The 107,369-nt window shown below is 44.0% G+C and overlaps 8 protein-coding genes across 8 annotated transcripts; 4 read left to right on the forward strand and 4 right to left on the reverse strand.

The window, feature by feature from the left end:
• Positions 1-2,483: 2,483 nt before the first annotated feature.
• On the forward strand, positions 2,484-6,794 carry LOC139667287 (zinc finger protein Gfi-1-like). Its single transcript, XM_071546737.1, has 6 exons — positions 2,484-2,729; positions 4,502-4,808; positions 4,997-5,241; positions 5,441-5,566; positions 5,756-5,921; positions 6,616-6,794. Exons 2-6 carry the CDS (start codon positions 4,550-4,552, stop codon positions 6,792-6,794), a joined length of 975 nt encoding a protein of 324 aa, XP_071402838.1. The 5' UTR covers positions 2,484-2,729; positions 4,502-4,549.
• Positions 6,795-7,947: 1,153 nt separating this feature from the next.
• LOC139667288 (lysozyme g-like) lies at positions 7,948-10,146 on the reverse strand. Its single transcript, XM_071546738.1, has 6 exons — positions 9,970-10,146; positions 9,486-9,584; positions 8,908-8,985; positions 8,530-8,744; positions 8,235-8,385; positions 7,948-8,108 (listed from the first exon to the last, which is right to left on the reverse strand). The coding sequence occupies exons 1-6, from the start codon at positions 9,971-9,973 to the stop codon at positions 7,972-7,974; spliced, it is 684 nt and encodes a 227-aa protein (XP_071402839.1). The 5' UTR covers positions 9,974-10,146; the 3' UTR covers positions 7,948-7,971.
• A 2,573-nt stretch (positions 10,147-12,719) lies between these two features.
• LOC139667284 (lysozyme g-like) lies at positions 12,720-16,987 on the reverse strand. The gene is made up of 5 exons (XM_071546735.1): positions 16,884-16,987; positions 16,143-16,220; positions 15,539-15,753; positions 13,094-13,244; positions 12,720-12,960 (listed from the first exon to the last, which is right to left on the reverse strand). Exons 1-5 carry the CDS (start codon positions 16,885-16,887, stop codon positions 12,824-12,826), a joined length of 585 nt encoding a protein of 194 aa, XP_071402836.1. The 5' UTR covers positions 16,888-16,987; the 3' UTR covers positions 12,720-12,823.
• Positions 16,988-23,043: 6,056 nt separating this feature from the next.
• Positions 23,044-26,725, reverse strand: pglyrp2 (peptidoglycan recognition protein 2). Its single transcript, XM_071546739.1, has 5 exons — positions 26,653-26,725; positions 25,191-26,051; positions 24,676-24,886; positions 24,145-24,442; positions 23,044-23,073 (listed from the first exon to the last, which is right to left on the reverse strand). Exons 1-5 carry the CDS (start codon positions 26,723-26,725, stop codon positions 23,044-23,046), a joined length of 1,473 nt encoding a protein of 490 aa, XP_071402840.1.
• Positions 26,726-27,725: 1,000 nt separating this feature from the next.
• On the forward strand, positions 27,726-28,982 carry trappc5 (trafficking protein particle complex subunit 5). The gene is made up of 3 exons (XM_071546740.1): positions 27,726-27,745; positions 28,032-28,304; positions 28,660-28,982. Exons 2-3 carry the CDS (start codon positions 28,035-28,037, stop codon positions 28,954-28,956), a joined length of 567 nt encoding a protein of 188 aa, XP_071402841.1. The 5' UTR covers positions 27,726-27,745; positions 28,032-28,034; the 3' UTR covers positions 28,957-28,982.
• Positions 28,983-30,880: 1,898 nt separating this feature from the next.
• Positions 30,881-46,424, forward strand: mcoln1a (mucolipin TRP cation channel 1a). The gene is made up of 14 exons (XM_071546736.1): positions 30,881-31,032; positions 36,637-36,911; positions 37,727-37,894; positions 38,719-38,875; positions 39,968-40,049; positions 40,367-40,463; positions 41,669-41,768; positions 42,273-42,379; positions 42,731-42,880; positions 42,994-43,095; positions 43,244-43,366; positions 43,628-43,834; positions 43,976-44,106; positions 44,411-46,424. The coding sequence occupies exons 1-14, from the start codon at positions 31,002-31,004 to the stop codon at positions 44,445-44,447; spliced, it is 1,767 nt and encodes a 588-aa protein (XP_071402837.1). The 5' UTR covers positions 30,881-31,001; the 3' UTR covers positions 44,448-46,424.
• A 3,128-nt stretch (positions 46,425-49,552) lies between these two features.
• prr36a (proline rich 36a) lies at positions 49,553-75,213 on the forward strand. Its single transcript, XM_071546741.1, has 5 exons — positions 49,553-49,716; positions 63,287-64,004; positions 64,279-64,372; positions 71,408-71,610; positions 71,789-75,213. Exons 2-5 carry the CDS (start codon positions 63,389-63,391, stop codon positions 74,500-74,502), a joined length of 3,627 nt encoding a protein of 1,208 aa, XP_071402842.1. The 5' UTR covers positions 49,553-49,716; positions 63,287-63,388; the 3' UTR covers positions 74,503-75,213.
• Positions 75,214-81,538: 6,325 nt separating this feature from the next.
• On the reverse strand, positions 81,539-85,565 carry cunh19orf67 (chromosome unknown C19orf67 homolog). Its single transcript, XM_071546742.1, has 7 exons — positions 85,454-85,565; positions 84,953-85,151; positions 84,010-84,154; positions 83,542-83,642; positions 82,474-82,713; positions 81,839-81,973; positions 81,539-81,713 (listed from the first exon to the last, which is right to left on the reverse strand). The coding sequence occupies exons 1-7, from the start codon at positions 85,563-85,565 to the stop codon at positions 81,539-81,541; spliced, it is 1,107 nt and encodes a 368-aa protein (XP_071402843.1).
• Between the last annotated feature and the right edge of the window lie 21,804 nt (positions 85,566-107,369).

Here is a 107,369-nt window from a genome sequence, read left to right on the forward strand (position 1 = left end):
GCGACAGGGAATGAAGACGCGAGTATATAGAATATAGAGCTGCATCACTGTCGGTCGAGGCTTATTGATTTCACAGTGTGTATAGTTTATCAAACAGGGTGTCATATGTACAGAGCAGTTACCTCTGCTGTTTGCACTACAGGGAGCGACTCATCCCTCTGACTCATATCTGCTGTTGCCGTGAAGCGGGGAGGCAGAGGCCATTTTCCTGAGATTTATCCGCTCTGGTGAGAACTTCAGAAGGATTTGACAGTATAGAAATACTTTTCTCTAAGCTTATCCCACCGGACGTAGTATTGCGCTTCATTTTCCTACTTTTAGTTATGGATACTGATGCCTGGACGCTGCTTCGCAATGCCAACATCTAGCCGAATGTGGTTGCGCCATCCAAATGAAAGCATGGCAAGGGAGAGATTTATTGCCAACCGCCAAGAAATAAGGAAACTGGATTCTTCCTGTGAGGAGGATGTTGCTTTGCCCACCATAGTATTACAAATAACAACGCTTTAGTGGTCACCCACTTGTTTGGCGCAACAGCTGAACTCTACCTTGGAATCAGTGAGCGGTTCATGTCAGCTCAAACGAGCGCTGCGAGAAATTGCGTTGCTTCAGTGCTGAGTGGGTAGAGAATGTGAGTCAGATCGGCTTCCATTGACTCTATTGGCAGGCAATCTGGATTAGACTGTGAGATTTAGGCCCACACTTGACCAAACCTAATTAGACCTGATGACGGGAAAGGGTTTGAGTCAAAAAATATTGCTGGAAAATGGAAACATTTGGTTGTGCTATTATTGTCTATAATAGTGGGAGGCTTTCAGTCAGGTCAGCCTGGGTTTGAATTTCCATCCCCAAAACCAGCTCTCACTTGATCTGATCTAGATCAGTGCGATGCCACCCAACACACGACCCCACACAACTGTACACTGCTGTTCAGTGATGGTGCTCAGTACTAGCCACTGTCTAAATACAACTGCATCAACTGTGACGAAGCATTTTGATATGTTTGTAAATTACTTTTGACTACGGTACCAGTTCTCATCCTTTATTGTTATGTTTTTTATGATTTCCATCTAGTCTCCTCCTAGCAGATAGGATCCCACGGGATGATAACGCTAAATATCATGATGTGCCATAAAAAGTAGGTAGATTTACACACCGCGCGACACGAGTGTGTACGTTCAACGGGGGGGTTTTTCGTCGACGAGTCAGCCTTTTACACCCCTTCATTCACCAGTGGAGTAATTTTAAAGTGAACTTTGCCATCATTTGCTCCAGAGTTGTCATCTTGAAACTGGAACGCCCACCACCACGCCGCCTGTAGTCATTTCTCTGACTTAAAGTGGGAAATGAGACGATACAGTGCAGAAACAGCGAGCGCGCTCCCCTGCAGACAGTGCTCATCCCGGTTAGTCCGGCGTAGGATTTCTCCCGGTGTGCTGTGCTGTGCTGTACGTGACGGCCGTTCGGTATCCACGACATCATCGCTCCCCCCCCCCCCCCCCCCCCAGAACCTTGTCCACTCTCTCTTGCAATTCTACTGATGTTGTTGTCAAGTATATTAAATGACAGTAAAGATTATATAAATTACGATATGATGGAATTAAAAAATAAAATAAAATGAAAAATACATTTCAGTGTTCTGTATCCGATGAATGATACAAAATAAACTTTGACACTGCACCTTCGCAGAGGCCCGCTGGTCGTGTTGTTGTTTCTCACTGGGGTGACTGCAGAGTTTTACTTCCTTAAAAGCCGTTCAAGTATAATTTTAGAAGCACTTGATTGATTTTCCTACTATCAGAGGAAGACACGGGGGCCCGGGTCCATGTGGAGCAGGAGTCTGAATAACATGGTTCCCATAGGCCTCGAAAGTCTGTGGATTTGAGAAAACTAAAATGAGGTGTAACGGTTTTTGAAAATGAAAGGATGGCCTTGAAAGTGCTTGATTTTGTTATTAAAATGTCAATTTTTTTTAAATGTTGATTTTGTTATTAACATGTCTCCGCTCTCTGGTCCTCTCCTTCTATTTGAGTTGCTATAGCAACCGGTTTAACAAATGATTAAACAAATTATTTCACCAGGATTTAGTGACTTGACAAAATCACAAGTTAAAAAAAAAAAGAGGCCTCTATGATTTCTAATTTCTCTAGAACTTGTCCTTACTGACTTTTGTAACGCAACTGTGTCCACACAGTATGTCAACACTTTCTGAAGAATTTTCAGCAGCAATGAGCTGCCCTCTTCCTCTCCAGCCTTTGTTCAGTATATTAACCTGTTGCTGTGATTTTTAGTTGTTCTCAGCTACAGTAAATCCATATTTTGGATTAAAAGAGGGAGTCATAAAAAACTACAGCTGATAAAATGAAAACTATTGCTTTAAGTTGTGGATGTGTGTTTTTTGCACTGTGACTCTGTGGCCTGCTGCTCAGCAGAGTTGGGGTTTGTGAGGAAGCGGTGTGGTCGCAGTGACTGCTGAGAGGTGCCAGAGCTGAAACACTTCCTCGTCTTCCTTATACTCATCACTCCGAGCGACGCCGTGCATCAACGGCTCAAAAGCCACCTCAGACAAGTCCGAGCGGAGATGTGACCGATGTAGGAGCTCATCCGCTTTATCGCACACTGAACCTTCATTGTCTTTTTGGAGAGAGTTTGATAGAAAACCCTAAGTTACATTCTTAGTGTGAAGTTTGTGTGCGATGTTTGGATGTACTGGAGGAATGTGAAATCTGGTAAGTTTATGCATATTTATTGCTAGAAAATATTGTCTTCACATTACTGCATAACCATAAAGTTTGTTTTATTTTATGTGTTTTTGTTAATTATTGTTTTTATCCTTGTATGATAAAAATCACTTTTGGCCTGTTTTATTTTATTTATTTTTATTTAGCCTTTATTTTACCAGGAAGTCCCATTGAGATTCAAAATCTCTTTTCCAAGGGAGACCTGGCCAGGAAATAGCAACAGGGATTACATGATAAAACATACAAAACAGTGAAAAAAAAAAAAGAAAAATATTAAGATCAGAAACAGGAGCACACATCTTGATAAGACTGTGGAAAATTTGTTTGAACTGATTTAGGGGAATAAAACGGTCGAGCTGGAGCTTTGACTGGAGGTTGTTGCAGGACCAGGGGGCAAAAAAATCAAATGACTTTTCACCAACAACAGTTCTGATTGTGGGAACTTGAAGAAGAATGCAGGATTGTGATCTTAGACTGTAGGCATTACTGGCTAATTGGAGTGTGGTCATATAAGAAGCCATTATCAGTAAACTGCCCTTTTATTTGACCACACTCCAATTTGCCAGCAATGCCTACAGTCTAACATAGATTATGCCCCAAACTTTGAAAGAAATGTAGATAATATTAGATAGAGTGATATAGAGAGAGATAAGATAAAATATGCTGTTTTGAGTTATACTTTGCATTCAAGAAAATATGACTTCAAGAAAGTCATATTGAATTCCAATTACCTACTGAATGCAGTTATCTCCACTGTATGAATTGTTGTCATAAGGACATACATTATGTAATTATTCCAAAGCTGCAAAATCCAAATTGCAAAGTTGTGGCTAGCTTTGTGCTCTCCTATCTTTCTCTTCAATAGTTTATGTTATTTTAAACTAAAATGGGGGAAGCACAAAATATGCAAATGGCCTGTTAAATATCTCTATTAAATATAGGTCAGTCCAAGGGAAGCATTATGATCTCTTAAAGTGAATTGAACAGGAGAATTATGTATGAGCAATTACTAAAGTGATCTGAAATTGTATCACAGCTCCTTTGCTCTCCTCTAAATATCCTCCAATTAAACTATACTGTAATTATATATGGTGTATTTGACAGTGGGGGAAAAAATCACTGAGCTGGCATGTGATCATTACATTGTTATCAACACTTTATCAGCACACTAACATGTTTATTCTTACTGATGATTACATAGCTCTACGTGTTGCACTTGACTGACTTTGTAGAATAGATTTTTCGGCAACAGTAGCAGTGTCTATGATGTTACCCTAGGATTTGTGCAGTTTTAAGTACAAACCAATACTATTAAATGTATGGTTCTGCTGCCCTCTCTTGGGTAACACTTATAATTTGTGTGACCCCTTTGCTACAGCTCCCTTACAGTTTCAGTAATTACATGTAATTACACAGTATCACATAATAAAACACTGAGTAAAAAAAAAAACTACTAATACTGCAGACAGAAACTGAACACTTGTTTTCTCTCTGTTTGCAACATCCAACCATATACAATTATCTAACCACAGATCCAATCAGGAACAAGTGAATGATGGGTCTATTTGTAACGATACAAATTGTGCCAAGCTGTATCAAACTGTGATTTAATAACAGAAGAGGGACGTCTAGGTCTGCAGAAGTCTATAAATCCACTGATTATGTGTTAAATGACAGATTCCTACAGATGAACCAACGTAGCTGGACATTTGAACGGCATCACAAACACTGACAGTCGCTGAAATTATTTCATCCCGCAGATATCTTTGATTTACCTGAGTCCACCGGTGCTTCCTCCCTCCTGAATCATGCCTCGTTCGTTCCTGGTGAAGCGAGGAGGGCTGCACCACCTCCGGCCCACAGCGAGCAGCCCCTGCCCGAGAACTACCCTGGTGACCTTCAGCCAACTAGAAAAAAATAAGGGGTCCTGGGATACATCCTTGGTATACTCCTCAACAAAAACACAGGATAATAATCACACAGTGATCGATACATCGTCACAGCAGTATATTCCTGCTGCCTTCCACTCTGATGGTCACCTTCAGCCGTTCTGTCCCAGATCTTATGGTAAGGGTCCCAACTTTCTTGTCACTTGCCACTGTGAAACTATCAACTGAAAAGGCAGATGTACTATAAAAAATAATCTCAGCAAATACTAGATCATGTATAATAAAGTAAAATAAAGTATATCAGTCTAAGTTTGAGAAGAGCATGCATAAAAAACAGCCAGTCAACCTGTTTCTCTTTCTTTTTAGACTCTAGAGCTGCTGACCCCTGCAGCCCTACCAATTTAAATGCGTCCGGCCCTGTTGAGAAAGCCGGAACCCCCCCTCTCTCGCCAGTGGGATGGTCCAAGCCTGCTGTGAGCTCAGGATACGGAGAGGAACTCTCAGCGGGATTGGGAGAGTTGATTCAGCGCCCATGGGTCCTGAGGGAGGCCAAGAGCAGTGGCTGCTCTAAGATCAGTGCTCCTGGGGAAGAGTGTCCATTCTGCTGCAAAGTATGGCATCATTCTATGCAGATGACACGTGTCTTATAAATAAAGACAGACTGGCAAACAACTGGCACTGTATCACTCGTAAAGATAGTCTTCAGGATAGAGATGCAGTTGCACTTCATAAGTAATATTTGCCTCAAAGAAAAACACTTGAAAGGAAAGCTTGTAGCAGATACCAATGTGATTTCCCTCGTCTTTGCAGATGTTTTCATCTCTGTCCAGTCTCAAGTCTCACATCCGCAAGGTTCATGGAAGCAGAGAACCCATGCAAGCAGCACACACCAAGACCAGCAGGACGGACACTGAGCAGCCACCCTGCAGGGGCAAGGTCAGCATCACACCTCTTTTTATATGAAACCGCAATTGCGCACAATGTATTTTCCTATTTGGCTCAAGTGAATTTCACACAGCTCCGCACAAGCTACTGTAGAGCTTGCGGCACCGGTAGGTCGATGACAAAAGATCCAAACAGATATGAAATCCTCACAATGCCAAAACCACGGTGCCTGTGTTTCAGGAGAGGACGTTTGGCTGCAAGGTGTGCGGGAAAGCGTTCAAGCGCTCCTCCACCCTCTCCACTCATCTGCTCATACACTCGGACACCAGGCCTTACCCCTGCCAGTATTGTGGCAAGAGGTTCCACCAGAAGTCTGACATGAAGAAACACACCTTCATACACACCGGTGAGTCTCTGTATGCTGCTTGGTGGTTCTGGGACGTTAGAATGTGGTATTGAGCGTTTCGCAGGTGTCAGCTAATGACTAATTCAGCTCAACACCTGTGATGGAAGGGGCCAGCTTGACATCTGCTGGATGACAACCTTGCAACCCCAAAATGTCAACTTTTCAGGAACTAGGACAAACAGGCTTGTGTTGTGCTTGATCTCCATGCGTTTTTGAGTTTATCCAATGGGGTTTTGAAAGGGTTTCATAAGACTAAGGGTTATAGAATTGTCTCATCCCATAGAGGAGCATGTAGTCCTTCAAATGGAGTTAAAACATGAAACAAAAAATTGGAGTTGCAAGGTTTTCACATGACAACAGTATGATGTAACTCTTCATCCTAGATTGTGGCATATGAGATAATGTGTCCGATCCTTTGTATCGGTACAAAGATATTCATTGTTGGCCTTAGGAGTCTTTTTAAGACCTGAAAAGTTTGTGCTGTGTGACGAATCTGGTTGAGTATCACACTAATTCCAGGAGATCATGCTGTATGTATGTATACGTCTGTATCTGTAACTCTAGCTATATGCATTAAGACTACTGTACCTACTGAGTCTATCACTTGAAAAGCAAAGCCATGGTAAATCTATTGACTTTGACCGTCTTGAGTTTTCCAATGATTCCTCACACCCCTTCTGTGTTTCCGTGCCAGGTGAGAAGCCCCACGTGTGCCAGGTTTGCGGTAAGGCCTTCAGCCAGAGCTCCAACCTCATCACCCACAGCCGTAAGCACAGGGAGACCCGGCCCTACCGCTGCCCTCAATGCCTCTACGGCTTCCAGCGCAAAGTGGACCTGAGGCAGCACCAGGAGCACCACTGCACTTACCGCTGACGTTTACCACAGCCGAGTCAAGATGGGCCTTTTCCAATAACAGGATGATCAGGATACAAAACTGCTAGTTGCTTTTTACCAGGGAAATCAGCTGAAATAAACTCTCTTCAAAGGTGTTCAGGGTCATGAACAATCATCGCCAAAGCACCTAATCCCTGTATTGTATAAGCACAACTATCTTTTAGGACTTTGGAGGGCAGCCTTTACGAAATGGTAGAACCCTTGGACCAATTAACAGTGACTGAGCTGGCCAGGGAAAGGGGGGGGGATATATCTGTTAGATACAGAAAGCATTGTTTGGGACTGATTCATCAACTTTGCACCAAAAACTTGGCTCTCTTGGCTTGTCATAATGTTTACCACATCCACCAACAGATTTGGTTGTAAGCATTGCACAATGTCTGATAGGTACACAGCATTATGATCTCAGATTTTATGTTGCATGCTAAAAGTAGTGTTACTGTCTATGAGTAAAACACATTTCGAGCTAATCTCTAATTAAATTGAAAGCTTACTTGAAAAAGGCTAAAAAAACAACAACCATATAGTTCATACATTTTTTTTTAATTAATAGAAAAATAAACCTGGTCAGGAGCTGTGACAACTGACCAGTGACATGATGGAGTTCTTAAAATAATTAGTGGCAATGCTGAAGAGTATAGCCAATGTATCCAGTTTACAAGAAATGTACGAGTTTTCCAGGAATTGCTCTTATCTCACTCCCACATGACTTGTCCACATGTTCTGTAGAGCTGTGAGAAACTGAAGGTAGAATTCCACAGTTTAACTGCAGATGAACTTTCACTTTCCCTGCATAGTACACAGAGTAACTTAATCAAAGATTGTATAAATATAGCCTATAGCATGGTGTGGGACACTGCTATCACTATCAATTGATGTGTATCTGTTTCAGTTTGGAATTTACAATCCTGTACTCTTTGCTCTGCTACTCCATCTCAGTGCAGTTAATAGTGAAAATGATGCCTTTTTATCAATGCTCATCACTTATTTTTCAGCAAAGGAACAGAGTAACAGTCTGCACAGAGCCCAATAAATCAGGAAAGCCTGTGGTTTGCATTATGTTTATTCAGCTTAGGTTTTGAGATATTACAAGCATTAAACAACAATGTTTCCTTCATGATTTTTAGGAGATACAGAACTTGTTCAGCTTCAGATTTCAAAAACCACCTTTAGTTTTGTACCACTGAGCTCTGGCAACAACATCATTGGAATAGTCTCCACCTGTAGTGTTGGCGTCCACTTGATCATAGGAGTGGACATTCCCATCTCCCATGTTGTAGGCTGCTATCCCTCCTACAGAGACAAACACAAATCAGACACCATGTCACAACAGCGCAATTTAGCACTTAGAATTCCTTAGAATGCAAAAACAAAGTGTGAAGGGAGTCTGTAAAGTCTTAAAATCTCAGTAAAACAAACCTTTCAGCTGCTCATCCTTGTCCCAATCAGGAAATTTCCTCTGGATCCGTCTGATGAAATGAGTCAAGATGTCGGTGGCTTGGCTGAGGTGTTCCTCACTGTCCCATGAGCCCTCTGGAGTGTGTCCACCTCCGTTTGGATTCACATCAACCTATGGAAACATTATTTCATAGATATCAGATGAACATATATCTGCTAGGTGACTTTAACATCCGGTCAGAGACTACCAGTGTTGTATTGTAATGTGAGGCACTACTAAGAAGATGTGACCAAAACAAGAGAATATTGTTAAAACCTGCATCAGTCCAAAGCCATTATATGCTCGTCTCCACGGGTCCCAGTCCCCCCAGCCGTTCTGGAGTGTATTTCCAGCCCTGGATTCTCTGGAGATGATGGCTGCAATCAGAGCTGGATCAATTCCCTTATTTAGTCCCACGCTGCTGATCTTGGACCTATACCTGTTCATTCTTCCCAGATCAGTCTCTGCCATAGTATGTGATGCGCTCTCACCTTTAGAAAGTAATCGAAAAGAGAGAAGTAATGTGGCCCAAGTGCAACTAACATCAATTTGCAATTAAGTCGTTAGGAAAATGACGGTATAAATTAAGCTCCATGCAGGTCTGCTGGTCACATAATCTCCTGGTGTTCAGTGTTTCTCTACTGCAGCATTTACCTTCGTATCCCAGATTGTCCTGCTGAGCTGTTTGCCATGAGGCACCACTAGTTTCAACCGCCATGATGTCTCCATAACCTAGAAATGTTCAGTTTGTTGTTTGTTAAATTCCATCTTCATCTGCACATAAAAATGAACACAATGAGCCTCTATGAGGACTTGAAGGGGTTTTCCAAACAGTTATTAAATTACAAAGGTCACAGAACTCTAGTAATACTACAATACATTTTAGAAGGATACTACTGAAATATAACAGCAAAATTATAAACTATATATAATATCCTATAAGAATATTATGAGAATATGTTAGTGATACCCAGGGACAGACTGGGAATAAAAAAAATAGCCCCTGGACACCATCATTTCAGGCTGCCCAGAATCCAAAGTGGGCCTACGGGACAAATATACTTTAAACTGTAACAAAAATAAATAAATATTTGAAAGAGTTGACAGCTGATCATACAGTAGGTCAGGAGGTGAAAGGAGGGGCGGGGCCTGGTGGATCGGAGTCATACCAAAACAGTCAGGGCAGGGGAGAGGGAGGCTGGCAGATGTTAAGGATTTTTAGGTAGACATACGTTTGAAGGTTATAGATAGGCTATGTGGCATCCATATGTTCGGCCCAGGGAATATAGGAACCCCGGTGCTCCAGGTGGACAGTCCGCTGTTGGTGAGACCTTGGGATATATCATAAATCACGATAAGGTCGCGAGCAAACAACCACAAGCACACTAAAGGAATACAAAAAATAATGATTGTATACCACCATGTTCGATACGGTCATTACAAACACACTACCGAGTAGATAGACACACGTGGGCATAGGCTATCATAGTGATACCGCTGGAGATAAATACTAAAACCATACGATAAATAAACTCCATAAGGAATATTATAAACACACTAAAAAGTTCCTATAGGTTATTAGAGGCATATTGTAGTGATTTTACGTTAGGCTATAGTCTTAGTAGCGCCTGTGTATTTCCAGGAGTCTCTCCTGCAGATGAAAACCGTTTGCCCAGCACTATCCCACATTAGTATAAACAACAAGAGAGTCCTCACCCATGTTTCAGTCTTCTCTTCCCCTTGAAACCGGAAAAGTTAACACTGACAGACTAGCACAGACCAGCCGAGTGCCCGCTTTTTATTGCCCACTTGTGTATGTGCTATAGTTACTTTCTGTTTCATATCGACTACGGCGCGTCCAGCACTTCCAATCAGATGTCCTGTTTTGTCCCTGCAGAGTTGTTACAGCTGCCGGTGGTCGTGGAGGGTGGAGACAGTTATATAAACCAGCTGATTTACAAGAAGTAGCCACACTAACCGGTAGCCGAACGGCACTCTAACACTGAAGCAAAGCCATTCGTTTAGGTCTGCTCAGGACATATCAGACTGTAAAGCAGGCACAACTAAGTTACAATAACTGTAAGAAAATGAGACTTAAGTGTTGCATATATTTCAGTTAATTGAACTCAGATAAACTGTGGGAACTGGGAAGCTCCTCTCCTTGTGAGAAATGGTTTCAGGGGATTCTCACAACAGTGTGGAAAGCAGTCTATACAGATGTTCTGTCTGGGTTAGGGTTAAAAGGTTAAAAGGTCAGGGTCATAGTCTGTAGAGAGGCAGCAAATGGGAACGTGACACTTTGTTGAACATCTTCTTTGTCACCTGATAGTTGAGTAGCATTGGACTATCCAAACAAAATGTTACCTGTTTTTTTTCCATTTCACATTTCTCTACAATTCAAATTCCTTGTGGAAGTGTTTTGCTTGCTAGATGATTAATTTCAAGCTCCCTGGTTTCCAGATAAGAGAAGCTGTCATTTCCTAATTTTATAACATTAGATTGTTTGATTTAAGTTTGCATATTATTTGTTATAGGATTCTTCTCTCTTACAACTCTAGCTCTAAGAAGGTTTAAGGACCTTGTGAAAAACAAGCTTGTATTGCATCTGAGCACATCAGTGTGCAAGTGAGCACTTCTCCAAACTGAACAGATGTGTATTTTCACTTTTTAATGATTAGATTTTGGCAATGACCATTAACAGTAGAACTCTCCCTGCTAATCCTAATTTACTTTTTTTTTTTTTCTTTTTTTTTTTTTACTGATTTACTAACCTGATCAGCCCAGCATGAGGATGTTTCATACTGGTCCAGATGAACCAAAATGGAAGTGAGGATTTTGTTTTCCCCCCTCAGGTCAATATGCCACACACACTATACAGAGCTGCCAAAAGTAAATAGACATTCTTCATCGCTTGCTGTTAGAGAATTTCTGAACTTTGACAGCGTGCTTGCTGTGACTCACTTGAACCCAGACTCTGGTGCCCCCCTTCTATAGGAGCAACTGTGCCACTGAAATGGGTTCAACTGACAAACTTCCACATTGACTGGTGCAAGGTTGCTGTTTGAGAATTTCTTTGTATATTTTTGGCAGCCCTGTATATATGGCATCTTGCACAGGCTTATTCATCATAAATGCTATATTCATCAATATGTTCTGTGAGTATTCCAGGAATTGCTCCTATCTCATTCCCACATGACTTGTTCTGTAGAGCTGTGAGAAACTGAAGGTAGAATTCCACAGTTTAACTGCAGATGAACTTTCACTTTCCCTGCATAGTACACAGAGTAACTTAATCAAACATTGTATAAATATAGCCTATAGCAGTGGTTCCCAAACTTTTTAAAGTCTTGTACCCCCTCAAACATTCAACCTCCTGCTGTGTACCCCCTCTATCTCCACAGACGGCCAACTCTCATATGTTACATTTTGCCATGTTTGTAAGCCTGCTACAAAAAGGAAGTGCTGTAAAACTTCAATTAATAGCCCAGGCTTTTATTTGCTTCAAACACTGAACTCAACTGGCCTATATTTGGGACAGGCTCTATATGGGACAGGCCTTTAATTCCTTTCACACAAAACTCTTGCTCTGCAAAGATGGGAAATACTATCAAATTGTTTATTTAAACCACTATGAATATTACTTGTATAAATATTAGGCTATCGAATAACACATCAATTACGAATCATTCATTTGATCTCGCTCCGAGAGAGAGAGAGAGAGAGAGAAGCGGTGGTCGAGCGAGCTAGAAAGTGAATGAAGAGAGGGAGCGGTGGTAGCGAGTAAGGTGAATCAGAGAAATAAAACTTTATTTGCTGCTTGTTTCACAGCGGTTACGTTCTAAAGCACAGAGAGAGAGAGAGAGAGAGAGAGAGCGAGAGCCCGTATCAAAATACCGGTAGCCTACCATAGAAAGGATGAAACCCGAAAAAAGAAGATCAACGGAGAAATGTCTTGCTGCTGCTTCTCCTGAGTTTTGTTCAGCAAATTTGACAACTGACAGCTTGAATTTCAGATCGTAGCCTACTTTTTTCTCTGTGCCGCCATGGAGATCAGTAAATGTGACTGACGTTTGAGTGCAAGTAAAAAAAATAATAATAAGCTTCGCAGCTTCAGTGGCAACCGGCTTCTAATTGAGACCGGCCTTTATTTGTCAAAACCTCACCACACCACACCTGGCCAGTAAAAGGGACTCGGCGTTTAATTGGGGTCTTCGCAGAATGCGAAGACCCCAATGGGGTAAAAAAAACACTGCTTAAGATCATGCGACTGCCGACTGTTCATTACTGTGACTGAAGTGTTTTTTTTTAAGTGTGGATTTATTTTGGACACAGAGAGGGTACTACAGATTTTTTTTGGCGTACCCCCGATGTAACTGCGAGTAGCCTACCCCTGGGGCTACCGTACCCCACTTTGGGAATAGCTGGCCTATAGCATGGAGCCCAAGAAATCAGGAAAGCCTGTGGTTTGCATTATGTTTATTCAGCTGAAGTTTTGAGATATTACAAACATTAAACAACAATGTTTCCTTCATGAGATATGGGAGATACAGAACTTGTTCAGCTTCAGATTTCAAAAACCACCTTTAGTTTTGTACCACTGAGCTCTGGCAACAACATCATTGGAATAGTCTCCACCTGTAGTGTTGGCGTCCACTTGAGCATAGGAGTGGACATTCCCATCTCCCATGTTGTAGGCTGCTATCCCTCCTACAGAGACAAACACAAATCAGACACCATGTCACAACAGCATAATTTAGCACTTAGAATTCCTTAGAATGCAAAAACAAAGTGTGAAGGGAGTCTGAACTCATGCACGTCTTAAAGATTCAGTAAAACAAACCTTTCAGCTGCTTGTCCTTGTCCCACGCAGGAAATTTCCTCTGGATCCGTCCGATGAAATGAGTCAAGATGTCGGTGGCTTGGCTGAGGTGTTCCTCACTGTCCCATGAGCCCTCTGGAGTGTGTCCACCTCCGTTTGGATTCACATCAACCTATGGAAACAATATTTCATAGATATCAGATGAACATATATCTGCTAGGTGACTTTAACATCCGGTCAGAGAAATTGCAATCTCTGGCCTTCCTTAACTTTTTATTGTCTTTTGACCTTCTCAATCTCCTCCAATCTCCTCCAATTCACAAGGCAGGGAACCTGCTTGACCTTACCTTCACCAGATCCTCCAACCCTACCGTCACCCCTCTTCCAGTATCGGACCATCACTTTATATCCTTCTCCCTTCCCATCTCATCCTCCCCCTCGTACTCAGCGTCCGCTCGCCACCACCCGGCACAACCTAAAACCTCTCTCACCTACCTCGCTCTCTTCTGCTATTCTTTCCACGCTTCCCTCGGCTGAGCATTTCTCTCTCCTCTATTCTTCCCTCTCTCCTCCTCTCTAGACTCTCTCTGCCCACTCACCACTAGACCACCATGTAACAACGCATTATGTAATAACGCCACATTATGTAATAACTCGACAAAATGTAATACATTTTCACTTCATTATGTAATAACACCCGCATTTTGTAATAACCTGACGCATTTTGTAATACACAGCCTGAACGCAATATGTAATAAATTTCCCCGCATTTTGTAATAAATTATTACATATTGCGGTGGTTATTACAAAATGTGGGATTTGCACTATTTTATGATAAAAATGTAATAATCCAGTGCATTATGTAATAACCAAACAAAATGGATGTCTTCATCTGTACACATGTTATATTTTTAACAATTACGCTAAATTAAACTTCCCAAATATTAAATTAGACCGGCGTTATAGTTGACTCTGATCTTAGTCTAAATAGCCACATAAAAGCAGTAACAAGATCAGCTTTTATCATCTTACAAATACAGCCAAACTCAGGGACTTCATGTCAAAAGCTGACCTGGGACCGCAATATGTAATAATTTATTACAAAATGCAGGGAAATTTATTACATATTGCGTTCAAGCTGTGTATTACTAAATGCAGCAGATTATTACAAAATGCGGGTGTTATTACATAATGAAGTGAAAATGTATTACATTTTGTTGAGTTATTACATAATGCAGTGTTATTACATAATGCGTTGTTACACACCTCAATCCTCTCCACCAGCTCCTTGGCTATCTCTAACCTTTTGTTCCTGTTTAAAGACTGCCAGAGTCAAGCCTCTACTTAAGAAACCTTCCCTTGACCCTGCTGCTATCCAGAACTACAGACCTGTATCTCTTCTCTACATTCTATCCAAAACCCTTGAGCGAGCAGTTTCCAATCAACTCTCTATCTCTCTCAGAACGACCTCCTGGACCCTCTTCAATGCGGTTTCAAGGCTTCTCACTCTACCAAGACTGCACTCCTTGCTGTCACGGAGGCTCTCCACACTGCCAGGGCTTCATCCCTCTCCTCTGTCCTTGTCCTCCTTGACTTGTCTGCTGCTTTTGATACAGTTACAGTTGATACAGTGGCTCACACCAGGTCTCATGGAGAGGATCTCTGTCAAGACCATGCACTCTTAACACTAGTGTCCCTCAAGGCTCAGTCCTGGGGCCCCTGCTGTTCTTCCTGGACACTAAATGCCCCGGTCATGTGATCTCCTCTCATGACTTCTCCTATCACTGCTTTGCTGATGACACTCAACTCTATCTCTCTGCAGGCGCATCTTCGCATGTTTTAAAGACATTAATGCTTGGATGTCTGTGCACCACCGCAAGCTCAATGTTAACAAGACGGAGCTACTTTTTCTCCCTGGGAAAGATTGCCCTCACACAGACCTCTCCATTACCATTACCATTGTTGCCCTCTCTGACTGCCAAGAACCTCGGGGTGATCCTGGACAACCAGCTGTCCTGCTCTGCCTACATTGCAGCGACAACCCGCTCCTGTAGGTTTTCCCTCCACAACATCCTCAGAATACACCCGTTCCTTACAAGGGAAGCGAGGCAACTCCTGGTCTAGGCACTTGTCATCTCCCACCTAGACAACTGCAACGCTCCTCTGGCTGGGCTACCCACATCTGCCATCAGACCTCTACAGAGCATTCAGGACGCTGCAGCCCGTCTGGTGTTCAACCAACCAAAATTCACTCCCCTCTTCCGGTCACTTCACTGGCTTCTCAGCTCTGCTTGCATCAAATTTAAGACATTGGCACTCACCTAAAATGTACTTATTGTAAGTCGCTATGGACAAAAGTGTCTGCTAAATGACATAATGTAATGTAATGTAACATCACCAGTGTCGTATTGCAACATGAGGCACTACTAAGAAGATGTGAGCGAAACAAGAGAATATTGTTAAAACCTGCATCAGTCCAAAGCCATTATATGCTTTTCTCTGCGGGTCCCAGTCCCCCCAGCCGTTCTTGAGTGTATTTCCAGCCCTGGATTCTCTGGAGATGATGGCTGCAATCAGAGCTGGATCAATACCCTTCTTTCGTCCCACGTTGTTGATCTTGGACCTATACCTGTTCATTCTTCCCAGATCAGTCTCTGCCATAGTATGTGATGCGCTCACACCTTTAGAAAGTAATCGAAAAGAGAGAAGTAATATGTCCCAAGTGCAACTAACATCAATTTGCAATGAAGTTGTTAGGAAAATGATGGTATAAGTTAACTAGGGCTGCACTTAATGATTATTTTCATTATCGATTAATCTATCGATTCATTTTCTCGATTAATTGATTAATAAAAAAAAACAAAGCAAGCAAATCTTATCATTTGTTAAGCTGTAACCAGCAAATGTTTGGTATTTTTACTTGATAAATGACTAAAACGGTGAATTGATTATCAAAATAATAATCAATTGACTTTCTGTTGATTGACTATTTGATTAATCAACTAAGCAGGTCTGCTGGTCAGATAAACTCATCTCCTGGTGTTCAGTGTTTCTCTACTGCAGCATTTACCTTCGTATCCCAGTTTGTCCTGCTGAGCTGTTTGCCATGAGGCACCACTAGTTTCAACCGCCATGATGTCTCCATAACCTAGAAATGTTCAGTTTGTTGTTTGTTAAATTCATCTTCATCTGCACATAAAAATGAACACAATGAGCCTCTATGAGGACTTGGTTTTCCAAACAATTACAACATGAAATTCCAAAGCTCACAGTACTATAGTAATCCTATAATACATTTTAGAAGGATACTATTCTAATACAAGAGCAAAATTATATAATATCCTACTTATAATAATGTTATTATGAGAATGTTTTAATGATACCTTGGGAGATACCGTTAAACATGATAAGGTCACTATAAACTCACTACTGGCACCCACAGGCGTACTGTAAGTCCATAGAAATTATCATAGGAATCTCACAGTGACACCATAGGAGCTAAAAAAATAAATAAAAAAAATACCATAATGTAGATACAGTCATGACAAACACACTACTGAGCGCTATAGACACACTCCCTATCGGGATATCATAGTGATACCATAAGAGATACAAATACCAAAACCATACGATAAAGAAACTCAATACTGAGTATTCTACAGTACCCTATAGGAATATTACAGGAATATTATAGTTATTTTTCGTTAGGCTATAGTCTTGGTAGTGCCTGTGTTTTTCCAGGAGTCTTGCAGCGTGTTCACAGATGAAAAGCGTTTTCCTAGCGCTATCCAATATTAGTAAACATCCTCACCCATTGTTTTGTCTTCTCCTGTTATGGTCCCCTTGAAATCGGAAAACTTGGCACTGACAGACTAACAACGAACAGCCGTGTGCCCGCTTTTAATTGCAGACTTGTGTTCGTTTCAGTTTCATATTGACTTCCAATCAGATTTCTTCTTTTGTCCCGTTTTGTCCCTACAGAGGGCTTCCTTCCTCAGGCCTGTCGAGGAGGGTGGAAACACATAAACCAGCTGATTTACAAGAAATAGCCACACTGATTGTAATAGGTAACGGCACTCTTGCTGCTAGAAACAATGAAGCAAAGCCATTTATTTAGGTCTGCTCAGCACATAGCTACAAACCAGGTAAACCAAAACGACAACGATTGCACCTGCAAGAAAATGAGAGTGAAGTGTTGCATAATTATTATTCCACAACATTTCAGTAATTTGCTATATTTATCAGTGATGCTGTGAAAATGATATATTTTTTTATATATATATATATAAAAAAAAAAAAAAAAAACAGTTATTTTTTTATTGCTTTATTTTATTTTATTTTGCTGGCTTGACACTGGTGCAATGAGCTAGCCTACATCCAGGTCTGGGGACGCCCTCCCTCTGCACAGCCCAACGTCAAGGAACATCTGGCAAAGTGGCAGTTCAAGAGATGCTGTCTGCAATCAAAATAAAACTATATCAATCAGTCAATCAATCAATCAATCAAAATCACCAATAATAATTCACACCTACAACTAAGGTTAAAGTATAATAGTAGTAGTAAAGCCTAACTGAAGTCATTCTGTTGCCTAATATTTTGTCATTCGGCTGCTGTGTGGAATCTACGTGCAAAGTATGGTATATGACATGACATGTATATGATGGTATGTAGAAGCCCTTTGAGACTTGACTGTGATAAAGGGCTATCTAAATAAACATGACTTGACTTCAAACACCTACTTTTTTCATAGCAATATTACCTTTAGCTCATAGTATAGGCCTAAGTGTTGTATCCCCGAGTACTACTTGTTCAAACCCCAAAGACGCACCATAATATTGCATTTTCAGTATTCTGGTCTTAGAGAAATGAATGCCTGGCCAATAGTTTTCAAGTTCAATATTCTGAAATGGACTGGGTCACTTCCTTCCTGGATAGGACAGTATTGAAACTGTCGCCAGGGACCTGCAGATGGCGCTACTGCTCATGTTATGCTCTTTGGGTTTAAAAGCCTTCCCTGCCAGCCAGGTTTGGGCCCATTCATGAATTGAATTGAGAATGCATGGTGAAGTACAATTCGGTTCCTGGAGTTAGAATTGGAATTGTTGGAATGTCACCCAGCTGTAAGGAAACAGAATTAGAATTGAATTGGAATGACAGGAAACATAAATTCCATGAAATTCCACTTCTAAGAGAGTTTGTCTAGACTTGCTAAATATTATAAATCAAACATTATGAATCCAATAAAAGATAGTTCAACAAATCAAATACTATAATTCAATAATATAGTATATATAATATAATTCAATCACAATGTATGTTATGATTACATGTTAAGCATCACATACCACCTGAAAGGTCCCGTTAACATTTTGTGATATTCAGTATTGATCATAGCACTAATCTCAGATATGTGGTAAGAAAAAAAAAATCCCAATTCAATTTCAATTCTGTTTCCTATGGAATTGTAGCTAACTCTATACTTACTCAGACAAGTCAGGTCATGGTCAACGAGGTGTGTAACGTTTACTGATAGAAAAACATTGAATTGCCAGAGAGACATGACGTCATGCAAGAGAATGGAACGCATCGGGCGACAGGGGGGAAAGGGGGGTTTCCATGACGATAGGACTTCGTTCACTATGATTGTTCTTTATAGTGAATCTCTATCATTTGACTAGCCATAGCTTATTTATTTGTGTTTATTGCAAGCTTTTTTTTTACTAATATTCTCACATTGCAGGAGCATGTAGCCTATTCCATAATAAAACATAAAAGGAAACATATAGATGAAAACTCGTGGAAGAGTGAGTACATTTAAAGTGTGGGAGAAAGATGTTGTTGTGTTTTTCTTATCGTCTGTGGTAAGAATTAGATAACTTTGAAGATTCTCACTTTTTTTTTGCAGTAACAAACATTTTATCACCATTTTAATTTGTCTTTGCTAGTTATTTAGCATTATGTTGCTAGTAGCCTGCTTCCCCTGCCACTGATGGCAGACCAAGGTGACGTCATGGTGTTTTTTCGAGTTCTCTCGCGTCATAATGTATCTGACGGTCAGCAAACGGTAACAAGTCTCAAATCATTTGGACTCGATTCAGAGCACGTTTCAGTGCTGTTACAACATGTTTCAGCACTGGTTTTGAAGAAAAAAACAACTCTTTTTACATTAATGTTGTATGACATCATGGATGTTTCAAACACACCCAGCGAGGAACAGGCCTGGAGGTTAGCTTCAGAAGAAGCAGCACAAACGTGAGTCTCAGTGAATCCACATTAATTGCTTTGAATGAATATGAAATGGACAGTGTCTTTTTGTCTCTATCTGCTGTCTCATATGTTATGAGAGACAGACATCTTAATCTGTCGGGGTATTATAAACTTTTCTGGCCTGGTCTGTGTGTGTGTGTGTGTGTGTGTGTGTGTGTGTGTGTGTGTAGGGAAAAACAGGAGCTGCGTGAAAGGATCCTCCAGCTGGACTTCAGCATTAGACAGCAGAGGAAGTTAAATGAGGAGATGGAGGAGTGGGTGGAGATGATGTACTACAACAATGTGGCAGAGTCAGTCAAAGTGCTTCGGTCTGAGAAGAACCGCCTCTCTGAACAAAAGAAAACGTAAGAAGCCAGACATTCAATTCTCTCCTTTCCTAAGCAAATGCACATTGGCCGCATGTGCTGATGCTTTACAAAATTCCCCAGGCATTTTAATAGTTTTTTGGAACCTCCAAATGAAGGGTTTGGTTGCTGGTTGGTCCCCAGGCTCAGGCAGTCCATGGCTAAACTCTGCGAGGTAGAGGATGAACTGACGCAGACCCGGGACCGTCTGTCAGAGGGGAAGAGCGTCAACAGGCACAACGAGAGCCACATAAGAAAACTGGTGAGCGACCAGACTTCCGTTTCTTCCTCCCTTCCTTTGCACTCTCCTCCTCTACCTCCCTCTTAAAGTCATTCAGTCGTAGTAGCCAAACCTACCAGCCGCAGACAAACTTTACCAACAATAATTTCCCCGATTCTATTGCTTGTATTTGTTTTGTGTAGAAAAAGATACTGGAGTCCCTGAAAGAAGAGGAGGAAGAGATCAAAGCCAAGGTATGACCTTTGACCCTGTACCACAAGTGAAACAATCTGCCATTTCCTCTCATCCATCTCTTCTCTCTGTGCTTGTCTCTCCCATGTACTTTTTCACCAGCTAACCGCAATGACGTCCAGCCACAGCCAAAATGTAGCAGCAATTAGGTGGTGGCTGGCGTTCATTTCCCAGCATCCTCCTCTGTATTCCACTCTCGTTCTGACTTGGTTGTCTTTCAGCTGCCCCGACTCCAAACCCAGAGCCAGAAGGATAAGAACAAGCTTAGCAATCTGTGGGCCACACTGCAGGTTCTTCAGGTAACTGGGCTTCACTGTCTCCCTCTCTCAGTTCAGTTCAGAAAGCTTTACTGGCAGGAGTTGGAGTTCAGTACATACTGGCAACAATTTGGATGTAATCAATGCTAGGAGCAGTTATGAATATTGCCAAATAATGCTGTATTGATAAATGATGAATAAATCTTTGACCCCTCTACACTGTTTTATTAGTTTGTTTCAGCAACACAGTCCATTGTTATGTTATGTGTTCTACAGCACCAAATGAAGCAGGTTCAGCTCGACCTGAAGCAGAAGGATGAACTCATAGGAAAGGTACAAACAGCCTGAAGCCTCTGGAAGGACTACCTTCCCTCTCACTACCAAGCACTTCCAAGCACTGCCCGCTCACAAAGCTTGACATAAAATGCCCGTGTAAAATGCCTCTCATACTTCAACATGAATACGCTGATAGAGTTGTTGACAAGTGTTGTGTGTCTGATAGAATACTTTGCAGTTGAAAGAGCAAGCCGAAGAGTTGGAAGAGGATGGGAACATCACAAAGGTACGTCCTGCACAGAATGTGTGTGTGTGGTTCATTGTTGTGCCTATCTGACATGTCTTCTCTCTTTCTCCTGAAGGACCTCAGACAAAACATCAGGCACCTTACCACCCAGTTGCAGAGCAAACAGCTAGAGGACTTATTGTAAGTTGAACATTCTCTGCTTCTCACATATCTCCAACATTGATTTTAGAATACAAGGATTCATACAATACTAGAATTAATTTACCAACCTGGGTGAAGGAAGACAAACTCCTAAGGCCGGATGTTTGTTGAATGCCCTGTTTTCTCTCATGTGTCTGTTATTTGGTTTGATAGTGCTGGAATGGTGCATTTCATGACTGGAGGGGGATCATCTGGACGTCCCATGTCCTTGTCTGATGATGTCAGCATCCAGGCTGAAGAGTTGAGAGATGAGGCTCCGGCCAAAAGGTAAACCTGTCACATCACAGCACAGCTAGGCTGGACTCAGATACAAGCTCTATTTGAGTCCTCCTATGAGGGGCAGTCTATGATTTTGTACCCATGTTGTACCTATAATCTATTGGGACCTTTCATGTAATTGTGATCTAATTATAATTTCATATGATTACTGTATGAAGGAATGAGTAAGTGCTATGACAATACACAAACAATTATATGAAAGGTCTCAGTAGAATGTGGGTATGGATGATTTCAAAATATGATTTAAGCCCTCTTTGCATGGCATTAGTATTACCAGGGAAGGTCTGATGATTGGTAATTTTTACCTCAGTACTACAGGAATTTTATCCCGTCCGGAACAAACTTGTCATTGATTCTCTTTCTCTTTAGATTAGATTAGATAAACTTTATTGATCCATGAGGGGGAAATTTGATCACTGCAGCAGCAAAAGTAATAGGATTCAGCAGGGGAAAAAGCCCAATAGAATATAAACACACAAATGGAATTTTAAATAAGCAGTACAAGAGATGATGGATTTAAGCACAACTTGTTGCTGACTGAAATTACCGATGTACATGGGCAAAATCAAATTATTGGCCTCATCATGCTAATGCCGTCCGGAGAGGGCTTTAGATATAGTTTTAATGTTGCCTCTTCTTCTACAATCACCCTAATTTCTCTATCCATTCTGTATGTGTGTGTGTGTGTGTGTGTGTGTGTGTTTAGCTGGTGGCGTGACTGGGCTGAGGGCCTAGCTAAAGGGGCCAAGACAGCGGGAACTTTAACCCTGGTCTGCCTCCTTCCCCTCGGCATGGTAGCCTCTGTGGTGCCTCAAAGTTTCAGCATCGACTGTGACGTCAGATGGGCCGACCTGGTAGATCCCAACGGCAACGTCTACCGGGACGCTGTGCCTGTTTTCTGTTTTCTAGACAAGATCTGATCTATGAAATTAAATCAGTCTCAAAACATCCGAGATCACTGATTTTGAAGCAGATAGTCCCGGTCCTCAGTTCTGATTGGCCGAAGACACATTTGACTGCATATCAACTCATTTAAATGAGTGCAAACCAAAAATCACCACTCACACCACGACTTAAGTGTCACTCAGCAATCACGCTGTCAAGCTACTGTTCAGTGTTGTACATTGATAGGTCGAAATATAACATTTAATTATTACCGGTTAAAAAAAAAAAATAACCCACTTGAGGCCGTGATTTACAGTGATTTTAGACCAGTTACTCCTCTTAGCTGATCTGTAATTTCTGTACAGCACTTTGTCAAGTGCCTTACTGCATTTAGAAACAACACAAATGTTCAATAAATCTTTTGTTAATGGACAATAAATAATGATTAAATGTTAATTCTTCTGATTAACAATATTCTGCTCGAACAATAGCTGACACATAGCTGGAATGCTTGTCAAATCTAATAGGGATAATTGGTTTGTTTTTTCATTTCACTTTTATACTGCAAACAGTTGCAAAATACTGTAATACAGTTGTGTTCTCTCTGTGTTTGAACGCTTTTAACAACTCTCCCACTAGAGGTGCTATAACTGGCAATGAATCCTTGTCATTGGAAGACTCAAGGCAATTCAACAAGACAAATATTAGAAACAATCATGTTTATTCCAGTTTGCTTGTCTCTTTCATTCTTCTGTTTTTGGAGAGGCTGTTTCCTGTAAAATCATAAGAGGAGAAATAAGATGATTGTGAAATAATAAAGGAGAATCCCATGAAGATCTCCACTATAGGCTATAGGTAAGATTATCTCTGTGGGACAGAGATAATCTGATTTGCAATGTGGAACATAGTTGATCTTACTCCCTTTGGGGAGCCCATCACTCTCTGACCATTAACATTTATATTCACACATCTCTGGTCATAAAAGTTGGCCATTCAATATGCCCAGACATGTAGTGGTAAATAAAAAGATGGGTAAACTATGATCTGAGGTCAGTGATCATCATAAGGCAAACAACCACCAACATAAATACAAATCAATTATATTTTCAGAAATGCATTAATTCATGTTTTTTTTCCTAAAAAGATAATCATATAATTAACATCAGTTTGATACTACTTACTATAATGTATACTCAGAATTTAATATTGTAAACACTGATGCTGGCCTAAATAGGTGGGTAAATTGTGTTCCAGGTATACAACAGTAGGTAAACTAAAGTGGTTTACCCTACACAACATCCTGATGATCTGATTTGTACCTATGCTGGAACTATGGTCATCTTAGTCCTAAGGTCCTTTCAGGAAACCCACACCTGAATGAACTCTACTGTATGTTGCCTGACATGCCCTCACTGGCAAAGCACTAAGCCAATGTTTTCAAAGCTTAAACAAATTATTCTTGAGCTTTCTCAGCTCTGGGACAAGATTTAGTCAATTCAGTCTCAGTACGGCTCATTGAACATACTGGTACTCTGCCACGTGGGGACCAGGTCCCTCAACCCATGTTACTTTCCTATGGTTCAAGAAACACTGTGTTAAATTAATCCTTTGTTATTGAGGAAGATGTAGATTTGAATTGGGTTAGCTGCATTAAGATACTGTATGAATCGCAGCTCAACCAGGGAGCCCACAATCCAGAGAATTATAGTAATCACTGAACCCTATCATACACTGAAACCCTAAAAACAATCAAGAGAACCAACAGCCGCCAGTGACATTTATCATCCCCCAAAGGGCCATTAATGATCAACGAGAAGCCAAACAAGCAGGGAGTCCTATCGTACCCTGAAGTGCTCCCAGCTGCTGATTTCTGAATAGAAGGCGTCCCCGGGGCAGGAGGTGTAGTTCACCACCTGTCTGTGCCCGTGGAGGATGAAGTTGGCAGCCAGTCTTCCTCCGTCTACTGCGCACTGGACCAAACGATGGCGCAGGAGGTCCATGGAATGGCGGGGCGGCACGGTGGAAGAGTAATTACCAATGATCGACACACCGTACCCCATGGAGTTGAGCCCCCTTGTGTGTGTGCCGACGTAGTTCCACCCTCTGCCCTCGTAGACATAGCCGTCAGAGCCCACCACAAAGCTGAGGACACAGAAAGTTAGAGAAAGAAAGTTTGGAGAGTACTGATACCCAATCCATTTTAAAGTGGAATCCAATGCATTTTCAAAAATATGTGCTAATATGATAAATGATGCATGTAAACAGTGGCTTTCTGGCAAATACCTACACTGAAATTAACCGTATATGAATGACCTCCTATTCAAGCCAAGGTACCTACCTGCATTGCATTTGTTACACCCAACAAGATTGGTTACCTGTATCCAATGTCGCTCCAACCGCGGTCTTCCTGGTGGAAGCGCTGCATGGCCCTCATGTCTCTAGAGCACCTTTGGAAGGACAAACAGGGCGAGGATGGCTCATAGGTGTGGTGGATGTAGAGAAAGTGGAGGGGCAGGGACAGTGGCATAGGTGTACCCTGATAGGGCTCTGCCCCCCACTGGCACCGAGGGATGATTGGAGGGCAGTCTGTGGAGAGGAGAGAGGATAATCATTTGTTATAATTCGGGGATGGAGTTCTGTGCACATATCCGCAGCAGATTAGAGCACCAGACAACTCAGTATTTCTCAAACCTTGTCCAATCTTCAGCATTTCCAACTCTAGACTAGAGGTTCTAGCCAGAATTGCCACACCACACTTAATGACAGTGTCTCCATGAATGAGGCACTAAATAACCAACAAGAGTAATTACTCTACAGGACTCTTTGGCCCTCCAAAAGCCGAGCCTTGGGGCCCTAAGTGAAACTTTTCTGAGATCTTTTCTCAGCTCACCCCAGTACTTGTGGACAAATGCCTGCAATCCATCCTTCACCGCCTTGTCCACCCCAGTGTCCAGGGCAATCCACTCTGTCTTCTCCAGCTTCCAGACCAATGCTAGTGTCTCCATCACCTGCCTGTAAGGATCAAGGGGCTCCAGAATGGATCTAGAGATCTCCCTTCGCCTCGGGCTAACATGGCTAGATACAGCGTCGAGCCCCTGCCCCTCATGAAGAACATAACTGTAGTATCTTTTCAGAGTCTGGCTGAGGGCCTGTGGTTGTTCAGATGCGGATAGATTGCTGAGGTCAGCGCCCAGTATAGCTCCATCCATGCCCCCGTTGATGAGGGCATCAGTGGCCAAAGTAGGCGGCCAAGACAGCTTGAACATCTTAGGCTGGAGCACACTGTCCCAGCAGCCGTCTGGCCCCAGGCGGTGAGACGGTGGGAAGTCCTGAAGGCTGACGAAGGACAGGCCCAGAGTTCTGGCTAAGGTGAGAGGGAATAGCCCAACAGCTGGTGCAGCCTCCATGTTGGCTTTCAGTCCCACCTCGAGGCCTAGCAGCAGAGGCGCCAGGGCTACCGTGGTGCCATCTGGGGCGAGAACCACCCCTCGTTCCTCCCCGTGGTCTGTCACAATGTGGTGGATGGCCTTGTCAAAAAAGCTGAAGGACGAGGCATTCAAGATGGCTGTCTCTAGGACGTGAGTGTCACTGAGGTTATTCGAAGCACCCAGGAAATGGACGGTCAGTGGATCATCGTGTCCGGCAGTCGTCCGGAGGGCCCTGACCAGAGCCAGAGGGGACAGGCCAGGGTTGGAGTCCTCAACCTGCTCCACAGCACTGATGAAGCTCACCATGTTCCGCAGGTGGACACCTGACAACAAAGCAAGTGGAGAAAGAAGAAGAGAGAGAGGAGCATTGCAGTGCTTTATTAACGAATTAATGAATGAATGAATGAACGAACAAACAAATTCTTTAGTTACTTAAGATGGCACTCATGCTGTGGCCCATCCTACATGGCTTTATAAAACACAATTTAACACAGATGTCAACATGGGTCATATTCAGTAGCCAGTAGAGAGAAAGTGGACGATGGGTTGCCATTGGTAGAAAACAACCAAACGTAATATTATCAGTATGCCAAAAAGAAGCGATGTAATAAATAGCTTTAGATAAACAGGTTGTGAATGTTATCTACACATGTAGATAGAGCTGTGTGCATGTTTAATCATATTGTATGTAACTTTGATATTTTCTTCATTTTTTCTTTTTCTTCTCTTTTTAAGAAAAGCCTAAGTAGGGACAGGAGTTGGAAAGTGGCAGCTACTTGTTTGTAACCATCAACTTGTTTGTACAGTTGAAGTGGCACTATGTTAATTTGTATTGTCCTTATCAAATAAACTAATAAATAATATAAATAAATGGTAATGTTCTGAAACACAAACGTCTACATATCTTGAATGAATTGAAGTTACCTGTAGGTCTGCTGTAGACGGTGCAGTAGGATACAGCCAGGAGAAAGAAGAACGAAGCTCCAAACCAAGTCATGTTGAGTCTCCTAATTGTTGCTTTTAAAGTAAGCACCTCTCTGTAAAAATGAAGCTAGGCAACCAAAATGAGGCTTTCTCCCAACTGAATGATCATAAACCAATGCGACCTTACTTGACTTAAGTAAGGCATGAAGGAACTTCTACAATAATCCCATGCAGCCTTTCCAAAAAGTTGTATTGAATAGCGCAGGTTGTGCTCTTCACAACAACTTCAGAGACTCGCTGTGTAAATGTATTTGTGTAGGTGTATGTGCGTGGTTGCAGTATTGTGTCCCAATAGGGGAGGGTACTCTTTGTACACTGATGGCTCCAAATATTGATTAGCCCTGGGTTAAAGTGTGTCATGTAGTCTAGGCCTGTTAGTTTACTTTATGTATTGGTTACCAATAAATACTTTCTAGGAGTATATTAATATTGGTTTGTATCACTCTTTCTCCATAAGACTATTTATACCAGCTTTGACACCTATTTCATATATCATTCAATAAACATTTAAGTGAAAGATATAGCAGGCTTATGGTTAATGTTTACCAGCTCATGTGACATGCGTGGGCCTGTATATGTGCTTACTAATGACACATGGTGATAATGACAAATAAGGAAACAAGATCAGATACAACATTTCCTTTCTCAACAGTAGTTAGACACTCTACCTGGCCTGTTTTCACAGTCAGCGATGTAAACACTTCATAATTGTACATGGTCATAGTAATTTTGACAAGGACCACATACGCCTCTGTAAGTGTAAGTTTCAGAAGTAAGCCAGAGAATGCAAAATCTTGAAATAGCATGTTAATTTGGAAACAATACTTCGGATAATACTTGGATATAGCAGTTAAAGCTAAGGTGGGTAATTATTAAGGTGGGTAAACTTCATCCTCCACTACATCTCTGTCTATGTAGAAATAAAACAACCTTTGGTCACCTAAATATTGGGAGAGGTATTTATGGAACATGCCATGTGACTAGGTGACGTTTACACCCGGAACAGGAAGTAATCAAAGCGACAACAACAGTGGTAAGTGAAAAAATGAAGTCTGTTTCTTTTCAGCTTGCATTTCAGCTTGTGCTTCTGCTAGCTGAAATGCAAAATTTCCCTAGCATTTGTACACAAAGTCATACTCGCTGTTACAACCCGGCTCAAGGAACTCAGTTGTCATTTTCTTGTTGCGCACGAGCACCGCAGCTGAACCTAAGCAGTTTCTGTTGGCTAGCCAGTTAGTTTGAACTACACTAGCTTAGCATGCGTTTTTGTTGACACATTTCTTCCCTCCTCTTCTTTATCTAACGCTACAACTAAGTAGACAATGGAGACTCGCTTCAACAGAGGCAAGTCTGCTATTCTGGAGCGGCCTCTCACCCGGCCCAAAACCGAGGTGAGCGTGAGCGCCTTCGCCCTGCTGTTCTCGGAGATGGTGCAGTACTGCCAGAGCCGGGTGTACTCGGTGTCCGAGCTGCAGGCCCGCCTGGCGGACATGGGCCAGGGAGTGGGGGCCAGCCTGCTGGACGTGCTGGTGCTGAGGGAGAAGAATGGCAAGAGAGAGACCAAAGTACTGAACATACTGCTGTTCATCAAGGTAAGGCTTCAGAGGGAGACCGCGCGTGTGTGTGCGCGCGTGCATAGGTGATGGGGAAAGTTATTTGCAAACGTGACATGATAAGAACAACTATTTTCAAAGCTATTCAATTGTGAGGGCGGGACCCATTTCATATCATTATGAAATGAATACTTGGGGGGGGTTTTGGCTGCTGGTCAGACTAGGTAAGCAATTTGAATACATCACTTTGGGCTCTGGGAACTTGAGATGGACATTTGTCATTGTTTTTTACATTTTATGGACTAAATGATTAATCGATTGAAAAAATAATCAATGAATATAATCGTGCATTACAGATTAAGTGTCAGCCTCTGCTTTGCTTTGTGTCACGCAGGTGTCTGTGTGGAGAGCCTTGTTCGGCAAGGAGGCAGACAAGCTGGAGCAGGCCAACGACGACGACAAGACCTACTACATCATCGAGAAGGAGCCGCTGGTCAACTCCTACATCTCCGTGCCCAAGGAGAACAGCACCTTGAACTGCGCCGCCTTCACCGGGGGGATCGTGGAGGCCGTCCTCACCCACAGCGGCTTCCCCGCCAAGGTCACCGTCCACTGGCACAAGGGAACCACGCTCATGATCAAGTTCGACGAGGCCGTGATCGCCAGAGACAAGGCGCTGGAAGGCAGATAGAGAACAGAGAGGGACGAGGATGAGAGAGTGGGTGGGTGTGTGTGTGGGGGGCGGGGGTGTTACTTGACTGCCAAAATGTCTGTAAGACTACCGCAGAAGGATATTGGACTTTGAACTTTCACATCCAGGTTTATTGTAAGAACAGTGGAGTCCATGAAAGGCAGCAGCCTGCTTTTGTTTGACAATGGTGGACTGTAAATTCAAGGGACTGTGGGCATTTTGTAAAGGAGGAGTCACAGTGACATACTGTGAGATGGGCTAATTTGTCTGTTACTGTTAGACATACTCACTGATTCACCGCCTCTCCATTGCAGGGGAAAGTAGGATTTTCCAGGGTCAATTCAGAATGTAAACAACATTGAAATGACTCTTTCTTTATCTGAAACAATAGTTCCAACTTCTGAATCATCACAGTTGGTAGCAAAGAGCAACTCGCAGTGTTGCAAACAAAACTTGTTGTTTTGATGGAAATTGAGTCACGGGTGATGGCCAAGCCCTGATTAATCCTGTGGGCTACTGTTTTTTGTAGAGCACATAAGGATGATACAGTTTCCATGCCAAGCAGTCATCGGAAACTCTTCTAGTTCCCCATATTACTGTTAGTCAGATGCAATGTCTGGGAAGACCTGATGGGATTGAATGCTTCTCAGTTTAACACTAGGCTTTCTACACATGCTTGTATTATGGAATCACCACATTTAATTTAAACTGCACTGTGTAACATAGTGCAGCAGGGATGTATTTGAAAGGTGTGGCAGCTTTACTTCTTGTGTAACATGTCTAGCCTCCGTCTACACCGTTCTGGTTGGCTTGTGGATTTGTGCAATTGGAATGTTTATATTTTGCTTTGATAAAATGGAAATAAATGCATTAAAGAATGGCTTTTCAACTTAAGAAATATGTCCTCTTAAATTATGAAAGCAAACTGCTTCAAAACATGAACATGAATATACAGCAAGATCTTTCATGGGTATTTTGACTTGCCAGAGGCAACAGGCAACTGAAATGTCAAGTTTGAGTGTTGAGGGGGGGCCGCCTTTGTCTGAGAGGAGGAAAAGCAATGACCTCTCACTCTGTTAATATTTCCAGGTACCACAAATGTCACTGCGAAATGACATACATTTGCAGATTGTCATTAAAAAATGTAAGCTTATTTAGATCTGGAATGTCTTCTGGAAGGGTTTTCTCATATCAACCAACCATTCATTGTCATTTTACTAGTTATGATTACTTTTAATGTTTCAAGTAGGCTAAGTGTGTTCTACTGGGTAGGAAAAATGTTTCATTTAGTGAGTATAATTGCCATTGCATATACTGAACATGTTTCAACCTTGATTCTGAGAAATATTCTTTTTCACTGTCAAGTGCTGACATTTCCATGACAGCTACTACAATGCCCTCCTACTTTACAGCTTGCACAGCTGTAGTGTCCTCAATCAAGAATGATGAAAATTATGTTAACAGACGCAAAGAGGCACAAATCATTCCAAATGTGACCATATAGGAGTGGTCAACAGTGTTGTCATGCTATATTATATATTAGGTTTGACAATGAGCAACTCGACAGGCTTGTTACTTGTTAGGTCAAAAAATCACTTAATAACTTGCAAACAAAACATTTCTTCCAGCTGACTGCTCTGATGCAAGATAGTGGAACTTGTAGTCCATTTTTGCGCTAGGTTTGCAATGGACACAGATTGTACCTGGCTAGACTAATAGGTTTGGCTTTTTTCTTAAATTTTAAAATTCAAATTCATACATTTTAGCTGTATGTCTCAGGTCGAACCTTTTAGGACAGACTGGCCGTCGAGTGATTCATCAACTCAATAGACGATCTTTGCTGTTGCTATCACATGGTGTACGTCACATGGTGTGTGTGAGGAAGCGAGTTTGGAGCAACAGAACAGCTCGTCCGACTCGTGTTTAGCTGTCTGCACGGAGACTATTAACCTATTGGAGCTTGTATTGCCACTGTATTTACGGAACCAATAGTCTGAATTTTATGTCATTTACGTGTTTATTGTTTTTTTTAAACGTTCAACTTCATGGCTGCGCCCGGCAACCAGGACGCCGCAGGTAACGTTAAAGTTATGTCAACATTTGGAAATAAGCTAGTAACGTTAGAGACTTTGCCATTTTTCTTCAAGTTCTCTTATTTATACACAGTTTGTAAAGTTCCTTAAAGCGTTAAATTGTTTTAGGACTTACAGCTACTAGTAACTTTCTAACAAACTATATAGACTCAATGAGACGTCTCGTCCATAACAATACGGTCCGTCCTCAGCTATTGTATTTCTGCACTGTCATCTTCTGGGCAGCTGAACTAGTCATTATTGCTAAGTGTGTTTTTTTCCCAAACAGCTTGGTTCAGCGTCTCAACATCAAGTGGTTGCTATGATGAGTCAATATAATCCTTCCTCTTGACACAGTGTGGTTTTGCCTCTATCCCCTCCCAGTTAAGTCATGTAATAATACACAAATGTGTCAGTGCCAGCACCTTTTAGGCAGCGAGGTAGTGGTGAATTTAACAGTTGTTAAACTATGACCTCCAGTCAGGGGATTATCATAAGGCATAAGGCAGTGGCAGCCACCAACATAAACAAATCAATTATACTTTTAAAAAAGCATTAAACTATGAAAAATGTATTGGTTATTTCCTTGTGGCAGCGGGAATAGAGTAGAATCAGAATAGAACAGAATGCACCTTTAAATTCAGTCAACCTGACTTAATATTAGTGTTATTAGTGGAACTATCCTACTGCACCTCTGTGTGAAGTACTTGCCCTAATTTCCAAGGCTGCAGTGATTGTAGGCTTTCTTGGCTTTCCTGAAACACAAACTAAAAGAGGTTATTGTTATGTGACACCCCCCCACACACACACACTCCCACACACACACACACACGCACACACACCTCTCTCCAGCAAATCTACTGAATCAAGTCGATGTGAAGGGTCTGGCTCTTTCATGCATGATAACAGCCCTAACACTGTTTCATAAGCTGCTCTCACGCATGATCAAGTTTTCCGTGTTTGGTAGGATTGTTGGCGCGGGGCGGAGCGAAGCACGGCTCCATCTTTACAGTGAAGGGTTTTTGAATTGTTTTATTACCAACATGTCTTTTCTTCGTTCTGCTTTATGGATCTAGGAATCATACACACCCATTAAGGTCTAGTTTATGTAGCCTAAACATTGTATAGTGTTCAGTCAGCTTCATGGCCTCTCTCTCTCTCTCTCTCTCTCTCTTCTCCCATCCTAATAACCAGGTTCTCTTGCATTAGGAGGTGAAGTGGAGCCTAAAGCTTGTGGAAAAGGTCGAAGGCAGTGCTGCAACAAAACTGCATTTAGGATAATAGACCAAGGTTATATTGGGGTTGTGGACTGGTGAAATGGCATCTTCCCTGACTTTATCCTTCAAATCTGTAGGTAAAACACATCCAACCTGCATATAAACCATAACTTGCATATCAGTATAGCATCCATTATTGTTTGATAAGTGTAAGTGGAGTTTTGGGACTTTTGGGTGCTGGTCGTGGGTGGCCTCTTCCTGCAGACTGCCAAGCTAGATCCAGTCTGTGATACTAAGTTGTTGACAGGTTTTCAGTTGCGGTTGTGATTTTGATTGACAGATGGATAGCTACATCTGCCCAAGTCACCGTCTGCACGGACTGTTGTGAACCGGAAGGGCCGGATATTTCCACAGATTCATTCAGGCTGAGTGACTCTATCGCACAGTGTCAAACCCGGTGGCACGCTAAATCGCCCGCACACACCTATGTTTGTCCGATGGCTATCGGCCGTGACGATCGACACACTCCTCTGATCAAAGATCTGGTTGTGACTTTGCTTCCCACCCACAGTCAATGCGAAATGTTAAGTGGTTGGATTCTTTTGGCTGTTTTTCATTCTTCTCACCTGTTTTTTCGAGAGGGAGACAGAGGCACGCAACCCCTGTCAAGGCCGGGACACCTCGGTCTGTTTTAATTAAAATGCTGTCAACCTCAGCAAATTCCATATAAGCCTAGCGCTCACCTGGATTTGTCACTCATATCCTAGCAGCTATGAATTCTCAGCGGTCAGCAGCAGGTTTTGGTTGTAGGAAGTGACCTTTAGGAATATGGGTTTGGTTTAGACTGCAGTCAACCACACGAGGGAATCATAAAATCTTAATCAACACTTATTCCCCATGCTGAGTCATGCACAGTAATCATATTTCAGAGTGGCTTGGCCTACAGGTATTGAACAAAAACAAGTTAAACAAGATTTAAAAACGTAAAAATTCTCAGCTGAACTTTTCACATTGTGAAATCAAAGCTGTTCCCATGCAAACTGATCCTCCTGCAAACTAAGTGTGTAGAAATTAATCTAAGCACTGCGGTTACTCATTGTCAATGTCTATGATACACTGAAGGATTGACAAACATCAAATTATTTATTATTTGATTGCAGCACCGTAGAATATTGGGCTACATGAATCTGGAGTTGTGCCAACTCCCAGCACAGATATCAGCTGAAACAACAATCACTCCCACTCTCTCAGGAACCAGACCGTTTTTCTCTGTTTGCTGTAGAATAAATCGGATTGTTGTTTTGTCTTTGTGCATAATGTCATGTTCCGGTGAACCTTCATCTTGTTTACTGGCACTGCTGACCGACATTGTACAACAGCGGTTTATTTCTCCTGTTTCACTTCCCTTTTCCACCGGCTAAACCTCGCTGTGTGTTTGTCCTGTGCTGACTTATGGTCTGTGGAGTTTGGAACCATCCTGACCCGTTTTATCTGACGCTGCACGTGCCGGCACGGGCTACAGAGGCTAGTCGTTCTTACATGAGATTCCCATGGCTGTAAAAATATAGAGCAACAATCAACACATGCCCTAAAACCATAAATGCTTTTTATTGGAATGGGAACAAACCTTTAAAGCCACATTTAGTACCAAGTCAGCCAGGTACTCCCTGAATGTGCAGCGGTTGAACAAGCTTACTGACCCCATTCTTCGTTGTTTCTTTATGGTGTAGCCTGGAGGTCTAGCAAGCTACGAAACATGTTTAGGCTACGTTGTGATTTGTGGTTTCCCATGAGATGCGGTGAGTTGCTGTGAAGCCGCAACACATTGACCAACAGTGTTTCCAATGTGAATGATCAGCTCGGTTGTCTGGCTCAGTCAAAGTGAAGTGAAATCTGCCTCTGCCTCTGCCTCTCTCTCTCTCTCTCTCTCTCTCTCTCTCTCTCTCTCTCTCTCTCTCTCTCTCTCTCTCTCTCTCTCTCTCTCTCTCTCTCTCTCTCCCTCCCTCTCCCTTCTATCATTCCCCTTTTCATCTCAAGATCAAGTTTTTTAGTTGAAATCCATTATTTTAGATGATATCAGTGAGACCCAACCCTGCATGTCCACAGCATGCAGGGTTGCCCACGATCAAGTTGAGCAGTGATACACAAGGAAGTGGGTATTTGTCTATGTGTCAATGATTCACCTAAGAAGTGCGTATAAAGTGGGCGTCACTATTTACCGTACATTACAACCTGCCGAGAATAGCTGTCAGCCTGCCTAAAACAATTTTTGATAGCTTCAGTGGAAAATAGTGCCACAAGATCTTAATGCTATTTCAGCCCATAGACTGGAGTGGGAATACTCCATGTACCTTAATACTTTTTTCGTGGTCTTACCCTTGACGAACCCAGTCAGGCCGGACATTTAAGAATTGTCAGCTCTCGCTACCTAACCATCCCAGGAATCTGCCTCCCCTATCTTCCAGTCAGCGTTAGGTTACCGGAGCTGGCAGACATAGCTTCACGCCAATCATCCGCAGCAAAACCACACGCCTGTATGTAAAGGAGGAAGGTACAGTTGCATTCAATCTGCATCATTTGGAGTGCAAAAGAGGAAAGCATTACTCAAAGAAGTATTAGTTAAAGAAGAAGGTTAAGACAGTAGAGGCTGTGTGCTTTTTAGATCATATTTATTATTCATACTTCCAGTAGTTTGGATTGGCTGCGTAGCTAGAAGGGTGTCGGCTGTTTCAAAAAAAATGAAAACCAGACTTCTGTGATTCTTGCAGTGAACGCTTCAAGTAGCCAGACCCTGTTCTCTCGCCTCGGAGGCTGCTGCTGAACAGACGCTGATGGATAAGTATGCAGAGGTAGAGAGAGCTAGGCGAACAAGAACAGAGGCTGTCACTTAATACCTGAGGGTGACGAGTACAAGATCACAGCCAGTGAAACACAAAGGAAAGGTGTCAGACTGAGGTGAAAGCGTTGAAAGCTGAAGACGGGCTGTAGGACTCGGGGGCGCGTGCCGTGCTGACAGGATGCTGTCGCTGGGAAGCAGCGTCAGCAGTTCAGGCTCAACCCATTCTTTTTGTTAAATGGAAAGTAGAACCTGTAGCAGCTCTAAAGCTAAATGGTAAATAATCTTAAATAAGTGGCTAATTCTGGCAGTTCTGTGTAGGAGATTAGTGTAATTTGCATATAAAATCTATAAATAACACTGTGTTGCACTACCAAGGACTACTTTCCCTGTTTCCATAAGACGTAAAAGTGGTGGGAGACTGTGTGCAGCTACAAATTACATCGCAGTGGATGAATACGTTGTTGCTCACCTGAAATAGTTCCAAAAATAAACCTGGCTACATCAGCTATATTGATTGAATGATATGTAATTATTATTCAATTCATGAATTTACAGGTAGTACAATAATAATCACTATAATACAATAGTAATTGCTATAATAATATCTTTTAATAAAAAGTCTTCTTACTTTACACACATCATTCATGTGTGAGTCCTAGAACCTGCTGTGACTCACAGATGAATGACTTTGGTTTCTATGTGTCATCACTTGACAGGTATGTTGAGCAATGAGCTAATTTCCCAAAAACTCTGTGTATTCCTTTGAGAGTTGGAGAACTACTTTGGGATTAATGACTACTGAGGCCATGCAGGTTATTAAAAGTTAATATTAAATTAAAAGTTAAGAGTCAAGTTATGCAATTGTAATGTCAGTGACAAGAATTGGAACTAGCTTTTTGGAAATCCAGCTCAATTCATGTGATTCACGCTTTCCTTCTAACCCGCGGTTTTGATGCTTGAGTCACAGCGGTCGAATTGGTAAAAGCAAAATGCGTTCTGGTCCTAATGTCCTACTGCATTATCGTCAAGGACACTCGCTTGTTTTGTCATCATTGTCTTGACCCTCTCCCGTGTATCGGTCTTGTGACCAGGCCCCGGTTGATCATGATGTCATACATAATGAAAAATGAAAAGCCATACGGGTTTTCAGTCACCAACAAGTCACACTTGATAAATACCAAAACAAAAGATGTTTTGAGATGTGCTTACTCGCTGCAAGGTGTTTTCAAACCTTATTATATTTTCACTAGACCATCAGAAGCTCAATGGCAGCTTGCATGCTTGTGGGATGTTCTTGTGCTGGTCAGCTTGAGGCATTTATCCTGGATTTCACACTCTTTGATAGACCAGTCCTGGGTCCTGATCAACGATGGGTTAAATACTTTTTATCATGCTGAATAAGATAATAAGTCTAGGAAACCTTAGATCAGCACTTCAACTTTTAGATGTTTACTGCACACAGACCCTGACCTCAGTCTGGTTAAAATCGTTACGAGAATTATTCAGGAAATATTTCGCCCTCAACCCTCCCCTCTTCTCTCCTCTCATCTAGCAAGAGGCAGACTGTCCTCAGTCACTCGCTACGGCTCCACGGACAGCAGTGACGAGCACGACCACCATGGTAGCCATCACGGCAACGGCCACGGCAGCCCTCAGTTCCCCACGGCGATGGCAGGTCATTGGATGGGGGTGGACCCAGAAGAGGAGGCCCTTCGCAGGAAGTTGAAATACTTCTTCATGAGCCCCTGTGAGAAGTACCAAGCTAAGGGCCGCAAGCCCTTCAAGCTGGGCCTGCAGCTGCTCAAGATCATTATTGTCACAGTGCAGGTACATTACATGTTCAGACTTATTTTTTTCATCATAACCAGATGATAGGCTAACTCTTACATCCACATTCCTTCAATCAGGCTGCCATTTTGCTTTAAATAGGCCTATACTCTGGTTGCACTTGTCTAAAATTGGTCTTGCCATATCCTCTTTCTAGACGTGTGAAAATGTGAAAAGTTTAAATTGTGTCTGACTTTCTGTGAACCTCTGTTGGACTAACTGACCAACATTGTCTCATGCCATAAAATTGTCAACTCTTTCAAACAGGTTGCATACTCAGAAGACAGCAGAGTGCTGTTTTCAGGGGAATATTTAGTATTCAGTCAGTCAGTCTCTATCTGTCTGTCTGTCTGTGTGTCCCTTCATCTACCCAATCTTTCTAATCATTTCAGTTTTGATTTTCATATCAGTGAGAGTGACACATGCTGGTTTGCATAGCGAGTTGTGTTGTGGTGCTGGAGGAGGCAGGTGTCAGTCTCTATGGTTATGAAATGTGCAGCTCACAGGAGATAAATTCAGTAGACATTTATATGAGCTTGAAGTGCAAAAACACACAGAGGACCTGATAGACGAGCCATAAATTCAAGTATAGCTCTTAAACACAAAGCCTGCTGGCTTGTTGACGGTCCTGGGACGCACCGCCTCAGGATAAGAGAAGTAAATTCAAGTATGCTTTTAATTGAGTTTCTCTTTTTCTCTCGCTCTCCTCCCTCATTCCCTTTTGACACGTTTTCTCTCATTCTCTCTGTCCGTTACCCCTCTTTCTTACCTCCCCCCCATATTTGCCTTAACCGCCCCTCCCCGCCTTGCTGCAGTTGGTGCTGTTTGGCCTGAGTAACCAGGTGGTGGTGACCTTCAAGGAGGAGAACACCATGACCTTCAAACACCTCTTCCTCAAGGACTACGACGAGGCCTCAGACGACTCCTTCGCCGTTTACACGCAGAGCGACGTCTACGACCACATCTTCTACGCCGTGGACCAGGTCGGTCTTAAAGAAACGTAGATGCCGCTTAGATACATCCACCCACTCATAAACAGACTGGCCTAGAATGGGCTTTCCCATTTAAATCAATACATTTTAACTGTGATTTTACTGGTAACCTTAAGATAGTTGCTACATAATGCTTGTTGTTGTCATCATTGACATAAGGTGAAATTAAGAAAGCTGATTCGTTATCATGTGGTACCTGTATCAAAGGAGATTAGTATGATAGAACACAAAGTCCCCTTTCTATCTATTCTTTTTCTATTCTATTGCTGTGGTGGCCATTATCATTTTCTTATCATTTGATAAGCTTATAAGCTCCATCATAACAGAGCAACTTGTATTCAAAGTTTACTCATGCATGGAGAGAAGGACAACACAAGCATATATGCAGTTCTCTAAAAGGGAATTACTCTTAACAAAGCTTATACAGTGGCCAAACACTTCCTGATCAAGAAGGGTGCAACACTTGTAATTACTTTTGTGTAGCGTTCCGTGTTAGAACTGGTTCCTCTCTCTAGATACAGTGATAAAAAGATATATCCAGCACTACTGAAAAATGCTTTTTAGAGTGCTGGCAAGTGCAGGAAAAACCACTGTTTTTCAGTATTTTGCAGCAGTGGTTCTTCTCGATGTTGAGTTTCCACAGTATCCCCCACTCTACAAGCCTGGACTAAAGGCAGGCAGAGTTCTGATGGGTCTAAGCTGGGTATAAATAACCGACAACAGAAAATCACAGGAAGACAGCAGAGAGTGCAGAGGCAGTGATGCACTTCCAACTTGTTTTAACTGAATCAGCCCTTATTCTCCCTTCTCCCCAGTATCTGGCCTTACCAGAGACCACAGTGGGACGCTATGCGTATGTCTACGGTGTTGGGGTGAACGGCAGTGCCCTCTCCCTCTGCCAGCAGTACTACAAGAAAGGACGCATCGACCCAGCCAACGACACCTTCAGTATAAACCCTCAGATCATCACAGGTACAGGAACAACACTGTATAATATGAGATTTCCATTAAGATCGCTGACAGTGCTAGAAAGCTGATTTGCGCAGTGTTCCTTTTATGTGGTTGGTGGTGTGAAATGACATCAGATCAAATGTCACTAACTACTGGTTAAGCCTTAAGCTCTTGGGAAGAAATAACATAAAGAATTCTCTAAAAAATGAAATTACTCTCAGAACCATGAAAATGGGAGTTTTGAGGTATAGACTTTCTTCTTTCCATATGTGGTTACTGGTTACCTTTGCAGAAGTGCATGCATTCACATGTTGAACTCCTGCAGATGCATGTAACTGTAATGTTCCCGTATTCAGCCTGTTTCTAAAGTGATAATGACAATATAGGAAGTACAATGCTAAATCTAAGAGGAAAAAAAGCTAAATATACACTTATAGGCTTATGAATTAAAAATACAGTTTTACTAACAATGAAAAGGTCATTTGACTGCTAGATTGTTGTTTTTTCGTTTTTGTAATCCATCATCCTATATCCTCCATGTTTTTGTCCTATAATATCTTTTGTTCTGTGAAGTTGCTCTTTGTCACCAGCATTTTTCTGTGTAACGTTGTTTCTTTCATTATTGTTGTCTAAAAACAACATTCTCGAGCAATGTTTATAAAGCATGGCACAGTTGTTCTCTGGCACACACACACACACACACACACACACCCACCCAACGATGTCACACATGTGGAGAGTGTCCCACTTCCTCAAATGAGCGCATGCTTGAGTCAAATTTGACCAAATTATGAGGAAGCAGAAATAAACAAGTATTTAAAATCCCTCTCCCCTGAGACCACCTGTATCTCAAATGCCTCTTCCTGATAGGCTGCTTGATAAGATTGTGCATTCTTTTATTTATATTGTACTCTTTGTATAGTGCAACAACCACATGCTCTAAATTGGAAGTGCAAATCAGTTTCACTGCGATAGTTTCCCTATATCACTTTCTACTGTAAATGGCAGCTACATTAACCCCATTTTTCCATTTTTTTACTCTGTTTGACAGTAACTGTATACCAGTGCTGACTGTAAATGTCTCTTTTCTCTGTCCATCTGCGCTGTCTCCAGACTGTATTGGAGTGAACCCTCTGTCTGTCCCTCCAGCTCCGCTCACCAGCGGCTACAAGAACTTCACCCTCAAGTTCCACAAGTAAGGCTTCATATTTCACGTGGCTCCAGCTTCTCCTCGTTTGGTCTCCATTAGGGAGATTATGTCTGTCGTATCTGATGACATTCAACAAGTCCCTTATCTCTGCTCAAGTATGCATGCGAGAACACTGGCTCAAGTCCCTTGACACACTTACACACATACCTGTATGATTAAGTTGGATGTTGTGTGTAATAGAATTATAGGGCGTTATTAGGTTATCTGTGCTGAGAAAATGTGTCCAATGTCAGTGAAATGTCTTTCTGCCTCTGCCAACCACTCTCTCACTGTCTCTCTCTCTCTATTTCCTCTTTTCCAAGGCTCATTAATGTGACTATAGAGTTCCAGCTGAAGGCAATCAACATACAGACCATCATCAACAGCGAGATCCCCGACTGCTACACTTTTTACATAACGGTGAGCAACACACACCCGAAGGCAAAGAGGAGATGAGTTCTTGGCCCTTGGCTGGTTAGAGAGGCTGCCTAGTAGTCAGTTGCTATTGGTTCAGTCCCCAGTAGTGTCAATGCCCAGCAAGTCTCAGTTATTCAACTCTTGAGTTGGACAGGGAGTGTTCTGCTTTGTGAAAGACGAAGTGAGTCCTGGAGCATTTAATATATATCTGATAATCTTACTTTGCATGATTTACATTATGTTTTTTAATTTTCACTTCAATAGGCCTCAGTACCAACTGGCAGTGAATGAGGGCTTGCGCCAGAAATATCTTTGTTGTCATATTAAGTGACCTGGTAGTTTTGGTAGTGCATTTATATTACTTATGATAGTTACTCTGGCACCTGCCACCACAGACGTTTGGTTGAATTAGCCTCACCTCCAGAAGGCTCAGGACACACATATCTACACCACCTTGTACATACAGTGAGGCTCACACCTAGTTTGCAACATCACACCTAATCATTTCTAATGGTTTCACAACAATAAGCTAATGGGATGGCTGAACCTGCTGGCTTGAAACGGCCTGCTCAGCAGTTATCATTAACCAAATGGTACCAACCATTGTTGTGGATGTATCTGTATATCTGTATCATACCAAATGCAAACATACATGCTTACAACTTATCCTTGTTGAAGAAGACCCATACAGGCACTCATTGGGTAACTTCAAGTCTCCAGCACCTAGCTATTGGTGACTTTCATAATGCTACATTGTTATGAAACATAATGCAGATACAAATCGTGTGAATAGATCTGAATTCCTGCCGTGCCACCAACAAGATAAGCATATTCATTCCACATCATACGTTTCTAAGTGAATATGTATAATATATACTTTTCATTCATACGTTTCTACTTAGCATGTTCTTGTGTTGAAATTGTCAGTTGTGCGTGTTTCTATAAACAGATGCAACCATTTGCTCTATTCTTATTCATATTCTATTTTATCTTCTTATGTTCTTTATTGGCTAGGTTGATGATGCTACATAGCTTGGAAGCAATGGAAAGCATATAATGTCGCACAATTTTGTGGTGAATTGTATGTCATGTCTGAGCTTCAGTTGAGCTTGAATTTAATAGTACCTCACTTCCTTTTCTGAAATACTGTAAAACAGTAGTTTACTAGGACATGAGCTCATTGTCTGTTGGTCTCTTCTCTCCTCCAGATAGTCCTGGACAACAAGGCTCACAGCGGCAAGGTGAAGATCAGTTTAGAAAACCAGGCGTCCATAAAGGAGTGTAAAGACACCAGCGTCTCTGGACAGGGTGAGATACAGAGAAGGGACTGATGGATGAATGGATGGATGGATGGATGGATGATGGATGAGACTCATAATACTCACATAACATGATTTTGCAGTAGTAATAATACTATTTAGTACAATATAGTAGGAGTATTAGTACAAATGCAAGAATGCCAGCAGGTGTGTTAAGGACAAGGAGGAAGTTTGAGTTAAAAGTGCAAAGTTTTGGCTTACAGGACTGCAGAAAAAAAAAGTAGATTTCATTATGAAACCAGTCTGCAAATATGTGTTGGATTGAAATTAGCTTAAATATTCCTGATGTAGCATTCATTTGCTGTTTAGCATTAAGATAAGTGGGCTAAATTTCTGATATTTATATAGCAGTAGTTGGTAGTAGTAAGCAAATCTGCTCTGTCTATTTCTTCAGTGAAAGACTGTTGAGATGTCCTTCAGCTGGAGTTAGGGAACCATGCAGAAATGATGTTATTTCTTGCTAACCGTTTTGCTTTCTCTCTCAAACCCTCAGTGGAGAACTACACGCGTGTTGCGTTCGACGTAGCTGTGGCTCTGGTGTGTATGCTGTCGCTGCTGCTGTGTGGACGCTCCATACTGAGAGGCATCCTGCTGCAGCAAGTAAGGAAGTACATATACAACAAAATGAAAGGAAAAACGTGACAGAAAATAAAGAGCAAGGCGATCTATGTAACAGCTTGGTTTAGTGGCTCAGATTACAAAGCTAGAACTAAGGAGAAAAGGGAAAGTCTAAAACGAATAGACCTTATTGTTTTAGGCACCATGATGTTTCACAGTATTTGTGAATAGACTGAAGATGAGTATTTGATAACTGATGTATATGAATGTACAGTTAATGAATCTTTTCACTGCATATACATACAGTATATCTTACCACAAAGCCAGTTTTGCCTCATTTCTTTCTGTCTTTGTCTCTTAATGTCTCTGTCTCCCGCTCTCTGTGTGTTTCAGGAGTTCGTTCAGTTCTTTAAGGACAGTCTGAACCGTGAAGTGCGCTGGGCAGACCGCTTGGAGTTTATTAACGGCTGGTATATCCTCCTTATCGTCAGCGACCTCCTCACCATCACTGGCAGCATCATCAAAATGGGCATCGAGTCCAAGGTCCGTCCTGCTCCCCGTCACACGCTCTAGTGGACAATGTCTGCTGTAGTTTCTCCTCATGGGTACATTTAGATTTACATTTCATTTTTCATTTCTTCCTTCTCTCCTCACAGAACATGTCCTCCTATGATTTGTGCGGCATCCTGTTGGGGACCTCCACTCTCTTGGTGTGGGTCGGAGTCATTCGCTACCTCACGTTCTTCCAGAAGTACAATGTAAGTTACAGATAATGTAAGAAAAATGTCTCTCTTAATGGGTTGAAAATGCAATAAAACCTGTTAATCCATCCGTCTGTCTATCTATTCTCTCTACTCTCTCCCACACAGTAATTTCTCCCCTCTAATGTCTCTCTGCCTGCCATAGATCCTGATCGTGACGCTTCGAGCGGCGTTCCCCAACGTGATTCGGTTCTGCTGCTGCGTGGCCGTCATCTACCTGGGCTACTGCTTCTGCGGCTGGATCGTCCTGGGACCATACCATGTCAAGGTGGAGAAAACTGTCACCCCACCAATTGAAAAAGAGCTGTTTTATATCTGACCCTGACCTCTGACCTCCCTGTGGAGGGGGGCAAGCGAAGAAAAGAACGTTGAAATATCGCTCATTATTTCAAGGAATGATGTTTTGTTTTGTTTTTTAATCAACTAATTTCAATGCATTTTCGTGTGATACTGATCATGCTCCTACAGAAGACATAAAGATGGGTGGTAACATTCTAGTTCTGATTGTGTGCCGTGTTCTCTCCCTCAGTTCCGTTCTCTGTCCATGGTGTCGGAGTGCCTGTTCTCCCTCATCAACGGGGACGACATGTTCGTGACGTTCTCTGGGATGCAGGAGAGCAGCACGCTGGTGTGGGTGTTCAGCCAAGTTTACCTCTACACCTTCATCTCCCTGTTCATCTACATGGTGCTGTCGCTCTTCATCGCTCTCATCACGGGAGCCTACGAGACCATCAAGGTAGGTGGCTTGGGTCGAGGTGGGGAGGTGTGTCTGTTAATTTGTTTTTGTGACTGGGAGAAGGGTGAGAAGGCTACAGAGTGTGACACAGGAGAGAAACAAACTGAAAAATAATAATAATATCCTCTATGACGTCCTCAGCACCAAACCCAGGAGCCCATCCACATCACGGACCTGCACGCCTTCATAGCGGAGTGTACGGACACGCCGTGCTCCGGGAAGTTCAGGGGGCTGGAGAGCTCGCCCTGCTCCTTCTTCTGCTGCTGTGACAGGTGGGGCACAAGGGGCAGAAGAGAGGGGGAGAGGGCAACAGGATCAGTAGAAACTCTCTATTATGTATGTTTGTTAGGGTAGTTTTTTGATCTATGCAGTGTCAGGTGAGTTAAGTGTTCAGAAGAAGAGCGAGCCACAGAAGGTGAGGGACAGATGAAGATCAAGTCAAAAATGCTGCATTGCTCCAACATGTTGGGAATCCATTATTCATTAAGAACATTTTATTGTGATATTAAATATAAGCACTATAGGACATTATTGTAAACTCTAACAGCATGAATCATCCCGGTTTGTTTCCCCCAGAACGACGACATACGAGGACGTCCTCCTGGTGAACTGAAGTTGACCTGCGGTGACCCCAGCAGCCTCAGCAGCCTCCCCTGCTGGCCACAGGGCCACACTGCACACACTCCCGACTCCCAATGACTCCCCACTGTACAACCAAAACTGGGTCAAACTTCAGCACCCTCTGGACGGTGGAGCCGGGGTCAGTTGGACCAGTAGAAGGATGATAGACCACATACATGTATGAGAGCACAATACGGGAGCCTGTATATAGCGGTCGGTTTGGCTCTGTGTTCAGTGTGCGCTTGTCATGTTTGCTGTCCTCTTGATTCCACGAAGAAGAAACTGAAGGCTGATGAAGAACTGGACCGTCGCTCTGCCTGGAGAGGACTAATGCACAGACATTTCACAGATCCAGTTAGACAATCCTTGTTGGTTTTTTGTTACATAGTACAGTATTTTTTTTTATCTATTGATGATGCACAATGCTAAACCAGCACCAGGACTTGTTATGAAGATTCTAAATGGGTACAAGTGCCATGAAGTGGATTAGAATATTGCATACATGGTAGTGAATGTTTGTTGTTGTTGTTTTCTTATATGATATTTCAGAAGATATTGACCAGACACCTTACCTCATATAAGGCCGGAGCTCTCAAGTAGTGGCGCTCATTAATCTCACAGGGAGCACATGCTCATAGAAGCTTATTCGCAGTATCCTTTCTCTTATGATCAACTCATTACTATGAAATACCAAAATGCCCTTAAACTATAAATAGAAGCACTTTCATTGCTAAACATTGCCAGGTGGGATGGTTATTAAATACAATTTACAATTTCCCATTTTCCCAATAAATGACTTGGCACAAGACACTAGTTTTTTAAGAACAATGGGAACTCCACCCTCATCATGCAGTCTGTCTTTATTTAGACAATCGGGGTGATGGCTTGCAGAAAGATAGCACCGAAGAGAAAGTGCCACAAATGGGAATCAAATCCCAGCCCACATATGGGGTTTCAAGTTTGGATTTGACTTGATTTGTTTGCTGTCCTGTGAGCCGCACCTTTAGTATAATGTTTCATACCGCCTCTTCAGCTGTCACTCTACTGCACGAGGCTGTTGTTTCTAATGCTCACACGTTACATTGTTTTTTTTTTTTTTTTACGTGGATTCAATGCTTTTTATTTCTGCACTTAGTTGCGTTTTTAGATTTTGTGTGTGTGTATGTACAGGTTTATCCAAATGTTGATCATTATGTGAAGTTTCCCCTCTTGGATGCACTCGCTCACCCACCATCGCTCGTTGGAAATACAGCCACACCAAGAAAAAGCTGTTCTCCTGACCCAGATGTAGCTCTCTTCAATGAGGACAAAGTACGTCAAGGAACAAACAGTTTTCAGGAGTTCATCCATTTTTTAGAAGTTGGAGTGGACTTGAAATGCCGCTCCTCATCCGCTCCTGAGTCCAGCTGCCTCAGAAAAATGGGGGATGATTTATGGTAGATAACAAGAGGCCAACTTGATGTTTTTACCTCTGTAATGATGTCCTGTCATACTGACCCACGATGCTTTTATACTACTGCTGTTTCTGTGTCTTCATAATGATGTCTTGTTTAAAACTCTAACCTGTAGAGAAGCTTGAATATTATAGGTTTATTTTACTACTTTTGTAGCATAAAACGCACAACAGGAGAAGGACTCTCGCAGCCTGGACTCCAGAAGGTGTTTTTTAGGAATATAGTATTTTTTTTTTTAATGAAGGAGGGATGAGTTGTCCCTCTGTTTTTATGTGTTTACACAAAGGATCTATATGCCAAAATGATGCCAAATGAATTCATGGCCTTAATAATTAATGTCCACCATAAGGCTTGCATGTACCTTTTACCGAGGTTTCCCTGCCATTCAGTTTGCATGTATCAGTTTTTTGTGTAGTCTGCACTTGAACTGTACTTTATGCTGACAATAGAGTTGTCGTTCAGTCGTCTACTTGATGTGACATACTGCCAATCCATTGATTAAAAACTGATTATTTTTCCGAATCACTCCTTGATATTTTAACATTTATGCAGTATCATTATCATTCTCTCAAAATGCCAATGTCTTACTTTACATTTTTGGTGCAGTTCCTTCGAAATTTCAGCAGAGGGGGCAAGTGGTTCATATCATGTCTGGGTTTTTGAAGCAGACAATGTTGTCGTAAAAGAAATGGGAGTTGAAGTCAGACGTTTGCTTTGTTGGCAGATGAAGATGTAAAGTGGAAGGAGAACTGAGGAGATAATATAATAATAATAATATGAATGAATATGGCGTTTACACATGAACCCTCCAGTCGAGCCTCAACCACGATCCTCCATCACGAGCACAGCTATGGCGAACATGTGTCCTTCATTGGTTTACAGCCTCCAGGGAAAGGAAATGACAGTTTTGGATCTTCTCTTAGAGAACGCTCTGATAGGGTGAGCTCATTTCCTGGTAATGCAGCCTCCCAAGCAACATTTGGCAGCTGATATAGCACATCTTTGCCTTCCCTCCACTTAGACTAATATCATCATACATTATGTACTGATCTGTCTGCTCCTCAGCTAGATGGACTCCTGGGTTATGCCTGTCTTAGTGATCTTGGTGTGTGTGTGTGTGTGTGTGTGTGTGTGTGTGAGAGAGAGCCAGAGGGAGAGAGAGAATGCTTTGGCAACACATAACTGTCTCCTGTAATGCCAATAAAGCCAACTTGAATTGAATTGAGAGAGATAAGAGTTCACAGTTTAATCTCCCTCATAAAAATTGTGTCTCATCCACTTGCCTAGAGTAAAGAAGTTTTGTTTTCCACATGATGTCAGTTTATGTATGCCTACTTTCACTCATGCCCTTGATGCACAATAAAAGCCCTGAGGTAATGTTTTGCTCCCCAAGGTGCTCACGGCCTATCAGTAGTTTCGGTGTGCCGAGGTCAGGCGTGGCCCTTTGTCGATGCCATTTTGATCTCACCTTGTGTTGTAATGAAATGCGCTCCGGTTACTCACTGGTGGATTGTTGAACTTCAGGACCTTTTATATCCACAAAGCACCTCGGAGGAAAAGTGCCGGGTCAGCAGTAGCAGCAGCAATCTCTTCCCCATCTCATATCTAATACATGAATGGCACCTCTGTCACTGGATCTGCAGGCGCCTCAGTGTGCGTTGTCTGTGTGTGTCAGCCTGTCTGTTTGTTTGCGTGTGTGTGGGCTTGCAGTGTGTACAGCTGTCCTCAGAGAACAAGGTGCATGGGAAGCGCGGTGTTTGGGCAGATGGGTGAGACCAGACCGCACCAAAGAAACGGGGATTTGAAAGAAAACAAGCATGTGAATGAAAGCCCTTTAGATTTGCGCTCTACTCCGATTCTGCTAAGAATTTGTACTAGAGCCCGGCGCTGCGCCACGCCCTTGTGTAACATTACTGAGCAGCCGAAAATGGGTGGGCAGGATGTGAGGGGATTTAGCTGCTTTTATTGCTCAGTGATATAATGATGGATGCTGTTGGCGCCTGGTTTATTAAAATGAAAGAGGAGACCCATCTAACAATGGATCCACACTCAACGAGAGTCAGGTTCCTGGGGCAAGGACACAAAATTTCTCATTTGGGATGGAAAGAAACATACTGACTATAATTCTTGGGGCAGTAGGAGCTAGAACTGGTTTGTGAATTATAATAATACTTGCATGATACAGTAGCACATAGATCTTTGCATCCAGTCTGCCTCCTGACCATGAGTTGAAGTTGAATTAGTGCAACGTTTTGGAGAGTCCTGGGTTTTTCCTCTCTGCTTGGCATCGGGCCTCTTGCCGATTGGAAAGGCTGACAGGCTGCTGATGAAACAACTGCCAGAGTCCTGTGAAGAGCTGAGAGAGAGAGAGAGAGAGAGAGGCCGAGACAGACGGGCCGCATGACTCATGCATTTACACACACACACACACACACACAGAGACACTCACACACACTCACTTACTCCTCATTAAGGCACACTAGCTCGGTCTTCCACACACACACACACACACAACATGGGGAAAAGTGTCTGCTGACAAGAGGCCACGGTTGAAGTCTTCTGGTCGGCCTTCATTCCTTCCCTCCCTTCCCTCCGCCACACAGTTACATTTCTCTTTGCCCCAAGGCTGCCTCTTGTAAATGTCTCCACTCTCTCTCTCTCTCTTTGTCTTTTGGTTTTATTAGAGAGAAAAAAAAAGTTGATGTCAGACGTCTTAATCCATTCACTCCCTCTCTTTCTGAGTCCCAATAGTCTTTGTATGTTTTTCCCCCTTTTCATTGATTTCCATTGTGAAGCCTGCAGCTGCAGCTCAAAGAAACAGCACTGAAGAAAAAGCATTCAACTCACAGCTATTGTGGGGTTGTACCATAGGCAAGTGGACACTGTACTATTACTATTATTACGCATCCACGCCATGCATATTTATGAGCACAGATCATATTTATAAGTGTAGGAAATTTGCAACAGATACGCTATTTGATGTGAATTTTCTTCCTTCTCAAATTAATTTTATTCAGGCATGCTTTTCATTCCATTGCCCAACAATCCCAAAACACTAGAAACAGTAAATCTTTTGTATGCACAGTATGAAAAATATTACCCATGCAGCTTGGTTTCTGTAACTTCTTCCATGCAAAGAGGATATACAAGGCTGATAGATGACTACTGTTGTTCTTTTTCACTTTATGTTTTTAATAGGCTATCTTATATTTTCACATCCTTTTAATGTCTACTCTATGTTTCATACAGCACTTTGAGCTGCATGTCATGTATGACTATATAAATAAAGCTAACAATATTAAAGCTATAATAAGCAGCACTCTCTATCTTAACTTTGTCTTCACTCTTCTTCATTTTGCATGGGAAGCCCTGGAATCCCTTCAAGCACCCCTGGGTGGTCCCCGGACCCCAGTTTGGGAACCCCTGCACCAGAGGACAGAGGTTGGTTTGAATTTGACGTCACGGCTGCTTTGCATAACCACCAGTCCGCGCTTTTTGATTGGACCGCGGCGGGATTAATTTGCATTTTTTTTGACCACGCTTCTCCTTCAATTTCCACCCCGACTCCTCGGTCACTCCCCCCCCGGGTCCATCCTTCATGAAGGGGAGCAGCCTGCCGCTGCTCAAACGTGGAGGGAAGGGATACAGAGAGGGACGCCCGCCGCTCACTGCGCGGCTCTATTGTTAGTCCTCTAAAATTTACGGCTCTGTCGACATATTTAGTGCATTTTACTCCAGTTCAGAACCGAAAGGGAGGGACTGTTTGTTTCTCCGAGAGGCTTCAAGAAGAGCCTCGGCGTTTGAAAGGTAAGGAGAATTTACTACGCCGTAACGTTAGCCCTAGCCAAATAATTTAAGTTAAGACATTAGCCTTCATATCTGTGCAACATTGAAGCCACAAACGTCCACGGTAAATATTGTTTAAGCCAGTGAAGCTCATTCTCCGTGCATTTTTGCTGTCTCGTAACCGTCCTTTGAAAATTAACCAGAAATATTTGCTTTTAAGTCATACGCCCTCTTTGTAATGTCGAGTGGCCAGTTTGTGGTTGGATGTGATGATGGATGTTTAGCATCGCGCGGAACGGTTGGGCGGTGGTTTTAGCGTGCGTTTCCTCTCCAAAAGCGATGCATCTGTGCACAGTGCGATACAAAACTCAGTTGGTACGGCCATGGTACAACCAACACCATGCTGATTGTATCGGTTCAGTTTATCGACTGGTTTTGTCTTCATGTGTTTCCCAGCAGGCTGCCCCGGCTCAGACCTCTATTGTTCTGTGAGGCTGGAGCGGGCCTTGTGCTGGCAGGATACTTTAGCGTGTGTGGTTGTGTCCCAATAACAAATGTTATTGTTAAAGCATGCAAGACCGCCCCGAATCCTTTTAAAACACTGGTTCCCAGAGTGGGGTCCCGGGACCACCTAGGGGTCCTTGACAGGGTCCCCAGCAACACCAGAAACAGTTTAATTTCTGTGGTTGAAACATTGCAAAAAAGTGGGAATTTGGATATAACTTGTATACTAGTCTACCATCAGTTTAGGTAGGTATACAGTTTATACCAGTCTATGGATGTCATTGGCATGAAACAATTTAAGACCTCCTGCTGTAAATCACTTGCCTACATCAATGAGATGGCCCTATTGATCTCATCCAGTCAAATGGTGAAACAATTCAGTTTTCAATTTTTTCCTGGCGTCTTGAAGCCCAGCAGATCTGCATCACATGCATGTTATGGCCAGAGGTCTTCTATCTTGAACAGATGTCTTTGTTTATGATTAGAATTCACATTAGTAAAGATTTCAATATCATCATACATCATATTACATACAAAATTCTGAAGTGCTGTTACATGAGCTGCCTGCCTGCTCACCCAAGTCTGGAGATACCTGCTTTGTTTTGCTCGGCAAGATTACCGTCAAGCTCTGTTTTCATATTTACACCTATACACATGGAGTGATGTCACTCTTAACTCAGCAGAGCGGTATGGGAAAGGAGGAAAGACGGAGAGCTCAGGAGCAGGAGATCCGACGGCTTCGTCTGCAGATCCCAGAGATGGGGGAATACTGTTTGTCATCCGTTTTGGCCTAAATCCACATTACATAATCGGTGCATTTTGGACTGGGAGTGGGGGGGTGGGGTGTGTGTGTGTGCAGTGACTCTCTCTCCTTGGCTTCAAAAGGGTATTTGACATGCAGTCGCTCACTGGGGAGTATGTCACCTTCTCTGAAAACCCCTCCTGCCACTGCTGTCGGGGTGTGTGAGTAGTTGCTGAGGAGGTTATCTCCGGCCAGGGTGTGAAACCACGTGTGAATGACATACACACACACACGCACACACTGTCTCTCTCCCTCTCACACACTCTCACTGAAGCTCCAAGGGCTCATTACCGGGTCACTTTGTTTTTATACTGCACAGCCGCTTCCCCTGTCCACACCTCTGTTTCCCTTTCCTCTTCCAAAGCCCGAGGAGCTCAGAATAGTTTGCTTGATTCAGTGCTTCCTATAACCTTGACGAAGCTCAGGAGGGATCGGATAAGATGGTTGGGAAGCGGAAACTGCAAACATTATTCAATGAATGTTGTCTTTTTAAAGGGCCTAAATGGATATCCTGGCAGCTCTGTTGGCTAGAGTATATATGCCATAAACTCACGGTCTATATCTTCCCTCCCTCTCTTTCCCATGTCAGTATCCACAGTAAAAACTGCCCAGTACCACATAAACTAAAACGATCTGCATGTTTTATTAGGAGATGAGGACATTGCTTCAAAATCAAGGTCTTATGAGGCGCCATTGACCTCTCCTCCCTCAGTCTTGGAATGTAGATGGACTTCTGCCTGGTGCACTTCAAAGTGTCCTCGTTTTGTGAGTTGGGAGCGAGTGTGGCGCCTACTGGTGTGGCTGCAGTTGTTGTTTATTTCGGGCATGACCGTCTGTAAAATGCAGGTGGTTGACACTGCAACATTTAGGACGGCATGACCGCCATGGGCTGCTTAAAATGGATGCCACGCACTGGGAAACATGTGAAGCCGCTTCACGCTCCCATCTGTGATTGAAAGATGTGCCTGTTCTGTGTCTTCACTGAAATACCTTCAATAGCTGGAATACCTTCTGCTCATTGACTTAAATGAAGGCTTCCGTTGGAGCGGTTGCCTCAAGGTATGTCGGGTTTTGGCAACCTTGGTCAGTCTGCCAAAGGTTGATTTTATGTGGAATGCAAAGCTAAAAAATATAAAGCAGCTGCCGACCATCTCTCTTCTAAGGTCCGCCCTGTTTATTAATGGTGAGTTATTGGCTTGGTGCTTCTAATGGCCGATAATGCTCCCCTATTTATTCTGCTTAGCGTTGGTCCATGTGCGTCAGTTCAACAGCTGCGAGAGGATGATTATGGATGTCCGGGTCAGGGGTTCAAATCCATTCTCCTCCATGATCCTGCATTGTCAGCCATGATGTATTTGACAATTACACACTCTGATCCTCACTGACTGCCCATTATCTGCCTTATCAGCAAGCATTAAATCACAACACATGGCTCAACACCATACCTTGGCTGTCGATACAGAGATTTGATCTTTGTGTGTGTGTGTGTGTGTTTGAGCACATGCAGTCCTTCAGTCTTTGATATTTTTATAGGACAGAAGAAAGGACAGTGCCATGTTTTATGAATTGACTTGTCTCGTGAACAGGCATAATGAATGAGGATATGGGGCTGTGTTCTACTGAGCAGAGGTGGTACTGAACTTAAATCTGTTATGGATATCATTTGTTTGTACCATGTGGACATGGGCACTATTCAGCCTCGACCCTGTCCCTTGTCTGAGAACTCACTTAAAATCAGGGCAACTGAATGGAAAGTACAACTCCGGTACACCAGAGAGAATTTGCATCTGCTTGGAAGTTTTCTGCTTTTACAGCCTGCAACCAGTTTCAGTCTCAGCCCCACACCCATGGAAATTCAATCCCAACTTCTGCCTGCTCTACTACATCTGTTTAGGATGGCATTCGCACAGGGCTAAACCACGTTTCATCATTCACCCACTGGTTCTGCTGTGGCTCTCGTGTGTCCAAGTCTCCAGTTTGGCAGTGTTGCTTTTGGCTGTCCTCCTGTGGGCTGGTGGGACGGTGTGGTGCTGTAACTCTCGTCACTGTGGTTTGGAGGCTGGCACTCACCCACCCATTAGGATAAAGCGGTGGACACTAGCGCTGCATTTTAGGCACTCAGTCTGTGTGTCTGGGTTTGTGAAGCTGGGCTCCGAGCACTGTAATTATTGAAAGAGTAATTCAGCACTTTCATAGTCTGTTCGTCAGCTTACTTTGGTAGAGCCTCGAATGCCATCCCAAAGATGTATTTTGCTATGCCTTGCCTATCGCACTAGCCCATTTTTGTTTTTCTGAACTTACTCCCGTTTGGGATGTCTGGTTGTCTCTTCTGATACGGTGCAATATAATTTGATCTATGCAGCCATTGATCCAATGTTTTCTGAGGTGAATTGAATTGCGCAGCAGCTGTAAGGGTGTGCGTTTGTTTGTGTTGGGCAGGCTGGGCATATCCTGTTATCATCCCTTGCTCTGCCTCTTTATGCCCATGAGTAAGTCAATCCCGTGTATACAGTAATTGATCGTGTGTGTGTGTGTTTGTGTTTCTCACAGTTCAGGGGTGTGGCTGTGGGTTTGGCTGTCTGTCAGACAGGCGGGCGGGTGAGGTGTGGGATCAGTGTCCATCTGGCCTTAGCTCACCCTGCCCACTCAGAGGCACGGTAACAGATCCAGCCCTCGGGCTCCCCAGCATTATATTGACTATCTGCCGGCCTGTCTAGCTGGTTGGCTGGTTTCACTGGAGAGCAGCGGCCGGCCGGTTTTAATATGGCAAAAGTGATGTCATATCTGGCCCCTCTCCAGCCACCCATCCTCTACAGAAACCCTCATTTTGATTCTTTGTTATTTTCAGCAACAGCATAAAACCAAAGAGTCCCATACAGGACGTGACATGTGGAATAGAGGTGTTAGTGTATTTTTAAATTTCTGCACAATCTCTTTCATCCCTCCCTGTCTTTTTGGCCAATATCCACTTTATAGCCTTTGCTTCATCCTTCCTTTCCCTTCTCTCACTGTTCTTCCTTCCACCCATTTACCACTCTCTCAACCCCACAACCTGTTTTCCTTTCTTTCTATCCCTCCACATCCTGTCTTTCCTCTTCTCATGTCCCTCCTCCCTGCCCATACTCATCCATTTGTCTTCCTCTTTCTGTTCCCATCTCTGCCCCTCTCTGCTTCCATTCCTCCATAGCTTCTGTCATCCATCCTTCCCTCCGCCTCTCCGCAGGCTATCCAGTGTCCCTGGTCAGTCTCTCAGTAGGGTGTTTTTGGGTGAAGTTACCAGTGCCAGCTGCTCCTCTGTCCCCTGGCTCCAGCTAATCCCCCCCCCCCCCCCCCCCCCTCGGCACCATGCCTGGGGGGGGGGGGGGGGGCTTGCATGGTGTGCAGTGCAGACAATAGGGCTTGTCTGCCCACCCTCCCCTTTATGGTACCCTAATGTTATACACACTTGAGATGATCACGGACCAATGCCCCCATTCAGTTGTAGTCCGAATTTTATTATTTTTTAGCCTTTTTCTTGTCTGATTACATCTGTTTACAAGCACAAACAAACACATACTCGCCCCTGCCCTCATCATACCACCCTGCAGAGTCTATTGGCCCCACCGACAGCCTGTCCTGATGGCACCAGGCCCTGGCCCGGTGCTTGTTTGAAGCCCTGCCAGGTTTGGGACAGATTGTACCCCACTGCCTGCAGCGTTTCAGACCACTACCTTGCCAGTAGCCGCTAGTCCATCTCGTTTTGATTGCCATTCCCCTAAAGCCTAACTGGCTTACTCCACTTAACTTGTAGCCTTACTTAGCACCTGCTCCTCATGGCCTTATTGAGCGGTTTAGCATCACTTAGCACATGTCCCCTATGGAATTGATTAGAATTAGCTGCATGCTTAACGTCCAGTCCAGCCCACACCCATCCCCCCAATGAATAGTTTTGCGTTGCTAAGCGCATCGACTGTTGTCTTGTAGAATTGACGAGAGCATCTTTAACATCTTGTCAATCGTAAAACAATAATGACTTTCACAAACACATTCAAAGTCTACGCGTCAAGTTGGATTTCCTGGTTACCAGTTGTTTTGGGTTTGGACAGAAATTTTTGGGAGTCAGACTGGACTCAAATGTTAAGGCCTGAGTCGAGCTCTAATGCAGGACTAGGAGTCTGATCATTTTGTCAAGAATACGGCGAAACGCTTGGATCAGATCATCGAATCTGTGCAGTTTCTCCCCTGGGAGAATTACTATTTGGCAATGCAGGGCTTCCCAACAAGTGGACACTAGGGAGAACGCAGCCAATCTTTTTGTGCACAACATAATCAGCCAAACAGCCAGTCAGCTCATTGAGGATTCACATTCATCAGTGCAAATGCACGCTTGGGATAAAATATTGTGATGTGAGGCTAGTCAACACGTGCACTCTTGGGAGGACAGGACAGCCTCGTTATTTGGACAGAGGAAGAGCAGCCAGCCAATCGGCAAGATCATTCAGGATTAGCGTGGCTCTTTGTCTGTAGATAATGAGGTGCATGGAGTGCCGTTCTTCCATCTTCTGTGATCAATTCTCTGGGGAGGGGGTGGACCCTCCGCACCCAACCACACCCGTCACACACACACACACACACCCACACACCATAACCCCACCCCATTCCTGCATGAGAGACGCCATCAAAGGGGAAGGAGGAGGAAGTAGTAGTATGTAATGCTGGGCTTTTGGATGATGTATTTGCGCTCTTGGGTTGCATGAATGCATCATCCACTATACAGGATGTTGACAGAAGTCAGAAACAGATTATTAATGCTTGAGTGCTTCCTTTCCTCTGGCATAATGCACCATGAATGCATCACTCCCATGATACCTGGAGGAAAGCAGATGATCAGCCACACATCGATGGAGAACAAATTATTGTATTGCATCTGTTGCCTGAGATCCTTTTTTTTTTCCTTCCAGAATAACATGAGGTTCAGTGACACTGCTCCAGTTATCTCTTCTAGAGATAACTGGTTTCCCTGCTTTTTCTTCCTATTATATCCTGCTTATTGTAGCTGGTCTGTTTGTTGTTATTTCACTTATATTTCAGTTGGTTACATTTTCATTGTTTTAGAACAGTTAGTGTGATGTCTTTGTGGATAGCCCCTAAAGTTTGCATTTACCAGCCTTGGGGATGTTCTTGTAACTTTATTTATCCATTATTGAAAGTGGACAGTGGACAGGCATTTTGAAAATAGAAAGCAAGCACATGGAGTCACTGTGGACACATCAGAGAGCTTATATTGAGTTGAAACTCATACAAGGCTGTAAAAGTGACTTATCACTTTTAATGCAGGTGCAAAGTTCAGTAACCTCTCCTTTCCATTTGTGTTATGTAATGATGAAAAAAAATAGAGGTCAGTAAGTGATGTAAGTGAAGTATAGGCTAGTTCATGTGATGCTCTCAGAGGGTCTAGTGGCTGGCCCTCACCCGAAGCTGACTGGGAACTGGGAAAATGCCTTGGGTTTTATTGGGAGGAACTGGTGCATATCATTACTGGGAGATTATTTGTGTTTCCACTGTGTTTTTGTTATTGTCAGACATCAGTGAGCGACTGTGAGAAAGAATGCTAACCTATCCATGCTCCCTCCTCCCTCACTGTGTCCCGCAAGGAATGGGACTGTTTTGCTTTGTGTGTGTTTGTCGTTCTCTTGCCTGTTGGATAGCCTGCTGAGGAATGCATCTAGTGATTAGAGGGTGTTGTGATGTAAACAGTCATCTCCAGTTTGGTCAACTTAGCCATGCCTCATCTGAGTGGTTTAATGGGTGGAACAGTTACGAGCAAAAAGTAGTGGACAGTCCTCTCTTGTTCATTGTTTTTATTCAAATCCAACCTATTTTGTAACACATTTCACATACAAGAAAAATGTGCTTTGCTGAAAAAATAGCAGTTAACCCTAAAAAAAGAGAGACACGTTTTACAGCACATGATTTTTCAGTGGCCAACATGTTTCTACAACACAATCAAAACCAAGCTGTGCCAGTGGAAGGAATTTAAATTTGAACACACCATAGCTCTTCACAATGAGTGGGACACAGTCCAGACAGTCAATAAATCCAATAATTGTGTTGCACGGACATTGATAATAGCTGACAAGCTACATCATCTTTCATTGAGATGATGTTTCAGTTGTTTCCACCCTGGTGCCAGCTGCCAAGCTCCCTGTTGTTGTGGCTTTTATTTCTGCACCATCATTTTTAGATCAGATTATATTGGATCACTTTGCCAGAGAGCTGGTCTCATATCATGTGCTGTGTTGTGTTTGTGTGTCAGAGTGAAAGAGATAGAAAGACTCTTCCTGTGCTGAGACTGAGGCAGCTATTCAGCGATGTGCCATATAGAGCCCTGTATTCACAAATACAAGGCTCATATGCACTCAGCTGAGGCTCTCCTGTCAGCATGCTGGGAGGTGTGTGTGTTCCAACAGGGGATTGAATTTCTTTTCTCTCTCTCTGCATGCTGTGTGTGTGTGTGTGTGCGCTGAACACTCTACTGGTGATGCAGTAGAAATGACAGCACTGCCTTGTATGGTCAGATGGAGCAACAGGCTTATACACACACACACACCCTCTCACGTACCTACCTGCTTTCTTGTATAGATTCTTAGAACACTTCTTTGTTCTCAGATTCTTCATAGTTCAGTGAAAGTTGGTTCAGGAAGTTCCGAAAGTGTTTTTGAAGTGATTGTGCAGCTGGCAGTGAATTCAGTGTAACTAAGGAGTGTTCTGTATACAACTGTCTCTATACTGTGTACTGCACACTCAGTTTTGTGAGGAGGATGTTTGAATCCCTTCCAAAAAGGATTGGAATAAGAAGGACACAATAATAAATATAAGAAGTAAAGAATAATAAGAAAGACTTGGTTATGTGTGCTGCCTGTGCCTTGCATCCAGTCTGTTGCTTTCAGATTGAAGTCTGAGCTCTAGGTTAGGAAACCCCCTTCCTTTCCTTAACACCAATAAACCTCTTGTCTTGGTCTGCTCTCCATTTCGCTGCATACCCCAGCCACCCTCTTCCTCTAGCCTCCTCTCTTCATTCTCCCCTTTCAGCACAGCTCTCTATCCTTCTATCAGTCGCACACACACACACACTGAACGCAGCCTGTGTTTCTTCCTGTGTTCTACGTGCCTTGAGTGTGTATGCCTATCCCTCGGTCAGACGCCAGAGGGTAAGTTAATGAATGGACCGACAGAAGGGCTTCATATCTCATCGGTACACATCTGTCACACTACAGCCTGCTAGCGCTGCCTACTGTAGCACACAGTGTGAAAAACAGGCTTGGTCAGGGTCAGCAGGGCCAGCTTTACTAGGCCTGTTGTGTAAAACGGCAAGCTAATGGTGCTGGAAAGAATCAAGAGATGAATCAAGTGCGGCTGTGGAGTTGAAAGAATGCAGGAAGTGGCGGGCAGCTGGATGCCAGTCTTGACTTTTTTTTTGTGTGTGAATTTGCACACTTTCATGTCACGCACACATGCATCCTGCACATTCATAGGTCACTCACTTAGTCTCTCTCACACACTGCCTCATCTGATGCATGTGCATGCAATACACACATTCACATTCACAGGCCTCCCTCTGACCCTTTCACTCACTACTCATTCACACATGCACAAACACACACACACACACACACACACACACACACACACACACACACACACACACACACACACACACACACACACACACACACACACACACACACTCACACACTCACACACTCACTCACACACTCACACGCTGCCAGCTGTCAGTGTGCAGCCCTGAGGAGTCGGAGGAAGGCAGCAGAGCTGGAATGTGGATGGGTTGGATCTCTCAGATACTGCTGCTGCTCTGGGCGTTCATTCCTTTGCGTTCATCAGCTTACAGCAGATGCAGCATTGACATGAACCTTACAGTAGAAACTCATCTAACCCAACAGCAGGCAACTGCAGTGGCTGCATCCAAGCACATGCAAATAACCAAAATCTGGTCTTGGAATAGCTCAAATATATTCCTGATTTGTCCTCATCAGCCTGTGCTGGCACTGCAAATGTATAGATTATTCTTGTGTAGTGTCTCTGCTAGCAGCATTTATAATGGCTTATAGAGGCAGCGTTTCAACAGCAGTCCAGGCTAAATCTACAGATGACATTAAGCCAGCATCAGTATCAACACACACACACACACACGCCATCCCGTCCACCTCTGCCCCCCCCCCCCCCTCCCCAGCCTGCACAATGCATTCCAAACCCCTGCTATGCTCTCAACACCACTAAATCCCTCTCTGCTTGTATTAGACACAGTATTAAAAGTGACCCATTTTGTCATGCACCGCTTCTAATGTGTAGAGGGAGAGAGAGAGAGATAGGGATACGGGAACGAGGGATGGGGCACGACAGATGTAATTAAACTGCCTAAAGAGAGAGAGCAGGAATAAGAGTTGTGACGCAGTAAGCTATATTTCTTCATCAGAACAAATGGAATGTAAATACCAGTGAGGCCAGTGAGTTCCTTCTCCGTCTAGACACAGACTCCCCCTAACAAGCTTACAAAGTGACGGTTGCATTTATAAACACACTATTCTCCCGCTCTAGCTAAGCTATACCCTGCTGCAGTGTTTTGAGCCCACAGGCCCTCGTCTTCAACCAGCCTCCGCATTAGCATACTTGCAACACATTGTAATTGTCGCCAGGGGTATTGAACTAATTGTAATATTAGCCGCACGGCGCTGACAAGAAAGAGGCATGCTGCGTCCTGAATATGGTATTAAGTCTTCGTTGAACTACGATTTTGTTATGCAAATGTGGATTGAGGGAATGGCAGACAGACAATGGAGGTTTTCTTATATTTCATCAAAATGCATGAGGCCATTCATCTCGACCAGGCAGACACAGATGTTTAGGGCATTGCCTCGCATTCAGTGGAGGTATGAATTTTTGTGAACATAAATTCCATGTGGGCTTGTATTGGTTCAGCCACCGCTATAAAATCTGGAGATCTGACTTCACACGGCGTGTGCTATGAGTCAACAGCTTGAAGAATTCCAAAGTGGGCAAAGTAGCATGTGCGACCATATTTTCTGAAGGATAAGAAAACGAGCATCTGTGCTTCGCAGTCCAGCTCTTTTCCTCTTGCCGTGCGCTCTCACTGTAATTAAGTAAAACATCATGTGTGGATGGTATATTAATAGTAATCCATTCACTTCCCCTCTGCGCTGTGTCTGACATACTGTCAGCTGGTTGGCGATGATGCCTTTGCATGCCCAGAAGGGGGTCATCTCATGAGGAATGTGATTCATGCTGCTCTCCGCTAAGCCCCCGGCATTAGTAGCCCGACTGGCAGAGCTGTGCCATCCACTTCACAGTGCCACTCAAACTCTGTTCCCCATCTCACTGCTCTTTCCGTTTGGAGCAGTTTCCCTCTCTGAATAGATTGGGTGGGGCGTCTAGGAGAGCTACCATCTTGCCTAAAAGAGTAACTATGTGTCACATGGTCTAAATACCTTCTGCACCGGCCAGTCTCCACCCACCTAGATTCAAATCTGGGGGTACTGAGGAGCCATCTTGCCAACTAGTTTCGTGGGTGCGTTTTCTGCCTGGCTGTCATTCATCAGGTGATGTTGCTAAAAGCTGACTAGCTAATTCTTAGTCTAGTGGTGTTTAAAAGAATGACACATTTTATACTGGGTATTTCAAATGGAGATCATGGCCAAATGGTTCCCAATTTTCTAATGGCTTCAAGACCATCCCATCCATATAAATAGATTGATGCTAATGGATTTGATTTGTGTAACACTGTCCCAAGGGCTCTGAACATTAGCTAATTGATCATGATTTAAGGCTTGGTATTTTAGAAGAGACAATCCAAACATGTTGTTAGCAAGGTTGCACTCCCCTTTCTGGCCTCTACTCTTCTTTGCTGTATGTTCTCTGTATGGGCTAGAGATTTGTAACCAGAGATCAGAGAAGAACGAAAGAGAGAAATACTGCAGGAGGCAAAAGAAAGATGAGGGAAAAGTGTACTGAAGGCAGGTGCTGAATGTGTTTCTTTTCCCCAATTGAAACCAAAGGGCAGGACTCAATTATCCATTGTGAGAAATTAGGGAGTTTAAGCGACTGTGTGTATGGTTGTGTAGGTGTTTGAAGTTCTTGTATGTTCGGAGGTGTTAAACTGTGTATTCAACTGTTATCGGGAACAAACTGGCCAAACGAGTTATTCCAGAATTGGCAACAAGTGGGTCCGTTTGTTAATTTGCCTTTCAACTGATGAAGCCTTACATGTGGCTGAGCTAGCTCCCGGTACGCTATGGTCACACAATGACTCCATATAGAGGTTTTCCCCTGTAAAACGTAATATGAGAGTAGGAAAGTACCAAAAGTTTAGGGAGCTGGGAGAAAAGCAAACAGTGCTGCGGTAGGCCTACCTCAAATGTTAATGTGTAACTAGTGAGGCCTTACCAAGGTGACTGGCCTCTGCACAAGCCTGAGTGTAGATTCCCAGAAGCAGTCCTAAAATGAATGTTGCCATGCATTTGAGCGCAGCTTTGTTATCATTATCAGAATTGGTCCATATCTGTGTTTATTAATGGCATCCTCCTCAGGAAGAGATGTAAATCTTGGAGTAGGAGTTGAATACGGATGCACACTCTTCGAGTAAACACCTTTTATCACCGTTAAGACAAAACTAGTCCTAGATTCTTCATCTTCTCCATGTGGCTTGATAAATCCAGACCATGGCCCCATGTTTGTGGAAAGATTTGCTCAGTGGAAGTTGACATTTTTCTACGACGTTTTAAGTTATCTGGTTTCTGAGCTAGAATGTCATGCATCGTCTACAGCTAAGACCTTTCTGTCTTGTCTGTGCTGTGCCCAAAGAGCAGAATCTGCGCACTTTCTGATTCACTTTCATATTTTGTGCATTCTTATCACTCTTGCCTTTATTTCTAGTAAGTTTAAACTGTCTTTCTTGCTTCGTTCTTATTTCATGTCTTCTGTTTCTCCCACTCATACAGATCTTGCCTCTTTTCCTTTCTCATTATTTTTACTTTACTTTTATTTTGTTCCATCACTTTCTACCACACTCATTAGGTCTTTGCTTTTTTTCTACCCACCTCCCTTTTTTTCCACTATTCCCTCTCCATCCAAAGCCTGTTTGCCGGGCCACACAAAGCCTCTGCTGGCCAGACCATCTGTGTAGCAGTTTACTGGAAGTAGGCCTTATAGGATCGGAAGGAGGGGGGATGTAACCAAGGCGTAGAGAGGAACAAGTGGCTATAGGGAAAAACAAAGGAGTAATCGTGAGTGAGGGGGGTGTGTGTGTGTGTGTGAAAGAAGCTGTGGGTGCAAGCGTAGAGGGGCAAATGAAGGGGGGATGGGGGATGAAGCTATAATGGACAGGAGAAGGATGCTTCTCCAATGTGAGGACTAGAGAAGAGAAAATTGACTGAGGTTAATGAGTTCAAGACGTATATATGACTCAACTCACTTAACCCCCCTTCTTTCTCTCCAGTCCTTCACCACAACCTCTCAAAGTCTTCATTAGTTTCAGAGTTTCCAGTAGTATTGTCAATTAAAGGGTCCCCCAGAACATGAATTGTCCTTTAGTAATCATGGGACGTCATCATGCTTACAATCCTCATCTGCACAACAGAGAGCACAATGGCTAACAAATGGGCCGGTTTGGTGGTGCTGGTTTTCCACGTCCTCCCCTCCTCTTCCTCTGTGGGCTGTGTGTCATGTCAGGAGATTGTGAAGCCTCTCTTGGCTTTCAGCGCTCCAGACCGCAGCCTTCTCCCTTTCAATCTGTAGACGCTGGAAGCCATTTGGAGCACAGTCACGATACACATTCACCGTGTCATCAGTTTTTGTATTCCCGCACCATAAAATGTGCAGTTGAAAAAACATTCACCAGTGTACCTCTGTTGTGGCGTTTTACTATTCAGCTCCTCATTAGTTTGTTTGCTGTGGTGCCTCGGGCATTCTGTTGGTCTTGTTATCGTAGCTCTGTTCTAGATGGGTGGACTAGTCACTGTCGAGGAGGACTTTGGTTTAGGAGATTTGTTGGCGTCTCCCACTGCTCTCTTCCTGTTTTTTGGATTCCCCCAAATTCCTTGGAGGCCCCTCACCATAAATGGTGTTTCCTTTGGCTGACAGTGACATGTTCGTCATATGACTTCTCTAAGTATAGTATAACTTTAAATTCTTCAATTAAAAATAGGTGTGCAATAATTCAATTAGTCCACACAGAGGTTAGGCATTAATCCCTGTTTTGTTCTTTTACAGGACATTGAAGTGTGAGAGCAACCAGGCTGGTGTGTTGTCTTGAGTGGGAATCTCTGGATCTGGTTAACAGCGCCAACGCCAGCATCCACACCTTAGGAGGGGATGAAACCGGATGGGGTTACCATGGAAACCATGGAACCCACTGAAGCTGCAGCCGGAGCAGAGCCCTCCTTATCCCAGGGAGCGGCCACGCAGGACGAAATGACAGAACAAGCCCCATCCGCATCACAACCCGAGGAAGCCGCAAGCACCACAGCGCCCCCTGCTGCTCAGGAGGCCAGTGGCAAGCCAGCACCAGCAGCAGCAGACTCCAAAGCCAAGCCAAAAGCCGCTGCGGCTAGAGTAAAGCCTGCAGCGAAGACCGCAGCAGCTTCTGGTTCCAACTCACGGCCAGGCTCTGCCCCAAACCGCACGATGAATGGGGTCAAACCCTCAAACAACGTCTCGGCAAAGACGGCTACAGTGAAGAAAACGACAACCACAACAGGAGCATCAGGGAGCGGGGCAGTACCTAAAAGGCCAGTGGGTGTAGCATTGGCTTCTTCCACAGCCAGGACCCAAACTAAGGTGCCTGACAAGAAGCCTATTGGACCTGCCAGGACTACCTCTGCTGCTGCTGCCACGGTAACCAACGGTACCAAACCAACAGCAGCGAATAGTACCCCTAAGAAGAGGCCAGCAGCTGGGCCCGTTAATGGAGCCAGACCCAAAACCACAGGTGAGTCTAAATGGGATAGTTCATCTCCTACCTTAATTAAATAATGGTACAGTACAACTCACATACTTAAGTCATACAGAGTGTTTGAATAACATTATCTTAAATCTTAATTCATTTATTTTTATCTTTGAGGTTGTTCAAGAATCAGTTAAACTAAAGTGTATACCTTTTCAAATATTGAATAAACCTGTGTGGTTTACTCAGAGATTGTGAGTACTCTTCCTCTCCCACTGCCATGCAGTCACATTTTCTCGCTCTTTTTCCATGTCTCCAGTTCCTGCCAGCAGATTGGCTGCTTCTACTGCCTCAAAATCCAGCACTTCCACCACAGCCAAAGCTGATAGGACAGCCATTTCCAAGACTACCAGGTATGCCAACCTATCATAACAGCAGGCCACAGGCCATGCAAGTGATTTACAAGCCCTGATGACATTGTGACCTTGGAGCCATCAAACGCATGCATTTGAACGAAGTTGATATCTGGTTGGGAAACCCCCTCAGCCATATTTATTGACAATAGAGCCCTTTACTCTCTCTCCCCCTCTCTCTCTCTCTCTCTCTCTGTCATACACAATATATCATTCCCCCCTCTGAGATCTGGAGCTAACTCACACAACAGGCATCCTCCTTACCAACTGGATGAGGAGACGACTTTGTTTATGTTGGTGCCCTGAAAGGGAACGGCGGAGAACAACGTCCATTGTGGCGTTTGGGCCGTTATTGGGTCGGGTTTCACTTCAAGAGTGTGAGTCATGCTAGCAGAAATAACCTGAGACAGAGGGCCTTAACAGACCCAGTGATACTGAAGAACTATGGCTTTGTCCCATAAAGACCCCCCTGGCCCAGGCTCAGACACCAGCCCCCCCAGGGCCGAGAGCTATTGACTTGGATCATAATCCTTCTCATACTGGGCTGGTGGTTTGGATAGGGAGTGCTCCAGTTGGACTAACCTTGTCCCAAAAGGCAGTTTTTGGCACTTTTCTGCCCTCTCAAATGATCATTTTGGCTGCTCCAGAATTTGACCCGGTCATTTACTACCATTCCCCACTAGAAACCTTGTGATAATAAAGGCCTGTTACTTGAAAGTCACACATTTCAACCGTCTAAAACAGCTGTAGGTATTGACTTTAATAATGTTTTGTCTAACATTTGTTTTATTTCAACTTTCATTTCAAATTGTTAAGGGAAGAGATGGAAACAAGTTATTCACCAAGATTCAAAGAAATGGCAACAAAAGATTTTTCTGGAATCTTATTAAAATGAAGATTTTTTTTTTTTTTTAATCTTGATTGGTATAGTAGTCCATATCGGAAGTATAAATGAAGTTTAGTCTAAATAAAGTTTTCGACTGAGTCAGATCCATAATAAGCCAATCCCACATCTGTCCACAGGATGTACTGTTCTGCACTGAGAGGCCTGATTAGATTCAGTCTCCACTTCTCTTCCTTCTTAATGCTCTCTTATTAAATAAAGGAAATGGCCGTCTGACGCAGCACAGGATTATGACGTTCTTTCTTGGCTGTAAACGAGTGCTCCCACCCGCAATACACACCTATTTGTGTGTGCACACACAAATATATACCTCACCCCTTTGATTTTTATTAGAGAGATGCATACACACTTCAATTTGCATATGGCTAACCTCCTATTTTACACACAGATGATACAGAGTATGTTGCAGTGTTTCAACAGCTCTCTCTGTGTTGGATTTGCCTAGAGTGGCCATCATCTCTATTTTCATGTAGTATTTAACATCGTGGTACCATGTGGACTTTGGGGGGGGAAGCTGATTTTTTATTTCCTGTGTTATGTGTTTGTGTTTGTGCATGGACAAGCTCATCCTCTGAATTATGCAGATGAGGCATTTCAAGTGTAGGAGTCCGATTACAGTAGCACAACATCCTTAAGTGATTGAATTTGTTCCCTCGGACATGACATCAGGCACTCGCTGTTCTGCTTGAGACAGAGAGAAGCAGATAGACAGACAATAGGAGAACAGCAGCAGGTGTCTGCCCTTGTGGAAAATGTGTGAGTGTGTTGTATTTCGTGCCACCTGTGTGCACCGGCCAAGTCGGTGGTGTGTGTTGAATCCTCTTTAGCGACAGAAGCAGTGGTGTGCATTGCAATGAGCGTGTGTGTGTGTTCATGCTGACTCCTTGGCAGAGCCAGGCGGTGACACCAGCAGACCTTCTCTCAGCTGGAGTGGTGACTTGCTGTTTTCCTATTAGTCATGACTATCTGAGCAGGACAGGAAGATGCTCCTATAGAATCACATAACCTTACATCAGTGCAGGAATTAATTAAATTATATAATTTTGCACTTGTTGTACTCTCAACCCTACTACACTGTAGCAGCGCTCTTATCACTGAGACTATGGCAGTCACTGTTGGACAAAACTGTCACACAGGAATTTTTTTCACTTAAATGATCTCTTTGTTAATTATTTTGCAGGTAGACCTTTTAGTTAAAAAATCATAGACAAACAGGCTTAGCTAATAATACCACTGTTGCTATGGTAGCTCGCCCTAGCCTATGACCACCAGAAAGAACAGCCTCTCTCATGAAGTATTAATGTTGATTGCCCGAAGGGGAGGAATGAAAGCATATTGGATTTGATTTTTTACCAGAGCCCTGTTCCTAAAGGGCAAGTGAGATTTGGAGATTGCATGGCACTGTGAGCTCCTCAAAACATGTGGCTTACCTATTGGTGCTCAGGGAAGGCGAGAGGCTGTGATTAGGTTTGATAGAGCGAGAGAATGGAAGAGTGGGGGAAATGAGTGGTGTTGGTGCAGAACACCATTATTGTACCCAGCAATGTGGCAGCGCTGTTTCAGCTGTGTTACTGATGTATTTCAGGGTTTGTTAGCTACCTGGTCTTAAGTGTTCGGTAACTAGAACACATGCATGTGTACACACACATCTTTATGGCTGGATGATAGATCACCACCTACCAACTGATCAAGTGACAGCTGGATGGCTCTGTCCCGGCGGAGCCTTGGTGATGGGGGTGGGGGTCGTAATGTTGTAAAATCTGGCGCCCGCCTCGTTCTCCTCTCCTCCGATGAGAGGCTTGTGCCCTTGTACTGTCTGAGCAATCTGTCTTTGTCCACCCCTCCCCCCTCTCAATCTCCCTTCTTTCTGTCGTCTGTGCATGTACAGTACTGGGCGTGTGGCCAGCACCCCCTTGAGCCCTCCTCCAGCCTAACCTCCATCCATCCAACCATCTTATCATCCTTTTTCATCTATCATTTTGTTGCACCCCGAGACTCTAAAATTTAGAGTGTGTGAGATGAGGTAGACATCGATTATGCGGCCATATTGCACACCAATCAGTGAGGTGATTTGTCAAAGAAGTCACCATTGGGAGTGGAAGCTTTACGAGTGGATTGTACTTTTCAGTCTCATTGGTGCAAAATTATCCTGACCCTCCAGAATCTGAATGGGCTGTAAAGGAGACAGGATGGAGATGACACCCAAGTCTCACTGGCCTAGTGCTTATTCCCAAGTGCTACCCCTGGTTGTCAAAAATCACAATCCCTTCACAATGAACTAAATTAATATACTTTTCAACATACCCAGGCCAGCCTTCACAGGCTACAAGAATTGACAGTGGCTTTGCACAATGCACTTTCTTCTCACTGTTCTGTCTCATCCTCTCTCTCCATTTCCTCCTGTGTCGTCCCTTTGGGGATGAAACTATGTCAATTCTCCCCGCCAATCTTGGCAGGGAGTAGGATTACTGTCCTAACAGAAACAGCCCATGGCATCTATCACTGTGACAGTAGGTACCCAGGGCCTCATAAGAGCCAACGCTGTCTGCCGAGCTGTTGCTAGGCTCCGACACTTCATCTAAACCCTGCGCTGAGCTGATTCAGGCCTCCGATCTTTTTGTTTTTTTTTGTCAAGGAGCTAACTGTAGGCCAACACAAGCCCCAGGAATGTGTGCTGCTTTCTGGAAGGAGGAGTAAAGCAGCTGGTTTTGGACAGCCTACAAGCCAAACAATGTATTGTCAGGGTGCTCCACTTCCATTAGTTGTCTCAGAGGGGGCCCTTGAGCTGATGAGGGGGAAAAAAGGCGAGAACAGAGAATGTGTGTGTACTATGTGTGTATTTACATTGCATTTGTGTGTAAGATGAGCTTCCTCCAACAGGGATAAAGTGTACCTCCAGGCCAAGCCTCTCTGTCTTCTCTTTGGCTTGATTAAAACTGAATATTTAATCTACAACAGGGTATGCCAAGGGAGTCTAGGTTCCCAGCTGTGTTTCAGAGGGAACAAGAAGAGGGAGGGATGCGGGGGGATGGATGGAGTGGGTGTCGCTTGGCTGAAACTCCCCTGGTTCATGGTTACACTTTCAATTTTGGCCAAACAGATGTTGCAGCTGCTTAGTATGTTAATATCATAGCAGTGTTGTTTGGAGCTTTAGTAAACATTGGTCAAAACTGTGCTGGACTGTATTTGAGTTTGCAACAAAGAAAGCCCATAAAATGTATCAGTGACTCGTCCCTCTGCTGACCTTTGCCCATAGGAAGACCTCTCGTTAGGTCGTTAAAGTCCCATAAATGGCCGCATAGCGCCTCACATCCTCCCTTTGGGGTGTGTTTTGTATTGATTCAAACCCTCTGTTGGCAGTAAATGTAATCCATACTAATACAGCAACAACAGAACCACCAGCAGCCACCCAGGAGTAGAGTGTGCAGTCCAGGCATTAGTGCGGCTATCCACTCCTCCCTGTGCCTTCCCTCTGGATCAAACCATTATGAGTTATGACTCATCATCAAACGATGGAAGGAGGGGTTGGGGTTGTATGAGGTTATTGTGTCTGTGACCTCCCCTTGCCCTGTCGATTCCTTCCCCTCTCTGCATCTTTATTCCTCCCTCTCGCTCTGCATTTTGTCCTTCAGTCTCACTCACTCTCCCCTTAGAGCAGGACATTCCCTCAATTCTTTTCCCCCTGCTTGCCTCCTGCTATAATTGAGTGGTCCTGTCAATTCACATTCCCCATACACTGCAGGATCAGAGATATGAAAACTGCCTCAGTTAATGAGCCTCTGTTATCTGCTCTATCCTCCCTCTCTCCGCCTCATTCCATATTATTGTTTTCCTTCCCTCCATCTGTCACTCCTACTCAATTTTCATTGTGTCCAACCTCAGAAGTTCAGACCTGCGCCGTTCCCCTGTCCCTGTGTCTCATTGTTTTCTTGCATATCCATTTTTCATCCAGTGCCGATTTCGTCTGTGTCCAGTTGTTAGGTTGCGCTTCACGTTGCAGCCAAAACTCTGCTTCTTGGTCTAATAGCAGCCAATTACAATGATGTTCCAGTGCCTTGAGTCCATGTCTGTCCAGTGATTGTTTGATCTTGGGAAACAAATGGCCATTGTAATGTTTAATCGCTGTGGGAGAGGCATCTGTGTGCGGGCATGCTATTCCACTACAAGCCCTCCAACTCTCCATCTGTCATTGTCAATTCATGCCTGCATCGTCTGCCTCAGTAGCAGAGCGAGCACAGGAAGACATAATGGAGATTGCACTAACTGACGCTGGGTCACAGTTCCATAAGGCAGTTAAATGGTTTGATTATGTAGCTCATTTTGTTGCGAGAGGGAGAAAGAATCGATTTTTGTGGAAAAAATAATATACAAATCATCTACAGTACTGAGGGCTTGTATTGTTCTTGGGTTCCTGGGTTCAAGTGTAGAAATGAGGGTCAGCATTGCCTGCAGCTGACAACTTGATCATTTAACCCATTGACTAGCAGGGCATTGCGGCAAAGACTACGTCAAACTCTTCAAGCCTGATGAAGCAAGTGTACTATGGAGATTTCACAGACCAATATAACACAATATAACACAAGCACATTAACATCCATAGATTTGAATGTAGGTTACTGCTTTTAAAGGCTAATTACTCAGCAGGTCCCATGAATGCCAGGGTGTTATGTAGGTTAATATGGTACACATTTTTTCAGTCACATTTTGTACTTGACCTAAAGGTCAGATTTAATCCTACAACAGATTGTTGATCCATGACAGCACTTCTTGGCTGCTGGTCTCAGTATCTCAGAGCAGCGCTGTAGTGCTTTGCGGCACAAAACGCGAAGAGCGCAAACAGACTTTCTTGCAATGGCAGATCATGGTACAAATGAAAGACTTCTGGAAAAATCACTTCCAACATGTTTATCCTCTTCAGTAAAGCAAAAGAGAACCTTTGGCTGAAGAAGCAAAGATCCTCTTTGTGTCAGGAAGCAACAGGGTTTATGGGAAATGTCTTAAATTTGAGAGGCCTGATGAGGGGGTAAAGAGTAAATCCAGATTATTATATTTGGTGTAAAGTGATGGGAAAGATAAGGGGTACTAACATGTGACATTATAGGTCCTGAGATGCCAGACTCAAGCCTGTAATGTTGAGGTTATAGTAGATGTTATAGGCCTCTGTCCACTGAGTGTCCCTGCTAAGGACAGATGTAATGTTGGGAACCTATGATTCATACGTGCAGATTTAATTATTTTGCAGATTCACCCATACAACCACTTCTTTGCTGCTTGTGCCGAAGTGACGAAAAGGGAGAAGTGTGGGAAATGGATTCTTAGCTAGGTCAAGATGTGATTGAACGGATTAGCGCAGTGTCTCACATAAGAACCCCTCTAGACTGAGGAGTGGACTAGGATCTTAATAGAGGATCGATCTTAGTCTATCTTTGCTATCATCCTCCCCCACCTGCTGTATCTGTGCTCAGTCACCATCCCCCTCTCCTTAAGTCTGATAACTACCACTCTTTCCCTCGCCTCTTCTCCACCCCTTCTCTTCTCTCCTTCCGCCACCTTCTTTCCTTTCATCTGCCTTTAGCAATGCTTGATTCCTTTCCCTCATTTCTCCCCATCACTCTTTTCCCGTCTTGCACTCCTCACCGTTCTTTGCCTCCTTAATTCTCGTCTCCACTACCTCTCCCTTGCCTCCTTTCTGCCCTATCATTCCTCTTTCCCTTGGTCCCACCCCTCCTGTCTTCTCCCCTCCCCTCCCCTCCCATCACTCTTTTCCTCTTCCTCTCTCAATCATTGCTTCTTTCAGCCTCCCTTCCCCCCTTGATGGAAATTAGAGAATGACTAAGAAATGCATTATAGTGGGACAAGAGATAGATGAGGCTTTGTTAATGGGTTCCTGCTGTAGTTGTTCAAATTGCTTTTGTGGTCTACATTAGGAGAGGTCATGTATTCATGCTTGGATATGCATGTAGCTGAGGAGCATCAAGTTTTCTCAGTCAGGTCTTTTGTAAAGTAGAGGAAGTCATTGTATGGGTCATGAGCCACAAAAATAAAGCTTTTTTTTGTTGTTGCTGTTATTGGAATGTTTTTTTCTTTACTGTTTTGAATGTGTCACTAAAGCCTTAATGTTCTTCCTCCAGGCCTGCCACGGGTCCCGCTACATCTCGATCTGCATCCACCACATCCAGGCCCACTGCTGCTGGTGCTGGGACCACCACAGCTACAAGCAAGCCCTCCACCACTGGAACTGCCAAAGTTGCTGCCTCCAGAGTCACCACTGCGCCCTCTGCTGGCAAGACCACAGCAGCACAACCTCCCAAAAATACTGCTACTGCTAAGAAAGGTAGAGGAGACTGGTGGATTGTCTAAACACATCTGATGGTATCAGTTAGTCAGTTTAGAATAGTCAGCCTAAAATGATGGTAATAAAGTAGCATGAAGGGATCAATTTCAGTTTGAGCAGTATCTCTGAGATTTTTTTTGGATTAGGTGAACTGATGTTATTTTTGTCTTTGCTACAGATGTCAGCAGACCAGCTTCTGCCGCAGTGGCTAAGAAGCCTACAACAGCTACAACATCTGCTGCTACCAAAAAAACAGAACCGTCAAAACCCACAGCCACCTTAAAGCCAGACTCTAAACGGCCTGTTCCCACAAAGGCAGCAGATCCCAAGGCATCACGGCCCAAAACACAAGAGCCCATGAAACCTACTCCGACAAAGAAAGCCGCACCAGCCACTGCGCGGCTCCCTGCTCTTAGCAAACTGCCCCTGGGCCGGACCCCACCAGCCTCGCCAGCCAACAAACCTGCGGCCGGCAGCACCCATCAAGCAAAACGGGCCGCCAAACCCACCCAGGCTGTCCCGCCTTTCACTGCCACCAAGAAGACAGGGGTTTCGAATTCTTCCACAGCTGCAGTAGCACAGAGTGCTGCTGCTGTCACAGCGGCGGCTGGCACGGCAGCAGTCGCTACAGCAGCAGTCGTCGTTGCTGAGCCAACAGAGGTGCCAGCAGAAACACAAGCAGAAGCTGTAGTGGCTTTACCAGAGGGATCAACCCTCGCTGCTTCAGCCTCAGAACAGGCCCCCTCCCCAGCCTTGGCCCAGGACACTCCAGCAGATGTGGTACTTGAAGAGGCGGCCCAGGACAATTCTGCTACTCCTTCCCCTCCTCAGAGCCCTGTCAGGACAACCATCCCTCCAACATCTCCACCCCCGGACCTGGTAGAAAGCACTGCCGCTTCACTAACAGCTCAGGAGCAGATCTCTATCCCAGTCGAGGCTGCCCTCCCACCAATGGTCTCCCCTCCAGAGTTATCAGAGGAGCCTGTTCTCCTGATACCAGACCAAACTGCCTCCGCATCTAAAGCCCCTCCAACAGCTGAAATTGCCATGCCTCAGGTGGTTTCTCCCTCCAATCTCAACGAGGATGAGGATGAAGAGGAGAGGGAAGGCAGTCAGCAGGTTTCTGTGTCAGAAATGAGTGGGACGACCCAGCCCACCGAGGAGTCTCGTCCTGGGTCGGCTGGCCTTGTGGGCGGGTCTGCTTGGAGGGCGGGCGGGGCCCTGTTCTCTGAGCTGGACTCTGAGGAGGTTAGCGGCAGCCAGCAGGGGGCGTCAGAGCTGAGTGCCCCTGGTGTCCTGGAGGGCACAGAGAGCATGGACGATCTGGGAGACGCCAGTCTCAAAGGAGCCATCGACATGGAAGGAGCCTCCGCGGGTTCACCTGACTTTGAGAAGGTTCCTGAGATACCAGTCAATGATTTTGAGGAGGATGAAGATGATGAAGACGACGACGACGATCGGGTGTGTGACATGGATGTGGGCTCAGAGCGGGCGGATGATCAGCAGAGGCCCAGGCACGACAATGAGGTGGATGACGAGGAGGACGACGAAGATGTGGAGATGGCCAGTGAGGGGGTGACGGAGAGTGGGCTGGAAAGCTACGGGAACGCAGATGAGGATGACTTTGCTGAGGATGAAAGGTTGGACAACCTGAACCGGGTTGCCCAGCCGCCCCCTCCCCCCCCTCTGCTGCCCTCTGCCCCAGCCGCTCAGTGGGACCAGCCCAACCCGTTCGCTGATCCCTGGGAACAGCCTCTTCAGCCCCTCCAGCCACAGCAGCCTTTTGAGCATGTCGCCCAGCCCATGCAGGCAGCCGCAGTAGCCCCAGCTAGCCCTTCCACAGACCCCTGGCAAGCAGACTCGGAGACCCCTACCCAGTCCCCGGCCCAAGCCTGGCTAGAACTCGGCTCTGCTCACTTTGTCCCCCAAAACCAAGACCTTTCGCATCAATCCTCAGTCCAGAATGAGCCACAAAAACCAGAGGCTTACATGGATCAATCGAGCCTGCTCCCTATGCAGATGCTGGCCCCAGCTCCCCTCTCTGCCCCGGGAATGTCCCTGTCCAGCACCCTGAGCAGCGAGACCAGCACACCCGAGGAGCTCTGCGACTCCAACCGAGAGGGGAAGCTCCAGCTCCAAACCCAGGCTGCCCAAGCCCCGGTCCTCTCTCTGCAGCCCGACCCAGAGGACCAGGACCTGGGCATCCACTTGGAGACAGGGGACAGGGAGGGAGAGGAGGAGGCTGAGGCGGAGACCCTGCCTGCTGATGAGGTCCTGGGAGGCCCCGCAACTGCCCCCACCTCCAACCCCTCCTCATCCTCAACAACGGAGGATGAGGCCAGCGACACGGAAGGAGAAGCTCAGTTGGACGATTCTTTGGACAGCCAAGGGGTCAATGTCGTAGCCTTTGACAGCCAGCATCTAGCCCAGCGCTGCCTGTCTGCCGTGGAAGAAGGGGAGGAGGAGGTAGATGGCGGCGTCGGAGAAGACACCACCCCACCTTCGGCTAACTCGGCGGCCTCTTACGGCTTTGACACCATGACCACAGCCTCAAACTCCAATGCCCAGTCCACAGGCGAGAGCTGCACCAAGAGCCCCGGCATCTTCTCCCTGGAGGAGCTGCCTGAGGAAGCCAAGGAGCCCTGCCTCTTCCAGGAGTCTCCCACCCAGACGTGTCCGGCAGAGCAGCACTACATGCAATGTGGGAAGCAAGAAGCAGAGGCCGCAGAGGATGCGGGGGTGGAAGCGTCGGGGTCGGACGAAGCCCTGGATCGTTCTTCGTCAGGTCAGACCTCTCTGCAGCAACCAGAGGACGACTCCGAAGACCCCCAGCCTCCCTACTACTCCGCTATCTGTGAAAAGACTGAGAACTCTTTCGCAGGTAACGTATAGTTCCTCATCTCCCTCACAGCCCAAGTAATGTCCCCCTACCTCCCTCTGGCCCCATCCCAGCCCCCCCCCCCCCCCAATAAAATCTCACTGTTGTATTTCTTGTCGTCGATGTTTGTCCTGAAATCTCTGGGGTGGATGTAATCAAAGTTAAACTAAAAATCAGAGAGCAAAAAGAAACAGAAGAACTGTAATAAAAAAGAAGACAGCAGTGCCACTTCCGTCTGATATAACATTTCCATTATGAGTATATGGCTTAAACTCCTGTATGTGCAATAGCTACTACTATTTACTCTTACAATGTGTGTGTGCCTGTGTTTTTGGTTTCTGTTTTAATTAACACTGCATTATCCGGTCACCCTGAACTGGCATGGATCTGACTTGTGTGTTTACAATGCAGCTCTTAAAGGAGAAAAGAGAAAATTAACCATAACAAAAGAAATGTGGAATGAACTGTTTAACAATTTTCCATGTGTATTTATCCAATACTTTTTACTGAACAAAGCTGAAAATGAGTTTTGATTGTATTTTCATTTTTGACTTTGCTCCCCTACCGTAACATACAGGCATCTTTACCCTTCCTTACCCCCCATCACTCCTCATCTCTTCTTGCACTTTAAAGTTAGACTGTGCCCCCTCTTTCTCTTATGTTTGTCCATCTTTTGGAGTAATGAACCTTAAAGCTTTAAATAAAGATTAGATTTTTACCATGAAGTGCTCTCTTCCCGGACAGTTTTATTGACATGGGGACTGGGGAGTGGAGTGTGTGGCAAATGTAAGGTCTTTTCTCTGTGTGCAAGGCAAACCATCAGACACCACTGCCATTCATTTCAAGGGGTCTCTCTCAAACATTTTGCCAGCAGCTCTACAGACCTCAATATAATGCAGACACTAGCTACATAGCCTACAATTTAACCTATCATGTGCCATACACTCACTCACACAAACTCATACAACAGTTGTGGCTTTTCCTTCCAAAACTGGGCATAAGAAAAGCTGTGGAACTCATTTACTCATCAGCTCCCCCAGATCCTTCGCCGCTCTGTACCCAACCCCAGCAAACTCACTGGAAACCACAGAACTAGAGTGATTCCAATACCATGAGTTGACCCCCACCCTCTCATCCACGGATCGAACTTCAGCGTCTCAAGCAACAAAGAAGTTTGACATCTCATCGTCCAGTCTCGAGAAGGACACCACCACTCTCACTCTACTGCTATTTTTTCTTTTCCCTCCAGTTCACTTTGGGTGTATTGCCTTTTTAGCTCTTCTCCACTGCCTTGTGTTTTTTTTTTTTTTTTTTTTTTTAGCATTTCTGCTGCACTGTTTTATAGCACTGTCTTAATGTCAGCATAGCTTATGCATGTCACTGTGGCAAAATGACTTGACTTGCATCTCATTGGTTTGGTTTGCTCTGTTCATGGTCAGTGCAATAGCTTGGCTCTAGGACTTTATAGCTCTCAACTATTTTAGTCCTCATTTTGTCTTGTGTAAGTTAATGGATTCTGACAATTTTATTAACTGTAAATGCCAAGGAGTGACTTGCCATTTGCGTCAGAATGATGGCCAGCCTTATTCTTTCTAAAGCCAAGCTATTCTGTTAGTTCACTTGTGATGCTGTATGTTTGTGAATGCATGGAGAAAGCTTTTGTCTTGCATGTCTCACTGGTTGACTAACTATAAACTCCATTCACGGGTGATGACTGTTTTAATCTCAGAAATAAGCTTTTCTTTGATTGGTTGTTCATGTCACACTATAGTTGATAGTGATTGCATATACAGGAAGTTGGCCGCTTCTTTGCATACAAAAAAACTTTATTCACTGGGTCTCTTTTTAAAAGGGTTACAGGTAATAAGATCACATTAAGGATGCATAGTTGCTCTCTGCTCAGATTTCCCAGCCCCTGCCATTGCCACGGCCCCCAATCACCTCTCCTCACCTGGTCACTGTCACCATTTTCCGGTGTTCACTTTTTTACAAGAATTTTCTGCCTCCACCCCTTTTACTTGACTGTAACTGTCACTGCTACACAGCTTGCAAACAATATCGCACTGTCACTTTTGAAAGTACAAAATTACAAATAATTGCTAGGCCAGCTTGTTGCTGTAGCCTACTGGCCGACCTTTGGGCTTGGCTTCACAATGCTTCCACTATTCTTTCACTAATGCCTCGGCCCGTATGAGCCTCAGTAGGCCACACCCTCCCTCTACACCCCTCTGCTTTTACCCACACTGCACTGCTCTCACTGTCCTGCTGCCTGTGACTCTGTTTTATAACACCACGCTACCGTAATCTTCCTTCCCGCTTCCTTTCACACACAGGCTTCAGTGCGCTACCGCACCCTCACCGCCGCGATCACCCGGCATACCCCAGGCCCTACTGCGACATCGTCAAACCCCACGTCAGCCTCGTCGTCACCCCGCCGAGGCTGAGCTGCGCCGACCTCCCGCCCAGGAGCCTCGGGCAGCAGGCGCTCAGCCCCCAGCTCCGCCGGCTGGAGCAACACCAGAGACAGCTGCTGGAGCTGCAGCAACGCAGGGAGCAGCAGAGCAGACCCATGGAGGAGGTGGAGCAGGAGAGAAAGAGGCGGGAGGAGGAGGAGCAGAGGAAGAAGAGAGAGGAGGCTGAGGAGGAGATCAAGAAGAATAAAGAGGAGGAGGAGAGGAAGATGAGAGAGCGGGCGGAGGCCACAAAGAAGAGGGAGGAAGAGGAGAAAATGAGGAAGGAGGAGGAGCTGAAGCAGAAGGAGCAGCTGGAGAAGCAGAGGAGAGACCTCCAGCTGCAGCTGCAGCAGCAGCAGCAGGAGCTGAAGCAAAGGCAGCAGATCATGCAGTGGCAGCAGGAGCTGGAGCAGCAGCAGGCTCAGAAAGGCCAGACGGCGGTGCTGCTGTCCCCCTCCTCCGGCCTCTGCACCATCTATGAAGCCCTGGAGAACAGTGATGAAGAGGAGGCTGACGAAGAGGAAGACGGGGTGAAGGAGCTAAATCCCACTGAAGAGCAGAAAGGAGAAGAAACGTTGAAAGAAGAGATAGACGATCACGTAAAGGTGACGTCGGATGAAGATCACCATCGAGACTCTTCACCCCCAACCCAGAGCCCTCCTCCTCCTCCTCCCCCAGACTCCCCCCAGAGACCCTCCGGCCCCCAGCGGCCCGACGTCAACGACCCCCCCCAGGACGGAGACGGAGAGGACGACGACGACGACGACTCCTCCTCCCCTCCCCCTCCCGAGTCTCCGGAGCGCCCCCCGCCTCTGGACCTGGACTGGGGCAAGAAAGTGGACATCGTGCAGCAGCTGATCAACCAGACCCTGCTGCTGACGGGCGACGGCTGCTCCTCCCTGCTGCTCCTGCCGGGGGGCGGCGGCGGCACGCTGAGCCCGCTGGAGAGCAGCCTGTGGCCCAGCCTGCTGCCTCCGCTCACCCCTCCCTCCGCCACCGTCACCTCCGTCAGCAGCTTCTCCCCGGAGGCGCCCGGGAGCTCCCCGCAGGGAGAGTGGACGGTGGTGGAGCTGGAGACGCATCACTGAGGGACTCCAGACACAAACACACACACACACTTTTGTAACGCTCAGTATTGAAACCACACACATACAGGGTGGGTAATGCAAGTGCTGTCTACACACACGTACACACTTGGGGATGCACATACAGGGTGATATACACATGTAGACATGTCTGCACAGGTGCACACATCTACTATACTGTTATTACATTCACCCTTGAGTGAAGGAATATTCACTTTTGAAGGACGTGTGCAGGAACTGTAGGTAAACACACAAACCTGTGGTGCTGTAGATTCACTGGAGAGACAGGGATTTCTAGATATACCTTTATAAACAAGCACAGACACACACACACACACACACACACACACACATATCTATCTTAGCTTGGTGGTGCTGAAGTTTAACAGTTGACTGTCGTTGGTACCCGAAAGGAACTTGGGTCACATCACTGCTACACACACACACACACACACACACACAAAAATGCACACATTCTAGGAGACAAATGCATCATGACACCACATTGGCTCCCACACTGTAACTCGGCACCTGTCTTACCTCATGCTTGCAATCCTACACTCCTGCAAACACAACCATCACGCTGAATGGTGGACTATATTATTACAGCTCAATCCTTTTAACACACACACCAAACCAATAATTCTCAATGACTGACAGAATCCCGTGATTTATCACTGCTACCGACTAACAGGGTGGAACTGAACACTCATTTTCACACTTTTCTTCCATGCCAAATCTCTGTGCCATGGGTGGCAACATGCATACACACACACACACACACACCAACGGTGCCAAATGGCCACTATCAAGCTAAGGTGACTTGACTGATAGGTATGGTTCCTTTCCTTAGTGTTCACTAGTTGTTATTATAGCCACTTTGTAGCCAAAACTCTTTACACATGATGGCGCTTGTCCTTATCACTGTATTTCCAAACAAGCTCAATATTCACACTGGAGATGTCTTGCTACTGATTAGTGATACAAGTTAACTGAAGCTCATTTAGCCTGACCTCTAAATCCTGCTTCCTAGATCTTGATCAAATTGCACTTGGCCAAAACTAAAGGCTATTACGCGCTAAACATGTCATCCATTGCCCGATGTATGCTCTAGTCGGCTGATTTCCATTAGAGGTCTAAAGAGATTAAGATGAAAAGAGAGGTCGCTTTTTTGACCACCTGAGCACAAACTCTTTCCCTTTGGGACACCGCAGTCGGACACTGATGAGGTTTTATTATGTCTTAAAAAATGTGTCATTGTACTTATAACAGGGTCTATAGGTGAGCCATACCTGCTAGGGGTGCTGATAAAATGAAGTTTATATTCACTGAATTGAATTGAATACTGCTGAAGGTTAGAAGTTTTCCATGTTTACAGTTTAATGGTAAGCATCACTGTTCTGTAGCTCCTTGCCTAAACCCAAATTCACCATTCCTTCAGCGGGGGGGCTCCTTTGGGTCTCAGATGTTAGATGATATCACCGCGGACTGCAGACAAGAGAGAGATGGAGTTCATGTAGAATGCAAACCAAACAAGGCCTTGTAGAGCGATAGTGTCCAGGACAAAGACTTTCACTTGAGGAGACGATGACTAACTCTGGGTTGAACCGATACTGCTGTGAGGGTTGGGGGTCTCGCCACTGTGTCATGGGGGGATATAGGGAGTGAGGATGAGGAGGGGGGTTAGTGTTAAAGGGGAGGGAACCATAGGCTCCTGGGAGGGCTGGTTGTTCTGGGTGGTTACTGTATATTATCGTTAAAACTGTGATGAACTGCGGTACAGAGGTGTCCACTGTCTGTCTGGTTGTAAACGTCCATTATGACTGTGCTGTAGGCCGCGTTTATGTCTGTCTCCTGTCTGTATACTGTGTGTTTGTCGGTGAACGGCGTTTTAGGCAGTCTTCTTGATCTGCCTCACTGTATAATGATACAAGTCTTAAGATGAAGGAATTCTTTTGGGCCCAATTTGGCTTCCATGTAAAGTCAGTTGTAGTTCTTAACACCACAGAAATCTCTCCACTTCAAGAGCTGCTGTCATTACAAAAAAAATGTGAATTGACATTTAGTTATGCTCATGTCCATTTGAATTAGAAATGTCTTTTTTTTTTTACAGTCAGTTCTTGGCTGATTGCCATTGCCCTCCAGAGTGTTAACAGCATAAGAGCTGAATTGATGTGTTTAACAACTGAAATGAAAGCTGAGGATCTTTGTTCAATGAGCCAAGTGTGACACTGAGGCGGCTTCGGCGTCCGGCGGGCCTCATGACGCTCGAGACAAACTGTTGCCCTTTTCCACCAATCCAGCAGAGAGAATGGCCTTTACAAACACCCGCTAGTCTGTCCACAGTGTCTTATCAGAGACGTTCATACTCATGCAGTTTGGTACATTCCAGTTGTCAGGGTCTGCTGTTTGCATCCCCACATCCCAAGGCAGGGCACAGAATGCGAAATGCATTTTTGACAAAGCTGGACTTTTCAATTGTTTTTATTTTTTATTTTAACACGTCTCTAGTGTTTTTGTAAACCTGTATGCGTACATTACCGATGGACTGCTGAGAGCCTGCTCACTGTAACGAAGGGAAACTCCACTGGAATTTAATTTTGTACCGTAGAGAGATGTAGAGGTATGGTAGCCATTTTAAGAGTCATTTATAGATTTTTATTCAAATAGAGAATGAAGGATATTTGTTATAAATGGTAGAGTTATCGTTTGTTGCAACTGGAGCGTCTCACTTTTGGGCTCTACTCAGCGGAAGGCGAATGCCACTGCTTCCCTTCTTCATGTCCGATAAAAAGTCAACAGAACTGACAAGACGAGTTGAATGGTTACAAGATAAAACTCCAATACATAACGCTAAAATCTGAGTAAAGACATCATGTTTGGTACTTACCTATGTGAGCATTCGCTTATGCATTACAGTACTCAAAATTCTGAAATAAGTCTCCCATTTTGTATATTTTTTATAATTTATTGAAAATGAAGTGAGGCCCATGCTTACTAATTTAAATGACTCAACATACTTGTAGAAATAAAGTAAATTGGGTGTTCCCACTTAATGTGGGGCTCAAATCATGGCAGCTTGTTTTAAATATGTAATATTTCCCTCATGTTCTTTGACTTTGTGAAGGACAGAAACCTGTGATTGTGTGTAATTATTTCCATGCATTGTTTCATGTGAATAAAATAATTTTTTTAAATAACCCTTCTGGTTTCCTTTTAATAAACACGGGTCAGATAAAATGCTCTTGAAAAATTTGTAAAACTTTATAAAATATTTGTAAAACATTTTAAAAATCACTACAGCAACACACTGACAAAAATAAAGTGACAAAATGCTGTGCAGAAAACATCACCGAGAACAGAAACAGATACAGTAAACAGTATAAAACTTAACTGTACCTAACCTGATGGAGGCAATAAAACCAGCTTTTAGACTGTTTCAACTAACTGGACACATTCTCCCATGTAGGGAACTGATAGACATCACCGATAACCGGACACAACCTGAGGATTTAGAGTGTCAAATGGTCTGAAGTGCAGTGTGGACCGGTGCTGCGGTCGTTCTCTGCTGCGTGCTGGCCCAGCAGCAGCCCCAGCAGCTGGTCTGTAGCGCTGCAGGTGGACGGCTCCTCGCTGCCCAGACACAACAGCTTGACATACTCAGCCTGGGGAACCTCACACAGGATCCTGAAATCAAAACACACACACACACACACACACATACAAGAGTGAGACAACCAGGTCTGTTTGTTTCCCCCGTAGATTTAAGTGTGTCATATGGAGAAGTGAAAGAGTTAAAAGTCAGTGTTTACCAGTCATAGATGTCATCTGTGTCGGGGTCGGGGTTCATCTGGACCCACTGACCGATGGACCACATCCTCACCGTGTTCCCATGGTGGCGGTCTGGGTCTGCCTCAGTCTGAACTTCCTCGCAACACAGGAAATAGCTGAGTGGGTCATACACACGCGCACACACACACACACACACACACAGAAGCAGTAAGACCAGATGGAAGAGGGCAACCATTCTGAGCTCTAAATAGCAAACTGGCGAGATAATGAGAGATTTATGACAGCAATGTGACATTGCTACACTGGAAATGATCATTGATGTGCTGCTACTGTGTCAGGTGTGTCAGTATTTACTAGTAGTTACTATTCATAGTAAAAGAAAAGAGGAAGAAAAAGCTCCTGCATACTGTCTATTAAACTTTGCAATTAGAGCATCTTCAACATTCATACAGAAATGGGAGAGAACTGTCTTATATAGTGAAGATAAATGTGGATCAACCTAATATAAGACGGTTCTCTCCCATTTCTGTAAAGATAACCTTCTTTCCTTAATTGTTGACCTGCAGTCTTCTAAATTATGAGACTGCTCTTTGGTTGATCTCTCTACCCTCCATTCCCCGTCTTGTTTCTCCGTTTCTCGCTCATCCTCACTCACTACTCTGTGTCGCCGATCGTCTCCGTCTCGCTCTCCGCTGTCTCTCCCTCCTCCTCTTCATCCATCTGCTGCTGCTGCTGCTGCTGCTGCTGGTCGTCCCGGAGTCTCTCCACGTTCCAGCGCATGCGTTTGTGCAGGCCGGTGTCGGCCCGGGCCAGGTACGCCGTCGGCCTGCAGTAGCGGAAGGCGGTCAGCCTCAGCCTGCCTATCTGACACTGGCCGATGTAGAAGTGAGACACACTGGCAGACAGACGGGGGAGGGGGGGGAGGGGACAGACAGTAAGATAAGATGAAACATGTATTGATCCCTGTGGGGAAATTAGGTAATAGGATCTCAATGTTAGTGGTTGCAAATAGGACTGAGAATGAGACAATTTTCCCTGATTCTACTTTGCCGTGCCCTGCATATATCTGACACTTAGAGATATGATTTTATTCTAGGTTTTCAAAGTGAAAGTAAATGGTCACCGCTTATAAACAAAGTGAAAATGTTCCAAGTGAAATATGACTTCAGATGGATTGACAGTGGCAACAGTGAAAGCAGCAGATACTGGCACACAGAAAGATTACAGACAATATACAAGACAGCTGCTGGGGTTTTAATATATATGAAAGGGGGTAAAGGTTGAGAAATTATTGTTATATTCTACTGGTTGAGCAAATTACATAAGAAGCATTAACATAGAAACATAGTCTATTTCTGACACTGGCCTGTATACAATAGGAGTACAACACAAATAGAGATGTGAGAAGAGGTAATAGACAGTCAGACCTGGGAAGAAGAGCAAAAGAGTATGTTTTGAATATTTGGACACCATGAGGAGCGCTTGATTTATGTTATCTAGCAGACACCCGGATGTTTTTCAGTATGTGGGGAGAGGGTTAGTCAGTGAATTGACAGTGCAATGACAGGGAATGTGGCATTAAGTGTGAATAAATAAAAGTGTCTTCTAAAAGTGAATGAGAAACACTCTCCCCTCCCATAACAATTACCACCATGTTGCCCTGAGCAAGGCACTCGACACCCAGCTGCTCAGTGGCCAACAGTGTGTGTGTGTGTGTGTGTGCCTGTCAGGCTCGCTCTCATCCAGACTGAGGAGGTTGTAGCTGGCATAGGTCAACACCAGCTGCTCCAACCTGTCACACAGCTGCTGAGAGAAGTCCAGCAGCTGCATACACACACACACACACACACACACACACACACACACAGTATAGGAGTACAGAGTCAGCTTGCTTGGTCTGAAGCAGTCGTTTTCTAAAGAACTGACTGTTAGATGACCAAAGCCCGTTCTAAAATTGCTACAATATAAGGTTGGTAGAAAGTTAGTAGCTTAAAGGAAAAATCACACTATTAGATATCATGAATCTGCCTCATCTAGTTCTACTTCAGTTAGTGATTTACTACATTTCCCAGAATGCCTTTTGACAACCCCCAGTGAACAGGGCACACAATATCCTCGCGACACTAAAGCTGCTTAATTAGATATTCATTACTTTAACTAATATAAATCAATACAGTTCATCAGCGTTTACCCTTGAGCGGATGTAGAAGGGCAGAGGGATGTGCTGTGGAGCGCTGCTCCGAGCTGTGGACTCCAGGTAGGTGAAGTAAGGCTGGCAGGTGTACAGGAACGTTGGCACCACAGCAGCAAAGCCCTCGGTCTCTAGATGGTCCTGCCTGCCTCAACACACAGGCGTAAAATACAGACACACACACACAAACAGACAGACAGAGCAAAGAATAGCTGGTGACTAGATGGCTTGGCTACCATTCAAATGTGACTAAATATACCTTATAAATTAGCCTTACTGATTCATAGAATAGAACAAAACTAGGCAGGGTTGGGGCCATTCATGAATTGAATTGAGAATACATAGTAAATTCCAATTCAATTCCTGGAGTTGGAATTGGAATGTCACCCAGAATTGAATTCCATTAAATTCCATTAAGTTCCACTTCTAAGAGAGGTTGTCTTGCCAAACACTATAAATCAAACATTGTGAATCCAATAAAAGACAGTTAAACAAATCAAATACATTCAGTCATAATGTATGTATTATGTTTATATGTTATGCATCAAATACCACCTGAACCGTCCCTTTAACATTTTATGATAGTCAGTGTTGATAATATATAACACTAACATTGTTTGATCTCAGATATGTGGTAAGAAAAGACAAAAAAAAAAATGGAATTTTACAGAATTTGTGAGAATTGATTGTTAATTCATGAATCGACCCCCAACCCTGCAACTAGGTTTACAAATACCAACAATATATCTGTATACATTAACAAAAAATCACTTTAATATTCCTATAGGAACTTATACTGTATCTGCATTAAGGGACCTTATCATACTTTGTGGTATTTTTCATCATCTGGTATCTCTATAATATTGCTACAAGGACATCTCTAGCTTTTCAGCCTATTTCCAATAAAATGCACCTCAAGTGAAATCAGCATTCTGCCCCCTACCCATTCACCAGGCGGTTGTGTAGGCCGTCGGTCTTGCTCATCAGCAGCTGCAGCTGCAGCTGGATGGACTGCAGGCTGTCGTCCATCAGCCTGACCTCGCGCCAGGCCCAGGCCTCACAGTCCGAGCTGCAGTCCGCCTGCTCGCCGCACGGGGGCGACACGGCCACGGCGCACAACTCCGCCAGAGGTTCCTCCAGCTCTGGAAGATGGATTTAACGGTAATAACAATGTCATACTTTTTTTTTTTAAACGCTGTAGGAAAAATATCTTTTCACTTAACCCCCCTCACCCCTTCCCCCAGTCCAAATTACTATCGGCTTCCACGTGAATTTCTCGCTAATTTTTGCCTGGAGGATGTAGTTGTTTGGTGGAAATTGCAATATGAAAGTTAGTCTCACGAAAGTTAAAGTATGGAGAGTAATATATCAACTTGACGCCCGTGTTTACACAGGATATAGTAGTGTAAGAAATGTATGAGAAACACAGGAGACGTTATTTCACCTTGTACAGTATCTTCCTCCTCCACACCCGTCAACTCCTCTAATAAATCCTGGATTTGTGTTGGTGAGTTTGGGCTCAGCTGCACCTCAACCTGGACTTCAGTATCTGTCATGCTTTCTGTTGTGGTTAAATTGGTATAGCTTAGAAAATCTGTTGGAAATAAAACGCCACGTTAGCTGGTTATTTTGGAGCGGTCAGACGTTGGTTGACCTGTCACTGACCTCTGGCTAATTAACGTTAATGCTAGCTTCCACGATGCTAGCAGCACATCCAGATTAGCATATTATTCTGCATCTTGACCGAGCAATTATACAGTAAACAAGTCCAATAATAAGGTAATGACTGGTTAATCCACAATATAGTTATAAGTCCATTCATGGTTCAGTCTCTTTAACTGTGCTTTGGTCTAAATAACAGGAGCTAGCTTTACTTACCTTACTTTGGTCAAGAAGATTTTTTTTCCCTTGATGCTTTTAGTGTTGAGGGGTCAAGTGATCCTGCGGTCAGAGATCAGCAGCACAGACAATCTTTCTTTTAAATGTATATTTTTCATTTTTGTTTGAAGGTCTACAGAAAACTGTAAAAAGTCATTTTAAGAGAAGAGAAACAAAATTATTTTATTTCTGCATAACCTATAAGTGCAACATTAGCCAAACATTAGATTTTTGGTGAACTAGTAGCTTACTCTCAAATAGTTTCTTAGGTTAAATCAGAATACCAGTTACCATTTTTATTATCTATAGTAATACATTCTTGATTGATGCTTAAAGTGGTAATGCACAAGATTCCTGTGGGGTTGTTTTTGTTATTACTTTTTATTTTGCTGACATCTTTGGTATTATGCTGTGGTGTTTTTCTTCTTTTTTGGTTTTGTATTTTTTAAGGTCTATGTTTTCTGCACTGCTCCTCTCAGAGATCACCAGTCAATCAGGTGTGTCTAGTACTGTGACATCTTTTTACTTGGATTTTCTGTTGATGCAGGTTGAGTTTCTGTAGGTGGCGCTCTTTTCTTTGTCTGTTCAGCCATGGGGGCCATTGCTGTTCATGATAACCGTTCTTCTTGTGTTTATTAAACTGATATTGCTGTGGACCAGATGATTTCTCCCGGGACACACCTACCTAGTCTTGTTTATTGGACCTGACACACTGCAAATTTAAAAGCTTTCATAAATAGGTTGAATCATTCAAAAAAGAAGAAAGGTCCAAGGCACTCTTCTAGCAAAAAGTTTAAAAGCCTTTATTCAGATGGCAATTTCATGTTGAAATTCTTAAAAACATAGACAAAACTTGTGCATGTTAAAATAGAACTGGGTTACAACCCACGTGTAGCGGCACAAACAGCCTTCTTCAGGGTGTGGTTGAATCATTATTGTGTTCTGCCAGTCGTTGATAGTGAGTGGAAAAAGAGACATTTATTCATATGAAAATATAATGGATTATTACTTAAAATAACCAATACTTTGCAAAACAATGCTCTGATTAAACGCCTAAGCATTGGTTTGACTGAGCGGACCGTGGGGAGACACCCTGAACTCACACTCTGACCTTTTGACCCCACTAGAAGTGTGCTGTTTATTCTGAAACACGACCCGCGGCCATGACCAACCTTGGCATACTACAACTAACTCAGCCACCAAAACATGCCTTGGACACACACTTAGCCCCCCCCTCTCCCCTCCCTCGGCATACATTTGGTTTGCCCAGATGAAGATGTTGCATTTAATGTTGGAAGATGGGAAAAAGTTATGACAGCTTCAGTGGGAAGCGATGAAAAATGTGCATTGTAGCATCACCATCATTTGCCTTCTTTCCGGTCGTGTCCTTCCCATCTGTCTCTATCTATAGGGTTGTGAATAAGCAGCTTCTCACTGCTTGACGTCCATAGATAGAATCAGTGGGCGTGGAGAAGTTTGTAATGTGTTCACAGTGCCATCTCCTTTCTGACTCCCTCACATGGCCCCTGAATAGAATAACATTATTGCTGATCGTAGTGACTCAGCGTTGTTCTTTTTTGTCGTCAAAACTGCCTATAGTCAGAGTACAGATTTCTGGAGCAAATTTGCATGTCCTTTGTACCAGATAGCCAACGTGCTAGGTAATATATCTATGTATTCTGCTCGATCGGTGGGGTTATTTGGTGTCCCTGCTTCCTTCCCATCTCATCCTGCTGGCAAATTTTCAGCATGCAAATCGATCATGCAAATATCGTTCAGCACGAACCCATCCACCAAATCTAAAAAGACACCCAGTCAGACTGCCGTATTGTCACCTATTCCTATCATGAGTCCCTCTCTCTCTCTCTCTCTCTAACTCTCTGTCTAACTCTCTTTAACTCTCTTTCTCTCATATGCCCACACACACACACACACACACACACACACACCTTATAATAAATCATTGGTGCACCTCAGTCAAATGAGATCAACTTCAGTTGTCCTTTGGAGCATGTGCATATACATATTTGTCTTTTATTGACAAACATTAACTATTTAGGCCCATAATAGCTTACAAGCCTAAAGCAGATTGTATAACACAGCATGAACATGCTAATGGGTCCGGTTTTTCACGTCTAGGAAATTATTATTTGGCCAATCTAAGTGTTTTTTGCTGGCCACCTGAAGGAAGTATCCTATTCCCTTACTCAGTGCTTGTGAATGAATTTAATTTGAGTCTTTTTCCTGCATATAGGGCTCTTGAATGGGCTTTATTGTTGTTACAGTAATGAAGACACAGTTCATTGATAACTGAAGCACCAAAGCCTCGTGCAGGGAAAGCCTATACAGCAGTATGCAGCTCAGCGTGCCCGGACTGACCTAATCAACAGTTGGTTCATTAGAAGTTGCAGTTGACAACAATAGCTAGCGCTTGGTCACGTGACACACCCGGGCGCGCCCCCGCCGCCTAGCCCTGGACCAATGAATGCCCGGGTGGTATTCTCTGGTATTGCGCGAGCGTCGTGGGCGCGCAGCGGGTGTAGTAAAGTGGTCGGTTCAGTCAGTCAATCCCCTCCCGTCAGCAGCAGCAGTAACCCGCTGTTTGAATGTTATGTGATGTAGTGTGTCCATCTCGTGTATCACAACGAAGAACGACGTTTTCTTTTCGTTTTGTTTTTGGACAGCGTTTTCTTTCAGCGGGATTTACAAGAGAAACATTAGGCTTGGATAGTACCTCGTCTGGAAAAAAAAACGGCTTGTGAAGGACTGACAGGCGGCTTTTGTGGCATGTGATACAGGCAGAGACTGAGGCGTGTTCATGTTTCACGGATGTTACCAGGAAAGAAGAGAGGGAAGGGGCTTTGCAGTTTGCCCTATCATCTCATGGTTTCTGTGGATGTGACTTTATCTCCACTCCGATTCAGCAGAACATGACGGAGGAGTGTTGCTGGCGGATTTTTACCGGGCTCTAGCTAGCTGTTGAATGGCAAGCACCCAAAGAATAAGAACAATGCCTCGGGAGCTGCATAGTTTTGTTTGGATGCTGTTATTCTAACGACTTCTATTTTTTTTAAATGGACAGTGAATGCCTTTTTACTGTGCTGAAGTGTGGGCTAACGTTGGTGTAACAAACGCACAGGGAGGATCAATTCAGGCGCGGCCAGGCAAGCCAACAATGCGGATTACCTCTTGTTTGCTATTGTGTCAATAGACTGTTTGTCTAAAGTTGAGATAACACTCTCTGAACGGGTAGTCGGCCCTTTTCACGTTATCATTGTATTTTGTTATCTGGAAAAGGAGACAATACGTTGAAGAGAGGGTCAATTCCCACATGTGTTGAGGTTGTCTGTGAAACTGCACTGACTGAAAGCACACCAGCAGCAGCAACGATGGCGAACGACTCTATACAAGTAAGTTGATGAAGTTGGCTCTGCATGGCCCCAGTCTAATGCAGTCTGTCTCTGTAGACTTGTAATCTATTTTCTTTAACAGGATTTTGGTGTTCCCTTAGCTAGGTAGCCAGGGGTTCCTAAACTTCTTCATGCCATGGCCCCCCAAATAGATATGCTTTAGATCATACACCCCCATTTTATAAGGTTTTGTCCAAGGATCCATCCATCCATCCATCTGAGAAGAGGTTTGTGGTTAGACTTTATGCATAATTACATAACTGAGAATACTGTAGGTGTGGAGGTAACCACAGTGAAGCAGAGTGAAACCTATGAATCAAAGCGATCATCCCTATAAGTTGCATTCTCTCATTGGGCTAGCCTTTAGGGGGTGAAATAAAAGTGAAATGAAACTATTCCCCATTTAGCTGGGGGCTCCCTGGAGGCCTCTCAAGGACCCTAGGTGGTTGCCGGACCCCACTGTAGGAACCACTGGGTTAGGCTTCTATCCACAACAAGCTGCTACTCACTTGACTTGAAAAGGGCTAGTTTGTTTCTTGTTAATAATGTATGGCGGGGCACTTGTGGCCTGGCTTGCTTGGCTTTGGAGAGGGCTGCTGGGTCACCTTGGTGTGGTGTTGTGTCCTGGTTTCCCTTGTGGGTCCCTCTACTCCTACTGTAGCTTTGTTATGTGAAAGTGTTGTGTTGGAGATGTAGGGAGGTAAAGCTGGGGCGAACAGGCACAATAGTGGTGGTTGTTTTGGAACACACACACACACACACCATTCCCAGTTCCCATTAGACGTCACTAGTTCATGGAGGCATTAGCAAGCAAGCAGAATGCTTACTATGCATTTTACAGGAAGTAGTTGTGTGTCAAGATAAAACACACGTTTGCATGATGTGGCATACAGGCATTAAGGTTGATGCATCTTTGCTCTTCGGGAACACTGCGCAGTGACAGTGAGAAAAGCTTGCTGGGTATTGACTTTGAAATGCATATGAGAAAGGGAGAGAGGGGGGAGTGAGAAGGTAGGTGAGCCAAATGAAATTCGTACCCCTGAACCTTGTTAGTGAGCCATTGTTCCAGTAGAGCTTATCTCAGCTGCATCTTGACACAGTGTGTGACATTTAAGCCTAAACGAGTGTTGTATCTCAAATGGCTTGCAAGTGAAGTTGCATACAGTTCAGAAGTACAGGCACTAGTGCTTATACCTGCCTCTATGTTCTGCACTCAAACTATAGTCCCACATAATACAGATTTTCCCATACATTCACTGTTTGCAATTTAGGCATTCAGCTGTCACTCCCATTCAGAAGGACTCACAGGAAGTGCAACAGTAGACTAAGTCAGCTTTGGTGAATCGCATAATTGCATGTAGCCTATTGAAGAACAGGTGCACACGGAAATGCAGAAGTGGCACAATACAATGATGAGAACTACAGCATACAGCCAATGATGCTAAGGACAGATGGGTTGAACCATGGCTACCTACAGTGATGACGGGCTGAAAACATTACGTTTAGGAGCAGGAAGTTGCTCTGCAGTGTCTTTCTTGTTTTGCTCTAACTGCCAGCCTGGTCCCTCCTAGGTCTTCATTTGCTCAGCTGAGGCATAATTGAGTGGATTTATTGTTGACATGTCTCAGTGCGCACACGTCACAAGTCTGAACGTCTCCAATGAGCGTTCCTTTTTATCTTTTTTTCCCTCTTAGGTTTGTGTCAGGAAGTCATGAACTCTACCATGTGTTGGTAGTAAAATAAGGCACAGCCTGTGTTCAATTATGCACCCTGCTCAAATGCAGCATGTTATCTGACTGCTTTTAAAGGCTTTGTGCTGGGTTAGTTTGCCACTTCAACCAGGCCTAATTCTAGCTTTGGTGCCTTGATGTCCCCAGGCTAGACAGCTTAGTTACTTAACAGATGTAAAAGTGCTATTACACCCACTCCGTTTTAAAATTCCTCATCTGGGAACCAACCAGGGTTGGAAAATCTGCACCAAACAGATGCTGGTAAATTTGGTAATTTTGTCTGCTCTTCTGGCCACTTTGGGAGGTGAATTATCATTGATTGGAGGTTGTATTTTTGAATCCAGCAGCCACTGTGGCTGGAGCCTGACAAATTTAGGCTCCCTTCCTACACCATGACACCAGCTCATTTTACTGTATCCCAAAAGACTTACAATCACCGACACGGCATAAGAATAGAGCGACGGCAGCAACAAGGTGCTCGAAAGCAGCTTTGACATTTCATCTTTTTCCATACGGGGGGCTGTTTCTGTTTTGTTTTGGCCCAACCCTCGGTAGGCTCCCAGACAAAAGAAGAGAATGGCCAAACAAAGGAGGAAAACGGAGAAGGAAAGACGGAGACGGAAGGAGCTCAAGCTCTCCCTTTGATCAGTGTCATAGTAAGACTGTTGAAGGGTGAAAAAGGATAGAGGGAGCTCTCAGTGGCTGCTGGTTCGAGAACACTGGAAACCATTATTCCCCTTCTCTGTCACAGGACCTTTCCTACTGGTTTTTCATGGTCTGCCTGATGCAGGGAAGAAGTAGCCTTCTTGCAGTCTTGTTCTTTTCCCCCAGTCTGATTTACTAACGGCATAGAAAATGACATGATATCTGAAGAACAGCTGGTGCTCAACCAGCACATGTATTAATGTGTTAATAAATCAGGATTGTATCTTATATTCTCTTCCCTGTCCTGCACTTTTAAGGCATGGGGTATGTGTCTTTTTGGCGCTGGATATTTTCACACAACGTAGCTGCTCGAGCCCAGTAACAGTGAAGAATTGTCAAGCACAGTTTTTTGTTGGTCTTGCCTTTGTAGTTAGGGGTGGTAACAGTATGTGAAATACCCACTGACACGTCATTTTGAGAAAATTTCTTCCACCACTAGTTGCCATCAAAAAGCCCAGATTTGCACATAAAATCCAGAAAGACAACATTATGCTGTGTATTGTCAAGACTCTAACAAGGATGGATGGGTTTCATCAAAAAATTGCCCTGAACATTAACAGCTGAAAAAAGTGAGGTTAGGAATTCATCTCCCATTAAATCTCACCCTGTGACCCAGACTCTATAAAACATACCAAACTATTGCCATGTGAGGCCTCACCTGAAATCACCTGAAAAGCAGATGCCCCAGTCTGACACTATAGTTCAACAAACCTCTAGAGTGTCCTCTTAGTGGTTTTGATAACGAGGGTCATACATTGAAAAACACCCCCTGCTGATCAGACTGCCTTCCAGCTGATTAAGTAGGCAATGGGAGGGCAAAGTCCACTAGATTTGACTACGAATGCATCATCCTTGTATTCCAGGCTCAGGTTCAAGATCAGATTACTCGGAAACTGCTAGAGTGCAAAGCGCGATGTGATACGTTCAACTTGATCTTGTAGATTTATGTAAAACGGAATTGGGACTCATCAAACCTTGCAGTGGGGGCATCCGCCGTTACTGATAGATTAATGGGATATGATTTGAGAAGTCTAACACACGTTTCTGTGCATCCCCAAGCCTCCGTCATTCTAGATGCGAGGCAGTCAGGCAGGCAGCCTCCCCACAGCATGCCTTTTGTTTGCCCCACAGGAAGACAGATACTAAACAGCCCCAATAGGAGTCTGAACCCAACTGCGTCACACTTCCTCATAAAGGTCAGAGGGGAGACAAGAATGTAGACAAAAATGTAACTTTTCTGTACTGTATGTTTAGGGGATGTATTGTGGTTTTTGCTTGTCTAACTTGCTTTACAAGCTGTGTTGGAAAGCACAGACAACCCAGCCACTCTCCAGTGGTTTGCACAAAATGTACATGCACATGAATGCTCAAATTCATACACACATACATAGAGACGAACATGAAAAGCTGTAAGACACACACACACACAGAGTCAGTCAGGGGAATGCACAGGGGTACTTCCCATAAGCCTTTGCATGACGTAAGGAGACAGTTATGCACATATCTCAGGCTTTTTCTCAGCACTGCCCTGTGGCCATGTAGGCAGACAGAATCCACACTAATACGTTAAGGAACACTGGGCCAGCTGAAGACTTAGGGAGAACTAATATCCTCATTCATATTTGCTGTTTTTCGTGTCAGGCATCTCAGCTTAATGAAACAATGTGGTCTAACAGGACAGTGTACCCCCTGTCATGTGATACTGTCTCTCACATGAATAACATTATATTTAGGCTTGTAACACATGATCATAGCCTCATATTGGCTCTACTGACTGCGCGCTTTATTTTTTCTGGCCATCTAAGGGAGCATTAGAACAGTTAGCAACACATCAAAGTAGTGAACGCACACGAGAATAAAACAAAGGAGAAAATCAGAAACATGACAGGCTAGCTCCCTGTTTACCACCGGAGCGTAGAAATCGATTCCAGGCTTGATAGCTTGCTTGAAGCGGAGATGGATGTGCTTTCACTTCCATCAGACACTTTGGACAGCAGCGAGATTGTGTTTCAGTCAATATTTTCTATTATTACAACTACTTGTGGCAGCAGAGGAACGAAATTGGTTTGTGAACGTCTGAATGCACCGAAAAGTTACTCCTATGCCTTTTTTATATCGCATACTCCCTGGTCAGCCTCTCTGCACACCCAGGCTACCGTCCTCTCATGGTCTTTGTTCAGTGTCCCATATGGTGTCCATGTTAGCTCATCTGTGTCCCAGTCGGTGGCTGTTTTTCCACTGCAGGGCTAAGGGGCGTTTGCTAAGGCCAGCTCAGTGTTGATATGATGGACGAGACTGTTTATCCAGGATTTCAGAAGTTGTGGGAACAGCTGAATTTCACTTTTGTTCATCCTTAATTTCCTGCTTTTTTTGGGGTTGTCCTGATCCCATCTCAGTAAAACTAGACTAAAAATATGAATTAATTTGGTAGCAGATAATATACACAACAAGCTGCCAAAAAACCATGGAACTGTTGTTTCAGGAGAAAGTTTACATTGTTAAAGAGTAGGCCTAAGTGTTGGCTACACATGTTTGGTCCTGTAAACTAGCAGTTTTCAGACTTCCTTCCTACAACTGCAGCAAGTTGCTTAAGGTAATTACAACCTCTTTCTTTCGTTTATTCGCCATTTGGAAAGCACTGCTGTAGTTGAAATCATGGCTACTCTGTCGTTAGCAGCTCAGTTGTGGGCTAGGCCTGCAAGGGGTGGAGGGTGGAGGGGGGGGAAGTCGGGTCTAAAGGGCATTATGCTGATGATGAGGCTCTGTGGCCGTCGCGGCACAATAGGTTGTATTGTCTGACACTAGCAGCTCAGATCACATTCACTTCTCTGTGTGTTCATTTCCCTTCTCCTGGCTGGGGCAGTTGATGACCACACCCTCACCCGCCCCCCCCGGCCCGGTGGTAAAGCCCTATAGACAGTGCTGTTTGAGTGTGTTAGGTGTGTGTGAAGGAGAGACAGGGGAGGGTGTTTGAGCAGATGTGCTTGTTTGCGTTTCTGCATTTGTGCTGGAAAGCTCCCGTGTGTTTGAACAGTTTTTATCATCATCTGGGTGAATATTCGCAGCGTATTTGATGGGACCTGTGGGTGCGTTTGTGCTGTGCTTCTGCTTTACAGTTTCTGTGTGCCTCAGCAGCTGTTCCAAGCTGATGTTTCCCTCCATGGATTTTGCCCTCTTTCTCCCTCTCTATCTCTCTTTCACATCTCTTCTTCCCACTGTGCAAACATCCCATAATTCTCATGACCTCAGAGCGTTGCACCCCTGTGTTCCAGCTTCCAACCGGCCCCTCCTTCCCCCTAGATACCCCCCCTCCCCAACACACACACGCACACACACAGAGGCCAGCACCCTGCCATGACATCACCTCTCATCCATGTCATATTGGCAAGTGGTCACCCCATGTGTGAGCACTAGGAGGGGGGAAAAGCAGGAGTTTTTACTGATGTACAGGAGCAAACATAATGTCAGAGTATATGACTTTGCCCAAAAAACACACAGTGTAAGAAATGTAACTGTTTTAGTCTGTTTTTCTTCCTGTGAGACTAAATGGAGCACACATGTTGCAGTCGTTGTACGCCTAAGTCTGCATCTGTTCAAGTTGGGTACCACTCCTTTTTCCCCCATGTTTCAGTCTTTGGACTTTCATTACATAAGAGCAGTCATTCTTCCTTCTCCCTCTTAGCATGGGCCTGGCCTGTCAACACCAGCAGCCCTGCGCTCTGACGTCCCCTGACCCTTGACCCTTCCTCGTTACAGCAGTGCCCAGGGCCCCCGGGCCACATGCATCGATCCCAGCCCCGCCGCTCAGCGCTGCCCTGCTGTTTAAACAGCAACTCAGTTAGGCTAACTACCTCTGCTGGAGCTGCTGATAGGATTGTTACGTTCAGTGACAGCTTAAAACTTTTACGGCAAAATGTAGAGAGAGCTACTTTAATTCTGTGTTCTCGTCTTTAACCAGCCAATTAGACTAACAAGATGAGGGATTATTAAAGGGATAGTTACTTTTGCTGACAGTTTAAGCACTTGTACTTGAAAATACCTGTGATGTAATGTAATTTTCATGTACGTATAGAACATACAGGTGTATTTTACTCAATGTTTAGCTGTCATATACTGTCAGTTAGTAAATCAAAATGTCAAAACTATATTAAATCCAGTAAATCACTATGTAAACAAAGTGACAGTATGTCAACAGAGGGCATCATACTGCAATCCCTGACTGAGGCTTTAACACTAGTACTAGAATAGACTAAGTGCATTCGTCTTCCTGGTTTCCTTCAAACTTACCTACCGCAGCTTTAAGAGAAGCCATTTGAGGACATAGCATCTGATGCAGTATTGAAGCTATGGTGACAGGCCTAGGGGGCAAATTATCAGGAGATGACATGCGCTGACAGGGATTTATAGGCTAATGTATTCATAACCATGTTTCATTTGCCATTGCTGTCATAGACTGTTGGTGAGCAGTGTTTCCAGGAGTAGGCCATTCTGCTATTTAAAGCCATTTGTAAACAGAGAGAAATCCTAGAGAGCTGCAGAAACCCTCATTGTCTTTTGACATTTGTATCTCGGGGTCGATAAACCATTTTTTCCCGTCACAGTTCAAGCTGTTAAGTATTGTTGTTAATTTTTGACCGACTCCCACCCTGCCACTCTACAAATGTAACGTTTTCTCGTCTTTTTACACTCGGTACCCATCAGGCATGGCGATTTCCCCCACACCAGGGGGTCGGCTGGTAAACAGGCCATGAACAAAGCGGTACCGGCTGGCTTAATGGGATCAACTAGGCATGGTTCCCCAGAGCTCACACTCACAACCAGAAAACACAAGTGCTGGTGTGTATGGGTAAGCCTCTTGAGGCAGTTAGGGTTTTCCCTCCATATTAAACGTTAAGGTGGCCCATTTTAATTGTTTTTTCTGACTATTTTAAGGACAATTTGTACCCCAGAGTGGAGGGAGGGAAATCTGCCACCCTCCATCCAGCCACAAATCTAATGCTGGTTTATTATGGATGTGGTTGGTAGGGTTGCTTTCCTCTAACTGCCACTTTTGCAGGTAACCAATCATCATTTCAGTGCCCTTTTTTTATTCTAAAAATCATTTGGGCTGGTAAAGTGTAGAATCTATCAGCCAAATATAATCCTCCTCACACAGTCTGACCACAGAACAGGCTGCATCTCGCATAGCAAGGCTGATATCAAGATTTGTACTCGGTTCTGCATAATGATCAAAGTCACACAGTCTGCAAAGTGCTTAAGCCAGGGAAAACCTTGGTAAGCCCATTCCCACAAGTCGAAGCTGGTATTGACTAGCTTACACACTTTACCATGACACAACAGAATATCTTTATTGGATTTCTGTGATGAGATCAATACTACCCAGTCACGCTCATAGGAGTTTTATGTTATAATCAATGGCATTATCCAATATAGGCCCTTGTCCTTGTAAAGTTCTACAACTCAACAAGCTTAGCAGGCATACAGTAAATAAACACTGCATTAAAACTAAGCTGGGCCTTTGATTTTAGCTTTTGACCATCGCAGGTCTCTTAACGACCCTTGTCCATGGCTATTGCTAAACGATTGGCTATTCTGTGCCAGCTGATCTTTACAATATTGGGCATCTCACCATAGTCATGTTTTGGAGGGAATTGTTCTATATTTGCAGTCGGTATTGTTAGTTCTAGAGACGTAGCAGTAGTGTTAGAGAGGCTGTCAGCTTGAACAAAAGGATTTTATTTTTTCCTATTAGTTTCATTGGAGAGCTGTAGTGCCACACAGTGCTGTTTCAGAAGCCTTTCCACCTTGCCAAGTAGACATTTCTGGGAGAAACACTGGCGCCCACAGTGCAACCTGACCAAACTCTCTATGATGAATGGTTCTGGGACAGGGCAACAGTTGGGAGTCCCTGTGTAAAGTGATCCACCATGTTGCCCTTCTGTTGTCGTACCCCCCCGTCTCTCTCCACCCCTCTCCCGCTATCTCTTCCTCCCTCCCAGGCTACGCACCAGCTGCTCTCTTCCTCCCCCCCCTCCTCTCTCCCCTCTCTTTCTGCGGCCTTCCCTCTGTTTTCCACTCTGGGTATGGTTGGACCTCAGAAGCGTATCATCCACTGGGGTTAATTAGTAGGGACAGTAGGTTTTGTTTTTTTTGTCGTTGCTAACCAGCCTACAGCCAAAGACGGCACTCTTAGGCTAAATATGGCTAGCTTGCTAAACACTTTCACACTAGTCTATCACTGTCTTTGTCCTGCAGAAACCTTGTATGTCTAAAATGGAATTGGTTGGTATTACCTTTAATAACCACTAATATTTTACTACAGACCGTTGGTGGTTTGGCTTATTCCCAAAGTCATGAAATATTTTCCACCTGGCAATGGCACCCGTCAATAGATAGGCTCTGGATAGACATCCTTACGCTACTGATGTTGATGGTGTGTGCAGTGCAACAAGGCCTGGGTGTAGGCTAGAAGTTCTGTGAGTGATTGCTATACTAAAATGAACTAGTAATACGAAAAAAAGAGCGCTGAATGTGTGTATTTTGCATTTGTTCAGCTAACTCAAATCAAGTAGGCAAATATTTGAGAAAAAATTATTTTGATAAGATCTTGTATACTGACGGGCTTTGTCAAAGTTGGTGCGTGTGCGGTTTGTGTGTGTGTTTTCATGCGTCATACTCGGAGGGTGTGTCTTTCGAGGTATAAATAGGCTATGGGAGTTATTAAAGTCTCCCTTCAAACAATCCCTCTCATTAGAATGGGCTGGAGATCAAGTTACACTGATAACATTTAGCCTACCGGGAGGCCCACCAGCCAAGGCTAAAAAACGAGGCAGGAATGGATGGATGGATGAATGGATGGATAGGTGGGTGGATAGCAGGGTTGCAGTCAAATCACTTTAAGGTAAATCAGTTCAAAATCTAAATGGACATTACAATCAATTTACCATCCTTAGTCATTAATATACTGGATGTGACAAGCTTCTCTTACCAAAAGGTTTTCAAAAAGAATGAGGAATAAGACAATCCAGCTCTTGAAGCGATTGAATTGAACCCAGCTCAGATGGATGAATAGAAATTCATGGTGTCCCCTTTACACCATACCTTCTTCGTATAAAATATGTCCATTAATAAATATTTTTCATCAGAATTATCAACACTGGTGAGTACCAACAGTCTTTGCTTTGGAGGAATTTCCTCATCCTTCTTATCCTTGTAAGGACATTTGATCGTCACAAAAAGATAAGAGATCAGAGCGTGCGGCCGTTCAGCTGTGACCGGCTACATTTGAATGCAGCAGCATCCACCTGCCTCAGGTGTCTGTGTGGGCGGGGAGGTCAGATGAGCCGCCGGTCAGACAGATGAGGGGGAAGGGAGCTGAACCACTGGCATGGGTTTATTCTGAAAACCACCTGGACAGGACAGTGAAAAGCCTGAAAATGTCCACATGAGCTAAACACACATCAAACAAAGAATGAACCTGCAGAAACTAATTTCGGCAGGTTCGTATGAACAAAAGGACGCCTTTACAGATAAAACAAACTGCCGCTTTGGCTTTGGCCTCTGCTGTGTGCTCAGGCTGTCTTCACACACCAGCCCCCACTGTGTGACTGTCTGCAATTGGTCTAAAATATTTTGGAAATGCACTTTCATTTCCTTTTTCAGTGCAGTGCCTTTGTTTACATCTCTATGCTAACATCTTGTGGTCAGCGCTTGGCTTGCTGCGTTCATTTGAGTTTTTGTCAAAGCTATATTACTGCTTTCCCTACATTACAGTTTCTCATGCGCCCCCCCCCCACTGTTGTGGAGTGTAATTAAATGAACAATACAAAGCCACAGCGAGTAGACACAAATTTGTATGTCACGTCATGTTCCGCTGTGTTTCTATTTTGACTTCGTTGTAGTCTACCACCTTTTAAGTGTATGTGTGGAGTGAGCTGTCTTCACCGCAGCCACAGCTCCCAGTGCCTGAATAAATGTATGTCTCAACAACTGAATTATTTAACGCTCGGTCAGTATGATATCCGGCTGCTTCGTCACTGGGCTCCTCTTCACTTGAATGTCAGCAAGCCCAAACGCAGAGAGCGAGTGTTGGATAGATATACAGATAGCCGAGGGGAAAGGGGGGGGGGGGGGTACGGTACGGGACAGGTGTTTCCTGGTGTGTTACCTGGAGGCTGGGCTGTCATAGAAACAGCTGGCAACAGGATGAAGTCATCGTTAATTATAATTGTCTCTTTTAGGAAGTCATCCCTATTTAGAGTCAGTGGAGCATTAAGTGGCTGAGCTGGAATGAAAGTATTCACATGCAAAATGCCAAGACCAAATCAGAAGCACACATGGACCTTGGAGAAGAAGAGACGCTCTCTTCTCCCAATTCCCTTTACACATCTCCACTTTTTTTGGAGGCTGTAATGACAGAGGAGTCGTGCAGAGGACAATTAACTAAGCGTAGGATGTAAAATTATATTTGGGGTGTGATTAGAGAATGGATTATTCGTTCGCTACCACTTGATTAAACTGTTGCCCGCCTTAAGCTGTGGTTACTCAATCAGGCCCGGAGCGTTCCATTATCCCCAAACACCAACCCACTTTGCATAATTTGATCAAAACCCCCCCAAACATGAACCTATTATCCCCTCCCATCTTTTCATTGACTTTAGAAAGCCTTCACCCCACTCACACACTTTTCCCAACAACTTGTTTATCTGCTCGCCTCTACTCTCTCCTTCATTATCGTCTGTAATCTTGTCTCTCCATGTGATTAAACAAGAGTAATTTGGCGCTCTCTGTATCATCCATATGCTCATTGTCAGATTTTAGAAGACTATAAGGCTTATAAGATATAAGGTTTTGTCTCTGGCTCTGCTTAGGCCTGTGTGAAGCTGAATCCTCCTGTCAATAATGAACATGGGAATTTTGACGAATTTCACTGATTAATCTAAAATTACGTAACAGGTTAATCTTACGATAAAAACACGGCAAAAAAACGGTTGCAGTTAGCAGCTGTTTAATTGTGTGTCCAAATCTGTGCAACCCCTGCATAACCTAGGCAGCAGATGCTGCTATAATTTCTCCAGTAGATTTGACAGATGGAGAATTGAGAATTTGTATCTCTTCATGAGCCATTGAAATTTAGTGTTTTGTTCTTGCAGCTCTGTATTGTAGGTTAAATGTTGTTTAACCGACTAGTATTTCTTTTTGGCAACTAAGATATCATCCAGTGATTCAGTGACTAGCAACTAATCAATCCCATGCCTAGAAAACATAAAAAAGTATGGAACTGGTATGGCAATTCTTACAATGAGAGCTGACATTTTCCTCCATGTTACAGCCATTTTTAGTCAGGAAATTGAATTCAGCTTGGTCTGATTCTACGCAGAAGTGAATATATTACACCGACCGAAGACAATTAACTTTATTGCACAATGAAATGTTGTAATCCCTACTCACTAATGTCCCTCCAACACTAACCGCATAACCACAGTTGGTGAGCTGGACTTGTTTCGGCAGGTCCTGTAAACAGACACAGTCAGCCACAGACCTGCTGCACTGGTCTCTGCTGCTGCGCCACACCTGAGCCTAACTGTCATAACTGTTAATGCCAAGACACACACACACACACACACACACACAAGACAGCACATTCCCAAGGGTGCACATAAATATGCACTTCCATGCTCTGTCCTTCTCTTTTACCTACACAACATACAGCCACACTGCCACCCTCTCCCAAGGGGGCTCTCAAAACACAAATGTGATGTACTCTATAGCCACTTTTCATCTCTCCCTCACACATGGTCACACACTCAATCATACACACACACACACACACACACACATACAGAGTAGCTAGCAGCCGTGCTCCCAGCAGTTGCTCTCAATCAGCTGTTAGTCACGGCTCAAACGAACCATGCTGCACAGACAGAACCTGTTTGCTGGAAAACGAAAACTCACTCCTCTTCACCACCGGAAACAGTCCACTTATATTTCAGTCTTCCATAATTACATACTTAAAAAGCTTCTGTTTTTTGTTTGCTTTCATGTTGAGAAATTTTTTGTGTGCTAGGGTTAATTATGTTGATTTTTGCCTACTAAGTATGATTTAAAAAGTGTGGTGACTTTTATTGTATTAGAACATGAGTTCCTGATGAATGAAGTGAAGTAGGGCTTGGTATCTGATGCCAGCTCCACTTTAAATTCACTATTTTCTGTCTAACATTTCAAGTCTAACATCTGGTTTTGTTATTAAGACTAGACCATAATCAGTTCATGTCCTCTCTAAAATGACCCATAAACCCATTGTAAGTTCTCATTGTAAGGATTCCTTTTGATACCATTACCTTAACGTTGATATTGATACCAAAAATCTGTATGTTATGGATAAATATCATTTTTCAATACCTAGCCCAGGCAGCGCTAATCCTCATATATATGTATACTTATTTCTCAGAAGGGAACACATCTTCTGTTTCCCCTTTTCTCTTCTCCTCTCATCATCCTTCATCATGCTCTAGTCTTTGTCCTTCAACCCCTTTCTTCTTTTTCTTCACTTTCTTCCTCCCTCCTCATCCTTCTACCTTCATCCTTCTCCACTTCCCCTCTTCTCTCCTCACTTCTGCCTTCGGTCCTCTCATCTAATCTTCTACTCCTCTTCCATCAAACTTGTGTGTGTCCAATCCATCTGTATCTGTGTGTATCCATGTTTCTATGCGAGCGTGTGTGTGTGTGTGTCTTTGTGTTTTCTTGTTGATTTGCTCATGTGTGTGTTTCTGTATTTTGCGTACATGTGATCTTATGTATGTCCCTATTGGTCTGAGTATGTGTCTGTGTGTGTGTGTTTCTGTATGTGTATGTGTGTGTGTGTGCCCTGAGGTCCTGTCCCTGTGCCAGTGTAATGGACCCTGTCTGTCTGGCCATCAGACAGCTTAGTGCGTTAATCCCCTCAGCTAAAACTACTGCTACACCACCAGCACTCTCAACTTTTTTTCTTACACACACACACACACACACACGCACACACACGCACACACACACACACACAAACACACAAACACCATCATGTACTAGCCTACTGTCTGTAACACATCTACACACACGTATGAACCATTTAAATCTCTTAATTTAAGGATTCTCAAGAAACACCTAAATCATTAAGATGCAAATCAGAAACTTAGTTTCAGTGTTCGCTCAGTTTTATGCATTTGTTGCTCTACTGTTTTCCACCACTGTTGTCATTTCTATTTTCCAATTCAATATGAACAACAAAGCACACACACATCTCTAATCCATGCATTGCTGTATTGATTTGATATGTACACATGAAGGAAGGGATCCATTCATGTATGTACTTAGATAATATAATAGGTTTTTAGCTGGTCATGGAGACGCTCTTTCTTGGTCTTTCTCACACACATACACACACACACACACACACACACACACACACACACACACACACACACACACACACACACACACTGGCAACTTTATGCAAAGGCGGCCCTGGCCACAATGGGAGCATTCATGTCCAGCTAAATACCCAATGCAAACGCCTCTCACACACTGCTGTTAAACTTAGCTGTGAACCTCTGGCCTTCCTCCCTCCTTCCCTCCGTTCCTCCCTTCATCCTTCCCTCCTCCCCTCTCCCTCTTTCCCTCCCTGGCTGCCATGCTCGCTCCGGCTTTCCAACACATGTGCGCAGTTTGCCTCGCTTTTGTCTTAGAGCTCCAGGCTATTGGGAGAAACAGGCACGTTGGGTGTTTTTTGTGTCTAAATATTGCGATTGCGATGTACGAGTAACGTCGATGATTCAGCGCTTAAAAACTGCTCAAAAATAGTGCGGATGGGTGGGGAGAGGGATGACGATAATGTTAACCACTTGCAATGTATTTCCGTACCTTTCGATTTGGAAAGTAGTCCATAGTGTGATTTTGCTGTTTTTGCGATTTAATGTGCAGCTCTAGTTTACAGCCCTGGGACTCTGTGCCAACGATATGCTTTCAGCGAACTCTTCTCCACCCATGAACACATGCTGAAGAACAGCTAATTCTCTCTCTCTCTCTCTCTCTCTCTCTCTCTCTCTCTCTCTCTCTCTCTCTCTCTCTCTTCTCTCTCTCTCTCTCTCTCTCTCTCTCTCTCTCTCTCTCTCCTCTCTCTCTTTCTCTCTCCCTCCCTCCCCCCTTCTTCCTCCTCCTCATGTGTCTGATGTCTGTGGGTTTGGCAGTGAGCTGCGTCTGGCCTCCCAGCATGCTCTCACATGCTCTTTTATCCATCAGTCGCCTCTGGCACTGTGGGTCGACCACCCCCCTCCCTCCTCCACCTGCTTCTTTTCCACTTTTTGGCTGACCATCTCTCTCTCTCTCTCTCTCTCTCTCTCTCTCTCTCTCTCTCTCTCTCTCTCTCTCTCTCTCTCTCTCTTCTCTCTCTCTCTCTCTGTCTTTCCCTCCCTCCCTCCCTCTCTCTCTCCATGTTCTCTCTCTTCTCAGAGGTTTTCTTGGCCTTCTCTCTGTCTGTCTCTTGGGGAAGGGTGGCGTCTGTCTCTTTTCCCCTCTCTTCCCTGCAGTTTTTCTCATCCCGCGCTCTGCTTGCAGAGAACGAGATGAAAAGAACGAGCGTTAGCAAGGGAACTAAGGTGGCTTGAAACAAAAATGGGCATCTATGTTGTATCTATACTATCTATCTATACTGCATATACATATATATTTGCATTTTAAATATTGTAAATACACGGTATAGGTACTTGATGAAAATCTCCCTAATACATAATGTACTTATAATGGTGTTGATTGAGTTTCTTGCAACGGCAGATGGTGGAACAAGTGAAAGGTTGATAGAAAAACCACTTCCAACATATTTATCCTCTTCAGTAAAGCTAAAAAAGAAACTTTTTTTTGAAGAGCATAATTCCCATAAACCTCGTTTATGGGAAATATGGTCTTCATTTTGAGAAGGACTAGCACAAACAATATCACTAGCATGAGATCGATGAGCTATCAATCGTCTCAACCATAGTCTCATTTGTTTATGGTAATTATACCATGGTATCACGATTAATGGGGCCAAACAAGCCTGTTCAAAACCCACTTAACATTAAAAACTTCATGCTGGGTAAGGTTGTATTACTGCAAAGTTGAGTTTTAGAAGACATGAGGTTTTCACTTGACAGCACTTTCTATGTAAAGAGTCAGTTAATAGTATTTTCAGTCCCATCCATCTGGTGTGTAACTTATTGTACAAACCAGTGGAGATTGATTAGGTGGAAACGTACTTTAGGGGGAGTGCAGTGAAGCAAGCTACACCCCAGTGAATTCAGTGCTCACCTCCCTCTCTCCTCTCCCTCTTTCCCTTTCTCCCTAAGTTTACCTCTCTTCTCTTCATGTATCTGTCCCCCAGTCCTCGCTTCCCTTCCTCTCTCCTTCCCCTCCAGGTTGACTGCTGTCACCGCTCAGGCATCTCAGGAATGCCTCCAGATGTTTCTTAATATGACTCATGTCCACACACACACGCGCACACACACACACACACACTCAGACACATTTCCCCTCCTGTGCTTGTAGACAGCGAGAGGCAGACAGTGTTTTGACTTCAGGTGGAAGTCTGTACCTAACCTTTGCACTTGATTCCCTTCGGGGCACTGATCCAAGAACAGCTTGCGTCCTTTTCAGTTTTAGCATTTTGTATAAAGAGCTACAAACCCAAAATGACATCAGATCAGTGCTTCAGAACAAATCAGCCATGCAGACCCATTTCCATCTCTTTACTTTAGAGTTAACGCACACACACACACACACACAGGGCAAAAACACAGTGATGTGTAGTTCTACAAGGCCGGCTCTACATGCAGCTCATGTAGGCCGATATCCCAGACCTGTCACAGCAATTCTAAGTACAGTCGGACATCTCTACTATAGTGCTGCTTTCACACACACACAAATGGACACACACACAGTCTGATCACATTAACACACACACACACACACACACACACACACACACACACACACACACACAGAGTCTAATCAGAAACAAAGGGCTGATCATCTTGTGCTAGTTTATTCATGTCTAGTGCATAATTAATCTTTTTCATCTTTGCCAATATTTCCTCTCCACTGACTCCCTCATTCTCTCCCTTCCTCCGTGTCTTCAGCCATAGCCTCGCTTAAGTCGAGGGGTTCTATGTCATTTTTTTCAGACCTGAAGACACAAGAGGAATCCAGTCACCCCCACAGGAATGAAACCACACTATTACTCTTTTATAATGTGGAAATAGACCAAAAACAAGCCTGTGTGTGAACCATTATGGGTCCCGAACTGGGACTGAATTCGGGGCTCTGAACTGAAAAAGTTAAAATATTATAAAGTGCTTGATTTGAAAAACAGTACAGAACTGTTTGAAAAACAGTACTACACTGGAGCTATTCCAGAACCACATCAAATACCTGGGTTGGTATCTGTAACAATTGTAATGTAGACAAAGTGACTGTTGTAAAAGTGATCCTGAATCAGACAGAATACAGAAAAACCTGACCTAGCCTAAACTATTTATAGAGGGAGGCCCACCATCAAATTCAAGACACACACACACACACACACACACACTCTGAATCATTGTGCGTTGTCTTTTTGTATTTGGTTAAATGAGGCATCTATCTCTGGGGTTGCTCTAGGACTTCAGAGTCTGTTTTGGAGTATTATTTGTGTAAGCTAATGTGTAATGTTGGCCTGCTTGTTATCATTCCTGCTGTTCTTTTCAGCATTACAACATGTGTGTGTGCATGTATGTTCATCGGCCTAATCGGCTGTGAAAGCTCAGGCTGTATCTCACCTCAGCTGAAACTCAACTGTCAACTGCTTAGACAGTACACACACACACACACACACAATGGTTCTTTACAGTGTGGTGTGAGGTTTCCACAGTTTAGCAGCTGATATTATACAGAATTGTAATGGAAAGTATTTTAAAGCCCATCTTGTAATCAAGCATTACAATGTAATGAAATGGCAAGTTTTATTGTAATCAGTTCTAACATTTAACACCAGTTCCTAACAGAGTGCGAGTGTGCAAACCCCCAACGATATCGCTCGGAAGATCTCTTGTCATGATCTGGACAGCGTCACAGATGTCTTTTTCTTATTTTTCATGAAAGTTAGTGAGTATCTAAACCATAATTGGGAAAAAAAAAACCTTTGACAGTTTGTGTTTTATCATGCAATCCAATGCTCTACAAATTAATATTTAATCAGTTCTGACAACTGCACCAATTCTGACTTGATTTACAGCATAAATTATTTGGCGTTATACCAACCACTTGACTGAACACTATCTAGCCTACAGGTTATCAAGCACTTGGCTGGTTTCTCAAGTTTAAATATTGCTATGGTAACTATTGCTATAATCACAACTTGCGATACTGTTTTGGTATTTTTAAACATGACTTGCTTCCAGTTGATATCCACAGCTTTACTTTTGTGACTCCTTGCCCAGACCAATTTATTTATCACTTAGTTGTATTATCTTGTATAGCCAACAGGACCCAGATATGTACAACTTCAAAAATCAGCTTTTCCTAGTTGATCTCTGTCTGTCTGAACAAAATACATGAATTACCAGCCCAGTTTTCCACCAATAGCCACAGT

This window comes from Centroberyx affinis, unplaced genomic scaffold (genome assembly GCF_046629955.1).
Source record: "Centroberyx affinis isolate AG114_WGS23_722 - 3 ecotype Tasmania unplaced genomic scaffold, CSIRO-AGI_Caff_v1 ptg005424l_1, whole genome shotgun sequence".
NCBI lineage: Eukaryota > Metazoa > Chordata > Actinopteri > Beryciformes > Berycidae > Centroberyx > Centroberyx affinis.

What these genes read in the sequence shown, in the direction of transcription:
- pglyrp2 (XM_071546739.1), bottom strand. Translation starts at nt 26,725, where the DNA reads ATGACTTGGTTTGGAGCTTCGTTCTTCTTTCTCCTGGCTGTATCCTAC. An exon ending in TGGAGCGACATTGGATACAG is followed by an intron (nt 24,443 to 24,675) that starts GTAACCAATCTT and finishes CTGTGTCCTCAG; the next exon opens with CTTTGTGGTGGGCTCTGACG. An exon ending in GCAGCTGGGAGCACTTCAGG is followed by an intron (nt 23,074 to 24,144) that starts GTACGATAGGAC and finishes ATGATTTTACAG; the next exon opens with GAAACAGCCTCTCCAAAAAC.
- LOC139667287 (XM_071546737.1), top strand. Translation starts at nt 4,550, where the DNA reads ATGCCTCGTTCGTTCCTGGTGAAGCGAGGAGGGCTGCACCACCTCCGG. An exon ending in AGTGTCCATTCTGCTGCAAA is followed by an intron (nt 5,242 to 5,440) that starts GTATGGCATCAT and finishes TCGTCTTTGCAG; the next exon opens with ATGTTTTCATCTCTGTCCAG. An exon ending in ACACACCTTCATACACACCG is followed by an intron (nt 5,922 to 6,615) that starts GTGAGTCTCTGT and finishes TTTCCGTGCCAG; the next exon opens with GTGAGAAGCCCCACGTGTGC.
- LOC139667284 (XM_071546735.1), bottom strand. An exon ending in ATGGCTTTGGACTGATGCAG is followed by an intron (nt 13,245 to 15,538) that starts GTTTTAACAATA and finishes TTGTTTCCATAG; the next exon opens with GTTGATGTGAATCCAAACGG. An exon ending in CAAGGACAAGCAGCTGAAAG is followed by an intron (nt 12,961 to 13,093) that starts GTTTGTTTTACT and finishes TTGTCTCTGTAG; the next exon opens with GAGGGATAGCAGCCTACAAC.
- mcoln1a (XM_071546736.1), top strand. Translation starts at nt 31,002, where the DNA reads ATGGCTGCGCCCGGCAACCAGGACGCCGCAG. An exon ending in AAACCCTCAGATCATCACAG is followed by an intron (nt 38,876 to 39,967) that starts GTACAGGAACAA and finishes CGCTGTCTCCAG; the next exon opens with ACTGTATTGGAGTGAACCCT. An exon ending in TTCACCCTCAAGTTCCACAA is followed by an intron (nt 40,050 to 40,366) that starts GTAAGGCTTCAT and finishes CTCTTTTCCAAG; the next exon opens with GCTCATTAATGTGACTATAG.
- cunh19orf67 (XM_071546742.1), bottom strand. Translation starts at nt 85,565, where the DNA reads ATGACAGATACTGAAGTCCAGGTTGAGGTGCAGCTGAGCCCAAACTCA. An exon ending in GGAGGAAGATACTGTACAAG is followed by an intron (nt 85,152 to 85,453) that starts GTGAAATAACGT and finishes TCCATCTTCCAG; the next exon opens with AGCTGGAGGAACCTCTGGCG. An exon ending in ACGATCGGCGACACAGAGTA is followed by an intron (nt 81,974 to 82,473) that starts GTGAGTGAGGAT and finishes TGACCCACTCAG; the next exon opens with CTATTTCCTGTGTTGCGAGG.
- prr36a (XM_071546741.1), top strand. Translation starts at nt 63,389, where the DNA reads ATGAAACCGGATGGGGTTACCATGGAAACCATGGAACCCACTGAAGCT. An exon ending in GCCATTTCCAAGACTACCAG is followed by an intron (nt 64,373 to 71,407) that starts GTATGCCAACCT and finishes TTCTTCCTCCAG; the next exon opens with GCCTGCCACGGGTCCCGCTA. An exon ending in TACTGCTACTGCTAAGAAAG is followed by an intron (nt 71,611 to 71,788) that starts GTAGAGGAGACT and finishes TCTTTGCTACAG; the next exon opens with ATGTCAGCAGACCAGCTTCT.
- trappc5 (XM_071546740.1), top strand. Translation starts at nt 28,035, where the DNA reads ATGGAGACTCGCTTCAACAGAGGCAAGTCTGCTATTCTGGAGCGGCCT. An exon ending in ACATACTGCTGTTCATCAAG is followed by an intron (nt 28,305 to 28,659) that starts GTAAGGCTTCAG and finishes TGTGTCACGCAG; the next exon opens with GTGTCTGTGTGGAGAGCCTT.
- LOC139667288 (XM_071546738.1), bottom strand. An exon ending in ATGGCTTTGGACTGATGCAG is followed by an intron (nt 8,386 to 8,529) that starts GTTTTAACAATA and finishes ATGTTTCCATAG; the next exon opens with GTTGATGTGAATCCAAACGG. An exon ending in CAAGGATGAGCAGCTGAAAG is followed by an intron (nt 8,109 to 8,234) that starts GTTTGTTTTACT and finishes TTGTCTCTGTAG; the next exon opens with GAGGGATAGCAGCCTACAAC.